Source organism: Xiphias gladius, chromosome 18 (genome assembly GCF_016859285.1).
Source record: "Xiphias gladius isolate SHS-SW01 ecotype Sanya breed wild chromosome 18, ASM1685928v1, whole genome shotgun sequence".
Taxonomy (NCBI): Eukaryota; Metazoa; Chordata; class Actinopteri; order Istiophoriformes; family Xiphiidae; genus Xiphias; species Xiphias gladius.
In genome coordinates this window covers 11612563-11756741 of record NC_053417.1, presented here as the reverse complement: position 1 = coordinate 11756741, position 144179 = coordinate 11612563, and the positions used below count along the sequence as shown (strand labels likewise).

At 40.0% G+C, this 144179-nt stretch overlaps 5 protein-coding genes across 18 annotated transcripts in view; 4 read left to right on the top strand and 1 right to left on the bottom strand.

The window, feature by feature from the left end:
• The window catches only part of zmynd12 (zinc finger, MYND-type containing 12), a 6282-nt gene extending 3179 nt beyond the window's left edge, over window positions 1-3103 (top strand). Inside the window, exons 5-8 of the mRNA XM_040153565.1 lie at window positions 55-177; window positions 284-377; window positions 1037-1182; window positions 2874-3103. Of these exons, the coding sequence (XP_040009499.1) occupies window positions 55-177; window positions 284-377; window positions 1037-1182; window positions 2874-3005 (495 nt within the window). The 3' untranslated portion in view covers window positions 3006-3103. The remainder of the gene's footprint in view (window positions 1-54; window positions 178-283; window positions 378-1036; window positions 1183-2873) is intronic.
• Window positions 3104-6942: 3839 nt separating this feature from the next.
• On the bottom strand, window positions 6943-21060 carry rimkla (ribosomal modification protein rimK-like family member A). The gene is made up of 5 exons (XM_040153293.1): window positions 20374-21060; window positions 12410-12640; window positions 10500-10586; window positions 9040-9243; window positions 6943-8041 (listed from the first exon to the last, which is right to left on the bottom strand). The coding sequence occupies exons 1-5, from the start codon at window positions 20534-20536 to the stop codon at window positions 7521-7523; spliced, it is 1206 nt and encodes a 401-aa protein (XP_040009227.1). The 5' UTR covers window positions 20537-21060; the 3' UTR covers window positions 6943-7520.
• A 2277-nt stretch (window positions 21061-23337) lies between these two features.
• On the top strand, window positions 23338-89421 carry LOC120804279 (forkhead box protein J3-like). 8 transcript variants are annotated; one of them, XR_005709428.1, is made up of 14 exons: window positions 27154-27456; window positions 35339-35462; window positions 35754-36229; window positions 53615-53689; window positions 56798-56881; window positions 64709-64810; window positions 68882-69040; window positions 75555-75768; window positions 78762-79022; window positions 82011-82112; window positions 83101-83373; window positions 84423-84551; window positions 86971-87175; window positions 87760-89420. XR_005709428.1 is itself a non-coding variant. In XM_040153634.1 (14 exons), the coding sequence occupies exons 3-13, from the start codon at window positions 35870-35872 to the stop codon at window positions 85912-85914; spliced, it is 1791 nt and encodes a 596-aa protein (XP_040009568.1). In that variant the 5' UTR covers window positions 27154-27456; window positions 35339-35462; window positions 35754-35869; the 3' UTR covers window positions 85915-85960; window positions 86971-87060. The 8 variants fall into 8 exon arrangements, 7 of the variants coding, with proteins under 7 accessions (XP_040009563.1, XP_040009568.1, XP_040009567.1 ...); XM_040153634.1 differs by lacking the exon at window positions 87760-89420 and adding an exon at window positions 85856-85960 and having other exon boundaries at window positions 84423-84524; window positions 86971-87060; XM_040153633.1 differs by lacking the exon at window positions 87760-89420 and adding an exon at window positions 85856-85960 and having other exon boundaries at window positions 86971-87060.
• Window positions 89422-90096: 675 nt separating this feature from the next.
• On the top strand, window positions 90097-100106 carry si:ch211-156j16.1 (uncharacterized protein LOC564557 homolog). Its single transcript, XM_040152837.1, has 4 exons — window positions 90097-90603; window positions 96983-97375; window positions 98648-98756; window positions 100096-100106. Exons 1-4 carry the CDS (start codon window positions 90540-90542, stop codon window positions 100100-100102), a joined length of 573 nt encoding a protein of 190 aa, XP_040008771.1. The 5' UTR covers window positions 90097-90539; the 3' UTR covers window positions 100103-100106.
• An 8126-nt stretch (window positions 100107-108232) lies between these two features.
• prdm2a (PR domain containing 2, with ZNF domain a) lies at window positions 108233-117863 on the top strand. Of its 7 annotated transcripts, none has more exons than XM_040152483.1 (4): window positions 108233-108376; window positions 109862-109934; window positions 110510-114899; window positions 115775-117863. In XM_040152483.1, the coding sequence occupies exon 3, from the start codon at window positions 110578-110580 to the stop codon at window positions 114865-114867; it is 4290 nt and encodes a 1429-aa protein (XP_040008417.1). In that variant the 5' UTR covers window positions 108233-108376; window positions 109862-109934; window positions 110510-110577; the 3' UTR covers window positions 114868-114899; window positions 115775-117863. The 7 variants fall into 7 exon arrangements, with proteins under 7 accessions (XP_040008417.1, XP_040008414.1, XP_040008419.1 ...); XM_040152480.1 differs by having other exon boundaries at window positions 109859-109934; XM_040152485.1 differs by lacking the exon at window positions 108233-108376 and adding an exon at window positions 108383-108576.
• The last annotated feature ends 26316 nt before the right edge of the window (window positions 117864-144179 follow it).

Genomic DNA, 144179 nt, shown 5'->3' with positions numbered 1-144179 from the left:
ACGGGCACACACCCAACCAAAGAATTCCCCAGTTCATTTCTCTGATGTTTTCAGATATACTTTGCCAGTGAGGAGTATGGTCCGGATAGCACCGTCACCTGTGGTGGCTACTTTCTCATGGCTGATGTCTTTGCCAAACAGGGGAAGATGGCCATTGCTCGTTCCTTATACTCTAAAGTAAAATAAAGCAGTTATGATTTAATTGCCCATGTGACCAAATTTATTTTTGTTTATGTGTTTAATGGTTTATCTTTTGGTTTATCTTCTTTTGCTCGTATTGTAGGTGGCAAATACGTGGCACTGTCATCTGACCAACCTCCTCAAGACCCACGTCGAAAATGTTCAAAATCCTGACGTGTTATTGGAGCCCTCTTATGGTGCGTCTTGTCACACCAAATATGTGCAATATAAATGCCATATAAATGCCATATATAAAACCATTCATGTAGGTTTTCTCAGTCTCTCCAGTTCTATTGTACTATTCAAACACGATGCGGAATCAGAAAATGACATCATCAATCCATCATATGCTTCACCCACTCAACAGCAGAGAGCTCCAGTGGCGTATGACTGAAAAAATAAGGTCAGCAGTGCTATATTTAGCTGAGCTGTCTTCCTGTGCAATCCGAAAGCTAAACCTCAGATTTACATTAGCAAGCTAGGGACTGACTCGAGACCACTGCTGACACATCTCTTGCTGGGCAGAATCCGCACCACTACCCTCTATCGCAGCTGCTGCCCTACATATGATGCTAAGCCTTTTAGCTGCAGTGCAGCTTCCGAGGCTTGTTTACTGGGAGAGAAGTAGGGGCGGAAGGGAAGGATGCTTACGCAAAATCTATAGAAGAAACAGACGAACCCAAATATTATTGACCTGTACAAACTTCGCTCATCCGATCTGTTGATTATCTAAATAAAATACATAGATACTACTTATTTTCAAACTTAAGCGTACAGTGTATTTATGTCCATGGCAGTATACTGTATAAACTAAATGACATTTGCATCTTTGTCTGTATCCCCCGCTTTTAATTAGACAAAGCGCAACGAGTTGAAGTGGACGAGATGCTAAGAACCATGTTGGAGTTTGAGCAGAAAGACTCCAGAGGAGGCTCCGTTCAGATTGTGCTGGTGGCCCACTGCCTGGCCATGCTGTGGTTTCTGGGAGGAGACTCCCTGAAGGTGAGTCACCTGATGAGGTCACCAGGCATTAAAGCTTCAGTTTGACACAGTGACACAGTTCCCCATTTCCTCCTCATTAACCGCCTTTGGAGTGCCATGTCGAAATGGGATTATCTCTAATTGGTAAAGCCGCAAAGATGAACCGGGATTTAGTGGGAGTTGATGTGACTGTCTGAACACTACAGCCTGGTTTCCTGTCTCTCTGTAATGCCACCATCTATATATGTGCGTACACTGAACCTCTTTTGATGTGGGATGAATGAGCAGGAATTTATTGTGTCATGCCAGGTGAGAGACTGATGCAGCTATGGTGTAGTGAATGTATCCGTACCACTGGCTGTACAGGAAGTTCTGCACCAGAGAGGTGACCACCACAGACTTAATATCCTGTTAGGGGAGGAGGAAAACGGTGGGATGAGATCTTATGGCTAACCTCAGGTAGCCTCAATGTAGCAAACAGTAAAGCCAGAGCACTAGAAAATAACACAAATACAACACGACAATCAGTAGTTTGATTGTTTTGCAGTCATGATTTTATCTGGTGGTTTTGTGGGTTATTAGGGCTGGATGAATTATATATATATATATATATATATATATATATTTGTTTATATATATATATTTGTGTGCCCTTCTGCCAAGCAGAGCCAAAATAACGCAGTTACCCCCTGCTGTTAAATACTCACTTTGAGTGGCAGAATGGCAGCTGTAGGAATAAGGGCCAGGGCTCACCATGCTGGATGATGCCTCAGTTGACTAGCCTGAAGGTCACTTCATCTGACTGAAGAGTATCTGTAATTCAGTTCAGTTCATTTATTCAGTTTTCTGTGGCCTGCCTCCACAAGGAGGTCATAGTGTAAAGTTGGTTCACACACTGTGCCACCCAGCCACAAGTCTACTGTTCAGTCCAACTGTCTCATTCCTTATATCTGCTGAACTGCAAAGTAAAAAAAAGAAGAAAACAACTAGGCGTGGAGTTGTAATGACCACTTCTGGGTCTGTTGTCCATGTCATGGCTCTGTTGTAGGTTGCAGAGCTAGGACTGTACTTTGAAAAGCACATGACTGTAAGATGTACTGTATACAGTATACAGTTGTTATCACTAGTGTTGTTATTATTTAGGGAATCGCGGTTAAATTCTTCCACTTTTCATTAGTGTTTCAAGGACGGAAGAAACATTAGATGGGAGAGCCTGTGGCTGAGTGTATCAGTCTTGTATTCACCACTGAGAGAGCTGTGGGTAGATGTAACACTAATCACACAAACACATACAACTGATCAGCCACAACATTACAACCGGTAAACGCTGTTAATGTTGTGGCTGATCAGTGTATATAATGCATATTCCCAGCTGTTTATAATTCCTAAGAAACTGCAGGAATTCCATGAATGCCACTGCAAACCTCAATGAATTCCATATTGAGCTTGGCACGTTCCCATCTAGGCATGCATGGTTTTGTCAACAGTGTCAAACAGTGCTTTTATGTCCTCTTTTTCTCTCAGTTATAAACTATAAAGGACCTTGTATCAGCCTAGATCAGCTTGTCGGAAGGATAAAGTGGGATAAATTAATCTGACCGACTTGAAGTCCAGTTTTCTGTGATATTATTATATAAGTCAGCTTGACTCTCCCGGAGAGTGTAACAGCTGCAGCTGCTGTGTTTTTTTCCCCGTTTGTGTTTGTGTACCAGGCACTGGGATTTGGCAGCACGGCCCTGCAGGCCTGCCAGCTGATACCGAACCATGACCTGACAGAGCCCATCCAAGGCCTGCTGCAGCTGGTGCAGAGTCTGCAGACAGACCCACGTCCTGGTTCTGACTAGTCAGCATAGCTTCCCTGCCCCTCTTGGAGATCTGCTCCATCAGAACATCTGTTTAGCTCCACACTGATTCACCCATGTAGATGCAGAAACTGCTGAATTGGGAGCACATTAAACGTTAATGAATAAAGAGCTTATGACGTCATTTAGGGTTTATCCCGATGTTGTGACTTGGTATTGTGAGCAGATAATGAAAACATTTTAGGGGACATATCTCTAAAAAATAAAAACAATTTTTGATGTTGAAATTCTTGATAAAAGCAGTGAAAGGAAGAGGAGACACATTTTTATTGGTTTTGAATAATGACTCATCTTTATTTTAATCTAAAAAAAAGAGGGATATATATTTACATCATTATGCACATTTTTGAATGACATGTTTTAGAATCCATTTTGTAACACTGTCAGAATGATACAGAAGAGAATATTGATGAGGGCATTTGCTGAGACCTTTTTTATGCAATGTTTTTGCTAATCTCGTACGTAAAAGTTCAGAACCTTTTCATCAATTCACAATATGCAGATATAATTAAAGATAAGATTTCTAAGGTCTATATGTTATCACCAGAGAGCTGCATTATTTCACTGAAGCATAAAGATTGGATTTTCCTCCTTCAATCAAAGTATATTGTAAACCTATAAGCAAACCTCAGGTTTGTTTTAAAACACATTGACATAAAATGTACCCGATGATTGCTGTGAAATCCAACATATTATGTACAATTCTGAAACATTTATTCTTTATACCAAAAAGAATCACTTTTAAAATCATCTCACTACTAGTGTTATTAGTACTGAATTATACAACAAAATGCTTATTTTTGGCATTCGGATTCATTTTTATGTGTTGAGAGGCAGCAAAACATGGAAACACTCGGATTTCCTCATATTCCCTTATGCATTTTTGAGCCAAATGTACATTAGCAGCAGTTTGGAATAGCAACCTTGTGCTCTGTTGGGTTGTTGTACACAGTGACTAGTCCAGAGGTCCCTACACGTTCATTCCAGGCTGGCTGAGCACCACACAGGCCAATAAACTATAAGTACTTCTATGATTTACAGACATGAATTTTGTTTTCCTGTGTCACTAGCATGCGGTACCCTTGTTTCTTTCAGTAGCTTGCAGCTTGCCCTGTATCCACTTTATCATGGCCACTGATCTATAAAGACCAAGCAGAGAGAAACCTGCCTGAACTGGGGCCTTGACTCAACTATGATCCCAAAATCAATGCTCCCAAAGGAAACCAGACAATGAAAAGGCATTTTGAAAGTTGTTAGGGAACATTTGAATGAACCTTCAATGGCTAGATGTGTTCTGTTGACATATGGATGATGTATAAACTACAGATTTAAATAACAGGGGCTGTAAGAGAGAAATTAACATTTCACTTGTTCTTATGGCTGGCTTCTTAATGCCTTGAAAGGATATGAGATCTTTGATTTACACTTACAGTATGTACACAATGTGGAATGACGCAGGCTTCAATACAAAGATGAAGACTTCAAAAAATAGGGGACAACAACAACTGGAGATAGTTCACCAACATAAGCTTCCATCTTGGGATGTGACTTAATCATCGAGCTCACCGGCCCTTGCATGTCAGGAGAGAGGACGTCGGCGGATTTCACAGTTTGTCAGATTCTTTGATTATATAGATATCAGACACCATCACAGCAACGTGAATGATGTTATTCTCTCAGTGGAGCCACTGTGATCACTTGACAGCAGACTTAAATAAAAGCTGCTTTCCCCTTTGTCTGGCAGGTTTACATTTGGCACCCTCAAGCAGGCCTCTTTTAGGTTCTAGACAGTTAGTAAATTGGCCCACAAAAAAGGAAAATAAAATCAAGCTTCACAGCGGTTTCACTTTATTGAGACAATATTAGTGCACACAAACCACTTCTTTCTTTTAAAAATACCATAAATTAGGAAGAAAACAAGGAACAATATAAAACAAGCAAGGAAAAAAAGTGCATGTTAACCATGGTATACACCACATTGTCTTATACTGTAGTTTACAACCTTTTTTTCATTCTTGTTTGTGTGTCTTTTTGTCTGCTTGTAGGTACAGCATGTGTTATGTTTTTGACTTGTGTCTAGCTTGGATGGATATGTCGTGCCTTTAGGGGTCAGGGGTGAGATCCAGGCTGCTTCCCTGAGTTGTGTTCAACAGAAGGGGTTACAAGCCTAAAAACATGGACGTTACTATGTGGAACAACTTAGGGTTTATATTTGTGCTTTGGACCAGATCTGTAAATCATTCTTAATGAATGGCAGTTACCCCAGAGTACCCTGCCTCAATGCTGACAGTTGTTTCAGGCATATAGGAGGTAAATCAAGAGGAAAAGAAAACCATAAGCAGTAAGCTCTTGGCCGGTGAAATCCCTGTTTTTTTTTTTTCTTTCTTTTCTAAGGAAAGAGAAAGTAACATTCTATTCAAAGAGGCTGCAAAAATATAGTTTCCATTTTTTTATTATACATCATGCCAACATATTTTGTGGGTTAGGATACTTCATTTTTTTTTATCAAAAACAAAACAAAACAAAACCAAACAAAACAAAAAAAAACAAAGACAAAGTGAAAACAATAAAAGATAAATCTACAAATCATGACTGAGAAATCACATCTAACCAAATCCAGAAATGTTAGCACCAAATCTCAATTTCAACCTTTCAGTATTCCAGGTCTGTACAAACAAGTTTGTCCACAATAGCTTATGAAAATTTCAATGTTGGCAGTTATTTCAGTCATTCCAGTTTCATCAGCCGGATACTAGTATGCATTGAAGCTAATTCACTACCTAAGTATTTACAAAAAGCTAGAAAGAAATAAAAAATAATACACAACTACCTTTTTAGTTCCTAGACATAAAAGAGAGGGAACAGCTGGTAAGTCAGGGGCCATCTGAATACCACAAAGATCCTGGCTGATATGTACTGTATGTTTGAATATCTATGTCTTTCTATGGCAGTGAGAATCACTGTTTTTGAGGTATATTTTGCTTGCAGGCGTAGACGCAGGTTTCACACTCTGTCTCATGTTTCCTAAATATGTCATCTGAGTGAGAACAAAAAATGCATCTGTTTATATCATATCATAAAGTGCTAGACATTGAATGAATTTTAAAAAGCAGCAGGCTGCTGCTGCTGGTAAGGCTAATCAAACAAGCTATCTAGGAATGTATAATTAAAAATCGAGTGATGGCACTCAATTCATTTTGATATTCCAGGTTGTGACTCTTCAACGGAACTGCTATTTGTTATCTACTACTTTGCAGAGGTTAGGGCAGTTTTGTTTACATTTACATTAGCCTGCTTCATTCACAGTGAACAGAGAATTAAATTATGGACACCGTGTCAACAACCAGGATGATTTTCTGGTGCTATGGGTATGTATTCTGGGTAAATAATATTCTTATTTACGAATGAAAAGTAAATTATTCGAACACCACAACATCAGCCTCTTATTCACTGTCAATGTAGCAGCTCCAGCTACTTTTTAATATCAGTGATTTGAAACTGGGATTCTATGGACTTTAGTTATAATTACTTGTGTTAACCTGGTTAAAAAAAAAAAAAAAAAAAGAAAAGTATACATTCGGTTTTAGCTGGATTTACAACACACACACACACATATATATATATATATATATATATATATATATATATATATATATATATATATATATATATATATCGTGTGAATTTTTCTCTCATTTCAATTATTATGAATTATGAGTAGCAGTAAATTTGACTTGAATTTCCTTCATCTCCAGTTGCTGCAGGATGGTCCTCATCCTGTTTTGTGTCCTTGTCAGGAGCACTACATTGCTACATTGGAAGTGAGAGTATAATGTGCCTAGCGTGAGGATGTATTCCTCTCCCAAGGAGCTAACCACTTGAAAAAAAAAAAAAAAAAAAAAAAAAAAAAAAACCCACTTCATTTCGCCTCCAATCCACCAAACCTGACTACAGTCTCAGCACGAAACCCTTTTTTATGTCAACATAGATTCTCCTTTAAATAATGTTACTGTATTGTGAGGATAAAACATGGCAGGTGTATGCCTTTTAAGGGAATTCCACACCCACCCAAAAACCTTCACCCTCACTATTTTGCAAAACAGAAACTAGAAGAGGCATTTAGCAGTTATCTCGTGTACTATATCCCACTCTCGCCACCATGCTGCAGTGTAAGAGAAGCTTGGATTGTGGGGTTTGCATTTTGGAAGTAGAGGTGCAAAGAGAAGAGAGTCAGGGGAGCAGCCTCAGATCTTTGCTTTTTTTGAAGGGAGTTAGCAGGAGAAGGCTCATGTTTTGGTGTTTGTATTTCTGTGCTTGTCTGTATGTGTGTTCTGTTTTTGTCTGCTATAGTTTTGCAATTAACATCCCATGTTGCAATAAGTTTTGGATTGATATGTGTTTTTAAAAGGAATGTCTGTTGCCATGCGTACAGGTGTGTGTATGCGGGTTTTTAATGTGTATTTGTGATGTTTGTGTGTGCATGAAGCCGCTGGAATCTCACTCAGTCAATAACTTGATCTCATTGGCAAGGAGGGTGTTGAAGTTGTAGGCTGAATCAGGGAGGTCAGGGAGATCGGGCAAGGTGGGGGCTGTGGACTGGCGGGGTGAGGACTGGGAGGGCTCAGCCAGCTCTGGGTCACTTTCACTGGAAGTAGAACCCACGCTCATGTTGCAGACGGCCTCAGGCAGCGAGCCGCTACCCGCAGGCACAGGGCACACCTCAGGCTCACTGCTGGTCTCGCTGGTGCTTGACACGACGGACAGCAAGGACATCTTACGGGTGAGGCGGCTGGGGAGCATCGACAAGGCGTAGTCGGCAACAATGCCTGCCACATCCATGCCACAGGCCTGGTCGAAAGCGATGAAGCCCACATTGGCATTGGCCTCGCAGACCACAAATGAGCCATCATTGAGCTGGAGGAGGTCAATGCCACACACATCCATGCCCAGGATGTTAGACACCTCTATGGCCAGCTGCTTGCCCTGCTCGCTCAGTGGACACATCATACCTACACCACCTAACCATCCAGAGAGAGACAGGTTAATACCCACCACAATATGTGGTTCATTCACTTCACATTATGTAAGACTGACCAGAGCAATTTGATTTGTCATAGAGATTGTCAAAAAAAAAAATCTTTTATGAATCAAGGGCAGTCAATCAATATATATACAGATAAGAAATATTTTAAAATACTGAATATATTAGAAGTAATACCACATCAGATCCATCTAGAGTCAGTGGAAGTTACAACGTGATCTGTTACATAAATGCAGAAAAATCTGATGACTGATGTCCTAAATATGTCACAGTGGATTACAACCTCAACTAGACCAAAACTGCTAATGTTCTGACACTGACAGTCTCATCAGCTAGAATGTTGAGTCACTTGTCTCGAGGGCAGATTCAGGACAAGCTTCTTGATTTAGAACGGTTTCCTGAAACTGGTTTATGGATAGAGTGGTTGAGCAGGAAAAAAATGAAAAAAAAATCTAGAAAAATGCTGTGGATTTCCATTAAATAATGTCCTCATTTACAGGAATGATTAGCGCAATCTAGTGACCCCTTGAATGTGCTACACGTAGCAGGGGCTATATGGATAGTGCTTACAAACCACCCTGCGCCCAGATCTTAATAATATCTACTCGTCTAATAAGATCTAACTAGTCTTAGTTCTCCGCTGTTCTTGGAGAACTGGGACTAGTTTTAGTTCTCCAAGAACAGTGGTGCAATTTATCCCCACGACTAGAAATAAATCTTTGGAAACAGTAACTCAGCTAAACACAGATCTCATATGATCCAAATGATCAGTACATTAAAAGCGACCACATTAAAAGCAGATTAGTCTTGCAAACTTAAGAACTGTTCCAGTGTGTCAGTGCTGGCATTGTTGTTGCTAACTGTAATGAGGGAGAGGGGAAGGGGGAGCGAGTTCAGTAAGGTAATATGAATGTGACAGTTTTCAATAGTTAAATGATTTACTGTGTGATCAGTGACTCTTGGGCGTCTGCCTACCCAGGGAGCAGTTGCTCTGCATGCGACCATCAGTGGAGCAGCGTAGCATGGAGCCGATGACACGGCCGCCCACCAGGACCACCCGCACGTCGCGGCCATGCGACTCCTTGACATACTCCTGAAACAGGTAGGGGGTATCATGGCGGATCAAGTGGCACAGGTCTGTCAGGTGGTGTTTGTCCCGTGCCAGGAACACAGCCTTGCCTAGGAGAAGGAGGGAGACAGGAGATGAATAAAGAAGGAAAGTTGAGCTAGTTTTCAGGCTGTCAGGATGACTGAAGCACTTTATATTAAGATGAAACAAAAGTGCTTGCAGGGTCTTATATTTGCGTAATATCAGTTGAGGCTGGATTACTTCTTCAAATTCCTTCCTGATATGTAGCTGCTTTTGCTGACGAAGCTGCCACTTCCCATGTCTCATATAATGGACAGAACAACTCATAGCAGCCACAGAATTGCTTCTCACAGAGGATAGAAGATGCCTGCTTTAATTAGCACCGCTTGGCTCTGTCTGCTGGTTGTCAAGCCCTCTAACCCCTGTTCCAGTAACAGGGAAGATCATGTGATTGCTGTGTGTGTACGTGCACATCGTGTGTAACTAACAATCCAAACGAGATGACAAGGCAATACCTTGGTAACATCATGGAGATGTGAAGATGGACAGTGGCAGGCATGATGTAACACTTTACAAACAAAGAATCATGCTCCTGTGACATGTGAACATGACTAGTTTGTTTGGAGAATGTGGACCAAAAGGCATACACCATGCTGTGAATTAAGACATTTCACAGCCCAACAACTGGGGAGGGATCTAGTAAAGACCTCTCCTTATCAATGATTCTTAAGTTTTTGAAAAAGCCATTTATATTTGCTTGAAAGCCTTTATATTTGCTCATGAGAAGTAAGGCAAGCTGGACTTCAGCCAGTGTCAACGGTCAACCACAGAAGGAAAGAAAGCAACCCCGAGACGCCAAACTCCACAAAAAGGGTCAAGTTAGTGGTTGACCAACGGCTGCTTTCCCTAACAATGCGCTGTGATGGCAGCCTGGGCTAGCCAAGGTCCATTGTTATTCCATCTCACAATAGCAGAGCCAGTCAAGTGTCGATAACTATGAATAGGAAAAGGCTAATGGGTCAGCAGAAACTGGGGCTGATCTCTAGGAAGCACAACATCAATGGCAAGGCTGAAACTTCCCACACAAGCCCCCTGTGAATTGAGGCAAAGTGAGGAGACTAGGGTCAATTTGTAAACTAGAAACAAAAATGATTAACCTAGCAGCCATTCTGCAAGCATTACAACTGTCTGTTTAGTGGTGTGTTGCAGCACCACATTTCACAATTTAACACTCTGAATTTCATGTAAGGTAAGACTGAACTGCCATTAGGGTCCAATAGTGTACAGATTCCTCAGGTGTAATGAATACAGCTGGTGACAGGGAGAAACAGACTTATGGTCTTACCTCTGTGGCCACGTGCATTCTTCACCACCACTGGGTAGCCCAATGGCTCTGCCTCGTCAATCATCTTACGGAAGTTGTCATGTCCTCCTGGAAAGTGCCAAAGCACACAAACAAAATGTAGACACAAACACACACGCACACACACACACACACACACGCAGAGGTGTAAAATACATTAAAAAAAACTTGCATCATTCACTAATCACAGCTGACTGAGCTGGGTGGGGTGAGGGACTGTAGCCCGTCGCTATGGCAACAGAAATGACTCAAAACAGCAAGGCTGTAGGAGTCCTGATCTCATACTTATTTTGCTGCTTTATTCATGAGATCGGAACAGAGAAGTCACTGAAGAATGCATTGACGTGAAGTAGCTGTTCATAACTGACAATGATTCATGAAAGCAGCTTGTTGAAACAGATGTGCTTAAGCTTCTTCTATTTTGGCTTTAGAGGCGATAGAAAAATGTAAAAAAAATATTGAAAATGGAGGTTTTAATTTCCCTCCCCTTACTCTCTCCATCTCCACTTCCCTCTCTTTCTCTCCCCCCTGCCTGTCTGGCCTTATCCCTCATTCAGTCAAGGGAACAGATGTGAACTACCCTGTCACATGGCTTTTTCCACATGCACTGATTCACATGTGTTTTCAGTGAGAGGGGGCTAGAACTGAGTGAGCAGAGGAGGAGAGAGAGTGGACGCCAAATGTGGGTCCAAGGGTCCACCCACGTCATAAGCTGCTGAGGTGGTTAACAGGAGGGAGGCAATGGCATTTTTTTATTTTGAAAAATCATGAGGGGGCATGGGGTGGGGCGTTGGGGGTGGGGGTGGATGGGGGGTGTTACATAAGCTCTCCAGCCGCTCTGCATGCATCGCCTGGCCTACTGTGCAGAGAGACGAATGGAATGTAGGCCAAACACCCCCCCCCCTCTTTCTTTCTTTCTCGCTGCCTGTATCCTTTTCTTTCTGCTCTCACAAACACCCCAGCACTGTGGATTTTTGCAAAACAGAATGAAAATGTGTGGTGATGCTTGTCAGCGTTTGTTTTACCTTATAAAATCAACAAACTGCAACAAATAAAAACAGTAGTTTGGCTTGTTTTGTGAGGGCTGTATCCCCATATATCCTGCCTTTCCCAACAGTAGGTAAAAAACAGTTGTGTTACAGAAATCATAACCATCAGGGGTTTGGTGGACAGCTATGAGGATTTGACCAGGTATGTAAATGGGATTTTCTCTCTGCTGTTTGAGTAATTGCAGTGGAGTAGTTACTGTGTGACTGGCTGCATATTAATCTGCGTTACACAGGCACATGTGAACTAAAGCCTGTGATGCAACTAATGTGATTGAAATTATCACATGCTTGAAAACATGCTTGACAAAGCAGTGCTGGTGTTCTATGCAAATATTCATTTGACTGTAGTTGACACATATATGTTCCCTTATGATTTGTTTATACCTACTTTTGAAGCATTTTGAAGCTAGGTTGACTGTGTCTGTGGGACTTGCTGTGATGGAACACTTCTATTACAGCCAGGTTGTCTGTGTTCATTTGTTAGTGCATCTGTGTGAAACACTTTTTTTGTGTACTCTAGTCAGAGAATTACAGACTATATTGTGTAGTCTGTACAGAGCCCAAAGAGCCCTGCATAAGAGACAATGATGGGTGGGTGTGCAATAAGTACAGTAGGTGCAGTATAGGTCAACAGGCAAGCATCGCCCAATTCAAGGCCTGTACTTGCTGCCCACACACTGGGAAGTAGATGTATTGATAAAGTCAGTTACATTACACATTCATTGTCTGACTCACTGATTGTAGTCATGGAGAAGTACAACTTCAGACGTCTTAGTTACAACAACACAGTGCTACCACAACACATCAACACTGTGAAAAAGATAAAAGTCCGGACTAGTTTACCGTAGGAGAAAGTGTCAGGAAGAGGCACCCCATGACCAGCCAGCTCCTGAAAGGTCCAGAACTTGTTGACACAGTTGAGTATAGCCTGGGGCCGGTTGATCAGCCGACAGCCCATCTTCTCCAGGTGGCGCAGCACAGTGATGTCACTATCTGACTGCACCCATGGCGTGGGCACCCGCACCACCACCACCTGTGGATAAGATGTAACCGATTCCTGCTCCACTCGCAGACCTGGAGGGTGAGATGGTGGTGGGGGAATGGAAGGAGGTTGGAAAAGAGATGAGCGCCATTAGACAAAAATCCATTACTGGGGGGCAATTACTTGTTTATCAGCCTGTGGGTATACAAATTTTAAAAGAACTTTGGACCTGAACGTCATACATACAGTAAGTTCTCCAGGTCACTCAATACAATTTTATGCCACGAGACAGAGAATTTTACATTACATCCCAAAAGTCATATTTACAGTAGCTGGAAACATTGTGAAAGTGTTTGGTGAGTTTTTGAGTCCATCATCTACTGGTGGAAAAGTTTACTTCTCTTGTGAAGACATTTCTCCAGTTGTCACCACACAGCTTTGACTAAAAGTTGGCCGGCTTACAGCACCAGGCAGAGGCAGCCAGCTCCAAGGCCTGTATTGTTAATCCATGAATTTGGAACGTGCCTTGCCTGCTGATACGATTATTTACATGCTGCCCATATCCATATACAGTACTCCCCTTCTGTGATGCCAGCTCCTCTGGCTACTGTCTTCCTCTCCTGACTGAGAAATAGATATTCTTGCTGATATACTGGCACTATACACTACTTTGTCTCAATGTAGGGCAGTGGGGTAGGAAGAGATGTCTGAAACCTCAAGGGTGCATAACTTGAATTTAAGCACACATGAACACACACCAGGGAGAAAAGCATGGCTAAAAAAATATATTGCATAGTATGCCACCAAACATTTGTTTTGTTTAGTTCTTTAAAATAAAAATAAAAAAATCAGTATGCTTCTGACAATGTAGTCCACTATTCCTTAAATTAAATGGTAAATTTTTTATCCTGTCACAATGAAAAATCATTGTTATCTAGTGACCGTTATCTGAAATTCATGTTGTTTTGTTTTATTGAAAGTCAAATTGGCATTAGTTTTCAATGTCTCAGCTTGACAACACTTTTATTATGCAAATGTGAGCTAATTAAATACAATAGGCTAGCTCAAGACATATGAGTAGGTTACTGATCAACCATTTCACACCATACATAAGCAATGGAAACAGCAGAGACTGGACAATGAGAAGATTGTTCATTTGGATGGCGAGACTTAAATTGGTATGACATGCTATACACGCACTTTTCTGCAAGGCTAAAAATCCGGAAAATTTCAACATTCACTAGCTATCTCCAGTCTCTATCGACAGCTACCTGGATTGACGGAAAAAAACAGGAATTTGAAATACAGTAACAGAATACTGGCTTGATATTTGCCAAAAAACAGATGGCAAATGCACTAGCAATATCCACAGGTTTGGCAGCATTTTACTGGTGACTGGTGTTATTCTGTCACCCTGGATGAAATGAGGAAACAGAGACAAACTGTGAGACTTTTGAGCAGGCGATGCGACCTAACAGTTCATCAGGATGAACAGATTGGGTGACAACAAAACCTGTGAACATGTGGGTATGCACATATACTGTATGTACCAGAAAAGAGGAGAAGAGGCACCTTTATCCCTGGTACAGCAATTCATCTCTACCATGACCCGACTTTCTTAGAGTCTGCAGCCATCTTAGAGTCTGCAGGTTCACAATAGTGACAGCGCCACTGGCTGTTATCATCAGAGGTCACAAGAAGCTTGATGGCTGCTGCATACATAATAACAGACAGACAGCTACTGATGTGCTGGCGGATACCCTGCACATCAAGCCTGCATAGCGTGTGTCTTGCACACAGTATTGGTTGCATCAACACTTGTTTTTAGGGTCATTCTATGCAGATAGGTAGAAGGGGGGAACAAGAGACATGTAGCAGGCAGAAAAGGCCAGGGATGTCTTGTAGCCCTAACATGAAGGATGGAAGGGAGGGGAGGGGGGAAACCGAGACGCATGAAAAAAGGAGTATGAAGCCATGAAAAGCCTACCCCTCCTTTTTTCGATTCCTCCTCACAATCTCAGTATAGAAGCAGGAGGATTCACTCTCTCTAGCCCTATTCAGCACTCTCACACTGCTCTGATTGTGTTGCCACTGAGAACAGTGTGAGTGGTGTTATAGTGGGAAGTGTCAGGGGATGTGGTCTCATGGTTTTTGACAGACAGTATTCACTGTTTACGGTGCTCATTGCATCTCCAGGGGGACCAAACAGAGACCAATGAGGCTGCCAGATGAATCAGTCCTATTCATCTGCGCAAGTGTTCGTGTGCACTGCACTGTCCATCACGTGACAATCGTAAAAATGCTCAGAAATCCTCATGGCAATTTTGGTGTATAACAAAGGCAGCATATGCTTTAGTGGGGCAATGTCTACATTTAATGTGGGTGTGACCTGTTTATAGTTACAACTGATGGGATTTTTCTTACCTGAATGACAGACCATCATGTCTTCATGCTTCAATGAACTGTATATATGCGTCCCATTTTCAATCTGCCTGACAAAGCTAACAAGCATAACAAGCATTCTATGCATACCGCTGCAACGTCACAAAGCAGGCGATGCCGACAAATGCTGTGCCAATGTTTGGCTGGTGGGTCCTGCCAGGCCTGAATGCCGTCTCAGTCTGGGTATCCATTCTAAATTAGCCTGATGGGGCAGCAGGTTCCCCCACGATTTCTTCTGGTTAGGTTTGGGCTAACAATGCCTTCAATGGTCTATTTGCATATCTGTCATCAATAGTAACATCAGACAAAAACATATACTGCAGGCCTACTGTGAGGCGAGGCAAAATATCTTTTGTTCATCGAGAACAGAGACCATGTAAACCTGCATATCCCCTTTGACTTAGCCTGTGCACCATGTAGCTGCTCGATTCTTTGGCAATGACAGTACTTGAACTAACCAAGGCAGAGGAGATATATCATGAGACAACAAAAATATCTGACAAAGACGAATCTCAGATTATACAAGTCAATGCCATACCACATTAACTGTAATTTATAGTCCTCTTTTATGTATCTGCTTTAGGGCTGGGAAATATTTCAGCATTACAGTGCATTCAGAGGAGATTCAGCATGGTCATATGATTCTATGGTTCTTTCATGTGATGACACCCAGTTCTGTTGTCTAAAGTGATAATACTCTGAAAAGTATTACCACTTTTCAGTGATAATACTTTATCAATGAAAAGTTCATGTTCATGAAGATTTTTTGAAGATAAGAGTTTTCTTTGACATCACACTTCACATCAACATGCAGTTTAATGTGATGAATATCAGTTTGTTTATCTAACTTTTTATTTGGCATGTGCAGTAATGTATTGATGAATCAATGTAGCAAAAAACAAAATTACTCCCATTTACATGGTAATATATTCACATGCATACAATAAAATAAATTACTATTAATACCTATGAATGATGCTTGTTGTGATCAATTCGTTGGAATAGAGAAGTAAGTACTTGGGTATAGTGGCAGAGTGAGTCTGTACACTCTTGCAAAGCCTTACTCAATGGCTATCAGAGTGGCTGGCAATACTGGCAAGGCAAGAAGTTTTATCTGGTGGCGGCAGTCAACTTTATAACCTGAGAGAGCACTGCTCCTCTTGTGGGCCTTTTATGTGATATAACAGGAAAATCAAAGTAGAAAACTAAATTTTAATTCTTTCACTAATATTTGAGGGTTTGTGGGCACCTGAAGCAGTGACACAACATCATTCAGCATCAGAAAGTATGAAGTTATATGGTTAAGAGTCCGGTAATTATAGAGCAAACACTGTTCTCTTTGGCTACTGCAACTATTCTAATTACAAAGACAAGTGCTTATTTGTGGCATGACCATATATAAAAAGAAAAGCAGAACATTCACAACAGATAGTCAGATTTGGTAAGGAAAGATATGCCAGCTGCCCACGCCCTAATAATGATCGCTATTTTAGGAAGCATTGTCACCTACAACAATACAAGTGACTAGGATTTCTCATGGTGTGCCAGTCAATGCTGCGGTCACTTGAAATATTAGCGCTCCACCTAGTTGATACAAGTAGTAATTTAATGACATTTTAATGACATTAACGTGTCACGCTTTGTGTAGAATATGTACATTAGAAACACTCATGTGTAGGACAGATAAAATAGCATACAAAAATGCTACTATCGTGTGGTAATATATAAATATATATGCTTTCTGTGCAGGCTTCTTTCCTTTCTAGATGAAAAAGAAAGTACTGTACTTGGTCAAAACCAATAAAATGGAAATATTCATGTTCCAGGCTGCATGTGACAACCCACAAATGAGATCCTGCTGGTTAATTGACATATTTTCCTTGAAGCACTGACTTATGCAATTAAGTCACAGTCCCCAAAAGACTGTACACTCTCTATTATCCTTAAAATTTGTGTTTTAAAAAAATGTTATTTTGCAAAAAAGAACCTAAAGTGTGGGGTAAACAACAACAGTGGGATATACCCAAGTTATTACTGCGATCAAGACCCAACAAATCGCCCTGATTTATGACAAGAACCTTTTTTACCACCTGTAAAATAACAGACAAGAGCTTGTAGTTGTAAATCAAGGTAACAGCTAGGCCACACTGTTGATCATCATATAGTCTAATTTATCAAAAAATTGGAGGTCTGTGCTTCATAAATAACCAAAGAGGGATTGGCATCAAAGCTTCTGCATTTCAAAACCATGTGTGTTGACGCCGATACACTCGCACATGTCTAGCGGTAAATTAAGATACTGAGCTGGCATCAATGTTCCATCTTTCCATTCACTGACATAGGAGCGTTGCATTTATCATCTTTGGGGTAAAAGTGTGCCCACTGGCATGCGCAAGGGTCACAGAGGATTGTGACATCAGTTCATATCCGATGTCTGTTTAAACCCCTCGCAGCACAAGTCATGGGATGTGAAATGCCTCTAGCTAGCTGAATGCTGGGTTTGGCTGTCTTATATGAGGGGCCATCATTGGTCATTAAAATGTAACGGTGTGTGCGTGCGCATGAGCATATTCATCTGTCCTCTCGAGGACACAGTGAACCCATTAACTTCAGTGTGAAACATGGACCTCAGCCTGACTTGAGAACACACAAATAGACCAAGAGAATGAGAAACCTTTGAAATAGCAAGCTGTAAAGGTGTTATCAGTTTTAGGAATGTGATTGCATCCTGACCTATCCTAAAACATATACTATGTGTGCAAGAACTTATTGGGGTTTAGGTTGTTAATGTACCATCTACTACTACTAACTTATCTTTGAACCAGTCCTGGTATCAGACCCCTTCCCCATATGATTTTTACTTTAAAATGCCATGTATTCATTGTGGGGAAAAAATGTTACATTCTCTAAACATTGTTATTTTGTATATAAATTTCTAAAATAGCTTGTTTAATTATTATTTTGTATCATGTAAATGTCAAATTTATACACATTTAATTCAAATGTAAGTGCGCCCAAGACAGTGGACAGTACTGGTGAATAACTCTAACTACTTAAAGAGGTGGTCAGTGATCAAAAAGGCATTAGTGATCACATGATGGTGAGATACCTCTTGCGTTTCCAATGCAGAAAAAACAAGGACTGCAAACACTCACTGATCTTGTCTCGGTCACTGCACATGTGGCTGTATTCCCTGGTCATTATATTAAATTCCAGAAAAGCCTTAACTTGTTAACTGCCTCTGGTACTTTATGCTTATGCTAACACACGAAGATTCAAACAGCCGGAAAGAATATGCATAAGAGATTAGCAATTTTATTTTAATACAGACAATTTGGTCGAAACTGCCAATTTCTGTTTAGATTTTGATTTACAAAGTACCTTCTAACTCCGGAGTTTCTGAAGTCTAGGTGTAAATGAAGTGTGGGTAAGTCATATCTAGGTAAATGCGAGGTGTACAGGACCAGTATGCACCTCAAGACACAGAGTACACAGAGCATGTACTCTACTGCTTTCTGTGAAGTAATCTTCACAGAACTGCCAATTTCTGTTTAGATTTTGATTTACAAAGTACCTACTAACTCCAGAGTTTCTGAAGTCTAGGTGTAAATGAAGTGTGGGTAAGTCATATCTAGGTAAATGCGAGGTGTACAGGACCAGTATGCACCTCAAGACACAGAGTACACAGAGCATGTACTCTGCTGCTTTCTGTGAAGTAATCTTACAGTGTGGCCAGTCTGTCCGCACTGCTGTTAATCTGTGATGTCTAATCAAGGCTCAGAGGACACTTACTGTATGCGTGACTTGAGGCCTAACTGCCTTTTTCTAGTTGCATGTATCCGGCTAAGCTAAAAGTCTAGACAGTCGTCTACCTACCTATCTCTGTTGGCTGATATACTGCTTTTCAAAGTTTCAAGGTGTATTTCACATGTTACGATATCCACAGATTAGCCTATTCTGTAGGTAGAATTATCTAGCCATGGTAGCAAAAGGTTTAATGTAATTTTCATGCAGTAGGTTTTCTGTATAAATGTGACAAATCTAGGATTTGTTTATGTTCACACATATTCCTTTGGCTTTACTGTGGCATGAACTAATGTAATTTCTTAAATGCCATGCCTTCCACTTTAACACTTCATTGTTGGCATTTGAAACCCCATATTGACTATAAAGCTTTGCCATTACTGAGGTGTACAGTAGCCCCAATGTAGCAGTATGAAGTAACATTATGTAGTCTGCGAAAGACATGCTGCCCTGTCTCACCTCTATTCATCCCACATCTCCTCCCAACTGTTCAGCCTCCGCCAATGCCAGCCTACACCATTTATGTGTTAATTGAGATTTACACACCTCTCATCTGGTGACATGGCCCCACTTCACACCGCCCTGATGAATTCCATGTGTGTCTGTTTGTTGAGTGTTCCTACTGCTACCATCACTGTATCAAGGCCTCCAGAGTCAATACTGTGAAGTGTTGTAATATTATAACAAGTAGAACTAAAACAACGTGTTCTGGACAAAGCTGTACAAAAATGACAAGATTGATTTCAGATGTGTCTTTGCAACTCTAAGCAGGTAGAACAGACAAACAGGTCCCAGTTACAGCTCTAAATATGTAATATGTGTTTACTGTTTTCCTTCTTTTAACTTCAATACTTTTTGCCTTCGGGTTGGAAAACAGAATCAATTTTGAGACATCACTCTGGGTGCTGGTTAAATCTGATGTACATGAAATCCTAATCCCAATTTTCCCACTTTATAAAGACAACATTTAATTCAAACTCGCCTAGTCTTCTTGCGAGCCTTTCTGTATGGGAAACATGTTTACATACATGTCTTTCTCTCTGCGCTATTTCGAGAGGAAATGTGTCAGGTTGCCAGGTCACCACATGAAAAACCTACATTAACATTTGAGAGAATATCACAAAACCTACAGCTTCAACCTTAGAGAGACGCAATTTAGAATAAAATTACCCCAGCTCAATTTAATTTGACCTGTAAATGCCTGTGATCTAATTACAATGCTTTTGTGATATTAAAACTATTTTCCTGGGGCTTTAGGTAAATCTTATCATCCGTTATTGGGATTGCAACATGTTCAGCGAAATTAAATCAAACATCAACGCTTCCCTCAGTCTGGATGCACACTAGCTGGAAAGTGGGTTAGGCGGTCACGGCTGTGCTTACACTTGGCTTCCTTGCTAGCAGGCAGACCGGGCTAGCCCTCCCCTTGCTTCACGGGAGTGTAGTCCCCAAACAATAACCGCCATCGACTTTGTGGACCGCGCGGAGCACTGTTGATCTCAACAAGCTACACTGCATCATTAACTTACACTGTTTGCAAACAGACATCGACTGCTTGGATTAACTCGGTTATACTTGCCTAATTGCCCCTCGCTGATCGTAAGCACGATTTGATCCATGAGAAGAGAGCGGAATTCAACATCCTCGTCGGCGCAGCGCTCCTTCAGTGCCCGGAGGATCTGAACTTGGGGATACTCCTGGCTGATACGCCGGTCGGTCACGAACCAAACCCGAGAACACATTTTTGGATGCGTGGATTCAAAAAGTTACAAAAAACCCGTCTGAAAATACACAGTTGTAGCTGTGGGAGGCGGCAGGTGTGTGGTGGCAGCGCGGGATCCGGGGGTCGGGCGGCAGCGGAGTAGCACAGAGATGCTCACACAATGGAGACCTCGGCGGCTAGCGGTACGAGCAGGCTGTGATGTGGCTAAAAACAGGACCACGGCTAACCGCTGTCTGGGCCGAACCGGCTAGGATGAATACTCTTCTTTATCACCTTTGTTTGCCTTCATTTGCAGCCATTTAGTCCTCCCGGGGCGCAGTTAGATGAACTCAGACCGCGCCAAATCGACACAACCGAACCGAAAATAAGGTAGTTCTAGCCGCAAAAACTTGCCTCTGTCAACCGAGATACAGTTCTTGGCACAATTTGCCCGCCGGGGCAGACAAAGCTCGAGCTGTGCCCGCTTTATATCTTCCTCTTGTCGACTCAAAACTACCAATAAAGTTTTCCCGGGATCGCAGCGGTTGTACGGCGTTGCAAACCGCAAAGTCGTCGGTTTATTACAATAAACTAAGCTAACCCACAACGACTACGCTCTCGGATCCGTTTGGCTGCTATCCACGAGGTATTGGTGCTGAAAAGTGCATGCGCTTCGTTTACAACTCCGCTTCTCCGCGTGCCCGTGCGCAGCAAACGGAGCCTACCCCAAAATAAAATGTTTGGAGGGGGGCGAGCCAATCACAACTCGTGAACTTTCCAGTTGCCCAAACAGCACGCGGAAGATGTGGGCGAGTCGCGACCGTGCTAACCAATGAGGAATGTAGATGGGGGATAGGGGGGCCGAGCCTGGTGAGAGCGCGCGGAGTGATGTGTGAATCAGTGCATGGACTCTGCAGTACGCACGAGACCGCGCACTTTCCGAACCGGTTCAGACCAGACGGTGCGAGGAGGTTTGGTGAATACCGACAGCGCTGTCTCCATGCTGAAGTGGCAGGAAATGAAACAAGGTCGTCACAAACCAAAGACACTGCTACCATCTTCCTTGTCGTCTCTTCCGTGCAGTATCAATATCTAAAGACCGGGAGTCGTTTATTTTACGGATAGCTTGTGTTTAGACTGCGGCTACTGTTCGGCAGAGTCATCCAAGGACAACCTGGCTCAGTAGAAGGAAAACACTTCGATGTGGTAGTGAGGCGAAATTATGCGAGTGACCCACTTCTCTTGTTCTCTTCCCTCCCCTTCCCTGTGCCTGTGAATAAGGGACCGTACGAATATCATCAGGGTCGGGGGTAATGTAGTAAAATCTGAACACATAGGCAAAATTAAACAATTTTTTAGATTCAGTTGGGGCTTACATTTCCGAGGATATCGTTATCTCCAATGTCCATCGCGAATAACGTCCATAAATCCGCTTAGAAAAGCAAAGGCTACTGAAAACTCCTTAACTTGCCTGAGATTCATCACGTTTTTGAGTTTTCTTTAGTATGACAGTAATCAAGTGATAGTTTTCTGAACATGAATGGATAAATTGCAAACAGGAACTTCTATTAGCTAATTCGGCATACTTTTAATGGTGCTAATTTGCCAAAAATGTAAATAAATATAGACTAAAGGCACACAGCTAACGCCGTGGCAAAATTATATTTCCTGTTCATAGCCCCAGAGCATTATGGGAACTGCAGTTCCAAAACGAGGTGCAGTTATCCCAAGAGAGTTAAGACAAAGAATAATAATAGGGGTTACATAATCAATCAATATTGATAGCAACAAACAAAAAGAAACAACTGTAAACATATATACACAAATCTTTTAATTTTAATACCATTGAGGCTCAAAATGTCTCATCAACAAGCTTCTTATATTCCTGGAACACCAATAGTCTCCTCTATCCATTTATATATATTGCCATTTGCCCTGTGTTGAAAGTCTGTGTACATACAGACATAAAAACTCAAACAACTGTGGTAGTGGGGCTGCGACTGTATCTATTTTGTTAAATGGCACCGGCGTCCTGGTATGTAATGTTTCTCAGGGTTTCCGCAGTCTCCATGTTAAATTTAATATCATATAGAATGCATTTTACTACATGTTTCAGCATACTGGCCAAAGTATGATGGAAAGCCTATATGGACCTTATGACCTAGAATGATTTATTTTAATCACTTTTTTCCAAAACCTCTCATCAGTATTTCACAATTATTCCTAATGGTATAATTAATTGAATTAATGTGACCTGGACCCACACAAGCAGCAGGAAATGGATACATGGATGGATTCACCAAATAAAAATGAACTTTTTTAGAGCTGCAACGATCAGTTGATTAATCAATTAGTCCATATACATATATATACATATATATATACATACATATATATGTTGATATATATATATATATATATATATATATATATATATATATCAATTAATATTAAATTATACCAACTAATATTTTAATTTAGTAGAATAAACAGAACAGAAAAAGGTGGTCATCAAAAGTACAGCTGTTTATAGATAATCTAACAATTAACCGAAATCCTTTTCATTGATTCGACCTGCTGCACTTTCCCTGCTGCACTTTCCACTGAAGTGCTGCAGCAGGGAAACTCCTGGGTGTCGAATAGCAGCTGATGGTCCTTGTTGTAGCGCTGCTAAGAAAAAACACGCTCTAAATCGTTGAGCTTTTCATCAACATAAGGTTACAGAAGGTATAGTCAGCAAGAGCAAATTCTTGGAGCACACCGTCCAGACGGCGTTACTCCTGCATCGTTTCTGAGTTGCATTTCAAACTCTCAGCGGAAGCACCTCGGCGCATGCGCAATCCTGCTCTCGTGGCAAACAAGGCGTTCTCGCGGTGATGCTCCTCAAACATCGAGACAGAGGAAAGTTATGTAAGTCAACAATGACTTTTTTTTATGTCTCTTCTACGTATCACCAATTAATCGTGTCTCTTATTAACCCAGATAAAATACACATCGTAGTATAAATGTTAATAAACTCAGTGCCATGAAATATCCTTATAATAAACCGAGTAATGTAAATAAAAATGTTGCTACATACATAATTGTGGCAGGTTAGTGATGTGGTGGCAGTAGGCCAAAGCCCGTTTACTAATAAGAGGTTTTTTTCCCACCCGAAAATTAAGGAGTATTACAAATCTCTGTTTTCACATTTTTGTTATGTTTGCCATGAATATATTACCTGGAGATATCCGGGGGCTGCATATCAGTCTTTCCTACTTACTATTTTCATACTGTCCTTAATGCTATACAAGGGATAGATAGCCTCAAACCAAGAGATTTGAAATGGAAGACCGCGATGTTTATTTTGATAAGTCTAACACCCTTTAGGTTCCATCCTAAGAAGTTGCACCGTTGGTTGCTACGTTGTTTTTTTTTTTGCCCGCCTTGAGGCGCTGCAATATCGGAGAACCAACAGGATCAAACCGGGCAGAGCCAGTCGTGCTGCCCAATCATCACAAAGTAGGGGGAAGGCGGCGAAGCAGACACATTCCTCCTGATAAACGTCCGGTAGTCAACAACAGATAGGCGTTTTCTGCTGCAAGATACCAGTCATGTTCCCAACATAAACAGAAGCCACCAACGTTTCATTGAGAAAATGACCCTTGCATTCCGTGCGAAAATGAACTGTTGCAACAACAAAATGCAATAGGCCTATACTTGACCCAGACGTGGTTCCCTACAACGCTGTGAAGGTAATAGTCTACTCTTTTTGAGATGACGCGTGAAAATGAAGAGGGAATAACTAAAAGTTGACTTCAATTGTTCAATATTTGCCCGCCAAAGTTTGGATGGAGAATCATCGCAGAATATTCAGCTAATAGCTGTTCACATTGTAACCACGAGGTGAACAGGCATGTCATTGTTGGTGGCAACGGGGTCAAGCCTGCATACCAGGGACGCATTTTGCAAGGAGGAGACATGTGCGAAGTTACTTAACGCCTTAAAACCCCAACGGTGTTTTTAAGTGGTTAGTCATAGTTTCCACGCTTTAAATAGATATGATTAAATAATGGCTAAACACAGGTAAGTGTGCACATTCAAAACGCGTTCATTAGGGTTTGTTTTTTTTCTTCAAAACTATGGAAACACATTGTCTTATGCTAGAGAGTCCTCTAGTGGTGGACTCACAGAATACAACAACTGGCCCAGAAGAAATTCCAATATTAGTTATTCATCTTCTGTTTTTGTGTTTATTTCATAGCCCTAATGTTTCAAACTTTAAAAGGAATTACACTTTTTGAAAAAAAATTGTTATCATACGATTATGAAATTGTTAATTATCATCTTAGAAATGTTCAGCATAGTCCTGTGTTGTTGTTTAGAGCAAATTTTCAGCATTGCAGTCTTACAGTCTCTTTCATCCTTAGTATGTGATTCGTGAAGAAAGAGAAACTCAGCACTGAAACTTCAGCTTTGAAAATCCTCCAATTCTAGAAAAAATATTTTATTAACCATTGCAAGCACACGCACCATCCAGACGAGAGCAGCACTGAGTTGTTTCTAAGCCTAGCACTGATACAGGGGGAGTGGAGCCATGTAACGAGGCTCAGATAAAAACACATAATTTGTTCCAAATCTGATTTAATGTGTTGGTGTCAAAAAATTGGGGAAGAAATTATATTAAAAGAATACTAATCCAAAAAAAACCCAACTACTTGGAATAATAACTATCTGATATGTTTTTTCAACAAAAAAGTTCAGTTACCTTATTAAAATTCCTAAAATTGCATTTATTTCCTATTTCTCATTGACAAATTTATAATATAAAAATGTACAAATATTCAAAAGGTTAACTGCTTGACAAAGATATCTGCTACTCTGAAAACCCCATTCATTGTGTATGTTCCCTGGAGGTTTCAGGTTTTCACATCACACTTGTGTAAGTTGCGTACTGGTCCATGAATGTTGCTTTCCAAGCTAGTTGTGATGTCACAAAATCATGCATGTTGTAAACTCTGATTTAAGGTGAGCACAGAAAAACCCTCCCCCTTCAGCAGGTGAATGTGAGAAAGCCTTTTAGTCCGAAAATCTGCACACACATCATTCTTCACAGTGAAGCTCAGACATCACGTGAAGTAAGCACACCGCATTTTTAAGTGGAGTGTTTTTCAGAAATGAAAAGCTTGTGGCCAAAACAGTGCAGCAATTTGCAGTCAAGCTGAATATCCACTTCCTTTCATTGCTCATCTTGCCAGCATCAAAACAATCTTAAGCAGTTTTTGCAAAGTAAGGCAAGTCTATTTCTCATCTTCAATGGATACATGCAAATTTCAAACTTTGTGACAGGATTATGGAGTTAGCTGTCTGATAACTCCTCAGCAAAGAGCCATGGAGTGTTAGGGGGACTTGTACACTAGCCAAGCAAAATGTACACTGAAGCCTACTGTGTCTGCACAGATTTAAACGTGGCTTGCGCCACTGCCATGTATTTCCTCTCTCTTACATGCATTTATCTACTGAGCTACTGCCAGTTAACTCACAATAGTAAACAATGTATAGCCTAACATATAGGCAAAACCTGTCCATAAGGATATACCATAAAGTACTGTGAGAGATAAAGCTGTTGTTCACAGTGACACTGCAGCGGCTCCTGTTTACAAAAAGTGCCTTCACTGGCTGTTCTCAGGATTGAGTTGTAGGCTATATGTACGTATGTTTGGTGGTTGAGAACCCCGGTGTAGAACTCTGAGGGTATACAGTATGTGATAGTGAGGAAAACAAACTGTGTGACTTTTGGGTACAAATGTCATCTCAAAATGGATGTTTAGACCCAGTATTTACATCCAAAAATACAAACAATTCAACACTATTCAACAGTAGTCTAATTTGAAACTGTAGATTGAAATACACCTCCTTGAAATTGTTATTTATTGAGTCAAAAACGCCAAACAAACCATTGCACTCAGGCTGTAAGTCGTCAGATTCAACAGGGTGCTCTCTGACTGATGCCCTGTCCAGGTGGGTGCGCTGTGCCTCCCCATCAGGCTTCTCTCCATATTTAATCAACATATTACAGGCATGCATCCTAAGTGAGGAATAGCTCAGCGATAACAGATAAGACCTACACCACCAAGCCCCCCAATTTGTTGGCGTAACAAAACAGAACAATACTAGGTGCCGCTAAATGCCACAGTTTTGCAGCAAATGTTCTGTTGCACTTTGAGCAACGTGTAAATATTAGTACTGAAAGCATGTTTCCTTGCCCACAACAATTCAGGGTTTTTGGTGTGTGGATATCACACAGACAGTGTTTTCTGCAGTCTTACCTTTTTACTTTAATAAAACAGTCAGGTACAGCCGTGTATCTATAATAACATGTCATAATAATAATGATGATTAGGGTCCATCATATCTCCAGATGTAATCATTTAACAAATGCATAAACACAACATGATTCATGGCATAGTATTAATCTTTTTAATTACAATTATTATTATCAACGTTGGGCATTTATGCCTAACATAATTGTGCTAGGCTCATGTGATGTCCTTGTAGAATTTCATGAATATTGACACTGGGAACTAGTTAAATGGATGTGATTTCATTTTTCCTATTGTGGTGCATGAATTTATCTTAAACGTGCTCCGGCTGGCGTTGGAAGTAGTTCCGGTGGTTTAGCAGCCGAGCGGAGCCCGGAGACCCGGGATCTTCGTGTTGTTGAGCGCAAACGCGAATAGCGGGTCGAGTCCGCCCGTCATGACTGTCGAGTGACCACGGCGGCGGTCAGGTTTGACGCCCGCAGAGCACCGTGGCTGCAGCTCAAGTGACAGCGTCTGGGCACCGACGAAGCTTTTGTCTTCGAGGGGAATTTTCAAGTGCAGGATAGGCGTCTGGAGCTTCTGAACCAGAGTGCACACACACAAAAAAAAAAAAAAAAAAAAAACCCAACATTGAGCCGGCTCCTATTCAGCTACGACGGTAAGTAGTCTGTGCAGAAGAATTTTTGAATGATGTCAGTCGGGAAGGTTTGTTGTAAATGCTCATTTACCGGGGAAGAAGTGGAAAGAAGTGGAAGCCAGGGGTTTTACTTGATGGCACGCTATGATAAGTTCGCCGCCTGTCACAATGTGCATGCGTACGGACACCAGCCGTTTGTCCTCATCCCAAATGTCCGTGGGATAAAGTCAACTTCTCTAAGTTTACAATAACAGTCTCGTGGTGCCGTCCAGGCAGCAGGGCTGTCGGGTAAACGGGCGCCGGAGGGAAGGGGTGTTTTGAGAGAGCAATCACCCAAATGGCGAATTGTATTCGGACGCGCAGACATGCATGGTCACAGGACCGTGCCTTTGCACAGTTGAAAACACTTTTGAAGTGATAACAGCGCTTAAAAGCCTGACCGAGCAGCAAACCAAGCTCAGGGCACTGGGCTCCTCAGTGATGTGTCCCTGTTGGCAGCAACGTAATTGTGTGGAGGAGCAAAAATATTCTTTTAAAGTGGTGAATTAACTGCGAAGTATCAAACCGGGTTATGCTCTAGTTAACCTGATTGTTGCAGGGGAAAGTAGTAAAAGGGGGGGAAAGTGAGTCAGATCACTTGAAATAATTTTTCTTCAGGGGATTCGTAAGACTTAACCAACTTTGTTTCACAGGCTAAGATATTTTAAATAGGTCTATGTACATGTGTATGAACACATGCCGAAGTGTCATTAACTACATGGCATGCATTCATATGTGGTGTTAATGAATTATTTATGTTTGTGTGTATGTATATATGTATGTATAGATTTTTCCGTGTATGTGTATGTACCGCATGGATATACTGCATTTGAAAGGACGTGTCATTTTCAGTGGCTCCCTGTGTCTAGTTTAGGACAATTTTATAAAGGACATACAGAATTAGGACTTAAAATACCCAGGCAGATTTTCACAATACACACTGATGATAACATTTTGTTGAAAGTTAATATAATTAACGGAACTGACACTAACATGCCCCTGCATATTAGATGCAGATAGCACCACAATGACGCATCTTTTTTTTTCTTAAGTAAATCGGGTGAAATGTTTAAACATTTTAACGGTTTACCCGATGCAGACAGAAGATGCTGTAACTTGCCATGACTGCCCCTTGAGTGCCTCTTTTTTTTCAACAGTGCTTGCCATTCACTTTTATTGGCTGTTTTCCGAGTTTGTTGATGGTGCAGTTATTCTCAGACACCATGGATTTCTTTTCCATTGGCTGCCTCCAATGGACCAGTGTAGTCTCTTTCCATAAAGAGATCATAACCTTACCATGAATGGTGGCTGACTTATACTGTAAAGGAGCCCTTATCTTTCATCATGCTGCAGTGTGGAGAGCCAGCCAATACTATACAATTTCATCTCTCTAAAAACACAGAGAAAGGGAGGTGTGTGTGTGTGTGTGTTTGTGTTTGTGTACGAGTGACTGAGAAAGTATTTGAGAGAGTACCCTGATCCTGATTTGGATGCGCCTCTAATTCCTATCAAGATGAGAGCTGTCTGAACAGATTTCTCTCATCATTATTTGCTCTGAGATTTACTTGCGCTTGTAAATGGTGTTGATTGAGGGTAATTTGGCTTTTTAATTGCTGAACAGCTGCCACACTCACTGCTGATTGCCATTGTAGACTTTCTCAGTAGATCACTCATAGACCCCTAAATGCCTCATTAAAATGTGATGCAGAATCGCATGAAACGTGAAGAGAAGGAATCTCATAATGTTTTACTGATTCGTGTTTTATCATTGGAAAGGTCGTTGTAATTACTGCCAATGTCAGCAAATGCAATGCTAAGAAATGAGTGGAGTAATGACTTTTTGAAAGTTGAATTAAGAGCATTTTGTGGATACACTACGTGTTTCAGTTTCTGTGCTAAAGATGAACTATATATGCCAGTATAGGAATCAGTAATGTCTGTCAAGATTTTATGTTGTCTCCCTGCATATTCATTATGACTTGTAATATATTCTCTTTTGTGTGACTTCATAGGTAATGTTGGGCAGCCAGTCTTTTCTTGTCTGTGTCTGCCAGGAAAGAGTTTTGCCACCCAATTAAGACACTGAACTTGCCACAAATTATGACAAAAATGTGTTTTGTTAAGCAGTCACATACATTCTTATAGTTGCCTTTTTAAACATTTTTTGAAAAATGTGTTTAAGTGCATACGGAATCTAAACACCATCCCAGCGGCTTTTTTGTGTGTGTGTGTGTGTGTGTGTGTGTGTGTGTGTGTGTGTGTGTAGTGTTCACACTGCACATTTTATTGAAAAACCCAGCATGATTAATGCTAGCATGTGTCATTCAGAAGTTGTGTTTTTTCCCGCTCATAAGTAAAAAATAATCTCTTTGACACGCTGTGTAGAAAATCTTTGGCAGTCTTAACTGCAGCATTGACCCCTGTAAACAGACAGACTATAGGCTCACCTTTTCCTACTGCTGCCATTTTACAGAATCTGTGTTTAACCTTGGAACTATTTGTTTACCTAACAAAAAAAGAACGTACCAGCTAAAAATACGCCTTTAGCAAACACCGACAACCGCGCTCTTCAGTTGTACGGACTGTTGCCTGGGAGCCGTCTCCTGCTCTTTATCACGAGCACTTCCGCCATAGCAGCTGTAGGTAAACTGCCTTGCTCGAAGGTAGCTTGGCAGTAGCTATTAAAAGAGGTCTCATTTGCTTCCCTTCCAATCTGCCTCTGTAATTATCAGGCCACTACAACGCTACTAGATATTCAGGTCATTTTAATGACCTCAGATCACATCAATAATCAGCTGTTCAAATCATCACTTAAGCAAAGTTATTATTGAAATGACCCGATATAGGAAGTCATTCCCAGACCCCTGCAAGTGAGTGGATGTGAAAACCTTCATCACCCAGTCTGTTCATCAGCTGTTCCTTAAATGTTGATTTACCTATATACTGTACCATAGCAAACTCCTCTATCATCAGGCAGAGAAGGTGAAAAATTGAACGCATTAGAGCAGATTTTCTCTCTTTTTAAGTACCTTTAAGTTCTCTGAGTGCTCATAGTCACTGTGATTTTTTTTTTTTTTTGTCTTGTCCCCAGGAAAGTACACATAATTTGAATTCAAATGCAGCAAATCCTTTTATCTTGTCAAAATCATCTTTGATTCTGTTAGGAAAGGATAGATATGGTTTGAAAGAGAAGGATGTGAAAGATAAGATAGGGGGTGTTCACTTTTAAAGGGCTGTCATCAATTTGATTGAACTCGCCAGTGGTGCTGCCAGCGACAAGAGTTCAGTGCAAAGCTACGTTTGTGAATCTGATGTAAAGCCCGTGTCTTACACCAGCTGAGAGTGTTGTTGCACTCTACTGGTTATGTTTTAATGAGTAACAATTGTTAGCCAATTTGCATGTAAAACAATGTAATTATAAACAAGCATCAAAAAGCTGTAATACTTCTAAAAAATGTAAATTGCTCTCCATTATGAAGCGCAACAAAACCTAAGCCATGCCTCTGAGCCAGGGCCTCTAGGTTTTCGATGCTCGCTTCCATTATTAATGCTATTCACAAGCCAAACTTTTTAGGTTGGTGCAGTTGGGCGCTTTAATCTATTTTTGCTGTAAATTAATGAATTTTTAAAGAGGACTAGTCCTTGCTGAATACTGCTGGATATGGGAATGTAGTTTGAGTTGTGGTGACGCAGTGCTATAGCCCCCTTTACTGTGCAAAGTGTGAGTTCACAAACAGCATCTCCTCTCTCTCTTGGGACCTTTCGTTGGGGGAGTTTGCCGAAATGCTGCACTCCTATGTTTTATTTATGACAAAATATGCCTTTTTAACTTTGCCGTTGTCAGAATCTGGAATTGTGATAGCTTTTTCCTTGTCGCCAGTGGTAAGTCTTCTGGGTCGCTAACTCCCTCTACCTTGGCAGATGTTTTCAGGTGTTATATTCTGTGTGGGCTTAGCGAGTTAATATTTTATTCTAGGCCTGCAGGGATTCAGTGGAACCCACTGATTTTCTTGGCTTCTTTCAATCAGATTTTCTTTGAGACCTGAGAAAAATGGTGTGAATCAGTGCATTCTGTTTCAGTTGAGATGTCACTGGATTGACTTGGTCGACATGGGCCAGCCAGGAGTTTTCAGAAAAAGTGAAAGTGTTGTTCTGTAACGGAGAAGTTATTGTGCTCTCTTTATTATTCTTTTTTTTTAATTTTTCTTTTCGGGCGATAGTTTGCCCAACCACATGCTTTAAGGGCTAAGTCCAAAAAAAGTATTTCAGTTTGATGCGGTACATTACATTGATGCCTCTCCAGGTCTTCTTTTAGAATAAGTAGATGGTATCAAACGGTAATTGCTTAACCCAGCTCCATTGAGAGATGAGCATGCAGCTACCATAAGGGCAGCTGATTTGCCTTGATATCCTATAATTGAACCTTTTCAGGGGTATGTTTTCTGGCACTGAAGCAGAAAGTAATTAAGACATTCAATGCTGCTTTTTGGACCTTTTCCTCCTTCCTTTGAATGGCCCACACTTCTAGACATGACAGCGCTCAGTGTGCCTACAGACTTTCTTTTGACACATTAGCCTTACCATTGCCAGGGCAGTCCCTCCCAGAAACCCCCTCTGCTCGGCACGCTCCGGGTGGGTATTTTGTCATTACTTCATTTTCCTCTGAAAATATTTTGATGCCTCTTTCCTTTGACTCCCCCCCCCCCTTCTCTCACCCATTCCCTGTCCCTCCATTCAAAGTTCTCTATTAAAATGCAGAACTGTAAAGCCTCTCTCTCAATCTAAAAGCCTGCTAGCAGCAGGGGACTGTTAGTTGTTAGCTGATGCACACAGCTGAGTGTGTGCATCACAGCTACAAAGTCTAATGGGTGAATACATTCAATCACACGCAGACCCGCAACTCTTTTAAAAGGACAATGTTCCCAGTCATGAAAGCTCCATCCTCCGTGCGGAGAGTGATGTATTTAAATTCTTTGAAGGAGAAAGATTTTTTGTTCATAAAGGGCCAAATCCTTGCTCATCTTTTTGCGTTAAAGCTTGTAATCTTTTCTGGAACTGCCAGCTAATATCTCACAACTTTCAAGTTACTAAAACTAACTGTTAACATTCTCTTTTTTTTCGTCAGGTTAAAGATGAAATTCTGAGATGCCACATGTTCTCCTTTATGTCAGATCTTGAACCTCTTTTGATACCCACTAATTTTATCCAAATGTCTATCTCTGAAAATTTAAGTTCCAATGCATAGTCATACTACAAGCATTCAGACACTGCTTTTCTGCATGATCAGCTGCCAGATTATCACCTCTTCACTACCTTTATTTCCTATTCAACTATGGCTCTCTGAAATGTCAGTTTTCTGATGGGTAACACAGAGTTGAATCCTGTGTGTTTTTCAGTGTATGTGCAGGAATTATGCTGGTTGGTTACTGCATGAGGCCCCAATCATTGCATTACAATTAGTTCTATCCTGCCCTGCAACAAAGCGATCCTCTTTCAGGGACAGTTTTCCGAAGCTTCATTAGATTTACTGTATTTGTGCAGTTTTATTTGTAAACATGCAGTTAATCATATATTTATGAATGAAAACAGATAAATTTTGTTATAGTTGTTACATAGAACATGAACTTTACAATCTGGTAATCAGTTATCTTGATGAGGTTCCATCTAAAGTTTTCTATTTAGAGTTTTAATTGCTGTCATAATAACATCATATCAGTTAATTATAAAAGTACAGTGTTTAAATTAAGTCAGTGGAATATTTTTTCTCCCTTAGGGGTTACATTGTATATATTGCTGTTTCAGTACACCCAGATAACCACGAACAGTTGCCTGACATTGAACAAACCACCTTTTTGGTAAAGTATGCAGCACTTATTTCGGAGAGTTTAGCACATGAGCATCTGTGCATACCGTACAGTAAGCTGTCTTCTCTGCAGTCATCATTTTTCTCCCCTGATACCACACGGGCCTCTGAGGCAGATATGAAACGCAGCAGATATCAGAAACAAAAGCCACAGTTCCGAGGTTAGCCCAGTCACTGTGGGACCAGTTGACTGAGTTGACTAGGTAATTGGCTGCGTCTACCCACCCAGCAGGGCCCCCCAGAAGCCAAGTCATGCCCCTCCTCTCTCTGCTCTCTTCTATTACTCATCATCCCAACGCCTCACCAGGCTAGTGGTGCAAAGCTACACTGTGCTGCCGTGCAGCCAGCCCACGCTCCCAAACTTCTCAAAAAAAAAAAAACCAGCCACGGCAGCACAGCAGGTCGGGGCTTGTGGCAGGCTGATTTTCAGCTCGCGCCTCCTTTTAATGAGAGGAAAATAAGTACTTGTTGTTCTGTGTCTTGTGTGTCACCACCCCAATCCCCACCTACCCGCCACCACTACAACTAGCAACTCTACTTTCCCTTTAGCTAAAATAAAAAAAAAATTAAAAAAAAGGTACACTAATTAAGATGGCTTCTTGGGATTTGGAAGAGGGGGGTTGGCTATGGCTGCTCCCACAATGGCAGGGCCTTGAGGAGGAGATGGGGGCTGGTGCTGTGAACGAGGCCTCATTGGGTATATCTCTTCTCTCGGTTCCTCTTTCCTTCCTATAGTCCCACTGACTGGCTCATTTGGCTTGGTGAGTCTGCTGCTAAACATTTGTTTTTTCTACTTGTAATTAAGCAAGGTTTTTGCAGTAGCTGAGTATATTTCCCTTCTTCCTTCTCATTGTCGTGTATTGGACTCTCCAGGGGGACTGGTTGGAAAGAGAGACAGAGGGGTTTGTGTTCCTCCTGGTAGGCAAAGCTCATTGATGTTCTCCCACCTTGATTATCTACAGTGAGCATGAATGGAAAATAGATGGGCCAATAGGCTCTTTGTTGTTCAAGGACATACGAAGGTTACTGCATGGGATGGTAGATGAAGGTTTAGATGTAGATTTCTATATCCTTGCGAGGCTGAAATCATCCAGCCATTGTTAACTATTCACTGGCCTTGACCCTCACTCTCTCTGACTCTTTCACACAATTCTTGGCTTTACCTGCGTTTTGTAGAATGTAGCACCTTTGTCTTCTGAAAGCACCAAGCACTAAACAAGAAAATTTTCTTTGTTGAATCATAGTGTGGTATCAATACAAAAAATTCACTCCAGTGATGAGTAACAGTTACATGACATCCTCAGCGTAGTGGTCACGCATCCACGAATTTTCTTTGACTGACTGAAGTACAGAGCAATCGGTGAGTAATTTCTCCCGTGTACCAAATAATTGTCTTTGTTTTGTCCTGAATCATGCTAAAACTATTTGCAAAAGCCCGCGCAAAAAAAAAATTCCTACTCTACTTACACAGGACACATTTTTAAGTTCAGCACCACTCTAAAAATAGCTACCAGGTTAAAATGTTGAGACCTCTTGAGTTTTTTTTCATTGTTTGTGTCTGTCTGAAAAGGATCTCAGATGCTGGGAGGGCTGGTGGTTGGGGTGGGCATGGACTTGACAAGAGAATGAGACACGTCGAGAGTAAAAGAGTGGGAACATGGTTGGGGGGGGGGTTACACAGTGAGGGAAAGAGGACGAGTTTTTCAGCTCCTCTAGAGGGTTGGAATTCCTCCCGAGCTGTTCCCCCCATTTGGCAGGCACTTGTGAAAACAATTCCCCAGCTTTTAGTCACTCTGCAATCGCCATTTCCACTTTGGAGGGAATGAGAGTGAGAGGCGATTCCAGATAGACGGAACACAGAGAGAGAAAGAGAGAAGAGCTGTAATCGGGTTGGACAGATGCCGAGGCCAGTTGAGCGGTTGTGCGATATTAATATCTTATGAAGGCAGTCTGGCAGAGCAAGCTCACCGTCCTGTGTGGTTTTGTGTTTGTGTGTTGCAGCAGTGGCCATTGCAGTGGCTAAATGAAGAATCTGTGAACATGCGCGAGGGACGGACTCTACCTTTCACTTCGGTGACCTCCCCAGATGCTTTGGCCCAAAGAAAGATGGAAAGGACTGGGAAGAGTAAGACACTAAACTCATATCTAGTCCCCCACACTGTTTTACTTCACACTGTGTCATAAATGGAATAAAAGAGTTTGATTAAACTTTTTTCCTTATCCATAGCTCTCATTGCAGATCATATTTATGTGCAGTGTTAAAGACCAGGTTTTGAACATGACAAAATATTTTGTTTTTCCATTATACAAAGCTTCACTGTATGTGGAAAATAATGTGCAAGTTAACATCTATGTGCCTTCTGCTCCTGCTGAAGGAGACGAACAGACATTGTAAACAAACCTACTGCTTTTCCAGACTTGAGCCAAGGCTGCTGCACAGCACCCATTCAGTGAGCCAACAGGAGAGCCTGCATTACGCCACGTCGTTGAGCCTCTCAACCTTCCCTTTTGACCCCTCGACCTACAAGCACCATGACCTCTGAGCTGGAGAGTAGCTTGACCTCAATGGATTGGCTCCCCCAGCTCAGCATGAGGGCAGCCATCCAGAAGGCAGACACAGGACACCACCACAGCCACCACCATGGACACCATCACCATGGTCACCATCACGGGCACGGGCCTGGCAAGAAAATCGTGCACCTGGATCCAGGAACGACGCTGGACCAGGAGGAAGCTGCACAGCACAGAGATGGTAAACCGCCCTACAGCTACGCCAGTCTAATCACTTTTGCCATCAATGGCTCGCCACGCAAACGGATGACCCTCAGTGAAATCTACCAGTGGATCTGTGACAACTTTCCCTACTACCGAGAGGCAGGCAGCGGCTGGAAGGTAAGACAACAGAGAGAAACTGTGGGATTTGGGGTCTTTTCTACTTGGTTTGGGATCTGATAGCTGGTTCCAATTTGGGTCTGATTCCAGGATGACAAAAGACCTATATTTGCTAAGTACTCAAGGCTGTCTTATTGACAAATTTTTAACTTCTCCTCACTATTTTATGTTAAAAAAAGAGAAAAGCGCAAAACATTCAGGTTGCAGGATTCCCCTTTTTTGGCTGGTGTTTACCGTCATTTCTTCACTTTTGTTGAAATGACAACCATCAGCGACTACAAATGACAACACCTGTTGCTGATTAACTTCAATTCTCTAAATTACTTGAGTTGAAGAAAGAAATAATGCTCTCTAACACAAGTCTGTGATCACAATTGGACTGTGAACTGTTGCAGTTCAACAAGACGAACAGAGAGGTGAGTGACGTCAGTTGCAGTAGTTGGAATTAAAGGTCTTCACAGCTCCGCTCAGTTGTGAGGAACAGAGACTCGACCTGGGACCCAGGACCCAGATTTGAAATGATTCCAAATCACACTCAGTCAAATCAGGTCTGGTAGTGTCTCATTTTACTGCCACAGATCTTGGCTCTGTGCGTCAGCATGTCCTATACCCTAGTCGATCCGAATGGATCTGGGTGTACTTAGCTCTGATGACGTTGTTTGTTCTATATCACCACAGGAGAAAATATTTTAGGAGGTCTGAAGCCTATATGAAAGTAAATGTTATTAAATAACACTAACTCTCTGAAATTATTTTTCATGGAGGAGGTAGGACGACTGTAAGTTAGTCTCTGTCTGTGTGTCCTTCCCATTCTCTTGAACGTGACATCTCAGGAACGCTTTGAGGGAATTTCTTCAAATTTGGCATAAATGTTCGCTTGGACTCAAGGATGAACTGAATAGATTTTGATGATCAAAAGTCAGAGGTCTAGGTCATTGTGACATCGCGTCTCTCCCATTCTTGTGAATGCAGCTGGAGGGAGTTTGATTAAACCTAGCACAAACGTCCATTGGACTCATGGATGAAATGATTTGAATTTAGTCAAGGTCACTGTGGCCTCACAAAACATGTTTTTGGCAATAACTCAAGATTCATACACTTATTATGTTTTCTAACAGGATAAAATCATGAAGTGATGACATTCTATATCCAAAAAAGTCAAAGGACAACTTCACGGTGACATCAGAATGTTCTGCAAAAACACTTTTCTACCCATTACTCAACGCCATAACTCAGGAACAGAGGGGGAGATTGTGACCATATGTCCTGCAACTTGACTGGTTGGCAGAGGCGTACAACCGTGAGGCGGTAGCTCTAGTTGTAATTAGTTTCTATGACATTTGTTCTTATTAAATAGGACATTATTATTATTATTATTATATTGCTGCTCTTTTGACAGCATCTGCTTGTTAGTTGATTGGGTCAGTGTTGTCTCTCTCTTAGGGCCTGTTTGGGTTGACTACATTTTGGATTGCGTCTCTTGTGTCTGTCTACCTATGTTATCTTTATGTGCGTGGGATTGGGTAAATTTTAAACTTAAAACTCAATTTCGGGTCGGGTCAAACATGCCATTTATGCTTTCATGTGTACTGTATATCATAACAATAATTGAAACTCATCGGCGTAGTAGTTCTAAATCAGGACCACCAGTTTTGGAGCAAGTAGCTCATGATAATAAGATGTGCAAAAGTAAACAGGTGACAATTATTACTTCAATCATTCTCATTTTTAGGTCATAGGCACTTGTAATGGTTCTGTCTTCCCACCCAGCAAAAGGTGATTACAGATCTCAATTGAATCTTTTGAATTTAGTTATTAATAACTTACAAATGTGAAAACTAAACCTAGATTTGATAAATGATTGAAAAGAAATCGGATATCAAACCCTAACCCTATTGCTAGTGCTCAAAATTTAAAAATCTTATCCTGTTGTTGCCTTCAAGAGCACATAAACCTTTTAGTGAACCAGGAATGATTGACAGGTGCATTTCGTCTCATTCAGACGACATTATTAAATCATTATGTAAATGTAGCTATGCAAATCCTGGCTAATATGAGCAGAAAGGTGGCTGTGTTATTGGAGACAAATGAATAGATCCCTATGGTTGTGTCTTGGGGATTCTCTACCTTGTTAGTGAAGAAGGGGATGGATATAGTCCTTCCACTGACACATTGAAAAGGGGCTGTCTGCAAACTATCAACCAATTCATCTCTCTGAGAGCAGGAACATTTTTCTTTTTCTCTCATTATTTCTTTCTCTTTCACCTGCTATCTTCATCTCCCAAGCACTTAAACTCCACCGCCACCCCCCTCCTCTCTCCTTCACTCTCTTAGTCACTCACTCCTCTCCTCTCTTCTTCTTTCCCTTTCACGAACCTGTGTTTGTTCTCCGTCTATAATCTTCAAGACGCCATTCCCTGAGCAGAGATGTATGCCAGAAATGGAGACAAAAAGGTTATGATACAAGCCAGGTTGTGTTGGCAGAGCGTCTTACCTGCATGTAGGATTCAATCAATTAGTTTTCTGAGAGACGATAGGGTTATTTAGACCATTCAGGCTTTCTTTCACTGCGGCTCATGAATGCCTTTTCCTCCTGGCTGTATTTGGTTGCCAGGATGTTTTAGTATCCCATAATTGCACCTCTAGATTCATTGATTTGTGTGTGCGGCTGCATTCTAGTAGCATCATTAAAGCACTATACGGTTGGCATTGTGGTTTTATTTTTACATGTTCAGGCATTTGTCTTCGGTATCAGTGCAGGGACTTTGTTGCAAGATACATAACCCAAAGTTGTCTCGCTTTCCACTTAGGCCAGGACCGTACAACGGTATTTGACAAAATATATTTTTCAGACTACAGTCACTTTTAAAAAAACTGCGAGACTCTTAAGCTACTCCAACGATAAGCTCATTCAATTTGTCTTTTCTTCTACTGAGATTGTTACAAATAAAGAGAAATAAAGTGTGACACAGATGACACATTTCTTTGCTATTCTTTGAGAAAAGGCTGTAGACTTTTGGTTCCCGGATGACCCGACTGAACACAGAGGGGCTTGTTTTATACCAGCCATGGCTGTCACAGGGAAAGTTACATAAGTCTGGTTCATTCCAGTTCAGGTGATTGCTGTCAGCTGTACACAGTGGGACGCAGACACAGAAATTGTCTGGCTGCCACATTCTGCAGACATGGTCGGCTCACACATGTACACACTTTGAAATGTGTGTTTTCCGAATGTAAGGACTCAAGGCGAACACTTAAGCTTTCAGAAATCGCCTCATAAGTGGTCCGCTGCGCTGCTTCCTTCAGCCTCTGCCACATGTGTGCACAGACATACACAAGCTAGTACACCAACAGAGAGACTCAGGTAGGCAGTGTACGTGTGCAGTCTACAGATTACACATGGGGAGCTCAGCAGGAGAGGAGATAGGGGTGGGTGGGGGGGAGACTGTCAGAGAGCAGAGGAGAGTTTTACAATCCAGCACACGCACTCCGTCTGCTCTGTATGATAATGTGAGAGTGCAGGAACAGCAGAGTTGAAACCAGGACATCACACGGTCATACACACTCACCAAACGCGCACACACACACACACACACACACACACACACAGAACAGATTCCATCCTTGCTAATCACACAAATTCTTACACTGGTCAAACACCATAAGCTCACTGCATGTGTTGCATCTATACACAAACACAGAGACACGCACGCACCTTAAACGGCCAATCTAGTTGGCTGTTATAATCATGTAGCTTTCCAAGCTCATGAGATTTATGTGTTTTAGCCTGATTTTAATATGGAGAGCTCTTTTTATCTGACAAGTAATGATGAGAAGCTTCCTTGGGAGCTGTGGAGGAGGTTAAAAAATCTGTAACAAAAAAGTCACAAAATTAAACAGCACATGCATGATAAGCCATTTGTTTATGGAGCTTGTGGACGCTTCTGAATTCCTCTTGTGTAACATGCGTGCATAGCGTTTCTTAACGAAAAGCAGTAAACTGGAGTGGAATGCAAACAGTGTTGCATCAGGCTGCGTCATTCTAGCATTATTTGTATCTCTGGAGCGGCATTATCTCTCTTATGTTATTTTCCATCCTCTCCCTCTCTCTGTCTGTGTCCTACACTGTGCTCTGCTCTACTTTCCCATGCCCTCAGCAGCCCCCTCACAGCCCCTTCACACTCACGTGTCCCTCCACTTTAGGGTCCACCTTTACCACAACTCGTAATGAGCACTTAGTGGGAGACCAAAGCCACAAAGGGGTTTCTCTTTCTTGCGCTCTGTCTTTGTCTTTTATTTGTCAGTGTGTAACAGTGAGTCATCTATAATAAGATCAGTTTCTGGTATTTTGAGAATGTGCAATCACGATTTTACTCTAAAAATGACCTTCAACATCTCCCCTACAGTATTCTTTGTTTAATGTTTAATGTTTTGTCTTAATTAGCTTTTATTTTATGCTGTTTTCCACCTTGGTCGATAATAAAGTTCTTTTCTATTCTCTTTACTTGTATTCTGTTAAGTTATGAGATAAGTCAGTTAGTGAATTGAAAAATTCTGATAAAGAACTTACTTTGTTAACCCTTTATCAAACAAAAATGCTAAACATTCAGTGGTTTCAGCTTCTCAAATGTGATGATTTGTTGTTTTTGTCAGTTTAATATAATTGTAAATAGAATATACAGTATTTGGGGTTTGGACTGCTGGTTGGACAACACAAGCAATTCAAACACGTCACATGGCTCTGGGAACTGGTGATGGTTATTTTTCACTTTTTTTTTTTTTACATTTTAAAGACTCATTGATTAATCAGTTAAAATGAAAAAAAATCTTTATATATTGCTCTGTTCTGTTCATGTTGAATATAATGATGGGAGATGCTGGTTATTGAAATCTTATCTCACCATTATAATATTGAAATGTGAAGGCCTTCCCCTTATTTATCACTCTATAAATGCAGTCAAGACCTGTATCTTCAGCAAATGGTTTTTTGCAGTCTGTGCTGACTAACCTGCTCTCTTGCTACCCCCGTCGCCTCAGGCTATCTCCCATGCAGCCAGGCTAATTGCCTGCAAATTAGCAAGGCCTAATGTGACGTTGTAAAGGGCAGCGCAACCGCGATGGCCTTTGGCCTCTGGCTGAACAGCACGTCACAGGCAATCACCTGATATGAATCAGCGCTGGGCCATTTATCTGGCTCCCATCCTCTCAAGCCTGCGCTGTGGGAGATCTGCGACTGAGAGCAGTGGAGGTCGGTGCACAGTGTCAAGTGTACTTACATATGTGGAGGAAGGCTGTTGTCTTTGGCTGCTCGGAGTCATTATTTGGCTATAGCTGCACCGAGGCTCCTGAGCTTGTGTGTGTGTTGAAATTTGAGTTGTGATCCAGCCTTGAGATAGTCTTTAGAAGATCTGTAGAAAACCGTGTGTAGAGTGTGTGTCTGTGCATCTACAATATGTACATGTGTGTAGCTTTTTGTACAAGATGATGTCTTTATGTGTCTGCAGGGTCAGTTTTGTGTGAGCAGCTGCTTTCTTATGTCTATCTGTGTGTCGCTCTAAGTGCGTGTTTGTCTGTATTTTCCAGAGTCTGATAGTGGTGACTGAGAAAATGCCACAGCTGTCTATTTGTTTTATTGAGTCTCACCTCTGACTGTGTGTTTATTCCCTTGTCACTAAGTAACACATACAGAACAGCTACATATACCCCAGCATTCCAGTTAACATGTCATGTCTGCTCTCCAGATGTGTGTGTATAGGTTTCAAGGTTATAGTCTCCCTCTTGACATTGTTAGAAATATATAATATATACAGTATAGATTTCCTGTAATTCAAATTAAACCTTAACTCAAAAATCTTTTTTGATACTTTGCTGTCAGAGCTGATAACTGATTTAATCAACCAATTAAAATCTTGCATTTTAGCAATTTAAAAAAATAAAAATAAAAATGTAACACTGTCATGATCACATTGGAAACCTAAATAAATTATGTATAGGCAAGGCAAGGCAAATTTATTTATAGATAGATTCTGAGGGTAGAAAATACACTGATTGATTGTCCAAAATTTACCATTTTACAGTGAGCATATTCTTGATCATAAAGATTGTAATTTTGTTGCACAGATATGAATGAGAAAAACAAGTTGTCATATACTGTGCTTTTTGGGAAAAAATGTAATCCTTCTGTAATACCAAATCGTCAACAAGTGGTGAAATATAATCATCATGTCCACTTCAAAACATCTCATAACAATTTCACAGACTTTTCCAGGAATAATTTTAGTAAGCACAGGGTAGAGAGAGGATCTAAAAAATTAGACATTTTGTTCTGCTTTAACATCTCAGGATATATATATATATATATATATATATATATATATATATATATATATATATATATAATTTTTTTTTAATTATGAAAAACTGAGTATTTTTCTAATTAACTCTAATTAAACTTGTATGTGAAATACTGCTAGAGCTTTTAATTACATACTAATCACTAATAGCAGTGTCAGTATTAAATTCTTAATTAAAAGCGAGGAATTTCTCATGCTATCTCCTTGAGGATTTGGCACCCACCCAGCAACACATTTCCCTCTCTAACCAGCCAGGCCTGTAGCACTCTCCATATGGCTAATAATAGGCTTAAGGCTGGTTTCCCTAGCTCTCTGGAATGCAACAATTATACCACAGAATGAGCTTATGCGCTAGTCCCTGGGTTTATATCCCGCAAAGAGACATGGGCTTGTCAGACCCTAAATAACATCGGAGTATTTCATAGAACAAAAAAAGGAATCTGTAGATGTATTTTTTCTGGCTTGACAAAGTTAGATGCCCTGCTCAAGTGTGCGCGGTGATATGCGGCAGTGAAACCCGTGTGGTGCTTTTTAAGGAAGGCTGGTCCAATACAATGGACAGCTGTATCATCACTCGATTTGCATTTAAGTATTTTGACCTAAAGAAAAGTCTGAACCAAAGCAGATTTCGTCAGTGATTGTCAGTTGTGAATGACTTATAAAAATAAATAAAAAGACAGTGGAAGTATTGAACTAACTTAAAAGGGTAACTTTGGTACAGTACAAACAGTACAGTACATAAAGAGACAGAAACTTCCTCTTCTGCTGTCGGCAGTTTAGCTTATTTGTGCCCTGAACACCATCACTGCAGTCAAAAATATACATAGTTTACATGTGGAAGGGACATGCCCCCCTCACTGGAACTTTCAGGTTGTTTTTGTAGAGATCTCTGTCCAAACTGAAACATCAAAACAAGAGATGGTTAAACTTCAGAACTAACAATTCCTTTGTTCTCATATACATACCAAATCTGTATTTTATGATCGTGAGGTCATTTGACATAATACAGACAATGACAACACCTATAACTCTATCAGTTGTATTGACATTTTAAACACAGAGAGGGTTAAGGGTGACAGAAATCTGGCTTTTTAACTTTACGTTCACACACTCCTGGACTGTATCTGAGCAGGCTTACAATATAGTTTTTGAAAAAAGCTCAGTTCTTTGGTGAATAAAATGCCAGCCAAAGTGGAGAGAAAAACTTGTTTTCAGCTTTAGATGGCTTAGCGTGCATTTTTTTCTCTACCAACTGGCTATCCATTGCAGTTTCAGTGGTTATGAACCAAGCACACACCTGACCAGCTCAACACAAGTAACCTCCGTGTAGCTCAGAAACTCGCTGTAAAATCGTATCAATTTGATCAGGTAAGAACAATAATGATAATAACAATAACATAATAATAATAATAATAATAATAACATTATTGGGATTCACAGTACACCCAGAGCACTTCTTCCTACCTGTCCTCCTTCCTTTCCTTCCTCAGTCCCTGCTCACTCGCCAACTCTCCCGGAAAGCTGCTGACAGAAACTGTCACTTCGCCACAGTGTTCTGCTCGACACAACCAGCAGCAGCAAGTGTGCCACCATGACCTCTTGCTGCTCGCAACCTAATTTGGCCTCTGTGTTATTTTTAAAAAACTATATTAAAGAAACAGCTGAAAAGATTTGTCGTTCGTAGTCAGTTGCAAGATGAGAAATCCTACTGATGTCACAGAGATACGATGGTAGCCAATCAGTATTTCTAATGTTTGGTATTTTGAGTTAGTACCAGTTATTACCAACTTGGAGGTCAGGACCTCTCAAAGACTCACAATATAAAGTCAAGGGGTCATGAGAAAGTAATAATTGGGTGTTTTCTGATAATCTTTGCTTTTTTATTGGGAAGGACTGGATAGTTTTACTTCTTCAGGCCTCTATTTAACGTAGAAATATTTAACGAAACAGTCTAAGACAGGACCAACATGTTTTGGTTGAACTGCTCACGACTCATATACCATTTTTTGATAATGGTGGGAATTGTCTTGCTGAGCTGAGCCACGACCAACTGTAAATACTTGTTTACCTTGATGACATGTTGGACTGCAGGTGTGCAGGTTTGCTCTGCATGAAAAAAGGCAGCCCTCTCACCACATTTGAATGGAACCCATTGGCGAAGCAGGGATACCAATGCAAAGGGGGATCCGGTGAAACAACGCAGGGTTGCCTGGCAAAAAAATTGAACCTGGGTCAGCTTTTGTTCCAACACCACGAAAAGTCAACTGAAAAGGTGCTGCACTGGCCAGTCAAATGCATGCAAGCGCACATTCTTGTAATGTTACCAGACTATTTCTACAATTTACTTCATGATTGTCATGACGAATTACCACTATGATAACTGTCCAGAGCTGTAAAATATTAGAAAATGTGTGTTTTTGGTGTCTGATGAGCATTTAAACGAGTTAACTGAATTATTACTCAAAGTGGGCTTCTTGGATCGTAATTTATTGTCTCACCTTAAAACAAAAGATACCTGAAACAACATTTCTCCAGAAATTCATCCCCCCATGCTGTTTTAACGAAGGACTGATTTTGGTCTGAAAGCTGCAGTTCTGTCTGCTCTTATTTCATCTTAACACCTCACTGGGTCTGTTTCTGCTTGTACTTTTTAGTGGCACTGCTAACAAAGCTCGGCTAACTTGATGATAAACACATTACATTTCCTATAGTTGCTTCACAGTAAATGCTGGTTTACAGGTAGATCCAGCTGTAAAAGTACTGAGACCTTTTCTCTAGTTACCAGTACAGTCACGTGTTGTTGTCTGAGTAGGACCCATAATGTTTGAGAGGGACCACAACAGTATGGCTTGGCACTGATATCCCTGGCTGGGAGGATGCAGTGGAAATGCATGGTTTCATGGCTTGTTGCATCTCTGGGCAATAATTAAAGCAGACCGACCTGGGCCCGTGGAAACTCAAAACTAGACATATGTAACCTGCGACAAGGGCTTGCAAGTAAACATTGCTCTACATTTAAGGGTCACAAGCCTAAAATGTGTAACACAGCTGGGTTAGGACACATTGCAATCTATCAGGGCCTGCTGGTTGGAATGATAGACTGTTTTTTAGTATATTTTTATTGTTTTGGAGCTTCTTACTTGATCCCCAAAGACAGCAGTAACCCCACTTTCACCTTGTCTGAGATGTTATATACACACACACACACACAGTCACACACACACACACACACACACACACACACACACACACACACACACACACACACACACACACACACACACACACACACACACACACACAGTCACTCATGCCCTTTCTCTCTTTCGCTTTCCATTCTTCAAACAAATCTGTGACTAGCTTCTGGTACACTGTATAACATGCATGCATATATACACGCATATTCACACGGATAAACAGGTGTGTAGCCTATTATTGCTCAAATTCACCTGCACAGGGCCACACACACACGTGCCTGCATACACACTGGGGCAGGTGCATGCACAAGCAAAACTGAAATGCAAAGAGCTGCACGCTCGCACACACATTAAGCACAAACTCCAGTGTATAAACACATACTGCATAGTGCCACATACACCCCTCATCTTATAGCTGACTTGTGTGAAGTACTTCTGTGAGGGAGTGAAGAGGGCGGGGGAAGGGTCCATCAAATGAAATGAATATCTATTAGATGGGGGTTTGAAGCAGTGACTTGTATTCAACCCCGCATTCTCACGGAGCGTCTGTCACTCCGTCACCATCAGGATATAATAAGGCGTCTCGATGATGTATAGAACCCAGGGGACTTTCACATCTAAGACACCTGTCCATATGTGCGCGTACCTCCACACTCCCTCTTCCAGCTGACTCGAGCTCTTTATTTCTTTGTGCCTCTTGCACCCTCCCTCCTCGCAGCTCCTTCTTCTCTGCCTTACCTTCAAACTTTACTACATTTTACCCTTTCTTTACGCACTGTATGGGCTGAGCTGAAAGTTAATAAAATTTTTCACGTGTCTCTTTTTCCAAATACGCCCTCCTGCTCTATCTTCCTTCTTTTTCTCTTTTCACACTGTTCTCTATCTCTTGTTCTGTCTGTGGGCGCACAAGGACTACCTCGTGACACCACAATACATTCATCCTGAAAGGCATGGCAGAGACTCTCCTGAATACTGCTGCGTGGGTGTTTATTTGTGTGTGTATGTCAGACTCCATTGGTGCTCCATAGGTTAATACCCTGGCCAACACAACCACAGAAAGGAAGGGCTCCTGTCTTACTTTGTAGAGCCTCCCAGGCTTCCTGTTACAGCTTGCCAAGCCAAATTAGTGAATCTACTTCCAAACAAAAACTTTAGGATGCACAGTTTATCTTTTCCTCTGAGGCTCATCCATCTCAAAAACCACAATGGTCCATTATGTTGTCTTATTTAAATTTTTCTTCCATTAGTGCGTTTGTTTTCAGCTGGCCTGTTATTTCTTTCTTTCATGGGCTAACTGAAAACTTTTACTTAAATGCCATCTTGTAAATTCTCAAATACAGTCCAATTGTATTGACTAACTAAGCTCTAAGTGTATGTTTATCACCGAAATGTTACTTGTGAGTTGCAGTTGACTTTCCTCCTTACATTTTCATGCACATAGGCTAATATCTGTGAACCAGATATTGTCTAACAGTTTCTCGTCTGATTAATCAACTGGGAGAGTTTCATGCCCATATAAGCGCTGGATTGCTCCAGCTCTAGGTCACCTTACATTTTCTCTGCAGAAAATGAATGGGACTGTTACTTTTGGAAAATTTGCCTCGCAAAAAGATTTCCTCCCACTTTTCAACTCTATACCAGTTGGGCTGTATGTTTCCAGTGCGCCCAGCTTCACTAACTAACCATTTCAGTGTAATCAGCATTGTTTTGTTAAAAGGGGACAAGTGTTGTTGCTCCACTTATGACACATCACTTCTCAAGACTGTTTAATTCAGCTCAGTGCCATCTCTCGTTGCCCCTTTGTATTTAACTCAGCTGCCATGACCCAAATCTTCCAGACCTACCCACTTATGTAACTTCAGTCTTCTGTGACCTGTTTCCTTGGTGTATCTGCACATTCACACGCAAAGACAGACACTGCTTCCCACCTATAGCCAGAACATCCTTCTGGCTGTTTTGAACCTGCACAAATTTTAACCTCTTCAACCATTTCTGTCAAACTTTAACCTCATCATTCTTTCTTTCATCACTTTCTCTGCCTGATCCACGCACAGATATATACACATGTTGGTCTCTCTATGGTTGTGAGGACACTCTTTGACTTAATGCATTCCCTAGCCCCTTACTGTAACCAAGGACTGGCCAAAATCTCCTGACAATGATGGTTTTGAGCTAAAATGTGTCCATACTACCATATAAACGCATGTGTGTATACACACACACACACACACACACACACACACACACACACACAGAGGGTTACACTCCCTTCCTCTGTCATTCGTCTATACCCAAAAGCATGTTTCCAGAACCTGAGTATTTGTCACACATCACATTTTATCACATTGCATTTTGTCAAAAAGTCATCCATGCTTATCAAGCACGCCTTATGTAACTAACCTCCTCAAGTCCAGGATGCTGCACCCTATGTTAAGGAGCACGAGCAGCAGCACCCACTACCAAACACACACACACACACACACAAAAACAGTATATACTGTATACAGTGTACCACACATACATGTACAAAGACTCATATATCTAATAATAACGGTAAAAAACAGTTGTTTGACCTTATTTTTCTTTGGCATAGCTCATAATATCCAGTCTCTAAAAATACCCTGTCAAATCAGGAAGCATTATTATTAATTGCACATGTATAGTAGATCGTACAATGAATGGTTGCAGGTGAATTCTAGTCTTCACTCAAAATGATATACACAGTGTAATTAAGTATAAATACACACTATGATTTAAACAAAACAAATATTAATTTCTGATTTAGTGCCCTGATCTGTCTGTGTGATACAGCAATAAAATGTATTTTCAAGTTTCTGTTGTCATTTAATCACCGATTTTAATTGTTTCATTATTAATTTGGACTGCTGAATCGTGTTTTACAATAACTCAATATCAGTATTTCATAACGATTACTGATAAGGATTTTATTTAAAAACACAAGAAATAATGAGATTAAATTATTGCCCAACACAGTATCACAATTTGTTAGCTTTTTTTATTATTAAATTTAAACTCTTAATGGCCAATACTTTATCTAATGTCTATGAGTATCAAAGATACACTGTTCAAATACCTAAGTATTTGAACAGTGACACAATTTTCGTAATTTTGCCTCTGTATACCACAATGGATTTGAAACGAAGCCATGAAGATGTGAATGAAGTCTAGACTTTCAGCTTTAATACATAGTCCCTCATTTTCAGAGGCTTAAAAGTAATTGGACTACCAACATAATTATACATATGGATTATTTTTAATACTTGGATGAAAATCCTTTGCAGTCGCTGACTGCCTAAACTCTGTAACCCATGGACATCCCCAAATGCTGAGTTTCCTCCCTTGAGATGCTTTGCCAGGTCGTAACTGCAGCCGCCTTCAGTTGCTGCTTGTTTGTGGGTCTTTCTGCCCTCAGTTCTGTCTTCAGTAACTGAAAATCATTCTCAGTTGGGTTGAGGTCAGGTGACTGACTTGGCTATTGTAGAATATATTCCATTTCTTTACCTTGAGAAGCTCTCTGGTTGCAGTTGTAGAATGTTTTTGTTCATTCCATCTGTACTGTAAAGCACCATCCTATCCGTTTTGCAGCATTTGGCTGGATCTGAGCAGCTAGTACACTGCTAGTACACCTATACACCGCTGAATTCCTCCTGCTGCTTCTATCAGCAGTCACATCAATAAACACCAGTGACCCAGTTCCATTGGCAGCCATACATGCCCGTGCCATGACACTGCCTCCACCATGTTTGACAGATGATGTGCTATGCTTTGGATCATGAGCCGTTCCTTTCCTCCTCCATACTCTTCTCTTCCCATTATTTTGGTACAAGTTTATCTTGGTTTCATCTGTCCAAAGAATCTTGTTCCTGAACAGTGCAGTCTAATCTGGCCTTTCTGTTCTTCAGTGTTACCAGTTGTTTCAGCTTGTGGTTATCCCTCTGTATTTACATTCAGACTTTAACAATGATACATCTACCTCCTCGAGAGTGTTCTTGACTTGGCTAGATGTTATGAAGGGTTTTTTTTCACCAAGGAAAGAGTTCTGAGCTCATCCACTTTCCTTGTCTTCCATGGTCTTCCAGGCGTTTTGGGTTTGCTGAGCTCGCCAGTACATTCCCTCTTTTAAGAATGTACCAAATTGTTGACTTGGCTACTCTTTAAGTTGTCATGAAATGACGAGGGAACAGGCCACACCTCGCCAGGAAACTGATTGTCAGTCAACTTTCCAATTACTTTTAAGCCTCTGAAAATAAGGGACTATGTATAAAAATGGCTTTAATTCTTAACGGTTAATGCAATTTTTTTGTTAAACCACTTGAATTAGAGCTGAAATTCTACACGTCAGTTACATCGATTATAGGTTAATTTCAAATCCAGTGTGATAGTGTCACAGAGGCAAAATTAGGAAAATTGTGTCACTGTCCAAATACTTATGAACCTAACTATATATGCTTATTTCAATAATTACTGCATCTGTCCTCTTAGATTTGTAGTACAATTTAAAATTTTATTTTGGAATGTTTTATGTTGTATTTTTTGGGCTGAGCTTGTTCTAGAGTTTGAGCTTAAAAGGCTAAAGCTTTGTGTACAAAAACTGGTATTGCATGAACATACATGAACAAACACAAACACACAGACATTGCTCTTTTTGTCATTGGTTTGTCTGGACTGCTGCATATAGTGAAGACAAGCACTGATTTACTGTATTTACAGTAATTTTCTTCTGTGGAAACAATGAGTGTATTTAATGTGTTTTTATCTTCATGCCAAAGGTATTTGGCTAAACCAGTAGTCTTCTTCAATGTCCTTCCTACGGTCATAAAACAAACACAGATGCTAGTGACTGTGTGATCTATCAGCTAGTGGGCAGGAATGGCATGGCCCCAGCCCAGCCCAGTAAGCTCATTAATCAGGCAAGAAGAGGAGTGGGTGGAAGGAGGACACAGCAGTGAATCTCATTATCTTACTTCACAGCGCCACTAATCAGTACATTTATTGATGACGACCATTCCCATTCAGTGAGAGGAGATTGTAGAACATGTAGGAAAGAAGGCAGTTGTGCTTATGTATCCACATGTATGATACGTGCTTTCCGAATGGAAGGATAGTCTCCCTTCTCACTACTGCTATTTATATACATAAAGACATACACACACACACACACACACACACACACACACACACACACACACACACACACACACACACACACACACACACTGCACATCAGATGTTTAGCATTGTCACTGTGATCATGTTAGCATTGATGTCAAAGCACATTTTTTCCTATAGATACAACCTCTCAAAGACACTAACATGGCTGTAAGACTCTTGGTCTTGTTTTATAATCTATGTTTTTTTTAGTTTATATTGATGTTTTGCATAGCTGTAATTGCAAAGCACACTACAGGAATAAAAAGTAATGGATAAACAAACACACATGGGACAAACATAGCAGGAATTAGGTCAGCAATATATAGAGTGGTAGTAAGGTTGCAAGCCACAAGCACAACTTGTTATATCCTTTTTCAGTTTTTTTTTTTTTTCTTAATAAAATTTATGAGCAAGTAGATTTGTGCAGCAAGTTTTAACTCTCAAACATGGTGGATCCATGATTTCTTCCAAACCAGGTTTGACAATACCTTTTTTCCTGGCATCATGGGGCACTGACAAGTAAAATTCACTAATAATTCTTAAGTGATCTAATTAAATATGTTTTAATTATGCCACACCATTAACACTGACTATTAATATCTTAAGGAAATTTATTAGATGTGAAAACATATGTTGTTCAGTACCCTTACATTACCAGTGGTTTGGGTTACAGGGTGTTAGTTTTTCTGCACATGTGGTTCACTAATCGTAAAGGACTCACTCATGAGGAAAGCAAGCTTCCCGTGCCCCAAACCATCCTAGAAATAATACTTAAAACTCCAGATTTACTGAAAGGGGACAGTTTCTGACTCCACACTGCAGGGAAAACGATTACTAAACTTGATGACATGAACAAATTTAGGCCAATAAAAGATTTTTAACATCTGCATTGGTAACTTTTCAGTACACCGCCCAGCCTCAACATTGAACACACATGCCTAAAAGTGAAAATTGCCAGAGTGCGCAAAGTCTGAAATATGCAGGGTTGTGCAGACATTACAAGTAGCACACAGGTGTGCAAAAACTACTCGGGTAATAAAAAAAATATTGTGATGTAAATTAAGGTAGGTACAGTAGGTAGAGGTTGGCAAAGTTAGACGGCCTTGCTGTTGAACTGATGGGCAGACTTGATGTTAATGGTGGACCATCACCTCCCACGGGAAACTTTTTTGGAACAGAGGGTTGCCTTTGTGTGCCAAGCTGGTGGCAGTCCTCTTTGCCTTTTGCGTCTCCTGACTGTCGCGTGTTTCCTTGATGGACGGCCGCAAACAGCCAGTGACCCGCTACGTAGAGCAGCCGGAAACTGCCGGAGTTTTTCTCTGGGAGGAGCAGGGCGAGGAAGAGGTAGACCAAGCTGTTATGGAATGCAAGAGACAGAAAGAGAGTGAAGGGGGTTGTTGTCGGGGAAACAAAGCCAGTGTTGAGCAGTGGGAACCACAGAAAGGGAGAAGAGAAATTCCTCCCATCCCTCTGTCTTTTCCCCTCCTATTCCCCAGTGGTATTAATTAACAGCAGCAGATGAGTGGAGAATGGGAGCCTGAAGGGAGACTAGGTTCATGTCAGGTTAGCCTACGCTGTTGCGGGCCGTCTCTCTCTCTCTCTCACATGTGTACACACACACACACACACACACACACACACACACACACACACACACACACACACACACACACACACACACACACACACGCGCAAACAATATGAGGTGGTACAAATTGTAGAAGTGTCAGCTACCTTTCATTACAGCCAAAACTGAATTTGTTTCATGCTTCAAAATGGTGGAGTTCTCATAAAGCCCAATTTTAACACCCAGTTTTAGCTTGAACACGCCCCTTCACATACTCAAATAATCCATTCAAACCCAGAGCACACCAGGCTGGGACACCCCACAACCACTGACAATCACGTCCCCCTCACAACTCTGACAAACCGTTGCCCCAGCCTCTCTCTGTTGACGCTAAATGCATTCCAGCCACCTTTCTCAATTGTCTGTCTCAGTTGTGTCTGTCAGAACGGATTTGCTTCAGTTACAATCAATACAGCTTTTGGCTCAACATTGTAACCAGTGGAAAGTGGAAGACTGCTCTACTTTCAAGTATCTTAACTAATCAAGATCAAGACGGTGGTCCAGAACCAGACTTGTTAGACGCTCTAGCAGAGGTTAGCAATGCTCTGACAGATGCAGCAGAGACTAATAAGAGTACCAGGATAAAGGATGTAGTTGGGACAATGTAGATTTGTCCCAAACAAACACTGTATACTACTACTAATACTAGTATTACTGCTTCTCTTGGCTGCACATTCTTGCTGTCTTTGCAAAATATACGCAGGTTTAAAATGCTTCTGAGCAGTTCAACCAAAGCAATTTTCCCTTCTCGGACTGTGTAAGGTTAAAACTAGCTAGTATTTCACAAGAAAAAGGGAATTATTAGAGAGAAGTCCAAAAAAGTAAACATACATTTTGTGTATGGAAGAAATATTTTTGACTCCTCAGATTTATCTTGTGACCTCTCTGGGGGGTAAATGTAATTTTACTTATTTGAAAAAGTGGATTAAGTGGGTTTACTAAATATGTTTTATCCTGTCTTTTCTTTTCTCCTGCCTTCTCTCTCCCTTCCTTTCTCTCTCTCTCTCTGTTTCTCTCTGTCTGTCACTCCCTGCAGAATTCTATACGACACAACCTGTCCTTGAACAAGTGTTTTCTCAAAGTGCCTCGCTCCAAAGACGACCCTGGAAAAGTAAGTATTTCCTGAACAATGTAATGTGACTGAAAAGCTCAGCTTGAATTATGGTGTGACACACAATGAAAATTCAAACCTATTTCAGCACGCTTACAAATAAGGCAGAGGCTACGGCGATTACTTTTCACGTGTTTAGTCGCCGTTGTGCTGCATGTGTGCACACATTTGTGTATAAGTGCACCCAGAGACACCCGTATTCACTTGTTCTACTTCTTTGTCAAACACACACACACAGTGTCTGCACTTAAAAGCAATTTGTAGCTCCATAACCGTCTGTGCTGAATTCCTAATGCTTCTTTCTCTGTTTTCTGCGGCTCTTCCGATATTGATTCTGCCAAGTAATAATGTGGTACAGGGAGTAATGAATAATAAGTATATGTAGGTACACTCCTTCAGATGCGAGGCCATTCACGCATCTGTTATGCTTTATTAGGCTCTGTTTCTTTCTTTCTCTCTCTCACACACACAATCAGAGGAAGCTTGAGATATGTTTCACCACTGTGACTACTTTGGTTAGGAAGCAGAGTTGCCGCGGCCACTTCAACAACTTGTCAAGTCCTTGTTTGTGCTGAATAGGAGGAATTGCTCAGACGGAGAGAGTATATAATTACAGCTGATCACTGAAGCTTGTCTTTACAAGATTTTTTAATAAAAGCTCAAATGTCTGCATTTCAACTCATCACGGGGTTAATGTGAGAAGCAATCCACCACTTCTACAGAAACTGACAGGCCAAAACTTTTCGTGGAGCTTTCAAAACTGCTCATTTTGTGTGGGGTGGGGGTGTCTCCAGGCTGCAGGGATTTTGGAGCCATTGAAAAATGAATTAGGGGAAGAAAGTTTAAATAATTCAACCAAAATCCTTGGGCTTGAGGGGAGGCCTATAGTCTGCAAAGACACAAAAAGAGACCCCCCCCCCCCATTAGCCTGAATTGGACCTGACCAGCACCTTAACTCAAACTGTGGATCGAAGTGGTCGATACCTCAGCATGGGGGGAGGTCATGTGTAGAGAAGTTGAATGTACATGCTCTGTTTGAAGCCATAGAGAGAAGGGAGAAGCTAAATCATGCATGTGCTAACGTTAATTGGCTGTGTACTGTTCAGTGATGTGGGACTGAGAGACAGGGGGAGGAGAAGAGGCAAGGATGGGGGCGGTGGGGAGCAGGCCGCGTGTGTGTGTATGTGTGTGTGTGTGTGTGTGTGTGTGTGTGTGTGTGTGTGTGTGTGTGTGTGTGCGCGTGCGTGCGTGTGTGCGTGTGTGTGTGTGTGTTGCCTAGATGAACCTCCTGAATGCAGTCTGCAGCTTTGGACCTCCTTGGGAGGGAAGAGGAAAAATGAAAGGGAGAAAAAAGAAATCAGACCAGGAGGAAATCAAGGACCTAAAAGCAATTGATTTCCTCCTCTCTCATTGTATGTGTTTACTTTGGAGGCTTCTGTGTTTTAACATTGTGTATCAAAAGGATTTCAGTGGATTTTCTGGGGAAAGGGAGCAGGAGCATGCACCACAGGAAAACTAAACCAAGAGAAAACTGATTGGATACAGAGCTGGAATAACAACAGATACATTGGTTTTATCGGATGCAAGGTACATCTATCTATTGCACTTTTTTTTTTTGTTCAGTGACACTAGGTTCCCCCTATTAGAGGGACTGAAGCAGCCTCAGCAGTCTTTTTCCACAGAAGTTAGAAAAAAGAAAATGAATACTATCCACAGATACTTTAACATCAGAAACCGATAAAAATGATTTAGAGATTGTGAATATAATATATGTGGATATAACTCTGGCACTGATATAAATTGACAGATAATAGAGGATAGTGAATAATACAATATACATTTAAATCTACCTTCCTTAACTATAACATCATCTAAAACAGCGGGCAAAAATTACTGTGCAAATGAATAAAGTAGTAAAATCAAACTCGAAATAATGGCCGCCCAGTTAGGTCATTATTTACAGTAACAGTTTAAAGATAAAATTGTTTCCTCATACAAATATCCGGGGATTCATATTGATATGAACTTGAACTGGTGTTTTTTTTCCTCAGGAAACTAAAGTTTTTTTGAGGTCAGTAAGAATCTTTTAAATGTTTTCTATCAGTTTTGTGGCCAGCACCTTGTTTTATGTGATTGTATGTTGGGTTAATAGCATTACTGCCAATGATAAGAACTGGATTAACAAGATTATTAAAAATGCTGGAATATTTTGAATACTGTTTCAGTAGAGAAGTTTTTGGAGGAAAGAACCAGGAGAAGAGTTCAAACCAGACTTAAGTTGGAAGGTGGTCCGGTTATTAATGCAAGGATGCTCCAAAGATTTAGATGGTCTTTTGAGCCCACAGTTGTGAAATTTTTGAATGACGTGTGATACTTGTTTGTTTCCTGAGATATGGGTAGTGTTTATAGGCTGACAGATACTGGATTTTCGAGGCTGATAAACATATCAATTTTGGGAGATTAAAAAAATTGATAAAGATATATCAATGCATCCTGAGTGGTACACAGATGAAAAAACTTGTCAGTGCTCTCTGGTGCACAGAATATTTAATTGAGACATCGTTTCTAAATGACCTCAGAACTAATTTGGCATTTCTTTACTGCAATTTCTTGATACTTACAGATATATGTACTGATACCGATATACCTGCAATAAACAATCGATAAATATCGATATATTCGTAAGCCAATTTATCAATCTAGCTCTAGTGTGCGTTTGACATAAATCATTAGATTTTGTTTTAGATTTTGTACTGTTTTTGCACCTATTAATATTTAAGGTTTCAGTTTGTTGCCTGTTTTACTAATCCCGTATTCAGGATCACTTATGGCTGGCTGTTCATTTTATGAATTGATCGACTAAATAAAGTGTTTCTTAATTATCTACTAGACAAGGTCCTGAGCTGCCCTAATCACCTCCTGGAATATGTGTTAGTTTATGTGTTAGTGTCTTCCTGTTGTGGCACATTGGCTTTTATAAATTGTCTGCTATAACCTGTCCGACTCAAACCTACAGAGCAATCAAAAGTATTGGAGAAATACACAAGCAGCTTCCACCGAACACTTAGGGGACTTAATGGCTTGTTTTTTGTTGGGGTCACTCCTCAGGGTTCCTACTGGGCCATAGATACCAATCCTAAAGAAGACACAGTACCCAGCAGGCCAAAAAAGAGACCGCGATCTGGAGAAAGGGTAAGTACCGTAGCCATAACTTGAAAACTCCTGCTTTTGATACTAAAGCTTGTTTTTTAAAAAGCCTTATAATGTGGTGGTGGTACCACTCAGCTAGTATTCAACTGACAGCTCTACAGACATCTTTAAAAAACAATAATCTGACCTTAGTTTTTTAGATTCCATTTCCAGTGTTACTTTTGGCAGCTGGTTTTGGTTTAGTTGTATTCTTAGTCTTTTGATTAAAATGTGATTAGTTTTAGTCAAATTTTAGTTATTTGATTTTTGTTAGTTTTAGTCTAGTTTTATCAACAAAAACTAAAGACGTTCTAGTCTAGTTTTCACATGTTAGTCTCATTTTTTACATTTTTAATTTTGATTTCTTCAGTTCATTTTGATCTTTGTCAAATCTGTTTCTTTCAAGAACGGGGGGTGGCAGATAACATGACTGACAGACTCATAACTTAGCAACGTGTTTCTCCTTAACAGTAGTGCAACAGGTCAAGTGGCTAAATCATCTTCTGAACAGGAGATATTTTGGGCAGAAGAGGAAACTGTTTTACTAAATCAGGAGCTACAGTGTGTGATTCCACAGATGCAGACTTTGTAATAAAACTTGTCCATTCGTCCGTCTTTTAGTTTTTATTCGCTGACAAAAAATGTAATCCAATTCGTCATAGTTATCTTCGTTTTCAAAGGTTACTCTTTATTTAGTTTTAGTCTTGATTTCGTTGTGAGAAATAGGTAATCAATGAATATTTTTGTTCTAGTTTTCATCATCATCAAAGGAGCAAAAGCTGTGATTTTGCTGACAATGTGAGTATTTTCTGAGAAAGTGTTCATGATGTAGCAGTGTGAGAAGACACATGAGCAGAAAAACAAGAGATTGGGAAAAGCTGCTCTGTACACCTGAAGTGTTACGGAAATGTTTGTGTGTACACTAGTTTTGCACGGTGTACCGCAATACACCGTGCCGTTAAAAACTGCACCATACCTCATTTTATTAGTACCGATACTTTAAGAATGACAGTTTTTTAATAAGAGCTGTATTTCCTGAATTGGGTCGTCGTGTGACAGCGGGGCAGCGTGCTCGTGTGTGCAGGGCTCTGCTTCTATTCACCATGAAAGCGACAAACGAGAGGCATGGCTGCAAAAATCCAGTTCTCTTGCCGGCCCTCCGCGGCTCGTCGACAGAGCAGACGCACAAAGCAAAATACGGCATAATTATGCTTACATAGCCAACAGTCAGGGCAAGCAATCGGAGTTTGACGAGGCAATTAAGGGCAATGATAGCTGTTTGGCTTTATCTTTTTAGCTGACTTACCAATGTAGCAAACATCTCTATATGCAGTCATATATGCATCATCTATACTTCAGAATTTATATACTGTTACTGAGCAGTTTTATGTAAGACAACAGTCTTTCACTCCAAAGCCACATGGCCAGCTACCTGCTTGACCATGGTACTAATTAACCTATCGAAGGAGAGACTGAAACACGCAGGTTCTTCTATTGCTTGCTTTGTTAGTTTTTTTTGTTAGTTTTTTTTTTTTTTTTCTTGTTGCATGTTACCCTTGTTTGAAGAGTCTCTATTCAGCTAATTGTCTACTATATCAGAAGATGATTTGGTTGGTCATTGAATAGGATCTGTTTTTATTATTGTTCCTTTCTTAAAGCTGCAAAAATAGCAAAAGCATCAGCTGCATCATGCACCTTTTTCCTGGCTGGGTTGCACAGGCAGGATGGTACTTGCTTTGTAACATTTTGATTGAAATGGACTCACTTATTACAGGACCCTCTCCTGCAGCAGAATGTAGAAAAAAAAATCCCTGTTTCTGACAGAAGTACCCAATCTCCAGTACATGTGCCATTTTCTATATGCCATAACCCGTAACAGAATTACAGCCTGTTGTCTCAATTAAACAATGTCATGATTGTACATTCACGCAGGTGTCAGGTGCGTTTGAATTACATGTTAATACATGTTAACCACAGGCTCCTGGATTTATGGTTTTCCAGATACCACAGAAACAGCAAGAACAAGCTACAAAATGGAACAAAGTAGAATAGCGAGAGCAGAGAAGTAGGAATGAAAATTGGTTTTGGGAAATTGATTGACAGCGGTTGAGGCTATAAATATAAGTAACCTTGCATCAGCTCGGCAGAATGCAGCTGCTGCTCAGTCATTAATTTGAGGATCTGAATACAAAAGCGGTACAGAGTGAACGCCATGATGTATCACGCGTCTTACATTACCTCTGTCTGCCTGCATCTCTGTTGTTTTGACTCTGCCTCTGACTAGTGTATATTTTGTTTTTAGTTTTCTCTCTCTTTAGCAGCTGATTAGCACACTCATAACCAGTGTCGGTTCAATGACTGAAATTTCAATACTACTTTCAAACCAGACTAGCAGATTCAGTATTCAATGCATTAAACAGATTAAATTCCTTTTTGACTGTCATTGCAACTGAGCTTAAATGAACCGATAACTGTGCTCTAACAAGAGAAAGAAGATACATACTATACATCTCTATGGGAGTAAACAAACAAAAATAATTAGATGCTGCGGAGCATTTCGTGGCCCACCACTACTTTGATTGAATCTAAGTCCTCTTAAAAAGTTTAAAGAAGCCCAGGCATTAAACTTTTATACCTGCAGAGTTAACATTACCAAACGCCCTGCGGAAAATACAACAAAGATAAAATAAATAGAAAACATGGTATAAAAGTGATGTATTGATAAATAATGACATCTGGTATCAATACCTAGACTTCGGGTAGCATGACAATACTTCCCTCAGCCAAGGTTGCCAAGCCAAATCTCTATGTATCTACTGTAATGCAGAGTCTTAAGGCAGCATTAGTTTAACAAAGTTTAAAGTGTGAGTCAAAAGGAATCAGTGAAATCAGCTGGTGTAGTGGACCAAGCATTAGTAAAACTGGACAAAAATGACGTTTGATTATTCCTTCTAAAAAAAACAAAACACATTCAAATAACTATTTTTGCGCATTATATCCATAAGAGGGCGAACCAATACAATGAGAGATATAATTACCTGGGCCCATATTTTCGAGATGTGCCCTCAGGTTGCTAGTGCTGGAATGGTATGCTAACTGTAGCTTACATACGTAGCTTGCATCCAACTTTATCTCAAGGTTCCACATTTTTACCGTCTACTGACGAAAATCCGAAATATTTCCAAATGGGGCTTTTTAGTTTTCTCAGAGTGCAGCCCACTCTCTCTGAGGCTGAATTGCGCTTGTTGTTGAATTACTCGCTCGTTTTAGCTTGAGCTACACATCATTTTCAGTCAGTGAAAATGACGCCGTTTGACTCGTGTCCTTCATGCGGTGCATTCAGTGCAGTGGCCAAGGCCTAAGCGGAAACTTGCGTGGCAGACAGCCGCAGTAGAGCTGTTTTGTTTTCACAATATTAATTTTCACAATCAGATGTCTATTTTTTTTTTAGTTTTTTTTTTACAATTGGATTATATAATCGAATTTAGAATATTTGTTGACAGCCCTACCAAGCAGAAGATCAGCTGCATGGAAACGTCATGAGTAAAGCCTATTTCACAAGGGAGCTTTATCTTGCATACTGTAGATCCCTGTATCCAGCAGCTACCCCACTGAGGTTTTTCTGAATGTACACCCAACTATCTTTGTTATTACACTAAAGAGAACCTGAAGAGTCTTTATTCATTGTGCAGCACAACTGGTCATCTCCTTTCTTTTCTCATCCTGTGTCTCTGTCACTTGGCGTGCATCTTGATCATTATCTTTCTGTTTGTGTTGTTTATTTGTCTGCCACTCTCTCTTCCCTCTCTGCCTCTCTGCCTGTATCGCTGCTTTGGCCTCTCCTCTCCGGGGAACTCAGGCAGGCGTGGGGCAGCAAAGTGTACAATCACAGTTGCTCATTGGAGTGAGAATTGAGGTAAAACGGGGGGGTGAAAGAAAAGATGCAGGATAAAAAGTGAAAAAGACATGAAGGTAGAGAAAGCAGAGAGGAAAAAGTCAAGCTGCAAGGGGAAGGAGGGGAAAAAGTAAGAGGGACAGGAGGGAGGAGGGAGAATATTCTAGGCTTGTGTTCCAGTTAATTACCACAGAGGGCCCCGGGGCTGCCATTAGACATATTTTCTTCACCAGCGATTTTTTTTTATTTTTTATTACAAACATTAATTAATTCAGAGGCTTGTCATCTCGTCTTACATGGATGGGCCTTTCGACCCCTTTTCTTACGCCTCACTTGCACCGCTGGCAGACACACTGTGGGCTGTCACATGGGCTAAGGAGAAACAGGGTGGTTTTAAGTGGTAAGATTTATAGCAGTGTTACCGCCTAGTAAAAAAAAAAAAAAAAAAGGTGAGGCTAAATATGTCGTACTGTTTCTATTGGGGTTTTGTTGCACCCAGGCTACACAGTCAAAGTCTTTAAAGTCTCCTGATGACAGCATCTGTGCAAATGAAAAGATTTGAAGTTGGCAGCGAGGCTCAACGTCAGCTGCATAAATGCATTGTATAAATGTGTAGACAGGCAGCGTACATTTAGTTTAATACCTGCGTCTCCGGTGCCCTTAGCATAATCACTCTCTTTCATTTCCTGTATGCCTCTCTGTCTGCCTGTCTGTCTGTCCGTCACCACTCAGTTATCTCACTACCTATTCTTCCTTTTCTCCCCCCTTCTCCCTCAAGCCTTCCTCACTCCTCTCTTCACCTCTCCGTTGTCTTCTTTTTAAGTGCCTCCACCAGGAAACCGACAACCCGTTTCGCTGGGAGTTTATCATAAATTAAAGATTGCATTGTTACCAACCAATCCTCTTACTGTAAGCAGTTTGGGAAGGCAGGCAAGCTGTCTTGAACCCTGAAAGGAGTCAAACAAGGAGAAAAAATATCATCTTTTTTTTTTTTTTTTTTTTTTTTTTTGCAGGCATCAATTTAGCCCCTCATCGATTTTTGAATAGTTCCTTATATCCCCACACTCAGTTAACCCTACTTTCGTTCTTTGTCAGGACGGCAAAAAATGAACTTCTGCTGAATACATTTTAGATATGTGAATAATGCATGAGAATGGCTTGATTTATCTTATCAAGTGCAAGTGATGTGTCCACTTTCCAGGCTGTTTAAGTGTGCGGTAATTTAAATGAAGTCCTCAACTAGTTCATAAAGTTGGAGCCTGGGGCACGGTGGTGATTCAGGTGTCTCAGTACAGAATCATGAACTTGCTGCGTTCAGAAAATTCTCATAACCTTTGTCACATTTCATTTCCTTCCTTATTTTTACTGCACTGATTGGAAATGCTGCATATTTCCAATCAGTGGAGAACATATTTGAACATCTTTTGCATATTAATTAATAACCAACACTTAACAGTTACCGTTGAAAAAGTATTTGTGCACCTATTCCTATTTTACCAGGCTCAACTCCACATGATAATAGAAAGAAAACTCTAAAAATACTACATATAGTACTACACTATAAAATACTTAACTTACCTATTAAATGCCACAACCAGTGATGCAGGCCCACCTCTCATTGATTGACACCATTGTCATTAGTTTTTGGCTGGACTGCAACAGCGGGGCCATCCCTATAAATGCAAATGTCTTTCTCTCTGTCTGACTGTCTGACTGAGCGACTCAGTGGGTGACCGACTGACTGACTGAGTGATAAAGTTCACACCACTGGTCAGCCGGTCGAGTGTGGGAGTTTCCCCATTGGCCGTTGCTCTGTCAAAATTAACTGGCGTGAACAGAGCAACCCTTTTGCGACTTTTTTTCACAAAAGCACCTAGCAACAAATGTAGCGACTTTTGGGACAAACTTTAGTTACTTTCCGTAGAAGAGTCACCACCACTGGCCCACAAGCGCGAGGTCAGGCTTTCCATCTGCAGACACACCTCTCTATGCATCTCTTTCAATTGACCACACGGCAGCTGACAAGGACGCGAATGAGCTTCTGGCTTTCTATCTAACTGATCATTTTGAAAGTAAACAGCTGGAATCACAGCACAGCAATTGTCTTTAACTTGATGATTTTTAACAGACCATGTTGCGGTTTTAAAATCAGGATTTCAGCAGTGCAGAGCAGCAGCTTTGAAATGGCTTGGAAGTGACTGCTGGTTAACATGTGGTCTTAATGAGCTGCATTTCAGTCACTATTCCATACTTGTTTCTTCGTCTGACAACAGAAACGGAAAAACATGTAAATGAGAACAGCTTTATTGGGAATTTGGCTTTATTAAGATACTGCATATGTGAGCACATAGAGTGGGAGAGAAGTGAACAGATAAAGGGTGGTTCTACCATATATTAGGTTTTGACCTAGTCTTGTTATTGTATGGGCTGGTGGACCGATCCAGATTAAGAAAGAACAGTAAAAAGAAATACCCATGTTTTACCAATAACTTGGTGGTGATTAAAATATGTTCAGAAGTAGCCTATTAATGATGCGTTAGCCTTATAAAACATCGCATATCTCTCTCCCTTACATGACAGTACATTAGCTGATTTTCACAATAAAAAGTATCATTCGGTATTAATATCAGTGATCCTGGCCCTGGTATCACTTGGTATCAGATCGGAATCAAATTTTGCACTATTGCGCACCACTAAATCAGGTAAGCAGTCATGTATTCATTTGCTTCACAATGATTTTCATGTCCTGCCACCACAGCACACGGTGACTCTGTGACTCTTTGAAGGTGATAACTCAGGAACAACACATAGTAGAAACTTCATATGTACACCACAGGTACCTCATATAGAGTAGATGGTCTGATTAGATTTTGGAGCACCTCTCTGCATGTATTTGCATATCAATGAGGGAACACTGATTTCCCAGAAATTGCCATAACTCTTAACACTGCATTCTAACAAGTTCAAATGATACCAGGTATGTAGTATGCAAAGACAAACGTGTTGATTAAAAAAAAGAAATCTTTGCAATTTAGTGAGTTAACTAGCTTAATTAGGAAGAAATTGATTTTTCTCATTAACATGATAACTCAAGGACAATAGTTGAAACTTCATACTTACCCTATAAAGAGTAGGTAATCTGATATATTTTGGTTAGCATTCTTGATGACAAAGTGCAAGCACTGGGAACATACATGTTCTTTTGTCATGGAGATCATGGTGGGACATGAGGCAATCCAAGTGCTTCTTGTTATTTGTCTTTTATTATTCAGCACGTTCAACTCCTAAGGAAACAGGAAAAGTGGCCTCTGCTGCTTCATTATTTTCATCATGTTTTCTTTAAATTTCATCCTCCCTGGGGTGTAACAATTCGCTGATTTAAATCAATGTGCTCAGCTTGAATTTGGCCGCATCAGGTAGGGAGTCACAGCAGTATAAATGCAAACGTCTCTTTGTCAAAAAAAAGACCCACATGAATAAAATATACTGAGTCGAGTTTTTTTTTTTTTTTGGTTTTTTTTAATACATTTTTTTAAAAGAAAATGTTCTCTGTCTTACCATGCACAAGTTGAATGCTCACGTATGATTAGCATTAACACAATGTTAGCTTAACTGTACGGCACTGAGCATCACAGCCCTTTTCCAGTTCGTCTTGTTATAATAGGAAAAAACGCAGGGGTTACTAATTAAATTGACAGAGGCTCTGTTTTATTCAAGCGTCCCAGTAAGACATGACAGTCTGACATGAACAACACCAAGGCTCTGAAACTGAAGCAGCTAAATGGAATTCAACCATCATTCATTTTATTATTTACCCCTATGCTTTTCCTACTGTGCCAAAAGGCCTATGGCTAGTGATGTGCTGGAAGCATAGATTATTTTGGTGTCTTCACTATTTTTTCCGTAAGCTGTCCTCTGTCCTATTCTCCTACCAGGCATCTACTCCTTACAGCCTAGAGTCAGAGTCTCTGGGAATGGACTGCATCATGTCAGGAGGGACGTCTCCCACTCTGGCCATCAATGCTGTAACCAACAAGGTATGGGACCAGCTTGTCAGTTATGAAAGATTTGGTTTTATCAGTGCCAAAGGGACCATAGTGTCCCAATTCACCAGTTGTTACTATATTTTATATTGTTTTTAATAACAGTGTCAGTGTAAGATATTTAATCCACCTCTCATGTTTCTCAGAGTGCAGCACATGCCCATTGTTTCTTCTTGTCGAATACTCTATTCATTTATGGTCGGAGGTAGGAACGTAATTCCTGACCTGTTTGAATTTGAGCTACTGTGGTGGGAAACAACATAAAATGTTTGGATGGTCATAGGCACCAGACATCTCTAGTTCTACATGTTTAACTAAGTAATGTTACTCTGCTGTTGTGCTGATTGATTTTAAAACATGCCATGTTCAAAACATCTAACTTAAAAGTATTACAAAAGTAGTATTTGATTACTGTTGACTGTGGATCTGAATGATTAGTCAAATAATCTAATAGTCAATTGAAAGAAGAATAATTGGCAACGATTTTGATAATCAATGTATTTTTTAAGTCATGTATAAAGCGATGATGGGCAACATTTGCTAGTGCCAGCTTCTCAAATGTGAAGATTTCTTTTCTTTGTCATAGTCTTTGGGTTTTTTACTGCAGTTCAATTTAAAAAGATTCTTGAATACATCTCCTTTGGATGCTGGAAGTTGTGATGAGCACTTTTCATAATTAAATTACATTTTATAGACAAAACAGTGAATTGATCAAAGAAGAAAATGAGTAGCCCTGGTTAAAAGTGTGGGAAGCCATTAGTTCACAAAATAGATCTTGTAATTTAGTGGGGAAACACAACCATTAGTTGACCATTTTTGACTAAAAGCTAAGTTTGCATATATTTTATGGTGCCAATTTGCCAAAATGTAAACAAATTTAGGCTGAAAAAACAGCTCACTGAGTGACTCCATGGCAACATTTCGGCAATTTTATACATTTTTGAGGTGGGACCCACAGTGTTGGAGTCCCGGACAGATTCTTCTTTTAGCCAAATGGGAATCTAATTCAAATAGGAAGGTAGCTAAGGGGACACCCAACACTTAGAACACCACAAACAGGGAATGACAAGTCCCTGACCAGCCAAGATATTTATTTATTGTTTATTGTTGCAGCTAATCTCATATTGACATGAGTCCATGGGGGCGTGTTATAGCTGCTAATATTAGCTACCTGGCCAATTACCAACCGTACAAAATTATTTTCAAAATTTTATGGATAAGCCAGGACATTTAGGTGGCGGGGAGCAGAAGAGAATTCTCTCAACAATAATGCAGCCTTTGCATGCACCTTTAGTTTTGAATACAGGAATCTGAGTGGGTGAGCCATGTGTGGTTAAGTTAAGTTAAGTTTAGTTGACTAGCTACCATTAAGTATTTGATGCTGCTATGTACTAGTCAACTAGTCATAATATGCTTCAGGATCCACAAATATTACATACAGAAATTTTAAATAGTTGAAAAGCTCGGAAAGATGTTACTTTATTGGCTACTGAACCTAATGAATTTTCATTTCTTAACAATGTGTAGTGATTTTGATAAATTAATTATTTAATAAAATGAAATCATTTGGATTTGCTGCTGAGAGGAATGTGTTGAACTTTGTCGAGGTTATAAATAATACCAACGGGATATAAGAGGTATTTGACTGAAAACTGCAGCAGAAGGAGTCTCTGTTTTTGCCTTTCATCATTAATGGTCTAGACCGTTTTATAGGTCTTCACTTTCAAATTCAACCTTATGCCATAACACTTCCACACACACGCTGACTAAAATGCAAAACTGGGTGTGACTGTCTGTATGAGGGTCAGAGATCAAGCAGTAATTGGGACCTCTGATGCCTGTCTGATCTGGCGCGTGCGTGTGTGTGTGTGCGCACACACACATATAGCATTCCCTAGCCCCTAAACCTAACTTTAACCATCAAAAATAAATGCCTAGCCCCAACCCCAACCCTTACCCTAAACCTGATTCTAACCTGAACCCTTAAACCAATTCTTAACCCCTCAAAAAGCAGTCTCTACCCGAGGGGACTTCAATTTTCGTCCCCAGTTGGATATAAGAACAAGTACACAGACACAGTAGAACACACAAACTGATGCACACACACAGAAACACACAGAATGAGGATGTGTGGTTCATGACCCCTTCGTCTGACCTCGACCAAACAGAACATTTTTCCCACAGCAGCAGCTCACATAACTGAGTGTTTGGCCTGGACCTGATGTTAAGGTCTGGGCTTGACAGCTTATTCCAGTTTTCCATTCTGCTCTTTTCACAGATCTTGACTTATGTTTCACAGAATTTGTCAATATGTAACCCTTTGAACACAGTTTTATATTATATGGTGGCATGAGAAAGGTTGGGCACCCCGGTCAAAATTTCTGTTACTGCGAACAGCTGAACAAGTAAAAGATGAACTGACCTCCCAAAGGCATAAAGTTAAAGATGACACAATTTCTTTAATACCTTAAGCAAGATTACCTTTTTGTTTCCATCTTTTACAGTTTCAAAGTAACAAAAAAGGAAAAGGGTCCAAAACAAAAGTTTGGGCGCCCTGCATGGTCAGTACTTGGTAACGCCCCCTTTGGCAAGTATCACAGCTATCAACGCTTTTTGTAGCAGCTGAGAGTCTTTCAGTTGTCGTTTGGGGGATTTTTCGCCCATTCTTCTTTACAAAAGGCTTCTAGAATCAGTTTCATTACATACACAGACAAATTAGTCATGAAATTGGACAACAAAAAGCAAGAGGTGAACATCATTAGCAGCCAAGGAAAGGAAAGGAAAGGACAGTGTGGTGTAGCGCACAGGCAGCAGGTGGAGAGACAGCAGGAAACTGTTCATTCACCTTAAGCCTGTCACTTTGCACCTACTTATGTTTTACTCCAGCAAAGACTAAAACTTATACATTTTGAAACAATGATTGAGAGCAGCGAGAGGAAGACCTTGACGATAATGATGCTCGTGCCAACGTCAGTGAAATCCACCGACATTCCAGACAGGTGGCATCCTGCAGGCACAGCAGTGCAACAGAGCCTCTTCAATAACACATTTGCTCACTAATATTCTATTCACATCGGAGAGCCTGTGGTTTTAAAAAGACCTTCTTATAATCTGATACTAGGAAACTTGGATAATTCCTACATTCCTAGTAATCGAAGCTCTGCTAAGTCTAAAAAACTAAAACTTGAAACCTTTCTAGAAACACCACGAGGTGTGCATAAACGTAATGCATAAATGAAAACTTCAAATACTCTTGTAAACTACATCACAATATCCTTGTTCCTACAGTGACACAGCAAGGAGAATTACAGAAATGTTCAGGATTAACACTCAAACGCACCACTTAGAAACACTTCTTTTTCCACTAAAAGATGTTCTACAGGGTAGAGCACTGCCCCAGAGTGCCTTTACTGTTGCTTCACCCGAAGGCTATATTTTCAGATTTGTCTATACAATTAAATGTAGCCTGGAGGTGATGCTGGTGCTCTGCTTCACAAGTACTGACAGTCAAACAAAACAACAGAAATTTGATTCAACATAATCCTGAGGCATTGCTTTTAAAAGCTTTTGATCTGTCACCACTAGGTAATACGCAGTACGCATCCTCTGAAGTGAAACTTGTGTCTTCACTGGTGCCAGACTTTCAGACAATAAAGCAATTTCTGTTGCCCAGGGGTCTCTGGGTAAGGACATTTAATCAAAATTACCATGTTTAAGGAAAAAAGTTTAGGTTCTGGGCTTTTATGCAGCAGGGCTAATTTGCTGTCAGCACTTTAATTTCCATATTTCCTCATGAGTTGTCTCATAAGTTAATGGTGCATTGGTAACTTCTTGAGGTGGGCAATGTTCACTTCAGTCTGGATATGAATTGGCAAATGGACAGATTGAAGGAGAGTAACAATAAGGGCAAGGAGGAACAATAAAATCATGAATCACTGCTTTTGAAGAAGTTTATATGGTGCATTACCTCAAAATGTTGGCCCATGTGTAATACCCTTTATTGTCACGTTAACAATGGATCATGGAAATGTCTGTGTGTGTGTGTTCGTGTGTTCGTGTCTGTAGGTAGCGCTGTATAACCCAGAGGCAGAAGGCAGTGAGAGCCCTGTGAGTCTGGGCGGCAGCCTGAGCAACAGTCTTTCAGAGCAGAGTTTGGCGTCCGTCAACCTTAACAACCTGAACACGGCCGTCAGCAGCGGCAGCAGTGTACACAGCTATACACCAGTAAGACCTTTTCTTTGTTTTGGTTGACAGTCTAAAAAGTGCTGCTGGTTTAAGGACACTTCAGCAGGACCAGTGCTTTCTCCCACTTTTCTTCTGCTTTTGTATCTTAAAATGGCAAGTTTTAAACTACTGGCATTCAGACTAAAACAATGTGTATCATATGTTCTTTGTTCACTTGATTCTGACATAATCTGGATGATTCAGTCACCGGTCCAGACCCTCTCAGTCAGTACAGAAGGTATCTGCTGCTCCCTTAGCAGACTGAGGAGGTGGTAACCAGCTAACGATGTGTACGCTGCTGAAACTCATTTTCTGTTTGATGTTCAGACTTTGCGAGCAAATATATATTTTCAGTGGTCTTTTGCAGAGCACATTCAACGTGCTTAGGTGACATAGGCATTACTCTGGACTGTATCAGTAGAGTTAAGCAGATGGCATGAGAAGACACATTTAAGCCTGCAAAAAAAATCTGTAATTTCAATTGTGCTTACTCATTGAACAATTAAAACTTGTTTCTGCTTCTGTTTTACTTTGAGATGCATAGATGAACAGTCAAAAGGGCAATTTCAGTCAGTGTTTCCTGTACACATTTCCCCCTTTCAAAAAGGTTTATCTATTTATCATTTCTTCCTTACAGAGGTGTGGAAGTGCAGACTGACTAAAAACTCAAAAAAGTTTCTTGTTGGTGAATGTTGCATATATGTGCACTGATTATTTAGCTTGTGAATTGATTTGTGTTTTGCAGCCGATTTTAAGTTCTGTTGTCAACCCCTCACACCCCTCGGTGTCAAACGCCACAAAATAAATTCTAAACCTTCTGGGAAATGCTGGTATGCTCTGAAAGTGCTTCCATCATACAAAAATAAAACAGCAGGAAACATCAGTCATCCTTTTGTGTTGACAAATCACCATAACCACCTCTGATGCATATAAATAATGCCTGACCACTCCAGTATTAGCTAATTTGAAAGAAAAGGGCAGAATTGTATACATCTAAAAGCAAACTGATTCTGTCAGCCAGCAATTTAACGCTGAGATTGAGCTGTGTCTGTGGCTTTTTAGGGGCAGAACACTGTATATATGAGACTGTGTTATTGTTTATGTCTGAAGCCTGAGCCAAAGGACATAACCAGTGCCCAACTCGCTCACATGAACCATGACTTGTTACCAGGTCCCCCATACTGTACATGCACAAGCGCACACACATACACACACACACACAGGTTTATTTCAATCAGGTCTGTGCCGTGTCGTCTACTGTTATGGTGCCTACGGTCTTGGCCAAAGTAAAGTACACTCTAGACTTGGCAGGCCAGTGAAACACTGAGACATATTTGGCCTGATTTTACACTGGCTGTTTAAATGATTCCTCATCCTTTACAAAACAAAGTCCTTCGGCTGTTTGAATTGATTAGTCACAAGCAGCGTATGTGTGAGATGATAATGAGTTGCCTTTTTATGAAGGATGGAGTAGGTAAGCCAACCCATCTGTCAGGACATAAACTGTCCCATGCTCAGCAATTTATTCGATGAGTAAATGAGTAAATGTATTAAATGAGTAAATGAGTAAATGTATTAAATGAGTAAATGAGTAAATGTATTAAATGAGTAAATGAGTAAATGTATTAAATGAGTAAATGAGTAAATGTATTAAATGAGTAAATGAGTAAATGTATTAAATGAGTAAATGAGTAAATGTATTAAATGAGTAAATGAGTAAATGTATTAAATGAGTAAATGAGTAAATGTATTAAATGAGTAAATGAGTAAATGTATTAAATGAGTAAATGAGTAAATGTATTAAATGAGTAAATGAGTAAATGTATTAAATGAGTAAATGAGTAAATGTATTAAATGAGTAAATGAGTAAATGTATTAAATGAGTAAATGAGTAAATGTATTAAATGAGTAAATGAGTAAATGTATTAAATGAGTAAATGAGTAAATGTATTAAATGAGTAAATGAGTAAATGTATTAAATGAGTAAATGAGTAAATGTATTAAATGAGTAAATGAGTAAATGTATTAAATGAGTAAATGAGTAAATGTATTAAATGAGTAAATGAGTAAATGTATTAAATGAGTAAATGAGTAAATGTATTAAATGAGTAAATGAGTAAATGTATTAAATGAGTAAATGAGTAAATGTATTAAATGAGTAAATGAGTAAATGTATTAAATGAGTAAATGAGTAAATGAGTAAATGTATTAAATGAGTAAATGAGTAAATGTATTAAATGAGTAAATGAGTAAATGTATTAAATGAGTAAATGAGTAAATGTATTAAATGAGTAAATGAGTAAATGTATTAAATGAGTAAATGAGTAAATGTATTAAATGAGTAAATGAGTAAATGTATTAAATGAGTAAATGAGTAAATGTATTAAATGAGTAAATGAGTAAATGTATTAAATGAGTAAATGAGTAAATGTATTAAATGAGTAAATGAGTAAATGTATTAAATGAGTAAATGAGTAAATGTATTAAATGAGTAAATGAGTAAATGTATTAAATGAGTAAATGAGTAAATGTATTAAATGAGTAAATGAGTAAATGAGTAAATGTATTAAATGAGTAAATGAGTAAATGTATTAAATGAGTAAATGAGTAAATGTATTAAATGAGTAAATGAGTAAATGTATTAAATGAGTAAATGAGTAAATGTATTAAATGAGTAAATGAGTAAATGTATTAAATGAGTAAATGAGTAAATGTATTAAATGAGTAAATGAGTAAATGTATTAAATGAGTAAATGAGTAAATGTATTAAATGAGTAAATGAGTAAATGTATTAAATGAGTAAATGAGTAAATGTATTAAATGAGTAAATGAGTAAATGTATTAAATGAGTAAATGAGTAAATGTATTAAATGAGTAAATGAGTAAATGTATTAAATGAGTAAATGAGTAAATGTATTAAATGAGTAAATGAGTAAATGTATTAAATGAGTAAATGAGTAAATGTATTAAATGAGTAAATGAGTAAATGTATTAAATGAGTAAATGAGTAAATGTATTAAATGAGTAAATGAGTAAATGTATTAAATGAGTAAATGAGTAAATGTATTAAATGAGTAAATGAGTAAATGTATTAAATGAGTAAATGAGTAAATGTATTAAATGAGTAAATGAGTAAATGTATTAAATGAGTAAATGAGTAAATGTATTAAATGAGTAAATGAGTAAATGTATTAAATGAGTAAATGAGTAAATGTATTAAATGAGTAAATGAGTAAATGTATTAAATGAGTAAATGAGTAAATGTATTAAATGAGTAAATGAGTAAATGTATTAAATGAGTAAATGAGTAAATGTATTAAATGAGTAAATGAGTAAATGTATTAAATGAGTAAATGAGTAAATGTATTAAATGAGTAAATGAGTAAATGTATTAAATGAGTAAATGAGTAAATGTATTAAATGAGTAAATGAGTAAATGTATTAAATGAGTAAATGAGTAAATGTATTAAATGAGTAAATGAGTAAATGTATTAAATGAGTAAATGAGTAAATGTATTAAATGAGTAAATGAGTAAATGTATTAAATGAGTAAATGAGTAAATGTATTAAATGAGTAAATGAGTAAATGTATTAAATGAGTAAATGAGTAAATGTATTAAATGAGTAAATGAGTAAATGTATTAAATGAGTAAATGAGTAAATGAGTAAATGTATTAAATGAGTAAATGAGTAAATGTATTAAATGAGTAAATGAGTAAATGTATTAAATGAGTAAATGAGTAAATGTATTAAATGAGTAAATGAGTAAATGTATTAAATGAGTAAATGAGTAAATGTATTAAATGAGTAAATGAGTAAATGTATTAAATGAGTAAATGAGTAAATGTATTAAATGAGTAAATGAGTAAATGTATTAAATGAGTAAATGAGTAAATGTATTAAATGAGTAAATGAGTAAATGTATTAAATGAGTAAATGAGTAAATGTATTAAATGAGTAAATGAGTAAATGTATTAAATGAGTAAATGAGTAAATGTATTAAATGCAGTAGAGTAAATGTATTAAATGAGTAAATGAGTAAATGTATTAAATTTCACCTAAGTACATTCATGCTCCCAGGGGATACACCTTCGGGAACACTTTGATATACTCCTAAAACCATAAATCCTTTTATTCAGTCTATTTTATTCCATGCTGCTGCAACAGATTAATCCTGCCATTGTAGTCATTAAAGTTCCATACACTCTGATTGAATTATGGACATATTTGTTGCATTTGTAGTGCATTTCACGTCTGTCACAATGTTTGTGTCTAACCCTTTTAACCAAATATAATACAATTTTAAAGGCCAGCGTCCTTCCAAAAACATTTGGTCCAAAATTACAGAAGCACTGAAAAATCCAACCCTTCATTATTTTTCCCTTGTCACAGCTGCTCACCTTTTTACCATCAATCACTTTTCCCCGCTCACCTCCCACCTGCATTAGCAAAGGTCAGTGCAATCTCATCTCGTTAACCTCTCATTTCTAGAGAGCATCTTTTGTTTTCCTTCTCCCTGCCTCACCTCCTCCACCCCTCGCCCTTTTCCTCTATCGTTTCAGACCTCATCTGTGGTCTAGTCCAGTGGGATCAGGGTTAGTTCTGCCTCATTACCTGGCGCAGGTGATACCCTCCTGACTGACGGTGATTACTGGTGGCATCATTGGCAGGGATCTCAAAAGCACCAAGAGAGTTGATGGAAAGGCTGCCATTATTGGGTGGAGGTAGATGTGTCAGGGATGCATCACGCTAAGTTGGCTTATATTTACAGAGGCACACTGATAATAGCAAATTGCTTGTATTTGCAGCATGGATGGTGAGGGAGATGACAGCTGGGATGAGATGATTGAGGGTGGAGGAAGACAGGCTGCATTCACCATATGAGATAGAAATTTGAAGCACTATATTTTGTTTTTGTGCGTTTACATGAAAAGAAATGACTCCCAAAGCAAGATTTTCTTTTAATTGCGTGGAATTGAATTTGGTATAATCATCATACTGAATGACTGAGTTTAAAAAATGATTTGTAGAATTAATTAATTTGAATTTGAAAGACACAAATTTAAATTAGATTAAATTCTTTGAAACAGGATGTGGTGATTATTGAATATTACCTTTCGGTCTGTATTACAATGCAGCTCTCCCAAATGGAAATTCCGGTTTCTCAATTTAGATTCAGCTAGTAGAAGCACTTTGTCTCCCTGTGTATTGACTGACAGGCAGCAGTCCGCTCCGGTGCGGACATTAGTGCCCTCACATTCTTCACTTGGCCAAGCAGTGCATGTGGCCTGTTCTTTTCCTCTCACTGTGAAGTTTGAGCTTTTGCTTCCCCACTTTTGAATTGTCTGTTGCTACATGGTAGCACTGGCTAAGCCAAGCTGCTAATGGTATCTAGCTTGACGTACCTGACTCGGGTGATCGACAGGGGCTTACCTTGGTGTCATGGCAACACCGGCAAATTCTCATATGATTTTAAATTCAAGTAACATACACACGACTTGAATTTGTCCAGGGATTAAAGTGTACATCGCTTACATCATCAGTCTAAACCGGATTTTTTCAAAAGTGCTGCTGTATAGCATTTTGGGTTCAGATTGACCAAATCAAGCTAATATGTGCGACATTACGAGCAAAACTCTTAATTCTAAAACCACTCTTAGGCTGAAAGTAACTCTGTGTTAAAAAGAAAACGACGGCCTGCGTTGGTGTCGTGTGTGGTGTGTGTTGCTGCAGGTACCCAGACTCGGTTTGAGTAAACCGTGAGCTTTAAGACTTTTCAGATGCCAAAACACTGCACAGTTTATAATACTATATATGAGACTGCATTTTACAACTCTGTAATATTACCACGGCCACAGTTGTTTTTACTTACGTCTCAAGGATTGTGGGGTAATTGGAATTGCCGTATTTCCCTTATAAAGCAGCCTCACTACTACTATCCAATCCTACTGCATATGTCCTTGTCCTACCTCTCACACTAGGCAGTCCATAGAAACATTTGGCAGTGCTGAAATCTGCATACCTAGTAGCTACTCCACTTGACTGCTTTCGGCATTTTGACTCCATCCACCTCCCCAGCCTCCTCCTGGGGGGGATCTAGGGGCTTAGGGGGTTTGCGAGGGACATGCTGTATCTCGCTTGCAGAGATACGTACCGAAGCATCACCTATAAATATAATTGCATTAAATGATCACCTCAATGATGACCTCAATGTAAGTGTCCTGACTGAACAGTAATTTACCAGTAATGTTCACTTTTCCATATTCTATTGGATGTTGTGGAGCTTCAATGGATGACTTCGTGGTAAGAGATGAACAAGGATAGTTTTGTCTTTTTTCCCTACTGGAGGACCCCAATTGTATGAGCACCATGGCCTTATTGGTGTCATTGAAATGAATGATACCTTTCTCTGTATTTGATATACTTTTCTAAAACCAATAGTTTCACTGATTTCCCAGTTTCCCTTTTTGTAACCCTGTCTCTCTGTTCTTTCTCCTCTCTGTCTGTCTTGAAGGTGAGTAGCCACTCAGAGCCCTCATCCCAGTCCCTGAGCCTTCAGCAGCCCACCCAGCTTGCACCGCCTCCCCCTCCTCCCCCACAGCCCCAGTACGGTTTGCCCGTCCCAGAGTCACGGGACAAGCAGCTCTGTTTCTCGGACTTTGAGGACCTCAGCGCTTCTTTCCGCAGTCTGTACAAGTGCGTCTTTGAGCAGTCTTTCTCACAGCCAGGTGGGTGTCAGCTTTCATTTTGTATGTCGATTAGTGTGCTCTATTGGTGTGTGCCGTCTCACATCTATAATGACACTTGTGTTTCCAGAAAACATTTTTTTGTAAACCTCTGCGTCAGTCTTCGAGTACATAATTAACTGTCAAAGTTAAGCTCCGTTTGAAATTGAAAGAATTTAACATTGCCTTCCTAGCAGTAAAAGCATTTCAGTCTTAACTTCCACCACACATTACTCCTACTCTATTGTATTTTAATAAACAAACAATCTGTTGTTCCGCATATCTGCATTTTACGGCTCGCTCAGTCAAATGAGTAAAGGCAATTAAGAGGAAGAATTCCACAGAAGGAGAAAAAAACTCTCCAACACATCCGCAGTCGAGCAGAGCAAAGGGTTCTGCAGCTTTGATAGCAGCTAATTAGATCGGTTCTAAAGTTTGTGAGGCATCTCGCTAATTGCTTCCTGAAGCTTTCAGGTCACCAGACCTCCTCCCACTTGGACTCCCCACCATCCCACCATCCTCCTATCACCTTCCCTCTCTCGCTCTCTTCTCCCCGTACACATCCACGTACATTCTTTACCCAGAGATTGATGTGCTCTGTTGAGCTCTGCAACTGCTGCCTGGATTCACCCTCTGACAAGGTCCCCCTCAAGTTGTGGTCAGGGGTGAAGATAAGACAATGAGAATACTAGTTTAAAATAAATTTTTATATATATATATAAAATATAGCTAGATAGATAGATAGCAGGAAACGGTGTCAGCAGTCTTTGTATTTGAGAATTTGCGTTATAGTTGCCCCCCAGACAGCGGAGCTCATCATCTTCTTTGAAAAACCCCAGTGTGTCCAAGACCACACACCAAACCATAACTGAGTCAAGTTGGGTGCCAGTCATTTTCTGCCTTGTCATTATTCTGTTTCATCGTCATAAATTACAGGTCAAACAATAGAGACAGAAAATAAACAATAAATTAATAAACTGGGACTTGAAATTATCACTTGGAGCAACATGAAAAGCCGGGCATGAAAACACCTCATTTTACAATCCAGCTTTAATGATAATACTCCACTTTCCCTTATGTCACATTAAAATTAAAGGGATTTAAATAAAAAGGCCATGTTTCAGTGCAATCTAGAACAACTTTATTTCTCCCTGTAAGAAATGACAGCTCTCACAACACCAATATTATAAATTAAAGAGAGGCAAAACACAAACAAGATAGTTAAAAACTGTGCATAGACATCCAGTAAATTGTAAATAAATGAACAGATAAAACAATGGCTAAGAGGCAATTTTCATAAAGCATTGAATAGCCTCATAGCAGAGTGAATAAAGGAATTGGAATAAAAAAAATGTGTGCAAGCAGGTAAAGTGTAACAACTCTTTGATGGCAGCAGAGAAAATTCACTCACTGGGATGTGCTTAGAGAGACTCAGTAGGCTCATCGATTCCCTTATTTGTTGGTCACAAAAAGAACTCAAGTCCCTCTGTTTCACTTCACTGATGTTTGAAGAGACCTTAGCAGCACCGTTCCTGTCTTTCAGTGATAAGCAATGAAACAGCAGATGAAGAAAAGGTCAAAAGACTGATATTAACAATTTAAGAGCAAATGTACTGACAGAAAATACATTTTCTGAAGACAAATCATTAAGTGTGCTGGCCACACTTTATGATCATCTGTGCTTAAAGCCAACCTTAAATGACTGTTGAACACTATAGCAAAGTACTTGTAAGAACCATTTCATTTTAACTCAACTTACATGACATTAAAAAAAAAAATGCCGTTGTGCTAGAGCACAAGAGCAGGAGAAGCACAACCATGGTCCATTGTGTGAAAAAAAAAAAGAGAAGAATGCAGCATCGTCTGGTATCTGCTTTACAGTTTCTGCAGCTGTCAGTATCCATGATGAGAAGTAAAGGAGATACATGTTCAGGGTTGTTGTTTGATTGTTTAGGGTTACTTATTTGTGGAAACAGTGCCACATGGGAAGATTCCTAAATTAAGGTAATTGAAAATAAAACTAGACATTAAATTTTCGAAGAAAAAAAAAGTAGAGGACATAGCGGGCAGTTGAGCACATGATGTAATGTACACCAATTGATTATCTTAATATATACTATAGTTACTCTCTGAAAAGTCAAACCTCTCAAAACAATAGTAAGAAGAATTAAAAACTTGAGGCAAGACAGCATTGTGTACTACTCTGTGTTTAGTTTTCTGTCAGTTTTCTGGTTGATAAAGGATGTAGACGTAATTCTTTTACAGGATCCCTGAGGGTCAAATCTTTAATACATCGTCCCACTTTATCCCTACACAATTAGCCCTGTTCATTTCATCCTGTACTTCCTCTAGATATCCCTTTTTCCTTCTTGACTGTTTCCTGTGAGAAGGGGTTTCTTTTTTTCTGAGCTCTGTTTTCACCTATGGTTTGTTTTTTGAAAAAGCTACAATCTCCACACAGAACAATACACATAAGACTCAACCTCAAACAGATCATTTAAATCTTGGCATTTATATACTATAAAGTCGTGTCATTCTGTGCAGCAATGAAAGCCTGCAAACTTGTAAAACTATCCTCTATGCAACGTTTAGCTGCCTTCTCTGTGCTGTGTGTGAAGAGACTTACATACAAGCTTAGGCATAATGAATCTGCTTTTCTGATTTGATAATCAAGGATTTAAAAGTGAGTAAGTAAGTGAATGGGTTTCAGTGTCATTTTTAGCTGAATAAATGATTAAATCCACCACAATTGAACTTCTGAGCTTGAGTGAACATTGCATTGAACATGGTGCGTGTAAATATGTGTGGGGGAAAAAAAAGTTCAGGAAATACCTTTGTTGGTTGAGAAGGGTGAAGTGAGATTGACGGCAGTTCAAGGTTTGAGCTACATATTTTTCCCAGGTCACAAGGTTTTGTCCATCCGGTCACAAACAGTTTATCTTTTTTAGTTTCCCTGTTTAATGATGTCACTTTTAATATTTTGTTTGTTTGTTCAGCAGGTTTGATGGGAATGCCCGGTGACTCCAGCCAGCAGGCCCGGACCGCGTGCTCTTACCAGCACTCTCCCGGTGCGGGAAGCAGCGGTGGCCACCACCACCAACACAACCACGGCCAGGCGTCGCACCACCCCCACCACCATCAGCAGCACCTCTCCCCTCACTCCTCCCACGGCCAGCACCAGGCGCACGTTCAGCATGGTCAGCAGCACCCAACTCTCTCCCACCAGAGTCACACTGGACAGACTTGCCCCACAACCGGTGAGGACAGAGAATTAGAATTAGGGAGTATTTTTCCAGTTTCTAGTCATAAGGCGTCCATATTTAGGAGCTGAAACTTTTTGACTGTGGTGACATCTAGTGGTAGTATAATGTATCAAAAAGGCACAGTGGCAGGCAGTAATACACACCGTTTGACCCTGAATGAATCAGCTAAAAGCAAAACATAGACTATGACAGTTCACTGCGATTTTTTTTTTTTTTTTTTTTTTTCCCCACAGATAAACGTATGCCATCACAATTTTTTGAAAGCTGCTATAATCACAAAAACATTCTACACATACATAATTAAAATTTGCATTTGAAAGTTGTCTTTAGCAACACAGGGGACTCCTCAGTCATTTATCAGTACTCTGGGATGTAGTAATGGCCATCATTGTGAAATATTTCAATGTTGTTAGTGAGAAATCGCATTGTTTTCTTTGAGTTTGGTATGGCAAATGGCTACTGCTATGCACATATTATACAGAGTGTAAATAAAAGCAGCCGAGTGGGAAAACCATTAATGTCAGTCTCCTAGTAGCAGTTAGGGGGAGGACGTATGGGGGACTTAGGAAGGCTATAAAATCTCCCAGCTGGATAAAGAGCTTTTGCCAAAATGGCTCCAAAGTTACTATCACTGGCGGGATCTGGTTTTAACTTGTTAGTGAGTTGCTACAAATATATGAACAATAATAATAATAATAACTAGAGTGCAGACCTCTGCCAAGGCCAATGTCAAACAATATTGACCAGAATTGAGAGAAAAAAAATTCATTTCATAAAAAATTATCCAGATCTGCCCCAAAATTTAATGGGTTCTTCCCTGGCACATGCCCAATCCCTCACCAAAGTTCGGCAAATCGGTTCAGTTTTGTTTGCATAATTCTGCTGACAAATAAACAAACAGACAGACACGGGTAAAAACATAAGCTCCTTGGTGGAGGTAATAATATCAAAGTTAGACTGCATTTCGATTTATCTGGGGTGACTACAGGACTAGCAGTTGGGGTAATTATCTTCGTAGAGTGTAGCATTAGGAGACGACTCCACCAGAGCCATGAAATCTGAGTAACAGGACATTCAGAATATTTCATAGTTGCTGAATTGATCCAGAATCTGAAAGTGAATGGATTCAAAAGTGTTCAAAGTGTCATCTCTTCAGCCTGCCATTAGCAGTTCAGGTACCTGAATAGTCCTTGTATTCAAGCCACAGTCCTACCTGGGAGTTATGGTTTACATCTATTTTTTTTTTTTTTAATCTATGAACCATAAATTTAAAGCGCTCCAACTATCAGTCACCTCACATTATATGTAAGAAAAAAATAGAATAAGAAAATAAACAGGACTCTTACTTTTGAAACCTGCATTCCCGTTGTAACCTATTTCTCTACTCTGCTGCATACCCTTTTGCTAATTCTTGTAAAAGGAACCCACAGAGTGTACAGTATAGTTTCATAATTCATATATATTGATGCAGTACAGCACCAAATAATGATTCTACTTCTCCACACTCCCAAAGCCACATTGGTCCAAATGCAGTTCACCTAGCTACATCAGAAAGAGAGAGAGAGAGAGAGAGAGAGAGAGGGAGGGAGGATATAAACAGACATCTCCAAACCTTCACTGAGGCTTTTTCTCCTCATATTCCCATTCGTTTTTTTTCCTCCCCTGTGTCTCTGCAACACAGCTCTCAGGCCAGAGAAAAGAACTATTCAGACATTATATATCTTGCTTTAGCATTCCCCTCAACCAAGGAGGATAAATGAAAGCAATCCCTCTGTCTTTGATCCACGGTCTGAGAATATATTGTTGTTTAGTTAGTCGCGATGAGGGCTGGGAAAAGCATTTTCTTCTTCTTTTTTACGTTTTTTCAGAAACAGAGCTGTGGCTTGAATTTTTCTGTGTGAAGTCACACCACCTTGTGGTTTATGGGTGAACTTAGACTGAGACAAATTTCGCTTCTTTGTAATATGAATCAGTTCCCTTGTGTCAGATCATTTATCATTGTTACGCTGCTCAGTATCATATTCTCACTCTAGTATTTGTTTTAGTCCTGAAACAATTAGTCAATTAGTAGTAAATCAGTAATTAACAATGTTGTTAATTGACAAATCATTTAAGTCATTCATCAAAAACAAATGCCAAACCTTTTAAGTTTCCAATTCCTCAAACGTGATTTCCTGCTTTTTCCTGTTCTGTATCATTGGAAATTTGATATTTTTGGGTTTCGGAACAATCTATTTGGAAATTGTAGTGGGCATTGACAATTTTCTGACATTTTATAGATGAAATGATTGAATCATTAATCAAAAAATAACGTCATTATTTGCAGTACTAATTTATTTTGCTTTATCTTTCATCCAACCCAATCAAAATAAATTAATTCAAGTATCTTCTTGCATTTTCATTATGGTTTCACTGACATTTCTCATTTGACACGGCATAGTGAGAGAAGTAAACATTAGATCATCAATGCAAAATCAATATTAATATGCAGCAAATGTGTAAGACTTGGGTAATTAATAAACTGATATATCCCATTACTATAATGTTATCAAAGAAATGGTGCCACATCGTAAAGCGCCTGCCATTTACACCTTTAAGCCAAGCCTACTTACATTCATTAGAGGCCATATCTGTCATTAATGTCATCCATTCTTCTACTTTTGGAGCTGTTTTAAGAATGATTAAGAAAAGTAATAATTTGTGTTGGTGTATGTTTATATACGTACAGTCTGGGAATGCCCTGCTATTGCTATTCTGTGACAAAAGTTTTCGTCAACATTTATGTCTTTTCCAATGTCGCCTAAACTCTGTCTGCTTGGGGCTAGACCAGAATTACCTCATGTACAGTAGTACGTTACCAATTGTCATTTGTAATGAGGGGCATTATTACACCTGCAACAATTAATTGACGCCACTGGACAAAAATTATTTAAGTGTGTGTGTTTGTGTGTATATGGGTTGTGTGTGTTTGCTGTCTCCCAGGCATCTCATCAGACTGGTACCCCAACCTGGACTGGCTGAAGGAGAGCTGCCGCATTGCTACCAGCTACAACTGGGCTGATGTAGACCTCTCCCCATTTCAAGGTAACACATACACACACACACACACCACTAACAGTCCTAACTGGTAAAATGCTTATGATGCTGAGCAGTTATTTTGATTAAACCATTATGATTCCTCTCTACACTTTCATATAAACTTGCCCTTGAGGCACAATATTATAATATCCAGTGATGTAATAGTACTGGCCTAATAAAAGTCATTATCCTGCATCGGAGAGGTTGCCACTCTGTCTTTCTCTTTCTTTCTCTCTCTCTCCCGCTTTCTCGCTCTGTCTCTTTGAAACACACACAAACACACACACACACACAGCCCTCCATCCCAAATGTATGAAGTGAATAATCCAATTAGACCCCGGCTCAGTAACAGCCTCTTATCACGGTCAGCGCACAAAGCCGGCAACATCCACACACGATGGATGATGACGGCTGGTCTTATAAGACACAGGCTGCCGCTGCCTCTCTCTCTTCCCTGCAGCGCTTGACCTCCCTCACACTGCCGTAATAGCATCCTCCGCCGTCTATGGCTCACCTCCAAAGAGCAGGAACCAAGCCTCTCATGTCTGTCGCTGCCAAGGACAAGCCATGTGAATTTGATTTTGAGAAATATCAGAGGAGGGTCTGTTGAATAAAAGCTTGGGTGTGTCTTTGTTGGAAGACGCAAGTAAGAGGAGGAGGTGTTATAGGTTCAGGGTCTTGTTCAACGTCATGTGAGATGTGAACAGGTATGTTGTCAGGGCAGCGATGTTCTTTGGCTTGTAAATAAGGTGGAACAATAGTGACGGCAAAACCATAGTGGGAGTCTTATGCTGGACGTGACGTTACAATAATATACGATTAATAAATAAAGTAAAGATATTGCACGTTTTTATCTAACTTTGGAGCTGCGTAAAGGGAAAAGTATGTGACATACTGAGAACATTAGGTTCAAGCAGATGACTTAAAATGATAAAAGCTCCACAGTGAGTGACTTCCGGAGTCTGTCTTTGTCTCCCCTGTCTGTCCGAGTCAGGTTTAAAGGAGATAATGCGGCAAGCTGAGCTCAACAACTGGTCGCTGGACGCCACCCAGATGGCCGACCTGTGTTCCTCCATTAACCAGTTCTTCACAGCCACAGGGGTCATCCGCCCTCAAGGCGCCGCCCACCCACAACCTCAGGTCCAACACCCCACACCACCAGGGGTGCCACAGCACCCGGCTCAGCCACATGGGGCCATGCACCCAAAGGCTAACCAGCACAGTCAGCACGGGCAACACAACCAACGTAACCATCACATCAGCACGGGTCAGTATGCACATACACAAAAGCATGTACAGAACTCACTTCAATAGCCTGGTAGGCAGCAACAGAAAATAAAGTCGGAAACCACAATGTGGAGTCGTCCATTAAAACAAATGCCATGTACTTCATTTTAAGTGAAAGAAAAAAGGTTTTGTCTGTTAAATGTACTCAAGTAGCAAAAGAAAAAGTACACATGGTGTAGCAAAGTATAGTCTCTTTTAGAGTTTTACTGCCTGAGGAAAACTTCATAACTCCAGTTTTGGGATAGATGAAGAAGAAGAGGAAGCAAAGGAATGAAAGAAAGAAAAAAGAATGAAAAGAATGAATAATGGAAGAAAAAAGAATAAAGTCAGGTTGAAATAAACGCTCTTTATATATTGTCAAAATATCATTGTGTCACTGAGATGAAACAAGGCTGGTTTTTGGAGATCCTTATATTTTAAGTCCATAATATGGAATAAATATGAATTCAGCCACATTTTATGATCTTATCTCAAAATAAAATCTCAATCTGCAAATTAACTTGTATCTCAGCCATCACATAAATGTAGCAGAGTAAAAAGCCAACATTTAACTCTGAAATTAAATGCAGGAAAAATAAAAAGTTACCCATAATACTACCAGTACCAATACCAGTATATTAAAATCGTACAGACTTGTATAAATGTCCTTAGTTACTTCCCACCTTGGCAGTAGGCATCCAGAGAATTGCTCAGTGACATGTCTGCATTCGCTCGCTGCGACGGGGGCTGAAACCTGAAGCTACAGTCTCTCTCCTCACTGTGACATTGTTTCCCCATTACATATTTACAAGGGAATTATGGATTTTGTCAGCTTCATCGCAGCTGGAGTAAAAAACATGAAGACGAGGGGATTTTTTGCCAGTGGAAAATCCACTGAGTGACTGAGTTCTCTGGCTTAGCATAAGATGCCAGTAAAAATCTGTGTGCGCGTTATGACAGCTCGTGTTCGGCGAAGACGCGTACACTTGTGAGAAAGCCAGGATACTTATCTGACAGTTAGTCACCGCCCTTTTGTCTGTTCTCCCACAGGGAACATGTACATGGACTCCAGACAGAACATTTCCTCTCTGATGGGCCCACCAGGATACCCCCACATGCCTCCCATGAGCAACACGGCTCCCACCATGACAGGTGACTCCTCCATCGCTCTCTTAACAGGTCAGGAGGAGCCGCTGCATGGTATATATATATTGTATGTGTGCAAGTTTATGAGCAGGCAAGTGTGTGGTTTTTCAGAATTGTGACAACGCCTGTGTTAACATCAGTATTTGATAGTAAAGTGGTACTTCGACATAATGACAAACAAGTAAAACCGCGATGCAATATCCCACAAACAACCTGAACAAAAAATATAAGGTTAAGAACCATAAATTCAATGTGAATATCAGGTTGGCTTATTTCACCATATGTCTTGATAAAGTTTAATCTCTGCATTGAGAACAAATTATAAATACATATATGTATGTACAATGGTGTCAGAGACTGGCGACGATAATGAACAGAGTAACAGGTACAATTAAAGCAGTAGTCTAGCAATTCACCGTTGCCTTCTATAAAGTCGGGGACTCACAAGAGACAGATTTAAAAAAGGATGATCAAATTTGATGACGCAGAGGCTGAGACTTTTAGTCCCTAGTATGAGACGGGTGAGCAGATGTGGGTCAAAATAAAGGATGCACGAAAGGGGGCGCTTTTGCGTAACAACATTTTTGGCATTTTGGGGGGCCTTTCTCATGCAGAGCATCGCACAGGCAGTCAGCTCATAAGTGAGTGAAAAATTGAGGGGCAGCTGAATTTTGGGGTGCTCTCTTTGATGGATCAGGAGACTTAACAAAAGTGGTGCAGGAAATTGTGCACGTTGTGTCTGTGTCTTGCAACAGAGAGTTAACATCAGATTTCCTTTGATTAATTAATTTGGGTGTAAATTGAATGACACTGGCTGGTGCAACTCTTCCATGCTTTTGGTTTAGGGAATGGGAGTGGAAGGCGAAGTTGGTCTTGGTGTGCACAGACTGAGCTGCAGACCACGTTGTAGTTTACAACGGGGTCGTTCCCAAATTGCGTCAGATGGTGGCGTTCGGGGATTGCATATTCTGTGTACCGCCCACACCCTCGAGAACTGGGCCAAGTCAGCTGTTCAGATGGTTACATACTGTGAGAAATGTTATCGCCCGGTTGAAAAGTTACTATTTTTTATTTACAGAAAGGGGGTGCAAAAAGAACAGAACGAGTAAAGAAGGTATTTGATGAGAATGACATTGCCTTTGTGAAACTAGGAAAATTTCACAACATTAGATGTTGAGAAAGAGACTCTCTTGTCTCCATGCAGAGAAATATGGAGGCTATTACTTGCCATTCAGATTCAAGTGACTATAAGTGATGACAGTGACCTAAAACATATCTGCACAGAGCATTTTCAGTGTTTCCTAGCCAACCCGCTCGACACTGGAAACATTTTACAGTTCACCCTCCTCAGGTTCCAGCAAGAGAATTTGACTATTGGACGGGAATGCAAAGATGAGCTCGTGGTAGCTGTTGGACAGCTGACACTTCTGCTCGACTGTGAGGCAAGTACAGGAAAGAACCTGTTTTAAATCCTGATGCTGACAGGGACAAGGTTGATGCATTGAGAGGTCTAATTCATGCAAGACCACCACAGATTTGGCAGCACAACAGTTAGTAACATCCTTCAGGAAAACGAGGCCAGCTTGTCCGTTGACATAGACTCCACTGTAAGAGAATTGATGAGTTTAAAGCATGCAGGAAAATGTTTGGCAGCCTCCTCTGTGTATGACTTAGTCAACATAGTGAAGAAAAGCAGTCTCTGACATTCACAAAGTCCTTCTGTTGTCCCCTTACACTGCCCTTGAGCAATATAATAAATATTATATTGAGATGTGAAGCCGGCTGTTGCCTTACGGATTCAAACAGCTAATCGTGGGCTCAAACAGGGAGAAAGAAGTAGGCCCACATCTTCATCTTCCATGTTTGAAAGAGGGAAAGATAGTGACGAGAGCAGTCAGGAGGGTAGTGACGACGACAGCTTATAGGATAACTGTGGCGTGTAAAGGTACCAGGCAACATCTCTTGAGAAACAGACCAAAAAAAGTTACATGCACCCCTGCTGATAAAGATACAGCGACCTTAAGTGCATTGGCTTTTATTATTACAAGATGCTTGTGTCATTTTGTCCACCCCTTGTTTTTGTTTTAAAAGTCAAATTGCAACTGCGTGTCATTGAAAACACTACGACGCCAGGCTAAGTACATGTGTCACCTCATTAGACTCACCAGTTGGAGAGAATTCAGCTCAAGACGGTGGATTATTTGATGCTGTTGCCAAGACTTCAGCTTTTTTAGATTTTTCCACTGACTGCCGATGCCCTTGTCACAAACAGGACCCAGGGAATTTTTTACTCAAAACCTCTTCTTCTCTTTTTACAGTTTTTCTCGCATATTTAAGAAAAAAAAAAAAATCAGTTAGTGGCAATGACACCGAAGTAGTGCTGAAATGTCACTGCTGTGTGGAACAGTAATTATCAGCACTAAGTCTCACTCCCATCTTCTTCCATGTCCAGGTCATCACAGCCAGCTGAGCCAGCAGCAGCAACAACACACGCTGACTCCAGGACACTTCCAGGTGAGACGCATGCTCGCTGCAGATGATATCCAGGATGACTTTGACTGGGACTCCATTGTCTAAACGGAGCCGTCGGTTGAACAGAGAGATGAATAGAGAGACTTGAAACAAGAGAGAGACACAGAGACATCATGTGATGACAGGTGAGGTATGAAACTGGCCAGCCTGCTCCTTTCACCAGTGTGAAAAAACAAGAGACAATCCAACAGAAAACAAACGGAAAGTAATTTTTTCTCTGTTTTTGCTGGCCTTTTTTTTTTTTTTTTTTTATTATTTGCTGGTACAAAGTGTTTGATGACTCTAAAGACAATCATTAAAAAAATGACTCAAATGGGATTGGACCAAGCCAAGATGTTAACAGACATCGTCCAAAGCAAAAGGACGTTTGAAGCTCTCATTTGAATTGTCTCATGTTGTGTCCCCCAGTTCCAACAGGGTTACAAGTCACCAAAGTGTTGTCGAATTGTCGGTGAATTATTCACCTTTCATTTTCTTCAATCTTCTGTGTTTCCTGCTGCAGCTTGTGTCCCATGTCTGCAAAATTCAAGCCACTGTGGCTGAAATGAATAGAAACCATTGTTTTCTTCAAAACTCCCTGCAGAAAATATTTTAACATGTCACACACATTCACACACATTCAGCAGGTCTAACTACTACATCCTTTTCTCCTCGTAACATTTCTTTGTTCACTGATACCAGACATCTTTGTTGCTCTTCTACATTCCAGTTAGAAGGAGGATTTTTGAAGAAGAAAGTAACGATGGTGTACCTGTTGGACTTGAATCAGTAATGGGTGAGTGGACCCCCACCTGCTGATTAAAACAGGCACCATTTGGCTTCCTCTGCCTAAAAAAAGTTCTATGCTCCCCAATCTGTTTTTTACACCAATTCTAAACTTCTTTTCAGCTTATTTGATCATTTTAAATGTCATTTTCGTGTGTGTGGGAAAAGTCCATGATGCCATGTTCTCAGGGTGTTACATTCATAAACCTCTTCGCATCTCTGCCATTCATATCTCTTTACTGTATGTGAGGTTAACTGTGTGTTGTACAGTCAGTGTTCGCTTCCTGTTGGCGAACAGCGAGCGTCCCAGTGAAAAGTTTAAAGTCTTCATTTGTCAGCTTATAAGCTAAACTCGTGAAATACTGCGAAATACGTTTCTCAGTAGTTCACACAACAGCCACTAAATTGAAACAGAATTCAAAATGAGACGCTGGCTAGACTTGGACTTTGTCAACAGTAACAATACATTGTTTTCTGAGATATAATTCAGTTTTTACTTTTACTTATGACCAGGCAGAGAAGGCCAGCTGTGATTTCAAGATGCCTCATTTTGGTGAAGATGAGCAGTTTTTTGCACAACATGAAGCTTGATAGCATCTAGTGAATGAGAAAAATAAAAGAAAATGGTGAACATTTTATTTCTTTGTTTCAAAAGACATTTAAAAAAAATAATAGAGCAGCAAAAGAGCAGAGACTAAGTAAAAGTTTCAAAAATTCAAGTTTTTTACTGTGATGTTTAATTTTGTCTGTGTGTACAAGTGTGTATAGTCCCCTCTGATTTCCTTTTACATACAGCTCCGTACAGCTCAAAAAATACACATAAGAAACAAATACTTTGTTTATATTAAGTGGGTATACAATGAAATATGGGACCTTAAAGTGCTCTTTGGTTTGGAAGATCTCAGTGTTTGGATGGTTAAAACATGGTCTCACTGTAGGGAAAAAAAAAAGAAAATTACTCTTTATTATTGCCATTAAATGCTGTATTACAGTGACCAGCATATATATCCTGTATGTTTGTGTGTTGTTGTCCTTGTAAATAACAGTATGGTACTCCTCTGTTTGCCCTTGAAAAACACAGACTGATGGAAACAGCAAATGGAGAGAAAATATTTTGTTATCTGTCTGTCAGGAGACACAGTATGTACATACCTTCAGTATATTGTAAATAAGTGGTAAAGAAAAAAAAAAACTTTGGCGTTGCCGTTTTGTGTCATAAATAATCTGTGGATGGCGGTTCAACAGTTAAAATCTGTTTCTGTGTTTATTAAAATGTCATTGACCATTTTTACTGCGCTAACGTCGAATCTGCTGTCATTATTTCATCAGCCGCCGGTGTGTTTGAAAGTTTTTACAAAGAAACTTTTAATGATGCTGGACAAGTTGCTGTGCTCTTCAGGACTCCAAATCTAACATGCTGCTTCAATCTTTTGATTTTTCAAGTGAAACAAAACTAAAAGAACTGAGAGAGAATTAATTTTGGGTTGCTCAGGTATCTTTATCTTCCTCGGCTTTGTGCTGTTTTGACCCCCGTAGCTTGTTGTCCAACAGGTGTCAGCCTAGGTCCAAGCAACAGTTTTGTTTTCCCGCCATCGCATGTAAACCCAGCAGACCACCCATGCCTGCCTGTGTGAAAGTCACACAATGTTCTAACTGTATTTTCGGCTGCTTTCATTGGGAAAACCTGTTTAAAAAGCGCCTCTCTCTTGCTGCGGTCTGTCAGCCACATATGTATGCTGCCACTTTCTTAGAAAGAACAAGATTGATGTTTTTAAAAGATCAGTGCTGATGCATTATGGTTACGTGTTTCATTCAGTGTTTGCTTTTATTAACAGTTAAGTACTGAATGTGATTAGAAAAATCTGGTGAAGCTCTGTTCTACTGAAGATACTTTCTTGGCTCTTAACTTTGTGATTAAGGATTATTTGAAATCCCAAAGCTCTGTGTACTTCTCTGTGTACTGCATTAATTCATACAGCAAAAGCTTGTCGCCGTAACTTGCTAATTTGTATAAGCTTGCCAGTTTAAGTTTGAAGTGCCTGTCTTGTCTTGATAAATAAGTCAGCAGTTTGTTTATCTGTATTTCCAAGTGTACGTTTGCATTTATGCGTGCTGCTGATATTGCAGAGTTTGCAAACGGGGGGGGCTGGCTGTGCACCAAGAGGAGAGCGCGTCCTACACGGGGCTGGACCACGAGGGCTGAAACCACCTTACTGCCCCAATCAAGACACCCTCCTCCCAACTCAACCTGCCCCTTGTTCCTCAACCCGCCCATCCCACAACCAGTACCAGCACCCCTCCTCCATTCTCAGCTCCGGCAGGCACACACTCTTCTGTCTCTCTCCTGCTGTGTGCCAGTCCCTCTCTCTCTCTGTCTTTCTAGTTCCTCAAACTGGCCAGAGCTCCTCTCTTTTCTCTTGTCCTCACTACATCCCTCCACCGCTCTTCGTCTTCCTCCTCCAGCTGCGAGAGCGACCAGCACCGGCTCTGCCAATTCGTCTTCACCTGCAGAAGTTAAAAGGATCACAGGCGACTACTTTCCCAGACTTGGCGCAAAGACTTCATTTTCATTCTCGACCTGCCCTTTCCTTCCCCTCTGGAGAGGCCAGTTGGTGTGTGTGACTTGCGTGTGTGAGACAGCGTGTACGAGGGCTCTGGTATCGTGCTCTTTGCCCTGAGGGAGTCCTTAAAAGTTGTGACTGGAGGAGAAAAGTTTTCGCCGCAATGAATGCTCAACTTCTGCTCCTGGTGGCCCTGGTCGGCCCTTTCTGTGCATTCACACATGCAAGTAAGTGAACTCTGCCATCACTGTCCTGCTGTTAGCACACTGTGTCCCTTTCCTCCCTCTCCCTCCATGTGCCCAAACCACACCACTCTTTGTCTGCTTTAATCCCTGTTGATTGAACAATAAGACTCCACTCTGGTGACTGGTTTCAGAGCGAAAAACAAACTCAATTTTAATTTGTTTATCCATTAACTAGTTAATATGCTTTACTTTGTTCAAATAACTTTAAACAGTTTTATCATTTTTAATGTTTTTACTGTCAAATCACCGAAAACTGCGTCTGGCAACTGCTGGCTTTGAAGTTTGACCCGTATCTTACACCCTAGCTAAGAATCACTCCGATGAAACGCAGAACTTTGGGTGAAGGTGTTAATTTAACGAAGAGGGGATGACTCAAATGGATAGTCTGTGTTGATTTTAACAGATCCCCTCCCACTTTCTCACTGTCTCTCTCATTTTCACATTACTCCTGACATCTGGACAGGAAGAAAAATTTGATATGCAGACACGAGGGAGAAATGTGATATAATAGCAGGAGCTCTGCTGCCTCATTGCTACAAATTATTGACAGTGGCAAAAGAGAAGCAAAGAATATCCTTTGGAAGTGTTCCAAAACAGTGCTCATGCACAGAGAGGGAGGGATGGGGTGGGCTGTAAACTGTAACGTACACCGTACACATTTATGTGAAAGCTTATCCACTGCCTCCTCTCACTTTACTCCTGACTCTCATTCATTCATTTCTCTCTTGCTGCTACTACTACTTTCTTCCTTTTCCTCTTGTTTATTTCTTTGCATCTGTGCTCTCTCTTGCCTATCTTTCTCCATCTATGTATTTTTTTCCCCCTCTCTCTCTTTCTGTCTTTCTTTCTTTCGGCTTCCTCCCTTTGCCTTGACCAGCACTGTTTGTCCAGGGGAAGCAGCAGGCACAGGGAGGTAGTGGGGTATGTGTCTGAGCCCTAAAGGAACTGTAGGGCAGGGCAGGGCTGGTTTGCGAGTGTGTATTAATAGAGAGAGAGGCTCTATATTTAAGAGGGTCATATGGATGAAAGAGGAAGACTGAAACAGAGAGAGAGAGACAGAGCAACCGGTATATGATGAGCTTTAAGAGCTGCCCCACCCTTTTTTTTTTTTTTTACCAACGTTATTTAACTGTACAGCGCCCCACCCTCTGGCATTTACCCATGTTTGGTGGGGTATCAAGCTCTACCACTGGAACCAGCCCCGCTAACAGTCCTACGCCTTACTCCAACTCTCTGACCCCCTCCCCATTTCCAGCTTGACGAGTCTGGACCCCAGGGGATAGGGTTGGTGCTATGAAGAGACAGGGGGAGCAGAGAGGGTTTGGGTCTATTTTTAAAGAACAACCTTTACTGGTCAGAGATGGCGTGCCTGCCCCTTTTCCATGGATGTTTACTCTGAAAAAGAGCCCTTAAGCATTCAGGATGATTCTTAACTTAGCTTTCTCAGTTTTCTGAAGAAAAGGAGAAACAAAGAAAATAGCTCGCTGCACATCTATGCTTCTCAAATGTGGTCTTTAAGCTCCCTAATGCCTGCTCACTTAACTAGCAAACCCCATGTATCCTGTAAAACACTTCACCTCCTCCCTCACAATACACCCCCCCCCCCCCCCTCCTCCTTAATGAGTTTTGTCTGCATCTCTGGGCCTATAACATCTGGCTGCTGAAGGGAGAGGTCAATGCCCTTTGTCCGTGCCCACTTCTAGAAATGACTCAAATGTTGCGCTCATACTCCAAATATGAGACACATGCTGGTAAAGGGGGACCATGAAGAACGAGCTCTTCTCACGTCAACTGAGTCTCACTTTGAGGAAAAAAAAATGCTCAGTCATACTTCCAAAAATTTCCACATGGATAAAGACACATCTGTTTATGGAAAGGAGGCAGAGGCCGTTACAGTCCGGACCAAGCCCAAGCCCGGACGACTTGAGACAGTAGCAGGGCTTCAGCTTCTGTCAGATGAGAGTAGCACTCCAAAAACATGACTAAAGGAGTAGCAGAGTATGGTGCAAGGGAAAGTAAGAAAAAAAAAGAACACTTACACAACTGGGTAGATGTTTTTGGATGAGTTCGATTTGAAGGTTAGCAAGATTTAGAAATACATTAAGAGGCTCAACTGATAACATTGCAGAGGTCAGAGGTATTGTTTTTATCTGAGGTGTTAGATTTTGTTTGAAGGAAATTAGTTGGAAGGCTTAGAGTGAAGCTACAGATTGATCTGTTTATTTTATCATTTCTGCAGTTGTTGCATTTAATGATTCATTACCTTTTTGGAATTTAATAAGACTTGTTAGGCCCAAGATTAAAGGCCCTCTTGATCTAGGTCTGGTACCAGTTTCTGCCCCTGCTGATAGAGTCCAGATGGGAAGTGCTGCATGTCCTCCTATCTAAGTTAGACCAGCAGGGGAAAAAAATCAGTTCCCGTATGAATGTGGATGTTCATTGTGTTGCATCTGTGATTAGACTGGCTGAGAATATTCCACTTCGGCCTGTCTCCTGCTTTAACTCCCCAGCGTGCGATGCATGGCACACCCCAGTATCTCCACCGCCGTCTCCTACTGGTTTAGTGGGGGAGGTTACACTGTGTAACATCTCATCATTGTGCAGTGAGATGGGCAGGGCTCCTATCTCGCTCACATTTCCCTCCTCCAGTGCCGCAAAAACATTCCTGGACTCAAAAGGTGGATACGCTCACACTCCCTCACACCGTCTGCATGGACCCTTTCCCTCCCACACAGGACTGTGAATTATTAGCTCACTCACTCACACACACACACACACACACGCACACGCGTGCGCGCACACACACACAAGCAGGGGGGGGGCCCTCAGTGACAGCTGATTGTGATCGTAATGGATGGAAGCTGGGACTCCCTCCTTTCCTGTCTCACACTGTACTGTATATCGTTGTGTCCCTCCCTCACTCTTTCACTCTTTTTGGAGGTTTTATTTATGCCAGACAGGAGTGAAGCCCCACATGGGTGCTTCCACTTCTCTCCCCCAGCTTTTTGCTGTATTCCTTTACCACTTATCTCCCTTTTCGCTCTTTTTGCCTGCCTGCCTGCCTTTTGCACTCCACCTCTCTCTCTCCCTGCATATTTACATTCCATCAGTAAATCTTATCCGAGGGAAATTTTAAAACCATTGTCATGCACAGTCACAATTGTTATGGTCCAATATTATTTGAATTACTTTCCTTGTTTTTTACTTGTATTTCACCGCCTGTTTCTCCATAAACTTTTGTCCTCGTTTTAATCATGTTTACATAATGAGTGGGAAAATTGAAGTAAAAAAATAGCTTTAAATGCCCAGTCAGTGGCTGAACATATATACACATGTACATAAACAGATGCAGTATGAACTCAGAGGCACTGGCCAGTGTTTGTTGAGTGGCAGGATGATTTCAGGCTTTTCATGCTTCACATGGATATGGATGTGAGAGAGTATGTGTGTTCAAAATGATGTAATCGTGGGTAAAATGACCTAGGCGCACCACTGAAAAATCTGGAATAAGAACAACGCCACAATTACGTAATCTCAGTCTAGGATTGAAAGAATGAAAAAGAAACTGGAGCTGCTTCCAACTTTGTGGTGTTGTACTTTTTTTGTGTGTTTGTGTGGAGGTTTTACACAATGCTCCTAAAGATCTGGGGTTTTAAGGTGTCTGGTCATCAAAAGACGCATATGAAGTGTCAGGGTACACAAAGGCATGTCTGCATTTACACAAAGCTCACATATCTAGAGAGACTGGTTGACCCACACTCAAGCACCCGTGTTGGTAGAAACCTTACCAGCTTCAGGGGTCCTGTTCTGGATCTGACCCAATGCTCTAACCCCCATGAGGATTAACACAGGGTCACTTGTATACATACCAACCACTATACACAGACACCCATCTTGTTGTGAGTAAGGACAGCAAAACAAAGACAGACCATGTTCGCAGTGAAATCAAGCAGCAGAAGGGACACGGGGCTGCTCCTTGGCTTCTCGGTTAAGAAACATACCGTTCCCTCAGAGCCCCCCCCTCCACCCTTTTGCTTTCCCATCCTCCCTTCCTTTCTTTCTCTCCCTTTCTCCTCAGGGATTCAGCCTTCTTAAAGGTATCGGCAGCAACAAACCTATCCTCAGGGAGTGGCAGGGTCATGGAGAGGAAGACAAGCGAGAAGTAGATTAAAAGGGAACGAGAGGAGAGGGAATGCAGACTGTAACAGTCTTACTGTGTTACTCACTAATGTAGTTGTGTTAACCCAGGATAGTCAGCATAGTGGGGAGGAAATACTACTCAGAGCTAATTGTGGGAGCTGTACACATAATGAAACAATTGTTAGTGGAGACTGAGGGGGCGATTACACATAGCGTACAGCCATACTCTGTGAAGCACAGACCATTTTATCATCGCTTACAGACGTTCCAAACAAACAGTCTGAGTTGCCGTTTGAAAACCCCCTTCAGTACTCTGCCACGGTGGGAACAAATGTTTTGTTATATTTACCCTGCCTGTTGCTAATGAACACACTAGCCAGCACAGGACCAGGAATAACTGCACCGGTTGTGAGACAAGTCCAGCCATTCAGGGTTATTTTTACCCTTGTAAAGTATTCTCTATTATTTCAACTATTTAGAACAATTGGAGAAAACTGAGATGAGAGAGCATGATGTCAGATGCTAAGTTTATAAGACTCCCACAGATGCTCCTTTCTACTCTCTACAGTAAGAAAGTTTTCAGGGAGAAGTAGAATTTTTTTTTAATTTTTTATTTTTCCAAGGAGAAAGAGTGAATTCAGGCCAACATCTTGTCAGTGGAAAGTTAACTGTAGACCGTAATTTTGCTGCCACACTGAAATCTACCTCCTTAATTTTGAAGCAGCGCTGTCCAGCCTAAGCTTTCAGTTGTGGCCGGGAGGATGTTGAACGTGGGGAGATGGAGTTAGGATTATTGGAGGGAAATGATTATGTTCAACCCGGGCCATTTCATAGTCCAGGCCTTGATGAAAGACACAAGGATAAAGACATGTTTTTAGAAATTTCCTAAATACAAAATGGGAGCCTCCATTTTACTGCAAGTGCAGACTTCTGAACTCTGACAAAGCTTGTCTTAAATGTTAAATAAATTCAAAAAAGTTCCTATTATTCAAGAATGATAATTATCCATATCTCTTTCAATAAAGAAAGAAAAACAAAAGTTACATCCTTTCAAAATATATGACTGACATTTCCTCAAGGTGCTCGGTACCCCATTTCATCAAACCTTCCAGTGATCTTCCAAAGATTGGCTTTAAAAAAGTGTAAATCACCCAGTTGTGTTTCTCACACAATCAGGCGTCGTCCCTGCAACCCCACCCTCCACTGACTGCACATGTTAAGCAGCTGAGGGTTAACAAGCCTTCTCGTGCTCTCCTCACTCATCGGCTGCTGCAGTGGCAGCTCCCTCCACAGGAAATGAGGCAGAGGATGTGGCATGCCAGTATGCAAACAGAGCCCTAAAGACAGGATGGAGGGGTGGAGGAATGGAGCCAGGATGCACGTTTGATGAAGTCACGGGGTGTGGTGGTAATGCTGTCACGGTAGCCATGTGCTGGCGATGGGAGAATTGTGACAAGAGAGTGGGAGAAAGAGGAAAGGTGTCATGAGATCATGTTGGGGAGGAATCAAAAGATTTACCTTATATGACCTTATTTGGACCCATCCTGTCAGACTGGTTTCTTTCTTCCTCTTTCTTGTGTCAGTGGCCATTCTGTCCTGCTACTGAAATGAACATGACTGTTTAAGAGGTAGGAAAAGTATAACGCACATTGTACTGTGTCACTAGGGTCATTTAATATTCTAATTTATTGTTTCTTTATTTAATTTTATTGTTATAAAGTTCACATATTGTGATGTGTGTTCACAGTTGTCTTGTCTAAATTAAGTATAATGAGGAATTTACCAAAATGTGTCACAGCTGCAAATCTGAAACACAAAATACATGCATTATAAAAATAGTACGGGACTTTGTGTTCTAGGAAAACATTAAAAAACATTTAACTCAATGGGATGAAGATTAATTGAACGTTTTAAAATGGCATTTTAAGTACTTTCGTTGAGATTTTTAACAAGATCTATGCCAAGATACTGCTTTGCTAATAAATGCAATATTTCATTAATATCAGACAAAAAGCTCTCAGGTGATACGTTATATGAATAACATTTTAGTTTTATGTTTATTAATCCCATTACACAATTCAACTTTTAGAAAAAGACTATTATAGATGGGGAATATCATTAATAGGAATAAGCTCCGCAGCTACAGCAAAAAGACCACCTTAATGTATTTATACCTGCATGTGACCCCATTTGTGATTTTTCTGCTGATTGCTCTCCCCAGGCCCCACAGAGCTCCCTACACCGCTTGGTACTATGAACACTGAGGGTGTAACAGATGTCACCGCTGCGCATACCAAGGCTCCAGAAAAATACATTACAATAATCACCAGTCCTAGTGCAACCATAACAGCGGTGGTCCCTGCAGAAGTCACAACAGAAGCTGTCAGTGAGGCGGCACCTCCTTCTGTTATAGTTAACACTGAAGATCCCCTCCCTGAGACAAAAGCCCCTACTTCTGGTTCCTCTAAAGCAACAGAACCTCTTATCACTGACCCTCCTGCAGTGGAGACCACGACCTCTACTCAGCCGGCAGAGCCTAAGATCCCACCCAAGGGGAAGGCAACTGCCAAGCCAGAGAAGGGTGAAGACGTGGTAATTGAAAACGGAGAAGAGGGTGAGGAATGTGTGGGATGGAAACTGGGGTAGTGCAACTCAGGTGTTGCTTTTGACTGATATGATGTGATAGATGAGTTCAAACTCTGTTTGCCATTGACCGAAAGGGTTTTTAGAGTCAGATGCAGGCTTTAAACCTCTCCAAATATCACTGCTCCCTCTCTCTTTCTCAGAGGTTATTAATATTCTCATAGATAGATACAGAGCATTCGATTCATTCCAACTTTGAATGAAACTTAAGTTGCTTTCAGTGATCTACATAGTAACATAAAAATAGTAAAATCCAGGGCTGGCTTTATGCATAAGCCGCCTAGGTGGTAACCTAGCATGCTACCAGCTGGAAGGGTGCCAAAGACTAGGAGGAAATATTTTGTAATTGCTCCTTATCTCACTTTAAAAGACTGCCAGTGACGTCAAATGCGCCCCTTACATTGTTAAAAAACACTGCTCACACTGCACCTGATACTGAGAGGAGACTACAGACTGTAGAAGTAGTAACCAGGTTACTTGTGTTGCATCAATTAGACAACCCTGAAATTAGGTTAGTACAAAATTTGTAAAAATAGCATTAGTTTCAGTTTTAGTTATATAACAGCAGCAGTGAAAAAGTGATTAAGCCGAACACACAGAAAAACAGATGCACACACCTCTACAGTGCTGCTGTTAGTTTGGCATTTTCTTAATGCTGAGGATAATGAGGGTCTGTCTAAATCCCGTTCAGACCTTCCTGCTACAAAAGATACACACTGACATCCTCTCTCTTGGTATAGGCCCAAAGTGCACAAAGAAAGTTGTGAAATTAAAGGAGAAAAAATTTAATTAATATAAATAGTGTATTTTAAAAGATGGTCAGGACAGCCATAAGTGAGAGTCTCATATTCATAATATCTGCTCCTTAGAACATAAATGTCTGTCTGAAGTGTAGAGGCATCATAGACACAGATGAACAGTAACCTGATAATGTTAGAGTCATACAGAGATATTAATAATTAGGTTATGTTCTGTATCATATCCTGAATAAGGTAAAACCAGGCTAATACGTAACAGGAACTAGTGTGCATGTAAAGATACTAACTGACAGATGATGTTGATGGCATGACACAGAACGGAAGTTGAATAAGTTAAATTTGAAACAATAAAGTATCATAAAATTTTCTCGCCTAGGGCCCCAGAATGTCCTGACACGGCCCTGGTAACATCAAAAACTAACTGATCCAATTGAAAGATATGGAAATCTGAAAAACTGACCAACTCTTGTCTTTCTGTCCTCCAGGGGGCCTGAGCTCCGGCCAGGTAGTCGGCATCGTGATTGGCGCTCTGTTGGCAGTGGGCATTGCCATTGCCGTGGTGATAGCTGTGGTGAGGAGGATGGGGAAATACTCGTAAGTAACTCACCTGTCCTGTTGGACACATATTACACATACATACATGTGAATGAAGACAATTATATTAATGTTGTTCACAGGGTCTTCCTCTAAATACGGAGTGAAACTGCACGAGCTTTTATTCATCACTGACACGTCCTATGATGAAATAACACAGGCAGTGATGTAATGGGTCTTGGAGACAGAGTTGTGCTGTGTGATAAGATGACCTAGCACGCCCCAACACAAACTGCAAAGCACTTTAACCACAAATGGTCTCCGGTGCTGAACATATTTAAATGTCGACCTTCCCTCATGAGAGTAATGGAGGGGGATAGGGGCCTATCCCAGTGGCAGTATTCCCACGGATCACACCCTCCCCACTGAGAATACTGCTGTGAACTGCATGTCTCACTAATGAAGAATGTTCCTTGTATCACAGGTCTGCCAAGAACGAAAAAACCTGCAAAAAAAAGACAGTGTTATGGTTTCTGTAAATTTCTCAGTTTCAGCTAATCATTTTACCCCTTCGGCCATCATTGTCTCAGTTCACAGATGCGTAACAGATGTCTTTTCCCCAAAAAACTACTGACAAAGCTTGATGAGTGCTGCTCCTTTTGCTGACACATAGTCGCGTGGTCCTAGGAGGAAAATTGGGCATTCATGCTGACAAGTGGCTCTATTTGGCCTTAAAATGAGCTTGTTTATTGACTCAGTGTCTGTCTGTGTGGCCAGTGTTCATCAAGCAGACTGGTTATATATCAACAGCTTGATTTGATCCCAAAAAACAGAGGGCTTGTGTTTGTCCGAAGTGGGGCGGCATAAAAAGTTGTCTGCTTAGAACTAATTCTCAGCCTTTCTGTTGGCCTATTTTAAAAATGTTTATTTCTCAGTTTGTCTTCTTGAAATCTCGCTGACATAAGCTAAACTCTAAAAGTGGAAAATGCAGTCCAAAAACTAATCTTCTCAACACCCAAACAACCTAGCTTTAAACAAAATGTGTTCCTTTTTAAGTTTTTGATAAACAGGCATCTTATGTAAACCTTATGTCCTTTTTATGTATTGACCTATATCTTTAATCTTTTAATTAAATGTACAAACCAGCTTTTTTTTCACTACTCATTTCTTTGTCAATGTCCGTCTGTCTTCAAAAGGGATAAATTAATTGTACCCTATAAAATGACACTAAACAAATCAAGCGCACTGATGAATTAACTTCAAAATAAATTGAACCTCAGAAACTCTTAACTGCAGTAGATAGGATAACATTGCATCAATCCTCCTTTTTCAACCAATGACTGAGAGTCTGTGATTATCTAAGCAAATACTGATTTTCTCTCCCCTTTTTACTCCACAGCCCTTGAGGGGAAAAAAAAAAAAAACGGCAAAGCAGCAGGAGCGCCCAAAGTTCTGGAAATTCTGAACTACTGAGCTGTGACATCATTTCCAATCATTAAAACAAGCAAGATACCAGCACTAAACCGATCTGATCAGGACTCTGGACTGCCAAAAAAGAGGGGGAGGGAGGCTTGTGTGTGTTTATATATGTGTTGTATGTGTGTGAGACAAGAGGGGTACTTGAGCAAATGTCCTCACCTCCCCCGCTACCTCCCTGACCCCCTGAAGCCGCTGATATAAAAGGCTCTGTCTTCCCCTACTCCCTCAGAGAGAACAAAACAAGGTGACAGCAGGATGTCACAAAGAATTTCAGGGCTTTTCAAATGCATTTTGTTAAAAAAGAAAGAAAAGTAGGGGATTATCTGATATTTGGGGGGGGACTCTAACTATACTATAGTGACTGACTTAGATTTGCGTTGAAGTTTGCGAAAAGGACATAAAAACGGAAAATACTGACAAAACAAAAATAAATGAAATAGACATGGAAGGTGGGAACATGAAAAAATGCAAGAGAGATTGTTACAAATTCCACAGGATGTATATACAGTGCAAGGGAACTACATAGTATACGGCTAATGACTTTCTCATATGTTGCAGTTGCATAGGCTAGCATTTGATATAATGGAATACACAGTACATACAGGCAGCCTTAGGCTATTGTTGTGGCCTTCAAAACACCCCTGAGCACCAGTTAAACCATTTTCTCATGTAGCCAGAATCCCTGATATGTTGGCCAACTGTATGAAGCAACGTATGCAGAAGTTGTTCTGACAGAACACTCATGAGCTCTGTTGGCTAGCATGCGGCTAATAGAAAAGAAAAAAGGCACCCTCATTTGCAAGAGTAACGTGACATTCTGCCCACTTTGACACTGACGTATAAAAACCTAATACATATCTGTGAAATTTAGCAGAAGGGTTTGTGCCACTGTCTCTGGTATTCTCTAGGTAGTTAGGAGGATTTTGACTTTTGAAGTGCATTATTAATGTGAATTGACTGTACTTTTTAACTGCCACCCATTCCAAAAAAAAACAAAAACAAAAAAAAAACAAAAAAACAGCTTTTTTTGACTTCTGGCTTGTTTCATATAAAGGTTTACACACAGCCAGTGGTTGTTAAACATAGTGATAGCATTGTCTTGACAATGTATTCATAGTACTTCTGTTAATAGGTAGATTACCAGAACAGCCATTCAGTCTTTAAACTGAGCTAACCCCAGATTGCGTGCACAGGATGACATTTTATAGTTGCACTTAGTTTTAGTGCACAGTGTTAGGCAGCAATGCCCTTTTTCGTTATTTTTGCCATTGTAAGTGTGCTAAATGGGTGTAAAAATAATGAAGTCTCTGCTTGGCTCTGCTTGCTTTATGAACTTTTTTAATATGTGCACTGAATGAGTAATGTAATGTTTAATGAATAGGCTTTAGACACTGCAAACATTTGCAACGACGTGTTTGTGTCCTCCCTTCTGCTTTACCACGTTATCAGTTTTAGGTCTTTAATTTGTGCCATCTGATTTGTTTGAAGCTTTTATTTAATTGCAGTGTTTTTGTTCATATTGTTTCAATAAAAAACTGAAAACACTCAACAAAATATTTCACTAAATAGTTCACTGGAAGCTTTCTTTTCTCTTTTGTTCGTGAAATATCTCTGAATAGCTTTGTTTTTTTTTGTTTTTTTTGTCCTTTCCATCTCCTATCAATTAGATTAGGCTACATAGTTACCGTGGCAGTGCCAATAAGTCAACACATTCTTGAGCAGCACTCTGTTCATGCTCGATCAGGCCAAAATACTTGTGACGGTTAAAATCTCATGACACTTTTATTTTTTGATTTCCAAGTGCAACTCATACAGTACATTAATGAGTTTCCACAAGCGCAACATCCAGCTGCTGGCTCTGATTGGCCCCTTCAAGTAATGCTTCACATTTAAAAAAGTTTAAAAAAAAACACACACACAACCCTTTTCAGAGGGCAGACAAACAGCACCAAATATGAAGGGCCATATGGCCTCGAAACCGTTGAGTCAGTTTAACCCTCTGTCAGTTAGGTGTGCTTTTTATGTTATGTTGTGGAGTTTTTCATATGGTGCTGTTAAGCTGAGGCAAGGCTCCAACAGTAGGCTGCGAGTTGCACAGAGATGCTCTGTGTCTTGCCCCCTCTCCTCCATGTGGTTTTAGGCAGTGGTCCAACGCCCACCACCCCAGCCTATGCCCCACCGGCGAGCTTCACAGCTCTCTTTAGCTCTCTCTCTCGCCTCAGACTGCTAGGAACAATGGAGTCTTTTGAGAGGGGCAGATGGAGAGGCTCTGGGCCGTGGCTGTGAAGCTGTTCGCCAGCAGCTCCCTCTCTCCCCTTCAGCAAAGGGGAATTCTGTACATGGCTACAGGGTGGAGTCACTTCCTGGTTGGGCCCACTGGCATTGATCATGTGGGTTTACACACATACACACACACTAAGAAATACTCAAATAGAGACCTAGAGCACCAACTCGGTGCCATCTGTACAGATGAACACGTGTTAAACCAATCATAAGTCATGATCCAGTAAAATGTCCCAGAAAAGCAAGTATTAAGACATGCCATAAAAATGTGTGATTCACAGAGAGAGTCTCAGTCAGATTCATGACACATAGTCACAACAGTACACATGCACTTCTATGTCTCATAATTAATTATCAGACTCAAAAACGCCTGCTTATGTAGTGTGCAGGCATAAAAATTAGCTGAGTATGTGGATGTTTGTGAGTTTTATAATGTGTGTCTGGGTTGTGCATACAGTATATGTAAATACAAACAGAATGTATGAGCATATATGTGTACATGTGAAATTAATCCCAGTAATGGGGTCATCAGGACTGGTTGATTACAGAAAGTTTCCCTCCCCTTTCCTGTCTTTCCCTCTCAATAAAACCAGATCGGTGTATTTTGATTTTAACAGAAGAATGTGTGTTTGTTTTTGTCTGTGTTGTGGCAACCAGAAACACAAAGTTACTTATAGTTGACTGTGAGCTGCATGTTTGTGATGTATTCCTCACAGAAAACCTAAGGTCTGAACTGGCCATTATTTTTATTGGTAGGAAAACTGTTGGTGCCCACTCAGCAAATTATAATCCTAACAGTGAAAGCACAGATTGTATAACAATAGAGGAATGAGGTTTTGAAAATGAAGGGCTGAAAATAAACACTAGGCATCAGGCTAATTCGCTTAGATTTGTTTTTGGCAGCTGAGGCTGTTTGTCTTACAAGACTATTTGGCTTATGGCCTAGTGTGCTCACTCTTATCAATAAAAAACAAAAAAAAAAACCTTAACACAGTGAAAAAGTAAAAATAAAAGCTAAAATGAACTATGAAATCCTAGGTTGTCAATACTCATCACAGTGGGTGTTTTTACTTTGTTTATCTTTACTTAAAAACTAAGGGTACAAACAAGTTCTGCTGTGCACTGAACAATCGTGAAATAGATAGTACAAACAGTAGTACTAATATACAGAAAATTCAGGATATTTATCCAACCCAGAAAGAAATCAAAAAGGAAGGGGAAACATTATTTAAAAATTAATTAATGTGATTGAGCTCTAAATATTTATTAGTTTTTTTTTTCCAACTACTACAGTCTCCCTATCAAGAGTTCATTGATTATAATTACTATCATTATTTAAAGTTGGGATAAAACCTTAGGTGTGTTGCTATGAAAATCTCACAATACCAATAACTGATGTGGATAAAAGAACAAGTTGGGTTGTTTTGTTATCCTCTGTATTAGTTTCTGTTCTGGGAAACAAATAATGCTTTTTAAGCAAAAATTTTGGCAGCCTATTGGTAAATCTTCTTGTCTTCTTGCTGAATCTTTACATTTTCCTCAAATCAAGCAAATAAAAGGACAAAACAAACCAAAGCAAGTGACCATGGATTCCTGCAAATTTGCATATTGTGTTCCTGGTCTTCATAGTGTGTAGATTAGTACCATGTACTGAAATAGATTCCTCTTACATTAATGTTTAAAAAACATATATCAGTTGTCTAAATCATCAATGCTGCACGCACGACAGCTCACACTGGGGGAATGTCCCTCATATACATTGCCCCACATGTCTTTGGATTGTGTGAAGCAGGCAAAGCATGTGGAGGAACCAAACACTGAGAAAACATGCAAACTTCAGATAGAAAGACCTCAGCTGGCCAGGGCCCGGGACCTTCTTGCTACTACTCTGTCACAATGCTTACATTTGGCCATATCAAACTTGAAAACATCAAAGGCCTCAGTTCAGTGCATTTATAAAAGCTCTATCTAGGGCATGATGTTTCAAAGGTGTTGGCTAAAATGCATTTGTGGCTTTGTCTGAATCTACAGGAAGTGGTTTGACAGTCTGATCATTTTTACAGATAAAAAAGATACAAAAGAATCAGAATATGTTTATACCATAGTATGTGACAGACAAGGCACTCGTGTAAACAAGCAGCAGTTTTCTCCATGTGTGCCACCAGCTTGTGTCTGTGGTTCTTCATCTCCTGGAGTTGACATGAATGCCATCCTATGAGGATGGGAGCTCTGCAGCAGTGTGTAGGTCTGCGTGCGAGTGAGGTGCACCACATGTCAGGCCTGTGGAGTTCATGGGTTTGTGATGTCATGGGGAAAATGTCGGCCCACAGGCCTGTGGGTTTTGAGTGCCGCAGACAGCTGGGTCTAAGGGTGGATGGAGCGGGTGGGGAGGGGTTGGAGGGACGAGAGAGGGGGCACACATTTGGGTGACAGGCATGGACAGTGTGTTTGTGGTCAGATACAGTATAGATTATGCAGGGAATAACTGAATTTGCTTGTGTGTGGCAACAGAGAGGCTGAGACAGTGAAAGAGGAGAAGGGCTGATGGTGTTTGTGGTATGTTAAACGTGTGTGTGCAGTATCTGTGCATATGGCATGTTACTTTATGGGGGTCAGGGTGCATCTCTAAATGTGTGTGTGTGCAGAAGTGAGAAGGGGCAGTGATTCTGGAGGGCACATGTGTCTTATTGGACTTTGGGGGATTATTAGCATGGGTGTGGTGTGTGTGTGTGCATGTACCGTTAGAACATAAATATACAGTGCCGTGAGCTACACTTGTGTGCATGTACTGTATGTACAGTATCATGGGTTTCTCCACTGCACAGTTGTACATGTGCTCCACTGTGTTCACATTTACATGCTCTTCCTTGCACATCCGGCGTCCCATGACATGAAGCATAAAATTTTATTTCACCCAGTTTTGTCCAATCACAGGCAAGCCTTTATCTATACTGTGTGGCACATATCTTCTATAAGAGACCCTTATTGTTTTATACCAAAGTCCTGCTCAGTGATTCTCCTGATACGCAGACACGTTGTGGACCACCTCTCACTGTCTTCCTCTCTGTCTCTCTTAAATGTTCACTGGGATGGTGAATATTTCATTGTGCACAGGGTAATTTGCACGAAGCAGCACCCACTGCCACAGGATAAGCTTCCATGCATCTAATCTGGGGCACACCTTGTTTCATTTTTTGCACACAATCATTTAGTTTCCTGTTTGGTTTAAAGTTGACCTTTTGGCGTCTTAAATCTAAAGGATTTTTAGAAAATATACAGAGAATTTAATCTTTCATTGTGCTTTTAGCTTCAAAAAAAGGAAACAAAACACAGTGGCCACAAGAACTAAACATTCAACTTAGATTCAAGGTACAGCACTGGTGAGCTGTACATTCAAAACTTATTTGCAGAGCTAAATGTACACAGTACCAGTAGGCAGTGATGCAAAAAATGATCAAAAGAAAGAAAGAATTTTAAAATCAGAAAGTTCCATGTTTCTATCCCACAAGTGTCAGCTGCCTTGAATTTATTATTCAGAACAATACCTCAGCTGTCACACTGAACATTTATACCCTAATGAATGTCTTCTCAGTGCTTTAGAATATTGTTTCCAAGATCATGTCAACATGCAGTATAGCACCAGCATAATTTATGGCCAAACCAAGTGAGTCATTGCATGTTGACTTTAAATCTGGCTGTAAAACAAGTTGCCAATTTGATCCTGGGCAGGATGGTTCTACCCTGATGGCTTCTTAGAAGAGGATGCATATACTTGACACGTGGCTGAAACTTTAAACACACATTATCACTGTACCTCAGCTCAGCATACTGATTTAGGATGATCTACCTATAAAATAAGTTTTGTATTTTTAAAAAATAAAGGCATGATTCACTGAAGTACAGTTTGTTCTCATATGTGTTGAAATGCTTTTGGTTCGAGCAAAGTTCACTCCTACGACTCTGACTGTTTAGCCATGTGTGTGACATGGCTTCCTAGCAGTCAGCACCTGCTTATGCAATGATGTGACGTGTGTGTCTGAAAAGCAGACTCAATTGCGAACTCTTCATCATAATTCCACAGCTGCACTTACCATTAACTGTGAAAGACACGCTGGAGCCTTGGGCATGTCCAGAGTGGCTGGCTACGAAGAACTATAAACAAACATGATCACAGTAAACTTGCCACTAAACTAACTGTGTGAGAATCTAAAGTTTGTTTCTCAAGAGTAACTGTATGTCACACCATACTGTATCAGCAACTTAACTGCAAAGTTTGGGAAACTGAATCTTAAACATAGAGAAGGAGAAAAGCCTGGGTAAAGAGAGGCGTGTTGTTTGTGATCTTTCATTATGACTTGCATAGGTCTGGCATTTAGTTTGATAGCGAAAACACCACTGAGCCAACAAATATTACAACGAGAGACATACCATTCATGTGCCGTGAGAACACAACCCGTGTGCACTATGTTACAGATTTACATTTGGTGAACTCCTGAAGATTCTTTCAAAGACAGTCTTTTATGCTGGTAATGATTGTGGAGGTGGAAATAATGCCATGTGAAACCAGGGGATAGCTTTCTATCAGTGTAGGCGTGAGCTTTATATGAGCCCGTGCCTTGTGATTCAAACTGACAATTGTTTGGGGAGAACAGGGAAGTGGTCAGGGTAAGAGAACACATACTAAGGCACATCATAAATCTTCAACTTTCCAGCTCAGTTTGGCTTCTGTTTTCTCAACAGCTGTGTAACAAAAATGATGACTGTAAGTAAAAAGATTGGGATATGGCCAAATTATAACACCAGAATTGAAATTGCCTGTGAACTAGCCTATACATATTTTTGCAAGGTGAAATTAAATCAAGTAAAAAGTGTGCGTAAAATGTATGCATATATGTAGATTAAAATAAAACAATATTGTCTCTTAAGTAACTTTTTTGGTGACAAACTTATGGGTTCATCTTGTTGTCTGTTTATTTTGAAAAAAGTATTAATATCAGTACTAATACTGTTAATATTACAATTGATAATAATAAAACTAATATAATAATATAGTAAGGGTTAGAAACATTACACATTCTTAAACGTTAATGCCATGCAAACTACACCGAAATATATCTTTGATGTAAATGACCAAAGTTACAGTATACGTCAAGTGCACTGAAGTTATAACCGATTTCTTTATATTGAAACTTTATTGTATTGCGCCTTCTACAGGCCAAATCAATGCACTGCAAGGATCAAGTTCAGAAATTAGATGAGACATGGCTGTTTTACCTAGTTCAAGCATTTTAAAAATACATTTTGTGCGTATTTGTCAAACCACTTGACTATTTAAAAGTAATTACTCAAATGCGATTAGTTTATTTGAAAATTCAGTTGTATTTTTGAGAATGTGAAGAAGTTGTAGATGATGAAAATTAAAGACTCCTAGCGTAAAGTGTCAACATGTAGCCTGTAGGTAAAGGTATCTGGCCCTGAGTTTATAAGCTATAGTTTCAATAAGGAATTCGTTTTTTTTCCTCACAATTTTAGATTAATACAACATTAATTGTGCCGAAAAACCAGCTCAGTGACAGCATGAGTATTTGTAATAGTTTAGTCGAATATCTAATATTTCAGCCCATAACATTGTCTGTAAATTTTAATGAAACAATTTATACAGGACGGCAGCGTTGCGCCAACGTTCTCATTTTAACTGCTGCCTTTTGCGATAGTGTCTTTTTTTTTTTCTTCCCACGACTTAACAAACCTGTTGCTGATTGGTCCAAATTTGACATCCACATTCTCTGGCCAATGAGAACGCCAGAACCTTGTCGGTGCATTACGGAAGAGAAAAAAACACACACATACAACTGTCCACAACCTGCACAAGAGGACTATATCAAAACCGTTCTACGGCAGTTTGACTGCAAACACAAGTATGTATGGAGACTGTAACGTGCAGTCTTTTACAACAGTCGGCGTTCGTATTGGTCGTTTCACACTCTACCTAAATGTAGCCAGGGCTCGCGAGCTAGCATAGTAGCTAGCAGAATATTGTTAGTGCTTTAATGGCGTTAACAGCTGATTTCATTCACTTAGTAAGGGAAGCCTTGCCGCAGGACCTTAACGGCTATGGGTATGTAATTTGCAAGTGACTTTGATTTTTCTGGGGGACAGTGGAAGGGCTGTTTTGGAGAAGCCAGTTGACCTTTCAGTGGACGAGCTCGCAGCCTCTGTAGCAAAACAGTAATGTGACGACGTGTTGTGTGACCAGCTAGCAATGGTGCAAGGACGGGAGAGCGTCATCAAACCAGGTGAAGCAGATGCGTGTTAACGCACCCCAAAGCTAAACTGGCTCATAATGTTATAAATCCATTTTATGTGTAGTAGGTGTCAAAGAACATTATTGCAGCGCAGATGGATGGAAATAGCTGAATATTAAGAAACTCGTTCAAATAATTAAGTATGTATAGGCCCTTGAATGGTGTTGGAACAATTTGCGGTTCTGCCAATATGATATCGTTACTGATTCAGTTTTATTTGTGCAACAGCAAATCATCACAGGTTTGCCTTAAAATAGTCGAAAGATAACGTGTAAGAATATAAACTATAAGGTATTTGTTTACATTTCCTTCGTGTCTACAAGTAGCTGAAAATTAAACTGGGATAGTAATGGATTAATTGTGCAGGATAAATAACAAAAATTAAATATTAAAATAAATATTTACGAGAAAACTGTTAAGTAAACGGATAATTGAAATAACAGTTGAGTAAAACAGATTTTGATGCTGTAAGGGTTCAAGAGCACAACAACCCTGGCACACATGATGGACCTGCCATTTTGTCCTACGGAGCAGAAGATGAATGTCAAAAAACTTTACCCAACTTCACCTTTTTACAAATTTTCCAATAATGAAGGGTACTTAAGGGTAGCTATCAAAAAACTGATAATGATTAAGGTGTGTTTGGCCAGGTGTGAATGTGTGTAATCAGTGTAGCAACCATACCAGGGTAAATAAGATAATCATAAGAGACATGTTAACTGTATTTTGGGACTGTACTCACTGTAAGCAACTAGCAAATAAAAAGAAAACACTGACTGTATTTAACATTGAATTAACAGTGCTACATAGTGCGACTCCTTTAGTTCATGCTGCATTTGCTGGTTTACAGTGTAACCTTGATATGCTTGAGGCACTTAAGCACAAGTTAACAATACAGGACCAAAGTCTTATTCAGCAGCCAAATGCTAAAAAAGAGAAAGTACACTGTGCTAATCTACTCCCACACCACAGGTGTTCACTGTGACCTGTTTGTGCTTCTTATCATTCAGTAGTTCAGTCAAGAGTCACACAATATTATGGAACTATTCAGTTTTTTTCAAAATGTCAGCTTTTTTGTTTTCTTTTGTCTTCCAGCAGAAAGATAAGACAAGCCTGTGTCTTCAGCGGTCAAACAAAACATGCCTTCTACTCTGCACTGACCATTAAAATGGTAAGATGGTGTGATAACAGTTCTACAGATTATTTTAATTTAATGTTGACTCACTGTTTTTTTTTTTTTTTTTTTCAATAAATGCCTCATATATGGAGTCTCTTCATGGTTGAATTTATGTAGCTTGTAAGATATTAAAGATAAGGAAAGGCCTACTCTACAATAATATTAAGGGCTGATGTGATATGCCCAAACAAATAAAATATAGAGCAAGATTGTGAAAAGAATAAGAATTGTGGTGTGATATTATGATATATACAATATCATGATCACCTGTAGACTATAATACTATCATAGTACAATTGTAATATAATATAGGTGGTGGCAATAGTACTTACTATTCCTGGTATTTCTAGGCAGCACCTTTCAATGATTGAATTGCACCTTTACCTAGTAAAGTGATGAAGCAGACAACTAAAACGGCAGTTAAACAAGTTTTGACATTGATTTGCATTTCAGTGTAGGGTTTCAATGATTTGACTGCACCTGTGTTTTTGATGGCCGTGTAAGTTCATTTGTTAGTCATTAAATGGCACTTTGTGTCGGTTTGCTAAATTACAATATCTATTCAACAGGTGTAACAACTGTCAGAGTCCTGTGTGACAGACTTCCCTCAGAGAACTGGATATAACCTTCACAGGAGATGGAGGATTCTCCTCACTTGTACCTTTCTGAATTTGGAGACAATGAGGATATAGAGGAGGAGAGGGAGGAGGAGGAGGAAGAGGAAGAAGAGGAAAGGGAGGAGGAAGAGGAGGAGGACGAGGAGGATATTTATCAAGAGGAAACTAATATGGAACCAGACATGATTAAGTCTCTATACCCAGATCTTCACAAACTTCCCAATCAGAATACTGACAGAGTCTGGGACTCTTTTCCCTGCCAGAACTGTGAGAGACATTTTTCCAGCAAACAAGGCTTGGAACGACACATGCACATCCATGTTTTGGCAAACAACGAAGCACATGCATACAAAAGCAATAACAACAACATGTCCTTTGGTCCAAAGTTACATCAGTTGCAGCAAGAGAAGACGAAGCCTCTGGATTCAGTAGCTTCAGTCATGCAACTTCATACTTCATCCCCCAGTAACTCGAATGCCATTTTGTCAGCTGAAGACCACATTGCTCAGCCAGACAAACAGGGAGTCTTAGATGGCCATCATGCTTGCAAGTACTGTGAAAAGATATTCACCACACATACCAACAAGCGACGACATGAGCGCAGGATCCACGAGCAGCACCTGCAACTCACACGTGTAGAAAAAAGCCAGCTACCCCAGCAGGAAAGTGTTCAGAGGTGTTACAGTGAAACATCTCAACAGGAAACACAGCTTGGTGACAATACAGCACCCACAGCTGTTCTGGAGAATGAAGGGGAACGCACAGAACAATACATGCTAGATGTCTCTAGCAATATTTCAGAGAATCTCAGCTTTTACATTGATGGAAAGATAGTGTCAACTAGTACAGTGAGTAGCTGTGAAGCAGCTGAGGTTCACTCAGGGTCTTCGACTTTAGTTGGATTGGATGCCCTGATTCTAGACCCCGCCCAAATCAGCCAGGTTTTAAATACAGATTCAGTTACAGGCAAAGAGATACCTGGTCAACTACTGGCTAAGAGAAGAACTGCAACACCACCTCTTTTACCACAAATTAAAACTGAACTGGAGTCTGAGGTGGTGGTGTCCTCTTCCTCATCATCGCTTGTGTCTTCTCTAATCGAGAATCTACTTCCTCAGAATACAGAGTCCACAGTTGCGCAGAAGGAGAGAACAGTGTTTCTGTCTCCAAAGCTGAAGCAGCTCCTGGAGAAGCAGGACGGCCTTAAACCTACACTTGCCCTGATCACAGATGGTCAGAAACCTTGTTCACCTGTCTCTCTCTCTGTCCTGCCCATTGGAACAGGAAGGTTTAAAAGAAGGACTGGATCTCCAACAAGCTCTCCACAGCAAAACCCAACATCTAATGAGGAAGCACCATTGCCAGATGCAGGAAATTTTGATGCTGTAAGTACAGGACAAATTGAGATCCAGCATGTCTCACCTGTGCACCTAACAGCCAATGAGAAGGATGAAACACCACCATCTGTGGAGGAGCCAGCAATTAAACCTGTCTTGACAGAGAGCTGGCCCCCCATGACTGGTGGCAACTCCTGTAACCAGCAACCACTGGATCTCTCGAATACAGTCAAAAGAAATGAAGATGTAGCTTTAGCTGATTCTGTGCTGGATTTGAGTTTGCAAAAAAAGACCCTATGTGAATCTGAACTGACATTAAATTTAGTTTCACAGGCAGTTTTGAAAGAAGGAAAATCAAATAGATGCATGGTGGAAAAAACCTTGATGAATATCGGCGAGCAATATGTAAGCCCAGGGAATTCAGAGACTCCTTTAGTCACAGACTTTACCATAGTCACAGGTTCAGATGTGGTGACCCCAGTGGAACCTGTTGCAGAAAGTCTTGTTTATGGACTTGCGCTACCACCCAATTCTCTGACTCCATCATCCACCTCCCTTACCCCTGTTACCTTGCAACCAGCTTCACCGTGCACTATAGCATTTGCTTCCCCAGCCTCACACACTGTGCTACCTACTGCTCCCTCGTTGATCACAGTTTTAGCATCACCACCACCTATTTCTAACCCTTCAAGCCAACCAATCCAGGTATTAGCCCCAGATATATCTCCTGACCCCTTGGTAATCTGCACAGAAAATACATTAAATTCTTCAGAGTGTGATTTAACTACTGCATTTGCCACTACAAGTTCTGCAAACCTTGTCACTCTCTCCCAACCCCTTGACCCGACTTTAAATCTACCTGGCCACGTGTTTCTCACAGATCAGATTGCTCTCAATCCACCTATAGTTGACTCCACTCCTGTTTCAGAAGTACCATTCACACCCACTGTGACTTTAAATGACTCCCTCATCAACTCTTATAACATTACCAGCAACACAGTGTTGATAGAGTGCACAATAGCTCTTGAAGCCCAAGGGAGTGTAGTCCCTGCTGCAATTACCTTACAAGAAAACACTTCTGAGGCTCCAGCACCTACACAGATGGTTGTTAATCACATAGAACAGCAACAGATTGTCTCAGTTCCAAACTCGCAAACTGTGGAACCCACTATTCTTGTGTCTTCCATCGCAGAATCTGTAACTCTGGCCACCGCCACTTCAGTGGTATCTGATTGTTCTTCTGTGGGTGAATCAGGTCCTGATCCAGAACCTGTGGTTGATCCAGAACCTGTTGGTAATGTAGAGCCACCAACCATGAAAGATGAGGAAGCTGCTGACAGTGCTGTTTCTGTACCGGAAATCCCATCTAAAACTTCCCCCCCTTCGGAGAAAACTGAAGAGGACAAATCCACAAATAATACAGCAAGTGATGTAGAACAGCAAACTTTCACCAAGAATTTCATCTGCAATGTATGTGATAAGCTTTTCCATTCAATGAAAGAACTAGGCCATCATGTAGGTGACCATGCTGATGAATGGCCCTACAAGTGTGAATTCTGTGTGCTGCTCTTTGACGAGCCCTCCGCTTTGCTTGACCATCGTTCAAGCCTCCATGGTGTTGGCAAGACTTACGTTTGCAGTGCATGTACAAAAGAATTTGTCTACCTTTGCAATCTGAAACAACATCAGGAGGAATTACATCCTGGCCAGCAATGTACATACACAGAAGAAGAAAAGGGAAAACTAAGACCTCAGAACTACAACTACCTAACAAAGGTCAACACGGAGCCTTCAGTGCCTGATGTTCCAAAGGAACCCAAGAGATTGGTGAAAAAGGAGGAGGGTGAAGTAGACATAGCTGCTGAAGAGCTGTTTACAACAATAAAAATCATGGCCTCAGATGGAGGCAAAATCAAAGGGCCTGATGTTCGTCTTGGTATTAACCAACACTATCCCAGCTTCAAGCCTCCTCCATTTCCTTATCATAACAGATCACCCGCTGGCTCAGTGGCTTCAGCCACTAACTTCACCACCCACAACATCCCACAAACCTTTAGCACAGCTATTCGGTGCACCAAGTGTGGAAATAGCTTTGATAACATGCCAGAGCTACACAAGCATATTCTGGCTTGTGCAAATGCCAGTGATAAAAGGCGATACACACCCAAAAAGAATCCTATCCCTCTGCGGCACTTTGCCAAAACCCAGAATGGAGTACTGTCAACTACTAATTCTACTAATGGACTAAATGCTTCGAACAGAGCCAGACAGTCAAACAGGTCCAAACATAACCAAGAATCACCAGTAAAGATGAAATTCAAAGTACTGAATAAAAGGAAGAAAAAGTTGGTCCAAAGGGTTATACCGCAGAGGAACAAGTCAGTCCCTTCATCAAATAAAGTATCGTCTGCACAGGTGGATGAGCAGCAGGAGATATTTGTCTGCCCACACTGTAGCAGGGAGTTCACAATGCGTCGCAGCAGAACCAAACACATGGCCGTGTGCCCAAAGAAACCTAAAGAGGTGAAGAAAAGGAAAGAGGGAGGAATCTCTGTGACAAAGGAAAATGATGGACACCTTCATAGAGGGGTTTCTCATGTTGAAGAGAAACAACAACAAGCCTCACCTCAGCATAAAACTAGATTCCAGACTTCTGGCCCTGCTAAGAGGCCTGCCATCCTACCAGTGCAGACTGTTTTTTCCAACAAAAGAAGTAAAATAATCATAAAAGAGAGCACGCAGCCAAAACAAGAGACATCAACTCTGAATGAACTTCCCATTGTTCGCACTTTCAACCCCTCTATGCGCCAGTATAGCAGAGTGCAGAATAGTGTTAAAAGAATTCCCATTAAAATCACTATTGTGAAACCACAACAGACTTCCCCACAGAAGGATGAGCTGCCTCCCACCCAGAGCCGAGAAGAGTCAACTGGAGGCGTTACCAACAGCTCTGAGCAGAGCGCTACAGCATGAAGAGTACCCCACGCCCACCAGAGGATCAGCAGGTAGTTAAAGCACATTTACACCGAGCATCTACCAGCTACCAGTTTTAATGTTGTGGCTGGTCGGTGTAAGTTTATCTGCAAAATAATAAAAATCTTAAGTGTTTAAGAAAAAGATACAGTAAATACAGTCATTGCAAATATAGAAGAGAGATGCACATTAATTACTCATTTGTATAGGTGAGATAGGTTAGTAAGAAGGGTAAAACAACACACAAGCAGCTTCTGTAAAAATCAAGTGTCTTAAAATGATACAAATTAAGTCACTAAACATGTAACATTTTGATAATTTCAGAAATTTGCTTATATTTAACTTGCACATAAATAATTAAATAACTAGGCTCCTAAGATGCCCAGTAAGATTGTGAACCTGCTATGGATTTCCAGCTCAGTAACATCTATGGGACATTGTAGGGTTTCCTTATGTAAAGCTACTGATCTCAAACTAGATTACCAATGGGATTATTTTAAAATGTTTTTGTAAAAGTTTTTGTAGAAAGAATATCAAGGTTGTGACTAGTTTTTTTTATGGTACTTTTATTGTATTTGTGTTTTGTATACATTTTCTTGTGCTGTGCATATTTGTGTCCACCAAGGCTAGGTGGTGCAAACTAGTTTAGGCTTAGTGATCCATTTTATGTAATTACAGCATTTTTAAAGATGAATATTAAAATAAATAAAAAACCTTTAAATGAGGGATATAAATACAACCAGTCATCAGATCAGTAATTTACTAGCCTGAATGCATAAGATTAATTCACAATCAAGGTGAGTGTAGCAATGTAAGTGTATGTTCAGGAAGATGAAAAGGTCATGTTGATACTAAACAACCTCCTGTCCACATCGTTATAGAGTATGTTTTGTTTTGTCACTTTTAGGCCCCTGCTGTATGGAACTCCTCATACATCTTCAGTCATACTAAAGGGAGATACCTGCTAATCACACTGTAAATCGCATTGATTGCATTATACTGTACAATAACAATGACTGAATTCAGGATGGATGAAACAGGCGACTGAGGATACTGCAGTGAGTGGATGTGTTTAACTGAGTATTTGAATGCTTTTGTAGTAGCTTGGGGTTTTGTAGATTTCTCCTTCATTTCGTAAACTTTCTGTCAACAGCTTGGATTTGCACTTTGAAGTTAATCTGACTGCTACATGTCTCAAATGTGGGTTATTTAGAGAGGATGGAAGGTGGCAATCATTCAGCATGCATTTGCACTTTTCCTTATCTGTTTTATGTGGCCTTTTGGTTTAGCTCTCACTGCATGCTATGAGCTTGTACTATAGCTACCTTATGTTAGATTCGGGTATGTTGATGCAATTAGGCCTTACACAGTGAATCTAGGGTTGCTCTCTTGGTCTGTTTGACAGTAACCAGTGTAATTACATGTAAGATACATTAAGATTCTGTCTAAACGGGAGACTACAGAATCATAGAAAAGTAACATGCTCTATAGTGCAGTGTAACACTGGCCACAAGCTACCTGTCAAAATTCTTGTTTAGGATATCAGCACTGTTGATTGCTGTTAGGGAAGTCAGTGTTTTCATTAATGGTGTGAATGTAACATTTAGTAGATTTAATGCTATAGCCTTTTCAAATCAAAAATGTGGATTATCTGGACAGCCCAGTTGCTATGTATTTGTATGAGAGATTTGAGAATAATGCTGTTAATGTGCCATCAAATGTATATGATATGACTAAATGTGGCATAAAAGTGATGAAGAGTAAAAAGTTAAGTAAAGTTTATTGATTCCCACATGAAGAATTTATTTTGGTGGTCCAACCAAATAGATTCACCCCCATCTAAACAGATTTATTTGTATATTTTGTCCCTTCAGAAGTCTGTGTCAAAGTATCTGAAAATGCAGATTACTGCACTGCACTGATGTGCTGTTACATCTCGAAAAAAAACATTAGCTTGTGAATGCAATGCAATGCTCTTTTTGCATACTAATCTCATATCTTAGATTTTCAAGCTCATAGGCCACCAAAAATAAATTTTCAACTTTTGTGAAACACTGTAGTTTGATGTGTTTACACAGCAATCTCAAACAGAAGTACTATAGTATTCTGTACAGCTTGAATATATCATTGCCAGTTTTAAAATAAGAAGTGTTCAGTTTTGAACAGCACTGACACAGATGACTCCAGTAATTGGCTTCCCTGCATTTCTTCTGAAATCCTGAAATATTTATAGTTGTCCAGTTTGTTTTAGGCTTTATTTTGCACCTCTTCTACAAATCCCTGTCAAAATATGATTTTTATGTGGGTTTTTTTCCCCCTGTACAATGACTAGAAATATTCATATTAGAAGTTCAGTCTGTTTAGGTCTTTGTCATCTGTAGCATACATGCGCTTCATCAATGCTTATAATCTGTGTGAGTTGTCAACAATTTATTGTGTGAAGTTTGTGTAATGAATTCATCAAGTATAAATCACAAAATGGAAATGTTAGCTCAATTATGGGGTCATTTTTTCTGAAACCCCGTAGGGACATATTAAGAGGTTTGTGGCAAATTATCACTAATCTCAAAGATTGAGTGTGTAATGCATTGTATCTGTTGTATTTAAATTTTTATAACCGACTAGTTTGAAGATACAGTCCTATACAGGGTATTCATTTCATTATAATTGAACTTGGTTACATTAATTTAGGCAAGCTAAAACTTGACAATGGTCTGTATCTGAGAGTAATGGTACATGTGTTTTACAATTTTGCCTTTTCAACCCTCACTGGTAATATTTCTTTCATTCAGAAAGACTTTAATGTGTTGGATGTACAGGATGGTTTGGGAGACTGTTATTTAACTGTGAAAAGTGCTTGTAGCATTTCGAAGTGTAAATTAAGTCATATATTTATTAATTATTTAAAATCACGTTATCAATCTTTGAATGGTTTCTCTGTATGATTTGCACTAAAGTTTTTCAAGCGAGTGTTCAAAATAAATGGAGAATGTTAAGGGTACATGTGAAGTTTGTGCAAAGCTTTCTTTAGTAAACAAATCCAGCTCAGCACAGTTTTCGAGGTGTATAAATTAATACATGATTTCATTTTGGGAGATGACACTAATATCGGGTACTGTTATTTTACTGTGTTACCAGAACATGTAGTATTTAAATAGGTCAGTATGTAGCTTACTGCAGTATGTGCCTGACTAAAAGGTACTAAAATGTCCAGATGGTGGCAGGCTTTCCTTACTTTAACCTCTGGAACAGTAAAGAGGTTATTTTGTAATACCACTGCGTCTCTTCTGCACTCCCACATTCTGTTTGAAAAATCCATTTACATTCACATGTGTTTTATGCTATTTTTAAAGCGTTCTCTCCTCCACCAGTAATTTAACATTTGGAATCTGGATGTCAAAAAGTCTACATGCAAAGGAGCCACCACCCTTTTTTCTAGGAAAGCTGTGAATAATTATATAGAGTAGCTATTTGATGTTAACATTTATCTGTCATAATTTTTAAAATCTTTATTTAGTCTCTGAAATACAAGGTATAAATAAAATTGCAAATGACCAAAGAACAAACAGACAATCCAAAAATCAGAAGAAACAACAGTTATACATGACACCTTTTACAAACTGCCTCTGTGTAAGTCAGTTTAAGGGATAAATAAGATTACTCAGCTAACAGACAAACACTTAAAAAGACAAAGTGGTAGGTTGGTTGAATGGTGATGTCTGTAACAACTGCAGCATCAGAATACTTCAGCTATCTTTTTCCTAATCAACAGGAGCTTAATTGATAACACACTTGCTTACTCAAGCTTAAAGTCAGAGTAGTGTGTTTGTGTTCACATGCGATATTTCATTGTTTTTTGATTGTTTTAATGCAGCTGTCGATTTCCCTTCCTGATGTCTTGGCATTGTGTTCCCTGACCTTTGCGACACAGAAATCGCAGGTGGAAGTTGGTTAACATTAACCAAGATCCAGTTTGTTCCTCTCGTGACATTAGTCAATGTTGTGTATATCACACTGGGGATGAAGTTAAGACATTTACATAAAAAGTTTTGAGTATGAGTGGTGAGAAACATAACACAATATTGACAATGGCAAAATCTTCTTAAGATGATGTATGTGCACTTGCATTAGTTGAAACGAAAGCACTTGAGTACATTTCAAGCAGCTCAACTCTTCAATCAACCAACTCATAGATGATCCATCAACAGCAGGAGCATCTTTATAAACCAAGGGTCTACCAAGAAAGCTAATTTGCACAAGCTCAGTTTTGAGGGGGATAGTCTAATTAGCAGAATTATCTGTGGGTGGAGGAGTAGCTGAAAGAGTTGATTTGGTGGAAAGTGTTTACTGAGTAAACAGTGAAAGCAGGGAAGAAGAGTTTGTTGGAAAAAACAGAGGCTCTAATTTGTGAATTAAAAAATGGAAAGAATCTGGCACACAGGGACTGAACTTAGGGTCTCCTGTCTGAAAGGGGAAGGTACTAATCACTGTGATGCTCAGGGAAACTGTCCTGTACAAGCCAAAAGCGTGACAAAAAGTCCAAAGAGAACAAATCACAGCCCTCATTCAACCAATCATAACTAAATCAACCTTTCCAAAAGTAAAACACTTTATCACTAGCTGCAGTAGTGAAGAAGTTACTAGAAAATATGTGCAGCATGTTTACATTTGGGAAAGTACTGCAGCATGAAAAATGTGCATGTTTACTAAGATTTCATTTCCAGTAGCAGCACATGGAGCAGTCACCATGTGTTGGCAATCATTAGATAAGACTCTGCAAAACTGTAGCTCCTGTACAGTTTACATTTTGACAGTGTAAAGAATATGTTTTGATCCAGATGGACAGAAGATCATTTTAAGGATCGTGGATATACCTTCAGAACTTTGGTAAGTGTAGCTGAATTGCCCTCTGGGTTTTTATCATTCTTTCTTTAAGAGAAACTGATGCTCTGTTACTGAAACAGTAGCTTACCTCATGCTAACATTAAGTTAGCGAAAGCTGGTTGGTCTGAGCAGGCCTTTCATGTAGCTTTCAGCAGGCTATGGCTAGTATTGCCAAAGAGGTCACATGAAAAAAGATCTAAGTGGTCATATGCGAAAGCACACTTTGTGCCACACATACACAAAAAAAACCCTATGAAATGCACTTACTTGTGGGAAAAAATAGACCAAAATATTACAATTTTTTTAGCAAACATATCTGAAACGTACTTAAAGTCGACATATCAGAGTAATTTTAAAGAAATAATGCAATCTTTTGGAAAATATACTTCTTCTCTCTGAGAGTGAGATGATAATGACCAGCAAATAGTACAGCACTGACGTCAGTGAAAAAACCCATCTTGTAATGCTTCTAAAGCTGATTTATATAAACATTGCCCAATATAACCCCTTTTTATTTAACCTGTACAAGGGAAATGTAAAAGCAACAACGGGCATATTGACTTTGCGCAGTTTCCCAAATTCCTGTTGTGACAGTGAGATTGCAAGGTTTGGTATCTAACCTGGGCAGAGGCCACATTGTTTCAAAAATGAAAGCAGGGCTCACTGACATTACCTGGAAACACACACTGCAGAGATGGTGCGATGAAGTACTGGGCGAATGATTAACTGTCTCTTAAAAACACCCTGTTGAGTTTTCTTATAAACAAAGTTATGCATGCTAAGTAACTAGCTGAATGCATTTACTTCCTCATATAACATTTGTTAAACAGATTTTTTTCAACATTTTGAAACCTGCATTGTAGACCAGTGTAGATCAGTGGAATAAGGCCTAACGTGGAACCATTGAAAGGAATGTGTATGGCATTATCCGCCTGCCAGTGGGCATGCAAAACAGACTCCCACTGGTAAGAACATTGAGCTGCAACACTATGAGTATTGAAAATCTCCACAGGCTAGCCTTTGTGCTTGAGAGAAAGTACTTAAGTACAACATAGAAATATATATATATATATATATATTTTTTAACCAAACGGTCTAAGTCTCCAGTCTTTTTAATGTTCATCAACATGCAGCACAGTGGGCATGGATTTAACTGTGATTTTGGCAGTTATGCAGAATATTTTATTTGATACAGACAAATAACATAAGGATCCAGGAGAAAGATCATTGTTTACGATTCTTCAGTATTATGAGAATGCATTGGAAACAGTAGCTGTGCCATACATCAGTCTGTGACAGTGACATATTACTGTAATCCCCCCCATCCCCTTGTGTTATGGGTATGGCCAACACTGCAATAAAATGCAGATATACAGGACTCAGCAGCAGGTGAAGTGCACTTGTTAAGTCTGCTCTCTGTTGTTACGTAAAGGCTGGTCGGTTTGTTCTGCCTCTGGTGAGCCTTATATTTTCGCTGTTCAGAGGCTTTTAGTGCTTTTGTGACAATCAACACCAGTGGTTTGTAGTTTCTGGAGTGCTATTTTCTCTCAGACATTCAGGTGCTTGAGGCAACAGTGCCTGGCAGACGATTTTAGGTAACAGTTGTGCCAGTGTACCCAGAGCGACAAACAACAGCCCTCAGGTACGAGATCTCCCAGAGCTCACAAGCTCAGCAATAACTTCAAACTGCAAGGCTGCATTTGTATGCTCCACACATCTTAGGATCTTAGCCCAAGGCCATGTTGAATTCTCAAAGGAAGTTATGGTGAGAAGTGAGGACACATGATCAGAGATGACTGAAAACAAAAACATCTATCCCAAAAGTCTGAGAAGAAACCTTTGAGCTCCTTCTCATTAATTTCACCATCCTTATTGAAAGTTTGATAAACAAGATTAATACATAACTGAAACCAGTAACCTAGTGTGAGAGAAACTGTGTCCCCCCCCCACCTCCTAGGTGAGATGGAGGTCTGTCCTGTAACTGTTTTGTCAAAAGGCAGAAGGACTGGTAGAGATTGAATGAAGTATTGTGTCATTGGAGACGAGGATTAAGTTTGCAGGTGCAGGTGAACAGGGCATGAGATGATGACCGGGATCTGTCAGGATCATAGTGTTTCATGTGAAGACAGAGGAGAGGAGTCACAGCCACCTGTGGCACTGCTAGTTCTGGCTGTTGTGACAGTGGCAATATCGTTTGGGTGTCACTGTGTATAATGAACTCTTTACTTAATTGAACATGAATCTCCCTCTTGGATCTTCCCTCTTTTGTATGTTCTTGTTTTTGTTGTGTTAGAAACAGTTTTGGTCAGATTTCCCCTCAAAAGCAGACTCCTACAGTCTCATTAGAAGTTATCTGGTTAAGTAAAATTCAAATATTTGAAAACTTTAGGCCCGGAGATCTCCTTAATACAGCTAATTTGCCGCCTACGATAATTTAGGTGAGACTGAGTTCAAAGCAAAGGTGAACCTGTCTCTGATAACCAACCCCCACCAAGCAGCACTGGGTGGAAACAATAATGCCAACCGGATATAGGGATAAAGTACCTTTTTTTTTTTTCGGTTTACTATTCTCTTCTTCCCTCTCTGCATGCTCTTCATGTGGAAGCAGAACAGACATGGTAATGAGGACATTAATAAAGGATGCCGATCCATTTTTAATGATCCACTGGCCCCTTTAGTTTGAAACTGATTTTCGTGTCCGTGGTTGAGTTTTCTGTTCAGATTCCCTGTTTTATTTGGAGAGGGACTCGCAAATGTGCTATTTTTTGCCTGCACGGGAAAAGTGCTGCATAAAACCTGCATACACCTGACTGTTTGTGTGCGAGTGAGAGACTGAGGGATGCAGGATCAGTCTTCTCTGTCTATATTTGGAAAATAATCCTCATGCTGGAGAGTAAGGGGAAGAGAGAGAGTAAGAAAGAAATAACTCGGGTTGAGATCTAGGCATTAGACGCTTTCAGTAGATCACAGAGAAGAGAAGAAAAGGAAGGAAAAGAAATGGTAGAGGTGAATACCTAATAAGAATTTGACTGCACAGACAGAATGAGACCTGCCTTCCGCGAACTATTAATTTTCAGTTTTCCTGTACATTCTACATTTAGCTCTTGTTTTTCAGGGACTGCATGTCCTGTTTTCTCTCTCTGTGATTTCCAGGCTTCCATCTAATATGTATGATAGTGAATGAACAAACCTCGGGCCGCACCAGAAAACTGTGATGTGGCGCATATTCAACGGCAGCCTGACAGATGTTATCGCACTAATCTGTTGTGTGTCTTGTCAATTTCCCAACATTTATGCCTGTCTCCGTGAAGATTCTCAGTCACCCAGGTCACGGTATTCGCATAGCACTTACAGAATTTACGCCTGTCAACTCACCATAGAGGAGTCACATTAGATTAAAAAGATTTAGATAAAAGAGAAAGGGGGAAACCACAGCCTGCAACTGCAAGCAGCAGCTACGGTATCATGTTAGAAGTGGCTATACACGGATGCACACACATGCACACACAGACATCTGTATTCTCACTTTCATCAGGGGAGAGAGTCTGCCTTCTCTCCGCAGCAGGCTTCTTCTTCTCATCGCGCTCTCTCTCTCTCTCTCCCCTCTTCCCTCTCTCTCTCTCTTGCTTTGTTCATGCTGTTTGCTGTGCTCTCTGTGTGAAGCGGCGCCACACTGGAGCACTAATGATCAGGCTGAGAGCAACCGAACGCAGATCTCCCATCAGCTGAAGAGCGGCAGCAGCTCTGACGGCATCCTAAGCAACGAGACCGAGGACTGATCTGCAGTCAGCGGGGAAGCAGCTGTAAAAAGCAAATGACAGCCCTAAGAGAGGCGTAGGAGAGGTCGTGAGGTGGCTTCAAAGGCAAATTAGCAGTCAGTTGAGAGAGTGAGAGGAGAGGATTGCTCCAGTACAACCCCCAGCCTTCTTCACGCTCGGAGGCTGACCCTCAGTGCACTTTTTCTTTCTGAAGAAGAAGGACCTTTCCCCTCCTCGAGGAGCTCAGCCATGGAGGAGATGCTCACCTGCAGCCGAAGCCCTTTCTCTCAGGTGTTTGGGCGTCAGGGTCGGCTCATGCAAGCCAGTGAGTGTTAACATCCACATAAAGTCTGCAACATATCAAAATAACAAAGTTTTATTCACCTTGTTGGATTCAGATTGAGTTTAACTTGATTGCATGCAGCGTTTGAATAATGGGTGCACCCACTGTCATTTTGTATGTAATGCCAAACACAGATACAGATAGAGTTGCCATCACAGACAGTCTTTAAAGTAGAAAAAACGACACAGAAATTTAAATCCTGTAATACTGTTATGCAAAATTAGGGCATTTAGGGAGGCAACAGTTGAAAATGTGTGTCCCACTTTCAACAAAAACCAGTAGCAAATAATATTTTTCAACATCAGTTTCTTTTTAAAGCACCGTCTGTTGCAATTTATCATTGCATTCTCTCATTATTTTAATCATGTTACTCTTTTATCCATTGTAAGGTGCATTAATGTATTTGGTATATGTACTGTATCTAATACATTTTTTTTTTTTTTATGAATTCTGTTTACTCTGTTGTGAATACACTGAGAAAAAGACACAATTTATATTTTATACCACTTCATACAGCATCCCTTTCTCAAATGTTTGGGTTTTATGTTTTTTCTTTGAAATATTACATCATACATGGTGAGGCATGCATCAGTATTGAGTCATTTTTAGTGTGATGCAGTTTAACACAATGATGTGTTAACACTGAGAGGCTGCTTCTTCTGCTTCTTTTATGAACGAAAGAGCTGTGTGTGAACATGTGAGTGTGTGCGCAAGTGGGTTCGCGGGAGCAGACCTCACCTTTCATGAGCAAAATCCTTTCTGTCTGACCAAACATGCCACAGGCCTAACAAGAAAAAAAAAAAAAGTAGTTGTCAGCAGACGAAAATTACAGTTAACATTCAATAATTGTACGCAACAGCTTGAATAACTGTAAAACATAATATAATCCAATACAGTAGTCCTGCAGTAAATGCCTTTGTGACGTTGATGTTGGATTTCGTGTCGCATTACTTCTTTATTAAACAGGAATTGATATTATTCACTAATTCACATTAAGTTCAACAAGTAATCCTGCACCAAATGCTGCACCAACCCTACAAATTAATTTTTGTAGATTTCATCTTGGCAAATAAGTCTGAGGCTGCTGAGTACATTAGCAATGAAAAATAGATGATGTTTGCTCATAATTATGCCTATGCACTTTATGGGAATTTTTCATCAACATGTGAAAGGATTCTATGCCACACAAATGCCAGACACCCACAGCCCCCGTTCAAACTCTCCCGATGCGGGTGCATATACTGTATGTATTATTTTTAATATTTGACTTGCTTTAGTGTAGATTGTATGCTTGAGCTTTGAGCCGGTGCAACAATTTTTTTTTTTTTCAGAATCAAATCTCACAGCGTGACAAAATCTGCCTGAGGTGATCTGTTATAAGGTGTCACATAATTCCTAAAACGGGAAATGGCACCCTTTGGCCATGGCTGACCTGATGTGAAACATTGTGAGGTGTGATTTCTTGCAGGTTTTCTGTAGATTCAGATGATTGTGTATATATGTATATATACAACATATATATGGGTCTCCTGGGCAAGCTCATCCACCGTGGTGCCATATGAGGCGGGACCTTGAGCTTTCTTTTGCAGTGAGTTGAGCTGTAAAATGATTTGCTTTTAGGCTACTGTTTTGCAAGAGGAAAGCATTGGCCTGTCCCTGGCCTTTCTTCAGCAATGGAAATGATAGAATTCTTTCAAAGACATATTGTAAAACAGAAACTTGCTGTTGCTTTTTTTTTCCGTTGGAGTCCTTAGTTGTAATCGAAATGCCTTAAATTGGATAGGTTTGCGGAGTTGAACGATTGAAATGGTTACTCACTTAGCCTCTCATCAACACAGAGTGGAGAATGCAGCAGGCAGCGTTACACTGGGGAAAATCAACGGAAAGGACATGACTGGTTAAATGTTTGGAAACACCTCAAGCTTTCTTTGTGCATTCACACCGAATTCAGTCTTTGCTGCAGATTTATTTTACATATGTTCAAGGAGTATTGTTGCATTCCATCTCTGTTGCTTTCCCTCATTCACACTAAACTTTAAAACAACTTGATGTCAAACTGTAGTACTCATTTACAGTAACTCCCCTCCAACGCCCACTCATCAGTCAAAGCATAGGTGAGAGTGCAGGGAGCATTAAGCATAAAATGTCACTCTCTGGATGTGAAAACGATAGGATCATTGCATGTGCTCTGGTGAATTACAGTCAGTTTTGCGCTCCCCAAGTTATCTATGCTCTTTGAAGCTTGTGCTGCCCGTCTGCGATTTCGGTTGTGGGAGAGAGGGAAGTGAAGGGGAGGTAGAGGGAGGGGGAGAGGATGGGGGCACCAAAGTGAGCAAGCTGCAAGTTGTGTGAATAAAAGATGGGTGTTTTTTTCTATTTTTAGCAATAACCTTACATACTGTTACACGGCTGCTTGACTAATCCACAGTAGTGCTGGCTCGCAATATCTGAACAGTAATTATAGGGGGATTTTTTGTTATCGTTGGCTGTCATCCATCATTGGATCAGAAGTCCCTCAGCTATACGCAAAGGCCTGCAGAGAGAAAATCCATTCCGTGGGTGTTGCACGTGCCCAAAGACTTGAATATTAACAACCTTATGGTGGTAACCTGACAGAATAAACACTTGACAGTTTTTTTTTTTTTCATGAATCATATTCACGTGGCAGTGCCAGGTGCATAATCCTGCTACAGTTCTCTTGCTCCCCACTGGTGGTGTGATTTGTTCTGTGTTCAGTGTTCAGACGTGTTGTCAGAAATGCCTCGGCAGCCAATGCACACGTCTGTCAAGGGAGCGTGACAACGTTTCCTAGCTTTGAAACAGTTAAAGTATTTGGGGAAAGTTTATTTCTTATGTCCGTGACTTTTCAAGGTTAATCCGTTCTAGGTAGAACACTGTTTCTGCCAGCCATCCCTTGTGTGTAATTGGGCTATCAAAAAGACTATATATTTTTTATTCCTGTAATAGAAATAAAAAGATCTCGCTCCTCTTGAGGATCGCTTCCCTGCACAGCTATGTCTGTTTAAAAGGCCAGTAAGCAAGAGTTTACTGCTCAATAGCAGAACATTATTGGAAACATAACTAATGTGTTGATGGGACTGTGGATCAATAGTATCACTTCAACAGGGCCTGAGATTTCTAGCTCTTAAAACTCCCCTTCTGGTTATTACTCGGTTTGAACAAAAGCTTCCTGTTTTTTCATGTCTGACATTGTTACTTGGCCCAATTTCCAGATATCAAACCCAGTCAGTGTGAAAATAAATCAACATGTAAAATGAATAATATACAGCAGCAATTTTGACAATTCTTTCCTTCCCTTTGCTGTGCCTATCTTTTTTTGTGGAGATGGATTTAGTTGTGTTTAATGCTGCAGTGCTACACTGAAGTAAATTGCTTTCAATAGTTTCCTTCTCCAATGTGGTGAAATACACAACTTTGTCTCGTTATTTCTGCTTACAGTACATTGTTTATACCCATAGAAAGAACAGAACAAGTGACAAATGACAGAAAAAATTCCTTATGAAATACATATTAATTTCCATTAGATAAATGAAATTTTTCTGTGAAAGACAGATCTTGACAGAATGTGATAGCCTTGCAAATATAAAGAATTGCTGATAAATTAGTATAATAAATACGTTGCTGATAAGAATTTGATAATTCTTTAATGCCATCTTTATTAAGGCTGTATTCCCAATAAACCCACAGTGAAATTCTGACTTTCAGAAACAACGTAAACACCAAAGGACTGTATGTATTATGACTTTAATAGTCAAAGTTGGAGAGAATTTCCTTTCTTACCTATCACTTTACCCTTGAATATCTTCTTAATACTCAATAAACCATTGGTAAATCCCTGCTCAGGAGAGGTGAACGTGATTTGAAATTGTAATATGTGACCACTGCAGGTGTAGAACATATTTTGGTCTTCTTTGAAGTGATTAATTCCTCTCCTTCTTCCACTTATGTCAAGGTTCCAGCTCAGTCACAGATTCCTCACACCTCCGTACCCAGTGGGCTTTCCTGTGGTTAGAGATTAGCTTCATGCTCCTAGTGTTGCTAATCATGTAGAAGGAGTCACGTTGCAAGAGGTTCGCCGTTATAGTCGGTGTGAACACTCAGTAAGGTAACGTTTTTTCAAGTGCCGAGTCATGGATTTGGGCTGTTTTCGTGATTCTCGTTTACTTTTTTATTTATTAGAGTTTGCTCTAATGGTAAACTGTTGATTGGTGAAAATGAAATGCTACGCTAACTGTGACTCTACAAGATCTGTGCATTGACTATCATTCACTATATGCTGCTATTAAAATAAAATCATCTAAACTGAAGAAATAAAGCCACGGGAGACACAGATGGGTGACAAGTTGAAGGATAACCAACATTAAGTGTCCTAGTAAGGTGTTGGGCCACCAAGAGGCGCCAGAAAAGCTTCATTGCACCTTGGCAGTGATTCTACAAGTCTCTCAAGGACTCTACTGGGGGGATGAACACCATCTTTCCCTCATTTGGTGTTTTGACAATGATGGTGGAAAGCACTGTCTAACACGTAGTACCAAAATCTCCCATAGGTGTTCAATTGGGTTGAGATCTGGTGACTGCGAAGGCCATAGCATATGATTCACATCCTTTTCATACTCATCGAACCATTCAGTGACCCCTCCTGCCTCATGGATGTGGGCATTGTGAGACCACTCATTTTTCAGGTTTTTCCTTTAAATTGTCACCTGTATGTACATTATCACTCAGCCAGTTTCCATATTATGTCACACAGTCTCAGTCAGTGAGGGAAAAAAAAGTTTCACCACACCAAAAATAATTCAAGTACTGACATAGACCAGAACCATCACTCCTGATTAATGTCAAAAACATACTGTGCAGTACTGCACAGCGTGTTTTTTAGGGTACACAGGGCTGCATACTCTCAGGATTACCACACCGCGCTGGTGGTAATATGTGTTTGTAGTTTTTCGATCTATGGGAAGGACTGGAGACCATGTTGCAGAATTGAATGGATATAGTACAGTAGGTTGTGGTCCTGCGGGACTCACCCTATTAGCAATAAGCAAATTTGTGCTGGAGTACGTTACTTATTTGCAGCTGAACTTGTATAAAGGTTTGGATATTCCTGGGGAACATTTCAAGTTGACTAAATTCTATATTACATTCAGTATCATGTATCTTTATTAATATTTCATCTCTATGAAATTGGTGTCTTAGCATCATACCAAGGGCACGGTCTACAAAGAGCATAAATAAGCTTACTTAATAGTGCTCACAAACGCACAGCAGGTTAGTATATGATGTTTTCACAGTGGCCTCTCTGCAGTATTTTGTCTTACTGTAGCATAACTCAGATAATATTATTGAGATTAACTTCAGCAGGCCTTTGTGCTGGGAGCCCATTTTCACCTCAGTGGATCTCTGCTTTCAAGTTGGGTTTAAAATTAATTTAATGCCAACACAACTAAATAACAATAGCAGAGGTCTATCTCACAGGAAAAGAAAGACATAATGATTATGCAACATGCCCCGACATACTTGATGTCTAGACCTGTTATTGACAGGTCAGTCATAGATGAATGCAGCTCATCCGTCTGCACCAGCGGGCCTACACGTCCTCACATGCGTGAGAAACCACGATATTGCCATCCATGAAGCTAAATCCCAGCAGGGCATTAGAGTCACATGTGAAGCATAAAGCTTGCCACTCAGTTCACCCAGCCACGCATGCAGAAGACCTATGAACTGTGCAAATAATAATTTTTTGCAATTGTATATAGGTAAATGATGGGTGCTTGAAACTCTTCACGTTTTTTCTTAAATGTCAGCAAAGCACTTGGTATCAAGTTGCTCTGGGAATCGTTTTATAACACCCACTTTCCAAGTTTGTTATTCAAAACTCCACACAGAGGAAAACTGCTGTCAAGGCAGTCATTTGAGTTAAAGCGGCGAACCATGGGACACATGGCACACTCTAAAATATTTACACTCGTCCTGCCCATTCCTGCGCTTGGAATTGGACATCTCCAGCTTCCATTAACCTTCAGATGAATGAGCATGCTGTCAGAGGAGCGTGAGTTTGGGTCAGCAAGCTCCCTCTATGCATCCCCTCGCCTCATCCTACTTGTCCTCTCTTCTATCCTCTACGGAGCCACCTTTCTAATATAAACTTTGTGTTTTAGTACATCCTGTCATTCATAGGGGTCATTCTGAATACAGATTACATGTATTTAAAATTGTTGTGGCATTTTTCCCGTGTCATTCTTCTCAGATGAAGATGTGGCACTGCAGAATGTGTGGAAATTACGTACGTGTTACTTACGAAGGTAACACTTTTTTCTACTTTCTGCCCCCCTCAATACCATCTACTATGATGCACGCATACAATTTAAACAGCAAATCAATAGGCATGAATGCACCATATTCACTGCAGCTGGAACTATTGGAGTTTGGGAGGCCACAGCTTTTGATGAATGTGTAGTTTTTTTGTCATCATCGATGCTGGTTTTTAGGCCAGACTTTGATGGTACTACTGTAGTATTTGCTGATGCATATATTTTTCAAATACTTCAAATAAAGGCCAGGAAAAGGTAATTTTTTACCGTTAAATCTCAGCTTGCTTCCACAGTTCTTACACTACCCACTTTTTACTGTGAGAGTTGTTTCCTGTCACTTGTGTTGTTGGGCATTTTCATCTACTTTTCATCTGAGTGCAGTAATGTAATTTCCTATCTTTTGTGCCTTATGTGTTTCCGAGTAAGCTATTTCTGCCTGATGAATGTGTAAAAGCAATACAGTATTGTATTACATTGAAATACAAAGCTACTAACCAATGGCTGCTTCTTCTGCAGGTTGGATAATCCAAAAAAGCTCTTATTAAAAAAGATATAGGAAGACAACAAAAAGACCAATGTGTGTGTTATATATATATATTTTATAGAAATTGATTACTGAAAAGGTTTTTCCTCCCTAATGACAAAAGACCTCACTGTGAATAGTTATTATTTGAACTACTTTCTACTAAAGAAATAGTCCCTGCAAAAAGTGTGTGCAGCGTTTCCCGTTGGATCTGTAGAATAACAGGAATGTTTTTTCTGGAAGCAGATGTTGCTCCTGAACTTTAAAATTGAAAGTCGTTTGTTTTTAGTTTTGTGAGTACCACATATAGCCTAGGTTAGGCTACATTTACCTCCACTGTATTGGGATGGTGGCAGAAGTCTCAGAGAAGTATAGGCTACCTCACAGTTTGGGCAAACAAAAACAAAACTATCTTGATTTATTAAAAAATCATGACTATAGTTTATATTCTTGTAAAAACACAAACACACACACACACACACACACACACACAAAATAAGTGACGAAAGAAGGAACTACAGCCATAACACCGGGCAGGTGTTGAAAGCAGAGATTTCAAGGACAACCAGGGGGATGAAAACAGTGATGCACCAGGAATCGACCTGACCTGCATCCGCTCCAGCTAAAGAGCACCTGTTTTCCAGGCTGGGTCTTGTGGCCTAAAGAATTAACTAACTATACCAAGAAGAGCCAGGTGTGTATGGGAGTTATAAATAAATCTGCTCAGTGGCCTGGGGTTTAGAATAGTGATGTATGTTTCAGCACAGAGGAAATCAAAGAACAAACACCTGCTTTAAGGTACGACAATCTGCTCTTCTAATAAGTGTTGACGCCAATGTTTATTATTGGTTTAATTAACAGTACAACAGTTGGTTGAGCTCAGTGATCAACATTTTGCTAATTGCTAAGTGATGAGTGGCACTTCATGTAATTCAGTCTGGATAGGGGTGTGTGACTGATAAATTTAGATGGAGAATGCAACATAATATTATGATTCATCACCAACACCAAGGGACGTATGGTGAGTTATTCACAACTATGCACAGAGCCTTTGATTGTTCCCTGCGACTGATTTAATTTTACTGATTAAATCCTGTATTGGTGCATACAGGTGCTTTTGAGTGAGGCTTTCGACTGAATGCAACGCTGTGTTTTTGCACTATACATCAGATATTTATGTTTTTATTGGCAGACATTTCATATAGGCTCCAGTACTGTGGTTCTGGGGGTCTCTGCTGCAGAGATGGAGAGGACAGTAGAGACGTTGGAGTTTGTGTGTTTCTCTGCATGTGTGTATGTTTGTAATCAATCATAGATGTGTGTTAAAGCAGACTTCAGTTTACATTGCTGGAAAACATAAGGATTCCCATTTCCTACTATTGTACAATGAAGCACTTGTGGTTATTTATGTTTCCATCGATATGGATATTCAAGGTGAGTTGGACTTCACTCAACCAATGATTTTTATTGTATTGCTTTTCAAAGTAAGGACTTAAATTAAGCATACCCACATTTGTTAAGAAATAATTATAGTATTTAGTAATATTATTATGAATCCAGAGGGCTATGTTGAATTAGACTGACAGCAAATACACATTTAAAATTTTGGCTTTTGAGTAAGAGTGTGTCACTTTCTGCATTGCATATGGTTATTCAGCTCTTGAAGTGACTGAATGAATGTGTTGTTGCTTCAGTATACTCTAATTACATTTTGCTGCTGATACAAGCGGCACTCACACTGCCACTGTAACTGCACAGGTGTTGGCATCAGAATCCAACATAAACAGTGCACACGGCAGCTCACTGCGGCGCAGTGACTCCATTTTTGTTGCCATAAGTGGACAGCTGGTATACAAACTACCAGTCGGCTCTCAGTGGTTCTGTGATTATATTGTCAGCTGGCAGTGGTGCGCAGCAGTGTCATAGGCCGGGCACAAGCTGGCAGGGCTGGATTTTAGCCATGAGCCAGGCAGCAGCATTTAACCACTACCTCTCCTCCTCAACCACTGACTGTGACCCATAAAACATGCTGTAGTTCATCCATTTAGTTTTGCTTTTTTTTTTTTTTTTTTTGTAATTTACACTGACCAAATGGAAAGATTTACCTCAATTTCAGCTTTTTTATTTATATTTTTAAAACTTCCACAAACTAAGTGCTATGGTACATGGAATTATTAATGCTAAATGGTGATATACAGTGTTTCAACTAACCCTTACAAACAAATAGGTGTAACTAATAACAGGGAATGTATTAGCTGAAGGCTTTAATTGTATTACTTACCTCCCTTGGTGGGCAGTTTGACTATACTATAGTTTAGAGCTGAAACTAATGACTATTTTCATAATCAATTGATCTGCTGATTATTTTCTCGATTAATCGATTAATCACTTCAGAAAACAGTTAAAAATGCCCATCCCAATTTCCGAGAGCCCAAGGCTATGTCATCAAATGTTTTGTTTTGTACAACCTACAGTCCAACACCCAAAGATGTTTAATTAAATATAATGTTTACACAAGGAAAAGCATCAGATCTTACATTTAAGAAGCGTAAACAAAAGAATGTTCGGACGGTTTACTTAAAAAAGTAACTTAAACAATGAATTGATTATCAAAATTGACGATTAATATTCTGTCACTGACTATTCAGGGCAGATCTACAAATTAAGCAAATAGAATCTAGAGCTTCTAACTGCTTCTGAAGGGAAAGATTAAATTTCTGATCTCAGTTGGTTACACATTTGACATAGACTCGCACAGATTTTGCATAAAGTATGTGGGGGAAGTCCGAAGGCACAGGATGCACTGGGAAGTTTTACATTGGATTTTCCTGCCCTGCTTACAATACAGTTATGGGATTCAGACTAAAACTTGTCAAAATGTCAGTTTTACGGGCAAACATTTTCCCTTCTGGGTTTTCTGCAAGGCAATTGTAATTCTCACTAATCACCAAAAACTGATTATGTTTGCAATTGTGATTGTTTAGCAGCGTGTTTCATATTCTTTGGTATTCAGAAGCCATGCGTTTTCTTTCCCCTGTTGTTTTTTCTGTTGAGTGCCTTTATCTACAGCGGCAGGTGGATGATGCGTCAGCAGCAGCATATGATTCTTCTGCCAATCACATCAATCCTAGTCTCTAATCCTTCACTTGCCTGCTTCTAAATCCTCACTTCAGGCATCTTTTCTCTCCCATCTAGACAAATCATCTCTGCTGAGCTTTCCTCTGTGAGACGAGAGATTGTTGATGAGTGATAAAAGCTTAAACTTAATCCCAAACACATACAGGATTATAGGACAAGTGTTGCACATTTAAAGTAAAGAAATTGTACCTGCTGTGACTTTGAGACCGTGATGTGGGAACTTTTGTAGATTCAATTGTGATAATAATAGTATGTAGTAAATAGTAAATAGTAAATACATTTTAATAGTAATAGCTATTAACAGAATAGTCTATAGTCATGGATGGACTACTGAACAGGCCAACTTGGCACATGCCCGGGGGCCTGAGAGGTCCCAGAAAGAGACAAAAAATGAACTTAATGAGATGCAAAACAACTTCAAAGAGACATAAAACGAGGCAATACCACCATAAGGAGATGCAAAACATCTACAAAAAGATGCAAAATTTCCTCAAAGAGACCCAAAAGGAACACTGAGAGAAGTAAAACAACCACAGAGAGACATAAAAAGAGTACAAACAGATGCAAAATGACTATAAAACAACTACAGAGGGACACGAAAAATCCAAAGAGACTCAAAACACAGATGCAAAACTACCACAAAGAGATACAAAAAATCTTTAAAGAGACACAAAATGACCACAAAGAGATGCAAAACAATGCAAAACCAACACAAGGATGATGCAAAACATCTACAAAGAAAGGCAAAATGTCCACAGAGGCGCAATATGACAACAAAGACTAGCAAAATGACCGCTAAGGGAGGCAAAACATGACCACAACCCACACAGCTTATTTCAGTGTGCGGGTTTTGGAGGAGTTGAGGACCTTTTACATGTCTTTGGGCCCATTGTGTCATAACCTGTCCATGTCCAAATCACAATTTGCTTACTTCTACTTTTTGTTGGGAACATTATACTACTATCCTTCTTAGATACTTTCCAAAAGCAGATAGATTTGTTGAGCACAGTGTTTTGAGCCTGTAATACTGTCTTTGGTTTGTCTTGGTTTACCCGCCAACTTAGACATTGCCCCAAGAAAACACAGATATTAGCTGTTCCACCTCACCCTTTATGGAACCAGCACTGAAAGCAGAGAGCTCTGTCTTTGTAATGCCTTTTTTTTTTTTTTTTTTTTTTTTACGAGGGATTAAACCGAATCAAAAACTGAAATGACTGCACTCAAAATGATGTTAAAAAACTCACCACAGTAGATAAAGACACAAATATAATGCATATTATATATATATATATATATATTTTTTTTTGATATATGCCTCCATCAAATATTAAACATTAATTAAAAGCTGAATACTCAATCAGACTAAATGAATAGTATTTATCATGTGTCAGTTGCAGATTAGCAGACAAAGAGATTATAACAATGATGTACTGTGTCATCTAACCAAGGTTAGAGGAGCATATTTCATTCTGGATGTGTATAGAGGCTTAAACCTCACCTTCCACTGTAATTATCAGAGGCCTCCCTGCCTAAGGGAGTAATCTCACTCTAGCTGAGGTGTTAGGATGGCACAGCACAGCGTGCTACAAAACCACACAGAGCTGTTAGATCAGTCAGGTCTGAACAGTTAGGTAGTCAGTGTTCACTCGACTGCAAGTTCTGTGACAATATCCAGAAGAAACCGAGCTCAACATGTTAGAAATGTCCCCAATGGACATATGGGAAATTTAAAGGGTCGGTTCATTTAATTTATGTATTCAAAAAAACTCTTCTCACATACTGTCTTGTCAGGGAGATAGTTTTGGTGTTATATTCCTAGTTTCTGCAGTCGCCCGTTACAGTGGAGATGAAAAGAACTGAATTGGTGGTCCTCACAGTTTTAAAAAATTACATTTAAATTATTAAACAGCGACATGTCTTTCCAGAAACAGTGCCCCTGTGTGAGTAATATGCAAACCTCACCATGAATACTTTTCATTGAAGCTGTTTTCTATTGAAGAATTACTCCTTACTGGAGCCAGAATGATACACTGACAAGAACAGTGCAGTCAGACAGTTTTAGTTTATCTCAGATTTATTGATAATGGTATATGTCGGCTGCTATTTTATAGAGGTCTGCAGCTAACAATTGTTTTCATAATTTATTAATCCTCTAATTATTTCTTTCTTAATATAGATATTATTTTTGAAGAAGTTGAAGGAGAACCAATGTTAGGGATTTTCACTTATAAAATGAGTTGAAATGTTAATAGATTATTAAAATGTTAAGGATTAATTTAATGTTGATTGACTACAACGATGGTGTGTGTGGTAGGGTCCCCTTCCTTTCATACGAGGCCAAGTCAGCTACGCACGGTGTAGAATGCGCTAGTTTTCGTTGATGCTTTTCAGCATGGATGTTAATAAACCCCTTTGAAGTTTCAGCAGCGGTGTACCATCGCATATAGGGGCAACAGCGGACTAATTGTTGCAACTCCAGCGTTACAAGAAATTATATTAGAGAAAAGCCAAAGATATGTTTGAGGTAAATAAGAAAAAGTGTCATCATTATATAATGTGTCCACCAGAGAGCACTGACAAGTTTATTTTTCGACAGTAAAATGACAACACTTAGTACGTACCTTTGTCAAAATCCTACCCAATACCAGAATTTAAGGTATCTTTGTGGAAATCGTCCATATTATGTGTTTATACTGTATATAATATGAATAAAGCACAACAAACAAGTTGTCCTTCACTTTCATTGTATTGGGGTGGGGGCAGAAAATTTAGAGGTAGATATCTCAAAACTTGGACAAGTAAAATCAAAACTTTACCACTGGCACAGGACTGGAGGAGAATAACAAAAGTAGACTTTTTTTGTCATTTGGGGGAAACCTACCCTGTAATTCTGAAAAATGCTTTCTTGGCCATCACCAGATCATCTAAACACTTGTTCTTACCAATCATGTCTTTGTTGGTAACTGCAAGAAACAACAATATAAGACAACAGTTTTATGAGCATTTCCTTGAGTTGTTAGTGCCCTGAAACCATTTAAATCCCATTTAATTGGACACAGGTCCACAGAAGCCGGGACTGTTATTATACATGTAATCCCTCTTGTTTATGTTTTGGCAGCAGCTTCCAGCCCCCACAGCCAAATCAGCAGGGATGACAGTGAAAGGAAATGCTCTTGTCAAGTGTGATTCATACCATCCCCTCCCTTGCTCCTGGTGCCAGTACGCAGACTTCTCAAGTGTAGTTCGAGAAGCTGCGGCACGGCAGATATGTCTGCTCACATTACAAACAGCCATGCGTCCTATGCACTGCATAATTTTCACTGACCAACACCTTTGCCACTGAAACACTTCCAAGAATATAAATTTCAAACATCAAGTGGGAAAGAGAGGGGCGGTTGTGTGATGTGTGGGAGTAGGCTGTTTGTCAGTTTTATCTAGGAACATAAGAATATTAAGGCCAGTTTCTCTAGTCAGACTCACATTTCCTATGCTTTCATTTGACACCGTGTCTTTGCTAATGCACTCAGCATTAGCCTTTAACTGTTCATCCTTGAGTTCAGAGAAAGTGCATAATCCCGTGAGAGAGCATTTCAAATCATTTCACAGCGAGATCATTTTTGTCTTTAAAATGCACACGAGCGCCTCTCTCCAAGATCCTGCCTCATGGACGAGAGATGCTTGTGGAGTGCTCAGAAGTTCAACTTTGAATGTAAATCAGAGGTGTTTATCCTGGGATGCACATTTTAATCGTCATAGTTAAGCAGATTCACCGAACAAATGAAAGTCTGTTTTTACACCAAACACAGGGAAAGAATCATCAGCCTCTAGATACCTGGCCTAGATCCAAACTTTGACAGGATTTACAAAGACAGTTCTTATAGTTCAGGGATGTGCTGAGAACAGCACACTCTCAGACCACCCAGTATCTATGAAAAGACACACACACTGTTCTAAGGGCAAGAAGGCCAGACAGTGTTGAGTTGACATAACAATTTAATCTCATCTAGACTTTGGCAGAAGAGCCTGTCTATTGAATCCTTCCTGTTTTTGCAGAGCTTTCTGTTGGCTGTGACCAAAATCAAAATCCACCAGAAACTTTAAAGCATTACACACAAACCTTTTTCTTTTAAATTAAGAGCCCGGAGTCTGTTTATGAGCATTCAGTGTTTATAAGGCTACATTATTAGACATTAAAGTAAATGCAAAAACAACATTTGTCCAGTTGTTGTCCCCCTGTGCCCGGACATCAGATACTGTTTTTATTATTCTATCTGGCATGCTGGAATAGAGTACAAGCTCAAGATGGTCTGTAATCCATTCAACATTTGAGGATGTTGTTACAACTGCAGCAAAAAAACACAAGAATGAGGGCAGGGAGGAGAAGAAGAGAGCTCCAGTCATGTAAAGCTCAGCAGAAACAGAGGCGAAAAACCAAAGGGGTTGCATTCTCTGCTGGAGGGAGACATAGGCAGATATGGTGAGCCAGTGCCGGATTTTTCCATCATGGGGCAAACATACACACCCAGACACACACACACACCCACACTCACACGCCCAGCCACACACATATATACACAAACACACACACACACACACACACAAACACACACACACACACACACACACACACACACACACACACACACACACACACACACACACACACACACACACACACACACACACAAACCATTTTTAAGTGCACAACTCCAGGAAACCACATCCTGTTTCTGTTTCTCTCCCTTTATTCCGCTCATTACAGCAGTAACAGATACGATTAGTGGAGTTTAATGAGCTCTGCAGAGAAGAGAGTTCTGCTTGCTGCTTTGTGCTTCACAGCTACACAACCCCTGGGGTTTGGCTCCACCGAACAAATGATGTGTGCTCCTCACCGTTTGCAGCATCTCTGTCTCTTTATTGTCTGCATGTAAATCTTGTGTGAGGGCTGAAGTTGGAAAGTTTGGTGACTCTTCCCCTCTTGATGTGCATTTGTGTGCATCCTTTTAAACAAGCATAATGTGTGAGCATGATGAAATTGGTCCTGGAAGTAAATATGAAGAAAACTAGTATGAATTTTTGAAAATGCCCCAGATGTCAAGAAAAAAAAAAAACATGTTCACCATAAATAATCAAATCATTGAACACAGTATGAGCTATACCTACCTTGGTATGGCCATACCAGCATAAGGAAGTTTCAACATGGCATTGAATGCACTGAAAGAAAAAGCTCTAAGAGCTCCAAATGCAATTAAGAGAAATTTAATTACTTCCAAATTCCAATTAAAATCTGTCTGAAAATATTTGATCATGTTATCCTGCCCATTGCATTATATGGTAGTGAAGTATAGGGTCCGCTCAGTCATCAGAGCTATACCCACTGGGAGGAACACCCACTTGGATCTCTACATGCAGAATTCTGCAGATACATTTTATGCAGAGGAAGGAAAACACCAACAAATGCACGTCGAGCAGAATTAGGCAAATACCGATTGATAATTAACAATCAGAAGAGAGAGCTCACATTTTTAAAGCACCTTAAATCCAGTCCCATAGAAACCCTCCACTCCAAAGCCCTCCAAACCCAAGAGCTGAGCCCCTATGTCAGTTGGTGCAGAGACCAACTGCCCCCGCTCAACACAATCTGACCAGCCTCACAACAACACTGCTTTCCAAACACGTTTCAGAATATGCCAAATTATAACACAATGTATTGAAACCTATTTGAAACACTGCAAAGAAGAAGCCAAAAGCCAAAGTACATTAGAACGTTATCTGTCCCTCAACAGAGATTATAAATAGGCAGAATATACCTGAACTGTTAGAGATAGAAAGCATAGGCGGTTCCTGACCAAGTATATCCTCAGTGAGCACAAACTGACACTCGAACAAGGAAGACACAAAAAAAATCACGCCGACTGAAAGAAAACTGAACATGTGGTCACTGTTCAACAGGTGAGATTGAGACAAGGACGCACTTCCTCCTAAAATATGCATCATTCAATGAAATTTGAATGAGCTAAATTACATCAAAAGATTAAAAATCATAGGAGAAGGAGATGAGCATCTCTTGCTCCCCAATATACTGTATATCAGTATATATGTTTGTAGTATATACATGTATGTTGATATTGTTGATATTGTTATATTCCTTTTTTCTGCTATTGCGCACTTGGTTAAATTGTATTTTGATGTTTTGGCAGCATTTAAAAAAAAAACTTTCATACCAATAAAGCACCTTTCAATTTGAATTTGAATTTGTGAAACCTGTTTATGGTGTGTCCATGACCTTTGGTTTATTCATGGACATTAAGTTCTCTCCTGTGCTGTGTTTTCATGTGTGCATGCAGAGTAGTGCAGTTCATCCAAAAAATCTCCAACCATCAGTCCAAAACCCAAAGATATTAAGTTTACAATAATAAAAAAATAGAGACAAGCAGCAATTTCTTGCCTTTTGAGAAATATTATGAATATTTGCATGATGTTAGGGCTTCAACTAATGATTATCATCATTTCTGGTTAATCTATTAATGTTTTGTCTAGAAAATGTTACAAAATAGAGTAAAATTCCCATTTTAATTTCCCAGAGCCCACTGCAGCTTATTCCGATTTTTTGTTTTATCTAACCAGCTTGTCCACTTGTTCACTTTACAAGCACATATATTAATAAATTTGCTTCTCGACCCTGGAACGCTTTCCCTGCCTCAATCTGTCCCTTTCCATTTCAGTTTTTTAATCTAGACTTTAGACTCAACATTAACATAGTTTTTGCTTGTTTTCTCTATATAAAATGTCATTTGGGTTCATGAAATGCACTTCCAATTAAGTTCAACATTATTATTGTTATCATTATTATTAAATATGATGAGAAAAGCAACAAATCCTCACATTTGAGATGATAAAACCAGTGACTGCTTGGTATTTTTGATTGTAAAATAACTGAAATGATGAATCGTATATCAAAAAAGTTGCAGATTAAGTTTCTTTCAATCGACTAATCAACTGATCATTTCTACTCTACTTGATATAAGACTTCAATGAATTATCATTTATCAAAATTTTTGTTGATCTATGTTAAATTGATCCGTGTGCCTTTGTGTCCTTTATGGGTCGGAATAGTATAGACGGTAACTTTTTTGTCAGGTGGTCAAGTCAAATCAGTTAGTATTAGGTCAATTAGTAAATGTAATAACTTAGGTCAAGTTGATCAAAATAGCCCTAAATTACAAGCTTGTCTCACAGGGCTTCACGATCTGTTCATCATTTGACACTCTCTATTCTTAGACTGTAGTTTTGGATATTGAGAACCTGAACAAAAAACCTTCAGGTTTCAAGGAAAGGGATGGGAGAAACCTGAATAGTTAAAAAAAAGTTTAAATGATTTCGGTTTAAAGGCCTTAATATTAGTAGGCCAATACTGTGGTGTTTTATTGGTGTCATTAGGGGGCAGTGTTGTACAGCAGTACTACCACGTCATATCATTTACCCTGAGGAAACTCTATGCTGTAAAATATTCGGATGTTTGTACACCACGCCACACTTAGACTGGTGTCTCTAAATTTCAAAGTACCTCACCTGACTCTGTACATAGTGGCCTCTTCCTGTTTACAAGCTCTCTGTTCCACTCTGTTTGAAACGTCTTTCCTCTTTTTTTGTCCTGTCTAATGCTGTGTTAGAATATCATTTTCTACATGAAAATATGCACTTTTCTGTGTTTAAATCAATAAAAACACTCTACATATTCACTCCTTCAATCCTGAGCATATCCAGCTGTTTATCAGAGCCTAACAACAGTTGCCATTGCCTAAAATAACTTTACCATGATGATGCTAATGATGCCATTTATGATTTTACACATACTTGAGTATAGAATTAGTTTTTATCTTTATTGCTCTTATATCCCATCTGTTCCAATTGCCAAATGTTTAAGGAGTGTATCATTTTAAACTGTTCTTAATTGTGCACACACTAAACCACGTGCCAGGCTTCCAGTTAAGCACCAAAGGAATTAGTTTCACCAGTATGAACACAAAAATGAGTATTCCCTGGCTTAAACTGTCTCTTATTATGTTGCTATTAGATACTTTGATGCAAGCTTGTATGGAAAATATGATATCAGAAAAGCAGCAGGCCAATTCAGGGTATTCTCCTTCTTTTTGTTAGATGTGTTTGTGGCAGAAAACAGCGAGGGTTCTCTTCAAGTTGAAATGTGAAAAATCAAAAAGGACCCTTGCAGTCTATGGATAACAGTTACGATTTTTATGACTGCTGCGGGAATTAACTTACAGTTTATTTATACGGCTCTTCATCCCAAGAATGTCTCAAAGGACTTCACAGAGAAAAGAGAACAAGCCTGCTTAGATCTAACTACTTGATAATCAATCACAGTACCACTGAAGCTATGCATCGCTGTACACAATAACATCTTGGACATTTTCTTGGGTATTGTAAAGATTTTAACAGTGGTTCATTCAAAACGACAAAACAAACAATACTTGTTCTGATTCCTTCCATTGAGTAATGTAAACATTTTTTCTACCAGACCTTGTTTTTACTATTTAACAAAATAAACTAAACTACTCAAATACATCAGTGCAGTTATAAAAGAACTTGACCTTAAAAAAATACAGTTTCAAGTACCAAAATTATGATTTAAATGGGAAAATATCTGATCAAAGAAAACCGAAAATGAAAATACGAATCTGACCAAGCATTCAATGTCAGTTGAATGGTAGTGACAGTGATGCGGACACTTGTTGGTTGGCAGTGGGGTCTGATACCCAGCCCTAACAGCCCTAACAGCAACCCTACCTTATATACATCCCCGAGCCTATTTATCCCCGCCCACCAAGTTTAGACTGTGAGAGAATAGAAAAGGATCAAAGCTCCAAAAAAAAAAAAAGGCATTCAGGTTATTGAACCAAATCAACAACTGAGAATAATATCCTCAACTGCACACTAGTTCACTTACACGTTATGCACAATGTAAAGTTTTTCAATATGTCACACCAAAATTAAGGACTTAGCTGAGTATGATTTTGCCTGCTCAGTGCATAGCAGCAAATGTAAGTCTGACATCAGAACTACCCCATAGAAATGGATTTTGGCTCATCGCTCTACAACATTTCAATTGTGCTGCGAGCATTTCCCATGAAATAAGCTCCTTTTATCTTGACTTTACCCTGACTACTGCACCTTATCCTATTAGGTTCCCTGCATACACTCTTCTAAACATTTTTCATCGGTAGTGATCTAATTTCCCCTGGTACTCGCAGTTCTCCCTCCTGACCAGATAAAGGCCTGATGGGGTGCCTCTGTGGCCTCTCCTCCTCATTTGTTGTGCCGTTGCTTGTCCAAAGGAGGGCATGTAAGGCACAAGGTGATTTGCCTGTGCTGGCGAGACACCGATAGAAAGAAAAAAGAGAGAAGACTGAAAGAGGAAAAGAGACAGGAAAAGTAGAAGGGCTGAGCCAGAATGACAGACTTATTTTCTTTACATCCATCGTAACCTAACTACTGCAATTTTATCTTTCATTTTCCTTCCCACCTCCATATCTCTGCCTCTCTTTCATCAATTTTCTGATTTGCTGAAGGCAATCTGCCGGTAAAATCCATTCCAGTGCTCAGATGAAGACAAAGAATGACAATCCCTGTACTTTTGTGTATTTTGCATAATTATCCTTGGCAACAGTGTCTGACACGGTGATGTATTGGGTTACTTTGCTAACATAGAATGGGTGATTGAAAGTAACTGTGGCCAGTAAACGTGGCCAATATCAGCCTCTACGGCCTGTAAAAAGTTCATACTACAGATCCTGTAGATCCTGCATCGATTTTTGTTGATGAATGAAACACCTTTTAAGAAAATCACTGATTGTTCATTAAAGACGTTAATACAATGTGAAATGATGTGTGATGCTTCCAAACCACTTGGTTTTACCTTGTTGCTTCAAAGGCTTAATGATCGCAGTATTGACTGGCGTTGTTTGTTGATGACTTTCCAGGTTAAAGGTTCTTCTGTGTGTGTTTGCGTGTGACCCACAATACTGCTGAAAATTATCTATATTGATTGAGTGCATAGTGTATGACGTAGCTTTAATGATCAATAGCTATGAATTTTAAAAATGTCTTCATCCTATGTGAAGCCTTTTGAATTCCCAGGCAGTAAATTAATGGATAACATTGTCACACTTCAAGTGATCTTTCAACGTATGACATACACATGCAGGCCTGTTGTATTAGACTCTAATAGTTTTAATTAGGTGGACCTACAGAAACAGGCAACTCAGTGTACAACCTCGACAATAAACCCATATTTAAAGGAATATCTTTCT

What these genes read in the sequence shown, in the direction of transcription:
- rimkla (XM_040153293.1), bottom strand. Translation starts at nt 20,536, where the DNA reads ATGTGTTCTCGGGTTTGGTTCGTGACCGACCGGCGTATCAGCCAGGAG. An exon ending in GAATGCACGTGGCCACAGAG is followed by an intron (nt 9,244 to 10,499) that starts GTAAGACCATAA and finishes TCCTTCTCCTAG; the next exon opens with GCAAGGCTGTGTTCCTGGCA. An exon ending in GCAGAGCAACTGCTCCCTGG is followed by an intron (nt 8,042 to 9,039) that starts GTAGGCAGACGC and finishes CTGGATGGTTAG; the next exon opens with GTGGTGTAGGTATGATGTGT.
- LOC120804279 (XM_040153628.1), top strand. Translation starts at nt 35,870, where the DNA reads ATGACCTCTGAGCTGGAGAGTAGCTTGACCTCAATGGATTGGCTCCCC. An exon ending in CCAAAGACGACCCTGGAAAA is followed by an intron (nt 53,690 to 56,797) that starts GTAAGTATTTCC and finishes GTCACTCCTCAG; the next exon opens with GGTTCCTACTGGGCCATAGA. An exon ending in AGACCTCTCCCCATTTCAAG is followed by an intron (nt 82,113 to 83,100) that starts GTAACACATACA and finishes TGTCCGAGTCAG; the next exon opens with GTTTAAAGGAGATAATGCGG.
- si:ch211-156j16.1 (XM_040152837.1), top strand. Translation starts at nt 90,540, where the DNA reads ATGAATGCTCAACTTCTGCTCCTGGTGGCCCTGGTCGGCCCTTTCTGT. An exon ending in CTGTGCATTCACACATGCAA is followed by an intron (nt 90,604 to 96,982) that starts GTAAGTGAACTC and finishes TGCTCTCCCCAG; the next exon opens with GCCCCACAGAGCTCCCTACA. An exon ending in AATTGAAAACGGAGAAGAGG is followed by an intron (nt 97,376 to 98,647) that starts GTGAGGAATGTG and finishes TCTGTCCTCCAG; the next exon opens with GGGGCCTGAGCTCCGGCCAG.
- prdm2a (XM_040152483.1), top strand. Translation starts at nt 110,578, where the DNA reads ATGGAGGATTCTCCTCACTTGTACCTTTCTGAATTTGGAGACAATGAG.